The sequence below is a fragment of the Coturnix japonica genome, chromosome 2 (genome assembly GCF_054131305.1).
Source record: "Coturnix japonica strain WE chromosome 2, WE-NBRP24, whole genome shotgun sequence".
Lineage (NCBI taxonomy): Eukaryota > Metazoa > Chordata > Aves > Galliformes > Phasianidae > Coturnix > Coturnix japonica.
The window spans coordinates 24033865-24135422 of record NC_140664.1 but is presented as its reverse complement, the minus strand read 5'-3'; the positions used below and the strand labels follow the sequence as shown (position 1 = coordinate 24135422).

General features: G+C 40.1%; 6 protein-coding genes across 18 annotated transcripts in view; 4 read left to right on the top strand and 2 right to left on the bottom strand.

Moving 5' to 3' along the window:
- Positions 1–1549: 1549 nt before the first annotated feature.
- Positions 1550–10247, bottom strand: SLC7A13 (solute carrier family 7 member 13). The gene is made up of 4 exons (XM_015855899.3): positions 7960–10247; positions 5200–5331; positions 3118–3482; positions 1550–2386 (listed from the first exon to the last, which is right to left on the bottom strand). Exons 1-4 carry the CDS (start codon positions 8681–8683, stop codon positions 2141–2143), a joined length of 1467 nt encoding a protein of 488 aa, XP_015711385.2. The 5' UTR covers positions 8684–10247; the 3' UTR covers positions 1550–2140.
- A 3439-nt stretch (positions 10248–13686) lies between these two features.
- LRRCC1 (leucine rich repeat and coiled-coil centrosomal protein 1) lies at positions 13687–31879 on the top strand. 4 transcript variants are annotated; one of them, XM_015855888.3, is made up of 19 exons: positions 13687–13779; positions 13913–14118; positions 14472–14537; positions 15432–15599; positions 16367–16536; positions 16656–16856; positions 17651–17853; positions 18919–19096; positions 19348–19496; positions 20465–20669; positions 23601–23740; positions 25092–25293; positions 25526–25711; positions 26739–26913; positions 27989–28152; positions 28703–28899; positions 29093–29230; positions 30606–30741; positions 31561–31879. In XM_015855888.3, the coding sequence occupies exons 1-19, from the start codon at positions 13721–13723 to the stop codon at positions 31681–31683; spliced, it is 3066 nt and encodes a 1021-aa protein (XP_015711374.2). In that variant the 5' UTR covers positions 13687–13720; the 3' UTR covers positions 31684–31879. The 4 variants fall into 4 exon arrangements, 3 of the variants coding, with proteins under 3 accessions (XP_015711374.2, XP_015711373.2, XP_085395534.1); XM_015855887.3 differs by having other exon boundaries at positions 16653–16856; XR_014943331.1 differs by lacking the exon at positions 31561–31879 and having other exon boundaries at positions 16653–16856; positions 29093–29299; positions 30606–30732.
- A 3975-nt stretch (positions 31880–35854) lies between these two features.
- E2F5 (E2F transcription factor 5) lies at positions 35855–50591 on the top strand. 5 transcript variants are annotated; one of them, XM_085539411.1, is made up of 9 exons: positions 35855–36063; positions 39152–39261; positions 39899–40062; positions 41315–41356; positions 42555–42619; positions 44203–44464; positions 45134–45334; positions 45522–45566; positions 50133–50591. In XM_085539411.1, the coding sequence occupies exons 1-9, from the start codon at positions 35935–35937 to the stop codon at positions 50234–50236; spliced, it is 1122 nt and encodes a 373-aa protein (XP_085395537.1). In that variant the 5' UTR covers positions 35855–35934; the 3' UTR covers positions 50237–50591. The 5 variants fall into 5 exon arrangements, with proteins under 5 accessions (XP_085395537.1, XP_085395536.1, XP_085395538.1 ...); XM_085539410.1 differs by lacking the exon at positions 50133–50591 and adding an exon at positions 46875–47620; XM_085539412.1 differs by lacking the exons at positions 42555–42619; positions 44203–44464; positions 50133–50591 and adding an exon at positions 46875–47620.
- RBIS (ribosomal biogenesis factor) lies at positions 37899–50379 on the bottom strand. Of its 3 annotated transcripts, none has more exons than XM_085539418.1 (4): positions 50217–50379; positions 48508–48627; positions 47632–47737; positions 37899–38304 (listed from the first exon to the last, which is right to left on the bottom strand). In XM_085539418.1, exons 1-3 carry the CDS (start codon positions 50340–50342, stop codon positions 47669–47671), a joined length of 315 nt encoding a protein of 104 aa, XP_085395544.1. In that variant the 5' UTR covers positions 50343–50379; the 3' UTR covers positions 37899–38304; positions 47632–47668. The 3 variants fall into 3 exon arrangements, with proteins under 3 accessions (XP_085395544.1, XP_085395543.1, XP_015711307.2); XM_085539417.1 differs by lacking the exon at positions 37899–38304 and adding an exon at positions 39863–44487; XM_015855821.3 differs by lacking the exon at positions 37899–38304 and having other exon boundaries at positions 47574–47737.
- Positions 50592–51232: 641 nt separating the features above from the next.
- LOC107310307 (carbonic anhydrase 13-like) lies at positions 51233–65872 on the top strand. 3 transcript variants are annotated; one of them, XM_015855819.2, is made up of 7 exons: positions 51405–51498; positions 55867–56064; positions 59300–59418; positions 62432–62527; positions 62819–62881; positions 63170–63325; positions 63925–65872. In XM_015855819.2, exons 1-7 carry the CDS (start codon positions 51468–51470, stop codon positions 64036–64038), a joined length of 777 nt encoding a protein of 258 aa, XP_015711305.1. In that variant the 5' UTR covers positions 51405–51467; the 3' UTR covers positions 64039–65872. The 3 variants fall into 3 exon arrangements, 2 of the variants coding, with proteins under 2 accessions (XP_015711305.1, XP_085395541.1); XM_085539415.1 differs by having other exon boundaries at positions 51405–51750; XR_014943332.1 differs by lacking the exons at positions 62432–62527; positions 62819–62881; positions 63170–63325; positions 63925–65872 and adding an exon at positions 60065–60815 and having other exon boundaries at positions 51233–51750.
- Positions 65873–97962: 32090 nt separating this feature from the next.
- The window catches only part of CA3 (carbonic anhydrase 3), an 11416-nt gene continuing 7820 nt past the window's right edge, over positions 97963–101558 (top strand). The window contains exons 1-2 of one of the 2 annotated variants that reach the window (XM_015855894.3): positions 97963–98117; positions 98289–98486. In XM_015855894.3, coding sequence (XP_015711380.2) covers positions 98081–98117; positions 98289–98486 — 235 coding nt within the window. In that variant the 5' untranslated portion in view covers positions 97963–98080. The remainder of the gene's footprint in view (positions 98118–98288; positions 98487–101558) is intronic. The other variant, XM_085539407.1, reaches the window with a different exon arrangement.

The window sequence follows — 101558 nt, the reverse complement described above, 5'->3', positions numbered from 1 at the left end:
CCTTTGTATGTTTTGTAATCATTCCAGCTACCTACAGTCAAAGGCCCCTGAGTTACAGGATATCTGCTATCCATTTAAACCAAAGATCAAGTTGCCCAGGTCCCCATCCAACCTGGCTTATAGGTTCCCTTCAGGAACCTATCCTTCCCTATGAGGTCACCCCACAGCCTTCTTTTCTCCAGGCTAAACAAGCCCAGCTCCCTCAGCCTGTCTTCACAGGGGAAGTGCTCCAGACCACTGATCATCTTTGTGGCCCTCATCTGGACCCTTTCCAATAGCTATTTTATTGTACCAATCACATTTTTTTTCCATATGACTTTCATTTTCAGTTACAAATTAAAACATAGGTTTAAATAGGTGACTTGATTAAGGTCAGCTGAAAATCAATGGCACTGCCAGGCACCACACCTGGCTTTACAAATCCATACTCAGTTCTTTAGTCACAGTAAAATTTTCCCTTTCTTTTCATCCATGCTAGAATTCAGTTCTTACAACAATAACTCCAGAAAATTTTCTTTAGCCTTGTGATTATTTTTTTTAATTAAAATAGCAAGATGAAAGCTTTTCTGATGGCTTCATTCAGTGAAATTAAACATTGATTCCTCTCTTGCTTTCAGCAGGATGCATCTCATCTGTATTCACTACTCTCTTGCATGGGCTTCTGTTTAACAGCATTTTAAAAGATCTACATTTTACTTCAGGTTTCCATTCTGTGTACCTCATCACCCATAAGAACAGCCAATTGCTTCTTGCACTTGTTTACCTTATGGGCACTCTGCCTGTACAGCATCAAATCCTCCTTAGTCTTCAGATGGCTCCCAGCCTTATTGGTGGTACCCGGTACTTTGCGTAGCTCTGTCTGAAGATCCAAGCTATAATTCAGACCTCTAAATTGAAGAATTAAATCTTTTAGCAAGGATTTTTCTATTTTGCAACAATAAAATGCTCTGTAAAACTTTTTCCTCTCACTAACACAACATCCAGTGACCCAGAATATCCTGGTCTAAGAGAGATGTTGGTCTGGAGCCATCTACTGGTTGTACTGGTGAGCATTATAGGAACATGTAAAAAAAACCAACAACATTTAACCACGTAATTCTGTCATAATTATGAAAATTACAGAGTGTGTTAATAGATTAGCCCTGAAGTATCTGATATTTCCTGTGTACTGGCTCTTAGGCTTTAAGATTAAATGCTCAGTGGGCTTAATGCAGCTTGGTTCTTAAAACAAAAGGTCAACAATTTATCTTAATTTCATTTTAAAAAGTGGAAGGGAGATGGATTGAGAACAGAAATTCTCTCTTGTATCAGTAACTCAGAAAAATAAGGAATAAAAGAATATAAATGCTTAGTTAGATTTCACAATTTAGTACATTGCTCTAGATATTGAATTTTATTGGTGTGACAAACAGGATTAATAGTTCTTATTGATTTATTTGATGCCTACTAAGATTTCACCCCATATTTCTATGTGTTGGTCTAAAATAGCCAAGGCTGATCAGGTACAGTTTTCTTAGGATTAAAAAAGAATTCTCAGATAATTTTACAATGTTCTTCAAAGCCTTTTTATTAAAAATAAATTCAGACCAAAAAACAAAAGTTAGCAGATGTATAGAAGTTTAAGGCCTTTAAAACCATAAATTCTAATAAACAGACTATTAAGAACTAGAAATAATCTAGCCAACTTACTTTGGAGACTAAATGTGCATTATTAAATGATGTTGACAAGTACATATGTACTTATTTATGATAATATTGGTAAGTATTGGTTCCATAATTTAGTTTTATTTCCGTTGTTTCAATTATATATGCAGCTTCAGCGGTGCCTTCAGGAACAAGAGGGATTCATTTTATATTTTATCTCACCAATTTAAAGGAGACTATGTGCATCTATTAAATATGTACATCTATGCATATGTATGCATACTAACATTTACTTATAAACACAGTCCTGAAACTAAATGTCTATATATACATATTCATATATGTATACACACATACTTGTACATACATATTTGTATATGCATATGCAAGCACTTATTCCTATATATGACATGCAACATCCAATTCTTGACCTACAATCTTAGTTAAAGAAAATCTCCTATTGGCTGTCAGTTGCACTGGGATTAAAAAGTTGCCATTATTCATATTTAGTCTCATCAGAACCTTCAGCAGGAGAAACTTCCAGCAGTAGCTGCAAGTAGCAAGTAATTTTATCCAAAAATGCAAAATGCAATTTGAAATGTACAAAAGGAAAATATACAATAAGACTCCCCAGCATAAAGAAAAAAGCATACAAATATTGCATATTTGGAGACCAGACAATAGGAGCCAAAACTAAGAACAATGACATGGCCACCATCACAAATGGAACTGGTAGAAACACCTGCAAGAGGAAGAAAAAAAAATATTAGGAAGTAGCTGACCAACCATAGTTTTGTGTATCATTCATTACAGTAATAATGCATTCTTTGCCACACCATAATACCATTTGCTTTGCTCCAGTCTCAACGCAGGGGGGGACTTATCTGACATAAAATTGTCTACAACACTTGTTCAGGCTCCTTCTATCATTAAGGAAAAGAGATAAGCAGCACCTGAAAAGCATTCACCCACATAATAGTATGGACACCTGAAATAAACTCAGCACTGGGTACCTAGAGGAAGCTTTCACAATTAATGCTAATTAATTGTGTATCTCCAACCTAGTGTTCTGACAGATTGAGATGAAATCAAACCTGTGTTTGGGTGAAGAAGGATGAAAGGACACAAAGGTCACCTTAAACCAACAACTGCCAGCCTGGATCCCACATGGTTCCTGTCACTGCTCCACATCAGTATTGTTTCCTGTTCCTCATCTGCACATCTCCCCAGTTCTATGCATATTCATCTCTTGTTTTCAGGTAAGCTCTATTTTTATTTTTTTTTTACCTTTTCCCTTCAGTATGAAGCAGAGTTGTCCCAGACCATGAATAAGAGTTCTAATAATCATTGTGATTATCATTTATATTTCTGTAGTAACTATCAACTTTTGTCTTGCATTTGTTCCATAACTTTTGCATGATGCCCATGACTCAAAAAAGCCAAAAGAATATTTAATAACTTATTCCCAATTACTTTGTATGGTCGATGTAGGTTAGGTTCTCGGTATCGAAGTACAATCAGGCTTGCACAAGTCAATCCAATCATAAGCCAGGCAGAAAATCCAAAGTAATTTGTTAACATAATAAGGTCAGAGGGGATAACAAAAATGGATGCAATGATGGTTGAAAAAATCATGGCTGGTGCTGGAGTACAAGTATGGACGTTAAGCATGGATATTAAAACAGGTAAATGTCCTGACTGACTTCCAGCATAGCTTAATCGACCCAATGTGAACACACTGCTGTTGAGGGCACCAAATATCGAGACAGCAACGGAGAGAGGAATGATCCAGGCAACAGAGGGGATCACTCGATCAGCCCAAGTTACTGCCACAGCAACTGCAAGAAAACAAAGTGTCAGTAGTGGTGTAGGTACCATGCTCTGACTTTCCAACAGACTCAAGAAAAAGGAAACTTAAAATGCATAAAATATCTATTACTTATTGGGAATGTCTGGTTTTTGTTTTGGTTTGGTTTTTGGTTTTTTGAATAATCAAATGAGTCTATTCTAATCCTATCAGTATTGTATTCAGGAGCTAAAACTTGCATGGAGAAGGTAGCATGAAGGACTGCTGACTACCACAAAAGCTCCTGGGTGAAGCCACAGTGGCCAACAGGAAGCAATGGACTGAGCACCTTGTAAGCATTACAGCTGCATCTCGGCATCATGAATAACAAATGTAGACATGTGAGCAGGGCAGTCTGAGTAAAGAAAATAATGGAGGCATGAATCTGCCTGACCACAGAGGTGACATGGCCTGCTGGTAAGAAGAAACACAATTGTATGTATGCTAAAAGACAGGTCATAAAGCATGTTATTAATCTGATTTTGCTTTGGGTAGAGCTAGGAAACGTGAAAGATTATTGCTGGACAAATGATTTTCCATATTTCTCAGAAATTGGTGATGGCCTGCATTATATTGAGGACTGATTCTTAGCAGGCCTTTAACTGAGTGTCGTGAGGAATATAGGTCTTGCAGTGATTTGCACTGCATAAAACTCCTCAGATTAGGGGAAAAGATAACAATGTAGTGAGCAACCAAGAACTGCCGCAGTGTATAGCAGTGTCTGAAATGAGAGATATAATTTTAAGGCCATCTCCTCAGCTGACGTAAATAAGCACAGCTCCAGCATCATTTCAGGAACTGCTTGTGCCAGCCAAGCACCTGCTCGCTGATATTCTGTTATCTACTGCTGCTTTCCTGCCAGAATGGATCTGTAAATGTGTCTCTCCCAGCAGATAGCCTGATCATGGGCAGACAACACTATGGGGCTGCTGAGTGACAGCTACACCATCATTTATGTTATTGAGCTGTTTTCACAGAGGAAAAAGAAAAAATAATAATAATAATTTTTTTTAAAAAATTGATTTTTTTTGTCACTCCTGGACAAGGCAAGGTCTGACAGTTCAGTCTCATTAGGCTGGGATCTTAAAAGGTGCTGCTTGGACAATCAAAGAGAAATACAGCTCCTCTTGGCCCTTTTTATGCACAGCTTATTGGCGTGGCATCTGAGAAAAGCTTTACAGAAACTGGACTTTTGTACAGGGTCTTCCAAGAAATGAAAATACTTATCATGAATAACCCGTCTTCAGCCCCAAATGGCTATATTTTCCTATTGCCTTTTTTATATTATTTATTATTACATGTAACTTGAAAATATTATTTATTTCCATCCTAAACAGTAAGGACTTTAGCCTTAGACGCTGTGACACAGGAAAGAAAGGAGGAGAGGGGATTAAAACAACTGGAAAACTAAATCCCTACCTATATCAAACAAGGACACAATCATCATTTGGTTTCCATGTTTTAATGCACTTCTGATTTCTTTTTTAACTGTACAGGTATAAGCCAAATTTTGACACTTACTATATACTCTGTATTCAGTCCAACCTATATCATGCAGAAAATTTAAACCACAAATCTCGTTTAAAACTTAGACTAAAACTCAGACTTCCCAATTGTGGAGTTAAGTGAGCACAAGTAATCCAGCGCATTGACATCAAACAGGTACGCTAACAAACCTCACCTTTCTCACAAAAATATCAAACTCATACCTGAGGAGACAATTTCCTTTGGTGTGAGGACAGTCAGATATGAGATGTTTACCAGTAAGTAAAACACAATTACTGCGGGAACAGCTGTCATCACAGTTAAAGGGATGTTTCTGCTAGGGTTTTTCATCTCCTCTGAAAAACACAATTAATTAAATAATAACAATAAAGCAAGCAGATCAACTTCTGTAAGTGTGGTTTCAGTGGTGAATCTCCACAGAGGTTGACTTGACTGACACAGAAATCTCACCCCAACCCCTAATCATGGTTCCTAAACTATGCTGCTTGTGTGTTCCTGCAGTATTTGTTGAATAGTTTATCATCAGAGTCCTAAATCAAGTATTTAGAACTTTTTCTTTTTTTTTTTTTCCTCCTTTGTCTTTTTTTTAGTTATCAGGTATCTTGGGAAAAGAGAGACCTGACAGACTGATAAAATATGACTAAGTACTAATTGTCTCTGATGTGATTAAACAAATATATGGCTGTACTTTAGAATATTAACTTGGTAATGCATTTCCAAATAGACATACTTTTGAATCTAAATATTGAATGTGAGGCTGTAAAGTCAGTTTATTTATTCTTTCATCACTTTGTAAGCCCTGATTCAAAATTTTCATAGAATCATAGAATGGTTTGGATTGGAAGGGACCTTTAAGATCATGTAGTTCCAACCCCCTGCTATGGGCAGGGACACTTCCCTTTAGACCAAGTTGCGCAAAGCCCCATCCAGCCTGTTCTTGAACGCCTCCAGAGAGGGGCATCCACAACAACCTCGCTGGACAACCTCTTCCAGTGTCGTTACCCTCACAGTAAAGAATTTCTTCCTAATATCTAGTTTAAATCCATTGTCTTCCAGTTTATACTCTCTCAGTTTTTCCTCATAGGGAAGTGCTCCAGCCCTCCAATCATCATGCTGAGTGTATTTTCCTGTTTCCGCCCAAAACATTTCTCTTTGTTCTTACATCAGAAGGTATAGAAGATATAATGGAAGAGTATTGACAGAGGAGCAGTAATGGAGTGCCTTTCAAAAAGGGCAGTTCCCAGCTGGATTCTGCCATTATCAGTTCCATGACAAAACTGGTGGAGGAAAAGTGTTTAGTGCTAAACTTGGTATCTTAGCTTAAAACTACTCAGTCTGTATCAGTAGTGATATAGGCTGACGGGGGAGGGTGAATCTTTTTTCTCCCCAAATACAATCTCTGCCTCTTACATCAGCTATGAGCCTGCCCTATTCTGGGGTGCAGTGCACAGACTGCAGAGAGACAGAATGAGCACAACAGAGAAATGCAGATACAGTTTACTGGAGAACTGGGGATTTATTTAAAATGGAAGAAATACACTTCATAATTTCAAGCACAAAAGGAGGCAATCACCAAAATAGCTGATTTAAATTTGTCTTTGCATTTGTTTCATCGCTAGCTACAGTCCCAACATCCAGCTGGCATGGGATCCTTTAGCTAAGGCTCACAGGAATGAAAGTTATTGTTGAAGAACTGGAAACTCAGTTCAGGAGAGGTCTATAGCATAGCTGCATCTGTCTGAACAGATGTGCTACCCAATGGATTGCATGTATCCCTTGTGTATTTCAATTTTTACTTGTGGCAACTGATCAGCAAATAGTACTTTGTGAACAATTTTGTATTTCCTTGGGTTTACAAATCTGAATTCTTGCCTTTAAGAAAACCCTAAGCTTTCAAAAGCTATATTTTCTGCTTTTTACCACCTTTTTAATTAGAGCATATTCTAAATGCAGAATTAATGGGATTTTAATAGTAACTATCAGGTTTTTAAATATTAACCCAATTTTCACACTGTTCTCACCACTGAACTTTGTGTTACACGTTTCACACACCGAGTTTATTTAACGTTTAATGTTTCTACGTGTGGTAGAGGTCAGCAGATAAGATTAAACATATAACAGCATTATCCATTTGCTTACAACTTAACTCATAAATCTAATGGTATTATAAAACACTGTTCACTCAACTTGTTGCACAGTATGTAACTGTAAGCATTATCGCCTTGCAGTTTTCATGAAAAACTGCTCTTTATTATTGTTACCTATCACTAGATATAGAACAGGACAAGGAAATGAACACATTTGCATGTTTAAAATTGGATATAAGTTATATCAGAAGATTTATACCACTTCCTCTACGTCCGTTCTCAGGGAACTATTATGGGCAGGTTGCCCTATATATCCCTTCAAACTGATAATATTTTAACACAACTCAGTATGAATTTGTTCATGTACAAATCATGGAAGATATAGATATTTAAATACAAATTAATCAATCATCTTTTTGGAATTGGTCAGTTCCAAGCAATAAGCTGGCAAAAATATCTTAATTTAAGCATTCTTTTGTGAAACTCAAAACTCTATTTTTTTAAGATATGACAAATTGTATTTACAAATGAGATTTTAAATGAACCTCTTGAATTTCTCGTGTCGTCCCTTGTAAATGTTAATTTCATTCTGGGAACTGTACAAGAAGCAAGGAACATCCATGTAGTATAGCAATGTCTCTTGTACCAGCCCTATCAAACACAAGACCAGTGGGCAGTTTGTACCTGAAAAATAGAATCACAGAATCATAGAATTGCTCAGGTTGGATAAAACCTTAAAGATCATCAGATCCAACCACAACCTAACATAACCAAGTGCATGAACCCATGAAGGACAGAGAAGTTCTTCTAATACTAGCTGAGAAATGTTAAGAATTGCTATTGTGGAATAAAATCTAAAGAAAAAGAGCAAGATACCTGCCATATAATTGAGGGACCACCAACCACCATAGGCATACAGTCCTTGGAAAAAGGCTTCAGCGATTTGTGATGCGTTGGGCATCTCTGAGCCAAACATGTCCTCAAACCTGGCAAGGTTCTCCTTCCTTCCACTAACGAGCAGAACTACGCCACCAACAGCAATTACAGACAACGCCATCATCTTCAGGAGGGTGAACACCGTCTGCACCCATGCAGCCACTTTGACACTGCGTCCATTCAGAATCCCCAGTGACCATAGGAGAGCCAAAGCCAAGCATTTCTTCAGCACTTCTGGTGCAGGACAAATGCCATAGAAAGGCTGGGTAGCATATTCAGCGAATAGCAAGGCTCGGGCAGCGTTTGATGCTGGCTTGGTAAACGTTGATGTCCAGATGAACACAAAGGCAGGTATGGATCCAAGGCCTCTTTTAATATGGCTGTATTCCCCTCCAGAGAAAGGCAGAGCAGTGCCCAGCTCTGCATAGCAGAGGGAGCCCATAAGAGAAACTAGTCCAGAAGCAGTCCAGATTGTTAATGCAACACCAACATTAAGCAGGGAATGCTTTAACACCCCTGTGGGAGACACAAAAATCCCTGCCCCAACTATTGAGCCGATAATAAAACTTACCCCATCAAAATAACCTATTCTTCGTTTGAGTTGCATCTTGGTCTTTTTTTTTCTTTTCACATCTTTGGGATCACTGCTCTTTTCTCTTCCCATTTTTTTCTTTATTATTTTTCACAGCAGTTTCTATGGCTTCGGTGTCAAGATTACATGTATTTTCCTCTTTGTTCTCAGTTGATTGTCACTGCCAGTGAATGATTACTTGTCATTGAAATGCTATGGGAAGCCTGGCTTAATCATTCAGAAAAGAAAGCATACTTTAGGTTTAGCTGTCTTGTGTGTGAAGATGATTAACTGGTTACTTCAAGGAATGCTGGTAAATCATGGACACTTTGGTTTAATATGTACTTCAGAAATTTGGTCTGGGGATGTCTTTAAAGAAATTGGCCTAACAAATAATACACAGTAAACGCTTTTCAATTCTCTGCTCATTTCCATCAAAGAATTCCCAGACTCTTTAAATATGTTATCAGAAACAAATCTGTAAGTAAAATGGTAAATGGTAAGTAAATGCTATCTCTGTATGAGACCTATGGAAAAGGGAAAGTGAGAAGACATGGCAGCATGATAAAGTTCAGCCCTCTGTATGCTATGGACAGTGACAGGGACATGAGTTGAACAGACAGATATGTTTTTCCACAGTCAGTATATACAAAGAACAGTGATCAGTAGATAACAGTGTGTTTTGCCAAATCACCATCAGCCCCTGCATATACTGGATCTTGTTTATGGTTCTCTTTCTGAACACGGCTCTAGAGAGAATGTCATCAGTTTGTTAATGGTTTTTACAGAGTACTCATCATTACAGTACTACCTCCATAGAAATCTACTATCTGTATTTAAAAATGGTCAGACTCATTACATCAGAACAGCTCACAATGCACTCGACCTAAGAACTACCCTGAAACAGGCATGGGAACAAAACTGAGAGGGCACACACAGAGAAGTCAGAAAAGGTATAAAGGCATGATTCACTGTGACCATTGAGTACCACTGCAAATGCACATACTCTGCATTTACTCAAATCAAGTTAGGCATCTAGAAAAAGGAGACTATGGATTCATGTTCTACACCTAGAGGGAAAAAAATAGAAAAAAAACAAAACTGAGACGTAACTCAGGTGTCCAACAGTAAGCCATAAGACATATTTTAGATGTTCCTGATGCCTCAAGATATCTTCACAGATTTGAAGAATATGCTAAAAGATCTACAGGATTAATTATGTTCTGGAGTGCCAGCTAGAGGTTAGGCTGGAGATCTAAAATGGCATTAGTTGCCTGCTGTAGGCAAACAAATGCCACTTTGGTAAGCAACACTGAAAAGGACATAAACTATGCAGCACAATCAGTGACAGAATCCACAGCCTCAGAACAGCATTTAACCAAAAGACCATTCTTCCATCTTCTGCAAATCACTGTACCACTCAATGTATTTTCTCCCAAGTCAAGTCTTACAGACTTCAAAAATTCTAGTTATAAAATTTTGCACACATTTTAAGCTACATTTATTCCATTTCTAAATTGCAATAAGTTTTTAAGTTCACAAACTCATTACTATGAATAATTCATAACAAATCAAAGCGTTTATTCATCCATATTCAGGAGCTGGAAATTAAGCGTGAAAAATGGTTTTAGATGGCTAAACTATGTAATTTTTTGATACCCAGCAATTCTCAACTTCTTTATTTTGAGTGTTCAGCTACATACAGCTGGAATGAGATTACTATTTTAAAAACAAATATTACACATAATCAAAAGTTAAAGTATATATGCAATTGATGTTATATTGTTCATCCTAAAGTATGTTAATTTCTAGTATAATAGAGCATTTCCAAAATCTCCCAGAAGCAGATTAATTAGGATTTGTTACTTTTTGCAAAGCTGCCTGATTTCAGGAAACCCTACTGAGATCATGATTTTCTTGTGTGCGCTTTCTGTCTAGCTCAGATAAACATTTCTAGAATTGAGAGGAATACATTTGAGATTTATGCAAAGCATGCTTTTCATTTTGCTGTACCAGAGTAGATGAAGGTAAGTAAGAGCAGAGATAAAGACAATGTTCCTACAAATCCAACAAAAGCTGAAGCTCTGGAAATAGCATGCTCACAGGAGCATTACCAGGGGAGAACCCAGTGAAACACAGCTGGCTGTGCAACAACAGCTATTTTCCAGCCAAACTTTTTTTCCCCTTTATTTCTTTACTTATTTCCAGTGCATAATGGCACAGTCTTGTGAAACACATCACTAACAATTCATTTTCAAGGTTTTCTGCAACGTGTCCTACTTCTGAGAGGATAAACTGACACAATCCATATGATTATTTCAAAGTCTCATATGTCAACATCTTCTGCCTCACACCTAACTATGTACACCTGGTCAGATTCTCTTTGATGACAGTATCCACAGACTCAACCACTGAATATAAGTCAAAGATAAAACAGTCTAAGCTTGAGATTCCCCTGATACTTCGAGTAGGCTAAAAGGTTGTATCATTATAAAAATATAAGACCTTAGGAATACAACTTTTATGCTCAACAGGGAATTCTTGTGAATATCAACTAGAGAGTTCTCTTAGATGGGAAAATTAAGTTGATAGAATGTTAGATAACAAGTAAGATCGATTCTTAAACTTCCGTTGTTCTAGTTCTCCAAGCATTGAGGATTTTTCCTCTTCAATTTTCTAACCTTCCAAATTATTTTAGTCTTCAACTTCCAGGTTTTCATTGTCATGAATGCCAGCACTTGTCATGACTCATCTCTTTTAATCACTGTAGTTTCTTTAGATTTAAGAAAAAGACAATACTGAAGAGTAATGAAAGAATACTTCTGCTGCTTAGAATGGATATGCATTATCTCCTAATTGTAATTAACTGAATTTCAATGTTCTTAGACAAGGAGTCTTTAATCACCTTGCAAGAATGTTGTGTGTGTACTCACTAAGTCTTTCCTACGATTCACTCACTGATTAGACGAACCAGAAGGAGGTCCATCTATCTAAACAATGGACGATTTTAAAACACTTATTTAGTTCCTTTTCAATTAACTTCTCAGAATTTCTACCACTGTATTGATTTAGTTCTGCATCTTCCTAAATCCATCAAGAGGAGAAGACAGAGCAAAAATTAGAAGTTAATTTGTCTTGCAAATTTTCATTACATGTTCATCTGTATTTTCTCTGAAGAAGCTGCTGACATTCAGCAAGGATAAAGATACAGAAGAACAAAGCAAAGTCTGAAGAGAGTTTCAAGGATAAAAAAAAAACAAGTATATTTAATCTTTCTTGGCATCTGTCTGCAAGTGATATGTTGTACTTAATACAAATGACAAATATTATATTCTTCCTTTTATTTTTCCTCTTCTTTAGCTCACCTGTTGTGGAGAACATATCATTTTAAAGCAGTTTTCTGTGTCTTGCCATCTGGAAGGTGCTCAACGGCTATTCAAGAATTCTATCTAGGTCACATTAGATAGCAGTCAGTTTACCACCTGCTGCACAAGACCCCATGATGTATTCACAATCTATTTTCCTTAGAAAATGAGATTGCACGTTCAGACACCTAAAATTCTACTGCCTTAACAAGATCTTCTTTTCTTTTTTTTTTTTTTTTCTGTCAAAATTGTTGTACTTATGCTTTTTACTGGAAGACATACAAATCTGTTTGTTTTGTTGACGGAAATATCATTCCACTTTTGCTACTGATAAAGAAAGAAACCCCACATAACAATTAGCTAAATACAGCAAAAGCCACTGTTTTGTGGAATTACACCATGTTTGTAATTTCATCCAACATGAATGTTCTTGCTAGACATACAGTTTATTTATCTAAAGTATTTATTTCCTTAGCCTTAACAAAATACCGATACAAAGATGTTTGCATGAGATGCTGTAAACATTCTGTATTGGGCTCTAAAGTGTGAAGAAAAGTATGGTCGATTTTTTTTTCCAGTAACATATTACTAACTGATGGCTGGCAAGTATAGACAAGAATAGCACTTAAGTGTTTAAATTGAGCCATTCAGAAATCAAGCTTTCAGACTTTATTGGGCTTCTCCTATAGTGAATAGTGACAGAGAAGAGACCCATCCCAGGAACAGCTTCATGAACTGCCCACTGGAGGTGAACAGATTCTTCTAAAAATAGAAGAGGAATCACCTCCAGTGGGCAGTTCATGAAGAATTGTTAGCGATGTATTGCAAAGGAATACTACAACACTGACATCAGACATCATGCAGAGCTCCAGCCATGGCCTCTGCCCAGACCTCTCTGAGCGAGTAGTGAGCATTAAACCATGACTGGTTGAACTCTTAAAACTGTATCAGTCCTACAAAATAATCAGAGCACTGAAACACTTCATTGAAGAGTACTTCAACTTTTAGACACAGTCCAGGATACAGCTAGCCTTGCAAAAAGATCTTGACAAAACAGAACCCTGCAAAACTGAGATCATCTCCCCTATGAGGAGAGACTTAGGGAACTGGGTCTGTTTAGCCTTGAAAAAAGAAGGCTGAGAGGGGACTTGATTCAGGTTTATAAATACCTGAGGTGTGGGAGCCATAGTGGTGAGGCTGGTCTCTTTTCAGTAGTGCGTGGGGATAGGACTAGGGGTAATGGGATGAAAGTACAGCATAGGAAGTTCCGTATGAATGTGCGGAAGAACTTCTTTACAGTGAGGGTGACGGAGCACTGGAACAGGCTGCCCAGGGAGGTGGTGGAGTCTCCTTCTCTGGAGATATTTAAGACCCGCCTGGACGCCTACCTGTGTGACGTGGTGTAGGGAGCCTGCTTTGGCAGGGGGGTTGGACTCGATGATCTCTAGAGGTCCCTTCCAACCCCTACAATTCTGTGATTCTGTGATTCTATACAGACTGGAGGATGAGTGGCTGGAACGCAGCCTTGCAGAAAGGGATCTAGGGGCTCTGGCTGACAGCAAGTTGAATGTGAGCCAGCAGTGCGCCCTGGAAGCCAGAAGGCTCAACTGTACTCTGTGGTGCCCCAAGCCCAGCACTGCGGCGGGAGGCGGTGTGAAGGCGGTGTGAAGGCGGCGGGCGGTGCTTGCTGCTTTACGGCAGGACTGTCGCAACTCGCGGAGCGTCGCCGTTGAGAGCGGAGGGAAGTTTGAAGCGGGGCGGCGTGATGGCGGGGCAGGGCGGCGAGCCCGGGGAGCTCAGCCTCGTGGATCAGGGCTTGAGGAGGTGAGCAGCGTTCCTCGAGGGCGGGTGGGCCGTGAGGGAGCAAAGGAGAGGAGCTGGGCTGGGCTGGGCTGGGCTGGGCTGGGCTGGGGCCGCCGCTCCCCTGCCTGCTGATGGCGGTGCCTCTCCCCCTCAGCTTGCAGGAGGTCTCGTTGAGCTCGGACCTGCACACGCTCAACATGCAGCGCAACCGCATCGCCAGGATCGAAGGGCTCGACCACCTCCGGAACTTGCAGCATTTGGACTTGTCGTCCAACCAAATCCGCCGCATGGAGGGGCTGAGTGCCCTGCACAGCCTGCGCAGCCTGAACCTGTCCCGCAACCTGATAACGGCAGTGGAGGGTCTGCAATGCTCATTTCTGCCCGATTCTGAACGAATGAAGCTTTATAAGTTAAAACTTCCTTCTGGAAGTATGCCTGTCCTGAGGTCATACTGAGTCAAAACAAACTGCTGGCCATATTATATACATTTTAAAACATGCAGCATGTGATCTCTTTATACTTTGTCACTACGAGGTGCTGTAATTCGGAAGAAGAAAGTGTGATTATGGCTTTTTATTGCTTTGTTTTCTAATCATGGTTGATTATAGTTTGTAGCTGTGATTTTAGAAGGGATACGTAATGTGCAAGTCTCGATTTCACAAAGCAGAGCGTTCTGCAAACCTTACTGTCTTTATTTCCCTCACTTTGTTTAGGACTGGAGAAGCTCTTTAATTTAACTACACTGAATTTGTCGTTTAATCATATACACGATCTCTCTGGTAAGTGACTTTGACATGGCTAGAGCAATAACAAGCATTTGCCTCACTTCAATAAAAGAAATTAAAAGTGTTTTCTGAGGTTTCTGTCAGCTTGGACAATTGACTGTTAGTGCTGCTTAAAGGTGGCAGCTGCTGCTGCTCTTAGCTGTTAATTTTTTCCATCATGTTGTGAACTGGAATTCATTCTTCTACAGAAATATTTGGCAATGCTGAGCTTTACCTCTGTGAGCTTGGCCATGTAACTAATGATCTAGAGCTGCTGGTATTTAGCTGTATGGGAATGGGGATGAACATTCAGCAACACAGGCACTACAGGCAGAGAGTGAGTTCATATGACTGTACCTAAGGGCCCTGATCTGAGTTGGTGAGGTGCTGGAACAGGCTGTCTAGAGAGACTGTAGATCCCCATCCCTGGACGTGTTCAAGGCCAGGTTGGATGGGGCCCTGGGCAGCCTGATCTAGTACTAGATATGGAGGTTGGTGGCCATGCATGTGGCCGGGGGGGTGGGAACATGATAATTCTTGACGTCCCTTCCAACCCAAGCCATTCTATGATCTAGAACAATGAACTTTTCTTTATGAAAAGGACTAGGCTATGTTTTTCTCATTTGTCTGTGCTGTAATAATCTGACTGAAGTGAATCTGGAAGCTCAGTAATTGCAGCTACTAACGTGATGAACAAATGTCATTTTGATTACTTCATGTTCTTTACTTGAATCTTAAGTATAGTGGATGAAATGGATGGAGAAAGGGGAGCTTTTTCCTATAACAAAAGTTTTTACATCATTTTCAATTATGATGATTTGTTGACTGAACATTTTTCAGCAGTATGGCATTGATCCATACAGAATCACTGCAGGAAACACTGTTTTGTATTTTCTCTTAAATTTTCAGGACTTCAATGTCTTCATGGAACCCATCATAAAATTAGCTGTATTGACCTTCACAGCAACTGCATAAACAATATTAACCATTTACTTCAGTGCGCAAAGGGCCTGCAATGCTTGACCAATTTGACACTGGAAAAAAATGGAAACACCAATCCAGTTTGTTATGCAGCAGGTATGTATGTTATGCAGCAGGTATGTATGTTATGCCAGGTAGATAATTTGTTCTTTGTTGATCAGTAATTTTCCTTACACTGTTGGCTGGGTTCTGAAGCTTGCAAATTCATTCACAAACTGGCCACCCTTTAGAAATCTATATTCTGACAAAATGAATTTGTTTTCCGTAGTGAAATGTTTTATTTTCTCTGAGTATGTTCTCAAAGTTGTAAATTTTGTTTGCATTTGTAAGGTTCAACTTTTCACATGTTATTTTAGGTTAAGGCAGGAGATGGACAAAGAGTGAATTGCAGCAAGAGGAAGATCAGTAATAAGCACTATTAGCCTTTCCTCTACCCACAGCATCAGTAAGCAGTGACAGACAGACTGTGAGATACTACTTGTAAGATGCTGATTACATTAGCATTTTCATTCAGCAAAAAAGGACGAAATTATCCATGTCCTTTCAGAACTTTCTTTTCATTATATTTGTCTTTACTTCCAGCAGCTATTTTGTTGCGTTGGGTCTGTATTAAAAACTTGTCTTTGCAACTGCCGCATGCTAACGATGGTGGGGAGATCCCAGTGTAGACTAGAACAATGCAGGCAGCTTCCTAGCTCATTTATGTTGGTATGTTTTCTGTTGGGGACCCTTACTAGCAGGGAGTGGCAGGACACTTTATAACTCACTGTTTTTACAGTGAATATTTGCTTTTTTTGTTCTTTTTCTGTTTGTTTATTTGTTTGTTTTTTGGAGATTAATTTAAATTTGGTCTTTTCCTTAAGGTTATAGAGAAACTGTACTTCAGGCATTGCCCCAGCTGGCAGTTCTAGATGGAAGAAATATTCATGGTGAACTGGTAGAATCAGCAGAAGGAAACTGTTCGAATTTGCAGTGTTTAGAAGACATTTTGAACTGTTTAGTTTCATCTGGGTCCCCTTCATCCAAAGATCAGGTGCCATAGTTTGTGTATATTGGTTTTAAATTTAAGAGATTTTGTTTGGTTCGTTTTGTTTTTTTGTAATGCATGTAACTCATAAATGTTACAGAGCTTACTTTTTGTTTTGATAGAAGGCCTTACCATTGGTGACACCGCATATCGACCAAGCGTTAGCTTATTTTCGGCAGCGTACGAAAATGCCAGTACAAAGTTCTGTCAGTTCCTCTACAGAGCATGTTTCATCTTCTGAGCCCGAGAAATCCATACTCGATAAAATACAGAGTGAGATGAGGATTCAAAAATTAGAAGATCAAATTTCACAGATACTGCAGAAGGTGATTTATTTTTCTATGATTGCACAAGAAGTTTTGTTTGTAAAACAAGTTCCTTTTGATTCTGCAGAAGTTCACTATGAATGATACAGAGCTTATACAGGTACATGTGTTCTGACTTCACAGTAATGTGTATTTAGTAGTTTTTAAAAACTAAGGAGATGAAAAAAACGCTTTTAAACTGCTGATTCCACTTTGATTCATGAAAGTTTCATATTGACTGAAAACCACAGCATATATGGCTTGAAGGACAATCTGATGGTATATTAGATAGCAAATTGTTTTCTGATTGTTTGGTTTTTACTCTAAAGCCATCCATATATGTCATTGAACCAGAGCAAAATATGAAGTGCAGCAGAGTTGGTGGAAGTTGGTTTTGCTAGCTAGTAGGTTAGGTTGCTCTGATATGTTTGTCAGGTATGTTTCTCACTGTTTTAATAACCATTTATTGTGTACCTTGGAAACATGCAATGTTTTTAAGTGCTGTATGTTTTACTTTTTGCAACAATCTTTACTCTGTGCCTGATTAATTTATTTTTTTTTTAGTAAACTTCAGATCCTTCAGAAAGTTACAGTTATTTATTCTCAAGCATGTGGTTCTATTTTGCTTATATTATCTTTAATATGCTAAATTATTTTAGCAAGGAGGGAAAGGGGTAGCTTGGAAGCTGCTGTTTACTTCTCTATGAAAAACATATTGTAAGTCTTAAATTCCCAAAGATAGTACTTTGATAAATGCTAGAAATGTGCTAATTAGAACTATGAGATACACAGACAGAACTTCAATCTTTTCTTAGGTGTCTAATGCCTCGAGAATGGAGGCCCCTCCAAATGTTCTAAAAGCTAAGAGAGACACAGATCCAACTTCTGAGAGTGAACATGAGACTGAGAAGGAGGGCAGCAAAAAGGCTGTGAAAAGAAGCAAGATCCCTACTTACCATAGAACTACTTCATCTGCTAGACGTCACTTGAATCACCCTAAGACCAAGATAACTGGCAGGTTGTATCCACGTTCGTCATATAAATAAAAATAATTAAGCTGAATGTTGTTGGAATAAACCTAGTTTGTATTGAAGCATTTTATGAATGTGGTAGATTGACTGAACTTGAGCTAATGCTCTAAAAATTACAAACTACTGTGGCTTTATAACAAAACTATTATTAGCAAAGCAGCTGTCAAATTTCTGGTGTTTTTTCTTGGATGTTGGATCAGTGGGAAAAAAATGACATACTTGTCAGATGACCCTGCTGATAATGCTTAATATATAAGCCCTCTTTTTTCTTACATAAACTCCTTGCTTCCTCGTTTTTCTTTTATGTGCCTTGCATTATGAAACGGTATCCTTATAAAATACAGAAAACCTTAAATAATATACAGATAACTTCTTGAAGTTTATTCATCAATTGCACAGCCATTTACCTGTATGAACATCTGCTGCATTTAGGTGAAAAAGAAATTGAACTGAAGACTCCAAAAAAGAAAAACCTTCTGAATTGTAGCAGCACACTTATACATCTTTCTATTAAACTATACAGACAGAATTTTTCATTATAATAATGCATCACTGTATGAGTCAAATTTAAAATAAAAAAGATATCTAAAAAGATATGAAAACAGCTGTCAAGAATATAGCTGTTCTTTGTGCTGACACTGAGGCTGCTGTATCAATGAGTCTGAATATACAGTAAATATATCATCATTTACCCCACACTTCCGATAAATTAAACCATTAGATTTGTTAACCACTGCAGCTCTACAGCTACTCTGCTTCTCTAAAATTTTCATATCTATCTGGTCAAAAGATGTTTTTCTAATAGCAATACAAGTACCACGTTTTTACAGCTGAAGATTTGAATTTAGCTGTTTGCTTCTAGACCTGCTTACAGATTATTTCAGATTATTTTCTAGGTGGCTTTGAATTCTGTACAATTCAACTTCTGTGCTTTTATAAGACAAGACTTTACAGTTCTTTATCTGAATCCTCAGTGTTTCTTTTGGTGGCATTTGAAAAAGTGTTTAAACTCTGCATGTTCTCAAATACCTGTTGTTTTTCTTCCATTGAAGGGAAGAGAAGAGTTCCTCAAAGCGTTCCCATCAGAGGAACTCTCATCTCAATTCATCATCAGATACTCCCGATTTGGAAGTAGTGGGAAGAAGAGCTGATGTATTAGTTGGAAGACAGAGCAATATGGAAAAATTGGATGAAATGAATTCAAATGTGACACAGGAACCCACATACCGAGTATGTTCTGCAACATTTTGAGTATGACTTCCCCTGGAGTCAAGTGTGACAGGATAAAAAATAGTTATGTACAGTGTCAACTGAAAGAGAATGTTGTTTTTTTCTCTTATGGGAGGTTTTGGTATGGTCACATAACTGTGGATTTGATAAAGACCAAGTAATCTTTTTCTACAATTATGAATATCTTTCTTCATTTTTGGCTACGTTTTAATATTACCACATAAGTTGATGGTTACTGCATTCTTGTTTAGGCACTGATTCAGGAACTTGATCAGGAAAAGGAAAGAAGGTGGAAAGCAGAACAAGCAGAGAAGAAATTAGTAGAGCATGTCAAAGAGTTACAGAAACATGCAAAAGAAGAAAAGAATATTCAGAGTATGGCTGTATACACTACAGAGAGGTAGGCAAATGGATTCTGTAGTATATTTTCCTTTTTTTTTTTTTGTTATTTCAATTTGTAGGCTAAGGAAATGAGAATAGTTTTAAAAGCGTGCTTGGAAAATCACACATCAGAAAGTACTGCTTGAACTTCTCTCAATATTAGTGAAATTCCTTTCTACGCTCTGCTGAAATCCCATATAGGGCAATACTTAATGGGTTGTCACTGCTTGCTTGAAAAGACATAAGGAGACAGGAATATCTGTCAGTGCTTAGTACCCTATTCTTCCTCTTCATATCTCAGAACAGTATCAGTGTGCCACTTAAGTCTGGTTCTAGCCCTTTGCTTTGAGAGCAATCACTATTTTGATTGTTCTTTCTCTTTGAGCTGAGACACTAGTAACTATACCTTGTGTCATGTCATGCTTCCAGTTCCTAAGCTTTTTTTCCACTTGTCCATATAGTTGGCTTTTTTCCTGTGTGAACAAAGATGTTTCTGGCAGGCCTGAGTTGGGCAATAGGCAATATGTTGTACAGGTCTGACATAGCATATCTTTGCATAGACTGCCATCCAAATCCTTGCAAGCTGCTTTTTGTTTTCCATAAGTTCTCCCTTCTTACGTGGTTGTTGACGAGTAACACTTTGTTTGGAAATGTGTTCTATTTGACCTTCTTGATTGCATATTGATACTATAGGTACAATTTACATATAAAGCAAAATTATGTTTGGAATGTATTTTCTTTTGTAGACTTATCTATGAGGTCATATTTAGCCTTTTGCTTTTAAAATAAAATAAAATATAGTGCAGTGCGTAGCTTTGGTAATCATTAAACAGTTTTGCATGACAATGTTGCACATAACACAGTTCACCAAGGAAACAAAAGATGCAGTGCTACAACCCTTACTAAATAAATGTCTATTTCTTAATGTAATTGGCATGACTAAATTCAAAACCTCTTATTATACAACTACATTATATTCCTTCTCAGGTTAAAGGAAATGATATTGAAAGAGAGAGACATTAAAGTAAGATTGCAAGCAGATGTCCAACAGTTGAAAGATGAAACTGAAAGACTTACTAATGAATTAAATCAAGCAAAAAATAAAGAAGCAGAGCATCAGAAGGCTATGCAAGCTTTAGAAGAAGCATTATCCAAGATGGAAACACAGAGATTGCAGCAGCGAGCAATAGAGGTAAATATTTTTTCATGACTGAATAATATGGTGGCAACAGGATGGTCACTATAGTCTTAAGTGTGAATAAAGTCTAGACTTTAGAGTCTAGTGGTTTTGTTTAACTTTTAAGTGGAGACTTTCTTAACAACCAGAACAAAATGGTAGTTGTTAAGAACTTATTGTAGAGCTCCTGTTTGGTTGTGGCTTTCTTAGGGTTTTTGTTTTGGTTTTGATTATAAAGCTGGAGGTAATGATGTTGAAGTATCAGAGGACTTTATTTAGCATACAAATAGAGAAGGTGCTGAAACAAATGCTGCCACTATTTCAGGGGAGTCCTCATTGCACTCTACAACTTCCTGAAGGGAGGTTGTGGTGAAGAGGGGTTTGACCTCCTCTGCCGTGCAACAAACAGGACCTGAGGAAATGACCACAAGTTGTATCAGATGAGGTTTAGACTGGACATAAGAAGGAACTTTTTCTCTCAGAGAGTGGTCAGGCACTGGAATGGCTGCCCAGGGAGGTGGTGGAATCACCATCCCTGGCAGTGTTCAAGAGGCATCTGGATAGGGAGCTAGGAGATATGATTTGGTGGTTTTTCTGTAGGTATGGTAAAGGGAGGACGATTGGACTAGATGATCTTGTAGGTCCTTACCAACCTTGTGATTCTATGATTCTATGAAGTTTTTATTTTTCCTGTAATTAGACCTTGGAAGTATCCTCCCTCTTGGTAATAGTATCATCACCTGCAAAAGTTTTTATTAGGGAAAGGTCATTTTTCCTGTCTTTGATGTCCTGTCAACAAATACTAATAGTTGTGTTTCAAAGAATAGTTGTAATTGTCTAGAAACAAAATGATCATTTTTAATTCTTAATTTGCCTTTGATTTATTTTATAAATTCTTAAGATTAATGAATTCTCGAATACTCTGTAGAGCTTTCTTATAGTACAGATTGACAGTGAGATTCCCATTAAGGAGACCTTTACTGCCAACAGTGGTAAATGGTCATACCTCTATGCAGTCACAGTGTAAGGATTTCAGTAAACATGACTAAATTATTTAAAGGCTTTGAGTGTCTGTGCATCTAAATTTGTACTATTTTATTCTGGCACTTCTTAAATTTTCAAGTGTTTTAACTTGAATATTTCTTTAAAATTCATTTTAGAGGGGAAATTGCCTCATTTTATCAACAAAACAGCAGGGATGCAGTGAAATGTATTTGTGTCTTCTCAAGATGAGGCTTAGAATATAAAACACGGAGACTTAACTTCATATGCGAGCCTTACAGTAGCATTTATACAACTGAAGTTATCATATGTATTTTAAATAATTCCATCATTGTCAAATTGAAGCTTATAACAGGCAGTTGCACTTACTCATTATTCTTAAGAGATATGGCAGAAGTTAGAATTCTGATGGATTAAAAAAAAACATATTATTTCCAGTGTTTACTATGTAGCTTTCCTTAATTACTGTTTCTCATCCTTCAGTAACAAGCCAAGGGGAGCCTTGTGAAGGAATTCAGAATAATTTTGTTTCTATTTGCTTTCTTTGTTTTGTGGAGGTTGAATTTTCTGTTTGTTTCTGATGAGACCTGGAAATCAGCTTGTCTTCATTGCATTCTATTTCTACACTTAGTTACTTATAAAATCGTAGAATCACAGAATGGCCCGGGTTGGAAGGGACCTCCAGGATCATGAAGCTCCAACCCCTCTGCCACAGGCAGGACCACCAACCACAACATTTAATATTAGACCCAGGGCCCCATCCAAACTGATCTCGAACACCTCCAGGGATGGGTGGCATCCACAGTCTCTCTGTGCAGCCTGTGCCAGCACCTCACCACTCTCACAGTAAAGAACTTAAATAAACTTACATAATTGATGCACAAACTAATCTTGAGTAGTCCATTAACCATTCACACCTTTGATACTCTGAAAAGCGAGGTGATTAGAATTTTGTTAGTACTGAATTTAGAGAGATATGCTAAGTCCATTGCTTTGCTCAGGAAAGATGTGGATAAGTCATTAACACTCACCACTCAAGTACATGGGGACTGAGATGAATACTGCAAGTGATTATGAGATGTGAGAGTGTTACCATTAACATCACCTGCTATTTCTGGTTCATTTTCTAACCTGCAGCCTTCTGAAGTGTCCTGATTGTGAATTACTATTTCACAAGTAATAAAATCTTTTTTTATGATTATATATATATATATATATATACACACACATACATATATATACATGTATATATGTATGCATGTATATAATTTGGCTTGCTATGTCAGTAAAGACAATTCCGCATCTAAAAGTTTTCAGATTATAAAATGGAATTCTTCATGAATGCTTCATGGAAAGAGTGGAGTATGCCATCTGCTGTTCATAATGTGTTTTTTGTTGTGAAATCACTAGAGAGAAACTCTGTTCAGCAACTTTAAGATGTAAGATGCAGATTTTTGTACTTGGATTGTGTAAAAATAATTAGAGATAGCAAATACATCATCTAAAATGTTTTGCTTGAAACCAGTACTGGTGTTAGAATATGAGAGTTGATAACTGAGGAAATCATTCTACTAATATTCCTGTCCTATTTATGCAGGACAATTTCTACTTCTATATAAATTAAGTAAATGTCCTTTATTCTTGGTGAAAGCTTGTTGCTTTTTTGTTTTGTGGTGAGTTAATGCTTAAATTTAAACATTTAGTGTTAAATTCCTGCAACTGTAAGATTATAACAACTTTAAAAAATCCTTTTTATTGGCTAGGTAGCATTATAAAGTTCCATAGAACTTTATGAAAAAATCTGCTCTGCTGTGGAGCATGATTTAAACATAATGGCTTGTATATAAAACTGTCAGTAAAGCATCTTTTATATTTTGGTACAAGTCATGAAGATAGGTAAGAGTTTAAGAATCTTGTCCCTCTTGTTTTTATGATTATATACAGATGAAACAGGTGCAAGAAGCAGAGCTTAAAGCATCAGCAAATGAAAGAGAATTACAGTTACTTCGAGTATCTCTTCGACAGCAGAGGGAGAAGGTAAAACAACTGCATGAACTTCTTATATTAAGAGAACGAGAACAAAGGTAGGTATGAGATCTTTATTAACTTGCTGTGAAAATAAAGTAGAATATGTTAGTATTGCAAACATGTTTTGAATGTGTTCTGCCAGGTGTGGGTGGCTGAGAGGTATTCTCTGTAAAATATGTAGATGTCTTCCCACACATTTTTGGTCTCATTTAAGATTGTCTTCATAGCTTTTAGACTCCTGATTTGCAAGTCCTTGTAGGCAAATGTTCTTGTCTTTCTTTCCATACATTCGTGTTTTATTATATGTGTGAACTTAACATTATTTTACTGTCTTTAATTGTGAAATAATCAGGTAAACCTGAAGTCACATTTGAATCATTGACAGAAAGGTTGGCTTGTGTGTGTGTGTGTGTGTATACATATACATATATATATACATACACATATATATCTGTGTATGTCTGTGTACTTCAGTAATACAAAGTGATCCCCCAGGTGGTTAGCTTCCGTAGCATCTTGCATTAGGTTATTAGTTTGGGTTGGTGGTTTGATTGGCTGTTTTTCCCTGTCCTCTCAGAAATGTACTTATTTATTTATTTATTTATTGGGAATACTTGAACACAAGTTCTATATTATTGAGCTAATACAGTCAAATAAATGTACATGTAAAACAGACAGTTGTTTTTGGTATGGTACTATGTGAGGAAGCTTAATGATAAAATAAGCTGATAACTTAGCTTCGAGCATGAATATATTCAAATACCAAAATAACTGCAGGTTAAGATGGGAAGAATCTGATAGCTGTGTTTTGAGAACGTTACATTATTCTGTTAAAAATCCCCAGAAGATGTAATGTAAAAAATGGCAGGCAGATTTTGTTCTTTAAAGTAGAATAGTCTTAAAGTATGTTCTGTTTCATCTTTGTCCTATGAATGTGGCACCATCCTATATGGAGGCGTATCCTGGAGCTCTTCACAGCCTCATGGCAGTTGCTTTTCAGGTTTGGGATTTAAGTGGGAAGAACAATTATTGGGTAGGGAAAGGGAAGAAAAAGAGAGTTGTCTGGCTATACAATGGCTTTCCTAATTCCCTTCTCTTCCTTATCTTTGTGATTCTTTGTTACCAGGAAAGCAAACAAACATTAACAGCAAAAGAATAATGGAAAATTTCTATAAATGTTTGAATTGAAAATTAAGCCTATTCCTTTCTCTGGATGTTTTAGTGGTGGTCAGCACACTTTTCCCCATCCCAGGGCCACAGTCATGGAAGACTGAAGCCTTTTAGTCAAACTAAGGAATTAATTCCATTCATTACCTGATTCATTGTCCTTTTTAAGAAATATTAAGGAAATCAGCTGAAGTAGCGTTGGCAGATACTGTAGTTCTTGTACATGTTTGGTAACTCCAGGAAAGAACTTGAAACCCGAGTTGCTTTACATGGACCAGAGTTTCAAGCAGCTGTGTCAAAAGAAGTGGCTAAAGAGGAGCAGAGGCATGAGCAGCGTGTTAAAGACTTTCAGGAGAAAATTAATATGTTAAACCAGAAGTATACGGAGTTAGAAGATGAATTTCGTTTAGCTTTAACGATGGAGGCAAAAAGGTTTAAAGAGGTAAGAGAACATTTAATCTAAAACTAGACAGAATTGTGCTTTTAAATGGGTTGTGTTCCTTTCATTCTTATAGTGTTTGTTCCAAGGACTCATCTGAAAATGCTGGTAGTTGCTGCTACTTTCAAATATAAATTATTAAAAATTAGGAGATATAAAAAAAGGAGATATCTTTTTAGCGTTTACCCTTTTTTTCAAAGGAGAACATTTTTCAAGAGTTCTTATGAAATTGTAGGTCCAAGAGGATTTTGAAAATGTTTCTGCTGATCTAGCTGAACATCAGCAGTCCCTCTTTCAGTTTCAACAAAAGGAAAAAGAGATGACAGTTCTGATCCAAGACCTCACAAGCATAGTGAAAGAACAGAAAGCAAAGATTGCAGAATTAGTAAAATCAAATCAAGAAACCACAGCAAACCTGAAGGTACTTCTTTCAAAATATTTCAACTATGTACTATTTGGATTGTGGGTTTTTTTGGTGGTTTTTTTTTTTTTTGTTTGTTTGTTTATTTTAATATTTTATCCAAAATGTAACCATTCCATATTGGGTAAATTCACTGAAAGTTGTGTATTTCCTTTTGCATTAAGGCAGAGTAACCCACATCAGCTTTTATTCTTGTATCTCCTCCTTATTCCTTACAAATGCTATGCTGTGTATACTGCAAAATCCAGTCATTCTTGCCTTCAGAGAAAGTGCACTCTTTGCCTTGTGAGCACTAGTGGCTATTATGATCAAGTGGTTGCTCTGAAATTATGGTTTATAATTCAACAGCTAAAAAACTGGCTAGTCACTGCACATGAAGTAAAAATGAAACTGCAAGTAGTCAAGTGTTGTTCAGCAGCTTTTTAACATAATCCAGTCCACGTGGATTGATTGAGATCCAGTGGATATCATATTTATCCAACCCCTGCAAAGCGGTTTTTAATCTTGTTATACATCGTTGGTGTGGTATCCAAACAAAACAGGATTCTGCAAATGACTGATGTTGCTTAAAAACTAAAATACAAAAAAAATAGCTATATTAAACAACTTTAATATGTAAAACAATAAATTGTGTAATCACAGATAAGTCTTGATCATGGGAAGTGGAAATTGAAAGCATCACAACTTCTGTCTGTTCTAATCTTTTGTTTATTCTCTTGTTTCTGGCATGTACAATTCAAAACAAGTTTTTGTAATGGTATTAATCAAAGTTGGCTATTTAGAAAACAGCTTTATAAATGGTTTGGGGGAATTTAAGTATTTCTACTTGAAGCGAACATCTGTGTCTTGTTACTGGGGAGATGAGCAATTTTTTTAATCAGGTGGAAGCTTCTATGCAAGCAGAATATTCCTCAGTTTATTGATATACAGCAAATGAAACTTTGACTTTCCTGGCTAGTTACCATTGATTTGAGATTCTGAATACTTGTTTTAAAGGATCTTTATTTTCCCATGTTCATTCACACAGAGTCGAACTGAAGAACTTGAAACTGTGATTGAGCAGGACAAAGAGAAGGCGGGTCAAGTGGAACTTCTGAAAAAGGAAAATGGAAAACTTATTTCTCAGCTAACTGCTCAAGAATCTGTAATTGATGGATTAAAAATGGAAAGAAAAATATGGGGACAGGAGTTGGCACAACAGGGTAAAACACATACATTATATATACATTATATATATATATAATATTATATAATATATGCATTATATATATTATATATATTGCAGTAAAACTGCTGATATCCAATATTATACTTTCCAAGTAAACATCCCAACAAACCTGTAATTATGACAAGATCTCTCAATGTCTTGTTGATTTACTCAGTTGTAAAGATGGTATGGAAATATGCTACTTCTGTAGTATGCCGGCCATTTATAGGAACTTTAACAGCAGTTGTGAGAGTTAGATTATTCTGCATGCCCAAAATGTCAAAATGCCATAATAATGCTATATTGTGGAATCATAGAATGGCTTGGGTTGAAAAGGACCACAGTGTTCATGTAGTTTCAACCCCCTGCTATGTGCAGGTTCGCCAACCACCAGACCAGGCTGCCCAGAGCCATATCCAGCCTGGCCTTGAATGACTCCAGGGATGGGACATCCACAGCCTCCTTGGGCAACCTGTTCCAGTGCATCACCACCCTTGCACTTGGCCTTGTTGAACCTCATTAGGATCACACAGGCTCACTTCTCCAGCCTGTCCAGGTCCTTCTGGATGGATTACCTTCCAATATATCAATTGCACAGCTCAGCCTGGTGTCATCTGCAAACTTGCTGAGGGTGCACTCGATGCCATCATCTATATAATTGATAAAGAAGCTATGAAAAGAACTTTTTGTAGTGTCTTGTAATGCTGCATGTTTGTCAACTAAGTCCACTGTGGAAATTTTACTGATATATCAGTAATGCATTAAATATTGGGTAAAAAACACTTTGGCTTTTTTTTCTACTGATTCACATGACTCAGCACCATTTGGTAGTTTCTTCTGAGACTGATTGAGTCTATAAGAATTACTGCTCTTTTTTTTTTTTGAGTTTTCCTGGGATAAAATACTGGCCTTCAGTTCTGCCCTTCTTTGTAAGTTTTTCTTACAGATTGCAGTGTTTATAGTGGGCTAAATGATGACGTTTGTTTAAGATTGTTGTTTCCTCACCTCTGACATCCTGAAGTTACCTGTAAATTAATGACTGTAGTATATGAATGTCCTGTACTGTCTAGGAGCTCACCTTTCTCAAGATCGAGGAAAACTGGAGGCAAAAATTGAGGTTTTAACAAACGAGGTGGAAACTTTAAAGAAGCAGAGGGATCAGGACAGTGATGCTATACGAATTAAAAACAAAATAGTGGACGATCAGACAGAAACAATTAGGAGATTAAAAGAAGTAAGTTGAATGTGTTACAGTTTGGTTTTATGTAAAATCAAGACTTGTAATGACAGTTATGGTAACAGCTCTGATGGAGACGTGGCTCTGCACTCCCAGTTTTACTAATTCAGAAAGTGCAGGCAAGCTGTCCACAGCAACTGATTTCATTGAGAGCAGAAGAGAGCCTTGTTTCAACTGAGATGTTTATTTGAATCCCTCGTTGAATTATACTTGTGTAAAGAGAATTTTTGCCTTTGCCCCACTCAGTTATTCTTGATAATGATTTTGAGAGAGAAAAGCTAGGATAGTGTAATTCTTCAGTTCACTGTAATAGCACAAGTTCATTGTACCCCCATTAGTACCTATTCTGCTTTTGTCAATCAGTATTTTAACAATCCAGCTACTATACCTTGTTCAGTTTATTCTGTTCCATCTCAGTCAGAGACTTAAGAGTTACTAAGTCAGTGTGCTTTTATTCTCTTTAGCATAGACTAAACATATTTATAAGGGTAACAACAAAGTTAAAATAGAGTATATTTTTTCTATTCTTAAATATTTTTTTCTACAGAGCTTACAAGAAAGAGATAAACAAATCAGAAAACAGCATGAAGAAAATAAGCTTTTTCAAGTACAGTTGGATGAAAAAGCCACTGAATTTGAAGAGCTTATGGAAAAGCTAGAAAGGCAAAATGAGAGAAAAGAGCAATTAAAGCAGCGTTTAGAAGAAAAAGAAGTAGAACTTGGTGACATCAGGAGAGCACACAGGTGATGGATACAATGGGCAATAATAACTCTTTGCGATCCCAATTGTTTACAGCTGTTCCATGAAGTTGTCTTTTTATCTTAGAGAGTGCTTTCTTGCAGTTAAAACTTACAGAAATGTGGAAAACTGGGAACATTAAAGCTTTTTCTGTCCTCCTAAGAAGTGGAATGATAAATACATACATTTTATTTTCAGTGCGCTGAAGAAGAAGTGGCAAGGTAAAGATGAACTATTAAGCCAGCTGGAGGTACAAGTTAAACAGATGAAGGAGAGCTTTGATATGAAGGAGAAGAAGCTGATCGAAGAGAGAAATAAAAGCCTTCAAGCTCAGAGGTGAAATTAATATGTTATTTTGTGAGCTGCACAAACAGACAAAAATGTTACAGTGACAGAATGCTTTTGGTGAGTTATTAGTGATTCCATTTTCAGGAAACTGAGTAGAAGTAATTCTTGCTCTACAAGCAACTTTACTACACAAGCCCAGTATTTAGTTGCAGTGTTTATCCTTTATACTTTTAAGCTGTACTCCAGTTCTCTGAAAATAATTTGAGCCTGCTCCCAGGTACGCTTCTCCACTGCAGTGCTTTTGGTTCTCTTCTCTGAGGAAGTTTGACATCAGGCTTTCGTGTTAGGGACTTGTCTGTAGTCATCAGTGTGCTGTCTAGAGTAACGTAGTAAAGATGCTTATAAACATGGGGCAGTCTCACAGTCTCTAAGTGGCATTTCTTTGAGGATGAGCACGTCAACTTTCTTTTTCATTATCAGGATACATAGAGCTGTTTATTTACTAAGATCAAGCCAAGCAACTGTGGCTGGCACTTGAGTATAGGGGAGAGGCCACAGTACTTTACTGATGTCTGTCAGAGTTATGTAAATACTTTGAGCAAATACCTAGAAAAACTGAAGTGGGATCCACAGTACTTATCACGACCTAGGGTAAATGTTAACAATAATAATAAATATTTAAGTCTGTGGCTGGGTGCTTGTAAGTAATCTCTCGCTCTTCTCCCACACAAATGATAAAAGGTTTTCAATTTCTTTTGTTTTTTCTCTTGTACTGTCAATATTTTTGAGCTACTACTAGTAAATATATGGAGAGAAATATTCATACCCCAGAAAATGATCATAGACTAAGATGACGCTCAGTTATCTTATAGACATATGGCACTTCAGAGACATAGGGTAGATCGCTGCTGCTGTGATGAACTTTAATGTATCATGCCCTTAAATGCAGAATTTGTTTGAGAATCAGATAAATGCTTCAATTCTGTGAAGCAGGCTCTCTTGTTTGTGTGGAACATAGACCTGGAGGCAGTCTGCAGGATCACATAATCTATTTGCCTTCTCAGAAAGAATAAGTATGATAAGCCAATGTTTGAAAACATACGGAGCTCTGAGCCATGTTAACATTGGCAAGTCTGAATCTTTTTTATTTTTTTCTAATGATTAAATGTTTCAGCTAAGAGTGATTAAATGCTTCTGCTAAGAAGAATGCCAGAAGCCCTAAATATGGTGCATAAAACTAGAAGGTGTGCTTGAGAAAGCAAAATCTCTTCTGAAGCTAAATATTGAAATAACTGTCTTTGTGCTTGTGTTGTTAAAACCTCATCAAAGGCATCTTATTAAAGGATTAGGCAAAGCAAAATGTTTTATATTTTTGTTTCTTTGGAAGAATGTAATTTATTTTTTTTATTATTATTATTTTTAGGATTGCTACGGAGAAGCTTCGTGAAATGGATGACGCTTTCAGAAAACAACTTGAGTCAGTATTGGCAGCTCATGAGGCTGAAATAGTGCAGCTGGCAAATGAGAAGGAAAAACAAATTGAAGCAGCAAATGAAAAAGTAATTTTGATACCCAATTAATATGTTTATTTTATTTGAATTTTTATTCTACAGCTACTCCAGCAGTGATACTTAAAATCACTGATTTCTATCAGTCTGGCTGATTACTTGATGGGAACAGCCCTAATGTGGTATTCCATCTTTGCAAAGTAAGAAAATAACTAGAGCTGTAGTGTCGTGAGGTTCATGGAGTGAAGCAAATAAAGTTGCACATGATACAGCTGTTACTAGCTGACACCTTCCCATTATTCGTGCCGGTGTAGATAAGGAATGTTTATTATACCAGACATTCCATTCAACTCTCATATGTCTACATTAGCGGTACGTTCTTGCCATGTATTGCGTTCTGTCTTGCTGTGACAGTCTTTTTTTTCCTATGTAGTAAATATTCTAGTTTTTACATTAATAGCAATCTCCTACTAATTAATACTACTTTTTTTTTTTTCTATTTTAATTAAAATTCTGCTACTGCAAATTCTGTTCACCATCAAAACTGTAATATGCGTTTCAATATCTGATACCTTCTAACATGGACTTCGTTTTTTCTGATTTAGAAGTTGTTTGTCCTGTCACATCTATTTGTGGCAGTTTAGCTCCTTGAGGAAGTATTTATTTTGGATTATCACTACCGTCAAAAAAATCTTTTCCATAGTATAAAGTTTAAAACATAAATTCTGTTTATTTACCAATTTAAACATGCAACTCCTATATATTTTATCAGAGTTAAAAACTGGCAAGAGTGTATGTTTGTTGGCAGTGTTAAGGAAAGGTTAGATCTGCATTTGTTTATTTGATTATTTGATCTGTATTTGCTTTCAGGTTTACTATGTTGAAGAAGAAATGCGTCAGCTTCTGCAAGAAACAGCCAACAATAAAAAAGCCATGGAGGATAAAATAAGACGGCTTACGTATGTGCTGAGTGACATTCAGCAAGATCTGTGAAGCTTTATGTCTTACGTTTCAGAGTTGTTCTTTATGAATGTATACACTAAAAAGAGTATTAATTTAAACAAATATGCTACAGTGCACTTTTCCTCCTGTTTGATTTGAAGTGCTTCTAGAGAATAAATTTTGTGTAGAATTTTGAAGGTTTTTATAATGTAAAAACAGTATTTTTACAATAAATATTTATTTCTAACCCTTGGTTGTTTTTGACTCTTCTGTCAAATTTGGATCAAAAACAAATTTGTTGATTGAAAGCACCACACGAGTTGAGACATGAGTGTTTGGGTAAGAGAGAATGTTAAAGCAAAGAATGTTTACTAAGTGTGAGAATACAAAAATGTGTGAAGACAAACTTAAAGGTTTCCTGTGTTGTGGTACAGATTCTTGTAATGAGCAATCAAAGAACTTCACCTGAAAATGTTTGTAATCTGCACTTACCGCAGCAAATGGCTTCTCACCAGGCTGTTGAAAAATAGCAGATAATAAGCCTTAAGACAGAACAATCATACTAACGTATGTATGATAGAAATTTCATCTCCACTCTACTGATGCATTTATTTCATTTGTCTGTTCTGATTCCACTGAACCTAATCTAAAGTGCTTAATACTGTGTTATTAATTATAATAGTATTCTTTCTTGGTACACCAGATGGAGCTATTTCTTCCCATCTTACAACTCGTAACAGCTAAAGCAGACTCCTGTAGCGCAAATGACAACCGACTCATCTAACCTGACTTTAACATCACTTTGTTCTGCATCCCAAAATGAGTGCTCTAATATGGAATAGTGGCATAGGTAATTTTGTATGAGTAGTAGCGCTAATAGAAGGCCACAGGGCTTTGGTTAACTGTGCAAGGCCTGTTGGGCTTGTTAGCAACTTGTTATGAGAACTTGTGTGAACCATAAGCTAACACAAGCTGCTTCTTGTGGGTGAAGCTTTAACATCGAATGGAGGCAAAGGCCGTGGAAATATAAGCACAAGCTGAAAGCAGAGGCTGCAGCACCGCCACTGCTGAATGCTCTGAAAACACCACACTGAGAGCTGGGAAAGCACTTTTTTTCATTACAAAGTTAAGCTGCAGCAAAGAAAAATAATGGAAGGGCTGGGAATTGCTTAGAAATTGTGCTGTCTTATAAATTAAGGAGATCCCATGTGTGTGGGATGGGACAGAAAAGACCTGCTTCAGTTCTGGTTCCCAGCACTGACACCAAGGAGGAGCAGAGCCATCAGCGCCAGCCATGGGGCATCCCCTCTGGTACTGTGCTCTCCTAACTAACGTATGGATGTAATGATAGGCTTGTTAAGGACTGACTGCTTTGAAGCAGCTTGATAATATGTAAAAACGAATATATACTGGTAGCGACTAGTAAGGTGCAAGATTTAGCTTCAAGCACATGTCTGTCAGTCTAGTAAATTTTGTTGTAAAGTTTAAGATTTGGTTCGTTTATCGATCAATATTTATTTATCAATTATTTATAGTTTATCAGTCCGACACTATCACAGCAGCCTTCTTGATTGCCTGACAGAAATATCTCAACACCACCAATGTGCAGATGAAAATATCCTCTCAAGGTGACCTTGTGCTCTGCACACTTCTTCCTTCAGAGGCCACGTCATAATCTGGAAAACTGTTCTGTAACATTCACATGGGTGTCACACCAAAAGGTTGTGGTTTCTGCAGCAATTCAGAATGTTCCTCTGTTGTGTTTACCAAGTGTTTCTTTGGGCACTTTTCTAACTCTTTGACCAAGCTGCATTCTGATGGTATGACTGAATGCTTGGAATGCAGTGGCAGGGTAGCACACCTTCCTTGTAACCACGTTCCATTTATTAATGTCAGCCCAGGTTTTTCCTCCAAGTTTTTCATGCTGAAACCACTTCCTGATTTTGTCACAGGGAGTTGCTACTGTTTTTTACCATGGGTTCTTATTGTTCCTTGCTCTTGGCTTGGAAATCTCATACCGTAGCACCTGGGCACATACCTGCAGTGGCTTTATTTGTATTGTTTGCTTTTCACGTGTCTGATTCCTGCCTCAGGCATTATTTCCTTCTTTATACCTGCATAGATTTCTTAGAGTTACTTAAAAGTTAATTCCTGCAGTAGAAATAGGCCTCAAGGTGATAAATTGATCACAAAGGTAGTGCAGATCAAAACTGTGCAGAATGGGAAACATTCAGCCTGAAACTACTGGGATGCATAAAACAGATGAATAAAGAAGAATCTAATTGAAATATGAACTCTGGGAGTTGTCATCTGCATGACATGTTTTCAGGCATTAATCACATGCATTTAAAACTGATAACGTTTTTAGATATTCTTTGTTTTCACTTCCAGATAAAATAACAGATTTTCTTTAAATCAACATCAAAATGCAATAGGGAGGGAAATTCTGGTGCTGACTGAGAGCAGGAGGGATGTGAGATAGAGACAGCATGCACTTGCTCACCTAGAAAGGCCTTCTATTTTATTACGATGGCCCACAGTGTCAGAGGCAGATGTTGCTGATATGGCAGTAGAGGTTGAACCTTCCTGCCAATATTCTGCTCCATTCTATTGCCCTGTGGCAGATGACAACAGGGGGGCACTCCAACACAATTCTGTCTGACATGGAAGTGTAGATGAAGCAAAGCTGTGTCACTGAATTCCTCCACACAGGAAAAAAAATGGCACCCATTGAATTCAATGCTTGTTGATTGCTGCTGGAAGATGAACAGTGGCTGTGAGCAGGGTGGGTGCTGAATTTCACAGAATCACAGAATTGTAGGGGTTGGAAGGGACCTCTAGAGATCATTGAGTCCAACCCCCCTGCCAAAGCATGTTCCCTACACCATGTCACACAAGTAGGCAACCGGCCGGGTCTTAAATATCTCCAGAGAAGGAGACTCCACCACCTCCCTGGGCAGCCTGTTCCAGTGCTCCGTCACCCTCACTGTAAAGAAGTTCTTCCGCACATTCGTGTGGAACTTCCTATGCTGTAGTTTCATCCCATTACCCCTAGTCCTATCCCCACGCACTACTGAAAAGAGACCAGCCTCACCACTATGGCTCCCACACCTCAGGTATTTATAAACCTGGATCAAGTCCCCTCTCAGCCTTCTTTTCTCAAGGCTAAACAGACCCAGTTCCCTAAGTCTCTCCTCATAGGGGAGATGCTCCAGGCCCTTCACCATCTTAGTGGCCCTCCGCTGGACTCTTTCCAAGAGATCCCTGTCTTTTTTGTACTGGGGAGCCCAGAACTGGACACAATATTCCAGATGAGGCCTCACCAGGGCAGAGTAGAGGGGGAGGATCACCTCCTTCGACCTGCTGAACACGCTCTTTTTAATACACCCTAGTATGCCATTGGCTTTTTTGGCTACAAGGGCACACTGCTGGCTCATGGCCAATCTGTCGTCCACCAGGATGCCCAGGTCCCTCTCAGCAGAGCTCCTCTCCAGCAGGTCTTCCCCCAGCCTGTACTGGTGAAGTGGTGGTAGCAACAGTGTGTCACCTCCATTGGTTCAGACTGTAACAAGGGAGGCACGCAGGCTCTTGTTCATCTCTGGTAAAAATGCACAGCTAACGGTGGTGATTGAGTTGAGAAACAGAGTTTTATATCTGAGACTTTGCTCAACCAAGTAGCCTTATTGTGCTCTTCATCTGCTGCAGTCTCCATGGAAATAAATAGGAGGCATTGCCTACAGGGTAATCTATGTGTATATATATATTCTCCATGAAGGTGCTGTTGTCTAAGAGGTCCCATCTCCCGGCCGTGGCCTTGTCATCGTGCTGCCCCTTCGTGACGCGCTCCATCGCCTGGTGTACACAGGGGGCAGCTGCAGTTCTCCATCTCCTCACACTATCCGTGCCTCCCATGGCAGTACCGGAGCGTGCACGGTCCGAGAGGCGTGTGGAGCCTTGGGCAGCCTCTGGCAAACGGACTTGAGACACATTTCTCGTGCGGTCTAAAGAATCGGATTCTTATTAAAGACCAAGTCACCGGAACCTGGTTTATAAGTCATCCAACTGCTCTCGTATTCAACAGGCACCGCACGCTGTAACCGGGCCATTCCGGCTCAGCACCCCGTCCACCCCCCTCCGCCGCCCCATGCCGGTGTCCAGGCAACGGCGGCGGCGTCACTTCCTGCGGTATCGCCCCTCCCGCCGCAGCCCTCGGGCCGGCTCCGTTCCGAGTTCGGGTTGTTGCGGCGGTCGCGACACGTGGAGCGGCGGGGCGGCCCCGCTGGCCCCGGCCCGGCGGGCAGTATGGCCGCGGCGGCCGAAGCGGGGGGCGGCGGAGGCAGCAGCAGGCACGAGAAGAGCCTGGGGCTGCTCACCACCAAGTTCGTGTCGCTGCTGCAGGAGGCCAAGGACGGAGTGCTGGACCTCAAAGTGGTGCGAGGGCGGGGCGGCGCGGGGCCGCCATGGCCGCGGCGGTGGGGGAGGCCCGGGTGGCGCGCTGAGCCCCGCGGCGCTGCCGGAAGGGCCGGGCGGCTGTCAGGATGCGGCCGGGCCCGGGAGCGGGGGCCGGGTCAGCGCCGGGTGCGGAGGGAGGCTGGAGCCGTGGTGCCGCGAAGCCTGGCTGCCTTCGGTTGTTTGTTTTCGCTTTGCGGTTGCTGTGTTTACTGACTCTGTGAACTGACGCCTATTTAAAGCTGTTTTTGGCCGCTCCGTGCGGGGTGCGGGGTATCAGGGCTCCCCTGCGGTGTTGGTGCCGGGGGATTCTCCTGTCGGTGCCGTGTTGCAGTGCGACCTCCGCCCAAGCGAGGTGGCCTGAGAGCGGTGTTTGCCGGGCTAAGCATTAGCAGCTCGATGCCTTGGTTACTTGAGTCCTTTCAGGACCGCGTTCCTTGGCTCTGTTAGTGGGCTCTCGGGCAGGAGGTGTCCTTGAATGCTTTTCGTGCGTTGGTGTTCAGAGAGAGCTTTTTAACAATGTTACAGAAGAAAGTGAGACTTGTCAGTGAGCTGGGAGGGGTCCCATAGCACATTTGCTCCAGTCCAGCTGGGCACTCAGGTGGATGTGCTTGGAGCAGTAACACTGGGCAGCACAGCAGGATGGGTCGGGTGTTTGTCATTCACCTCTGTGTGGAAGGGGTTCTTCTCCCACCAAGGGGAAATGGCAGCACCTATGGTCAGGGGAAGGTATTAGAAGATTTAGGTTGGATGTTAGGGGAAAGTTCTTTACTAGGAGAGTGGTTAGGCCTTGGAACAGGCTGCCCAGGGAGGTTGTGGATGCCCCGTCCTTGGAGGTGTTCAAGACCAGGTTGGACGGGGCCCTGGGCAACCTGATCTAGTAAAGGTGTATGTTTGGTGGCCCTGCCAGGCAGGGGGGTTGGAACTACATGGTCCTTGAGGTCCCTTCCAACCCGGGTCATTCTGTGATTCTGTGAAGGTAAACGGCCACTGTGGCAATGACAGAAACTTCTACACAGGGCTTCTATGGGAAACTGGTTTCTGAATGACAGGATATGGTTCGTTTGAAGTAAGTACTAACTGAAGAGAACGAAACGTTGGGACTTTCATAAGCAATTAGTCAAAATGTACGTTTCTGTAATCCGGCGTTTCTCATAAGTGAGTCATGTGTGGAGGGAAAAGTGAAAAGCAGCAGGCATACCCTCAGGGAAATGAGGGGCAGGGTGCTCCTGGCCATCTATGAAGCAGCCCCAGGGGACACAGATGCTGACCTGCAATGGTGCTGATCCAGCACAGGTTGCTGCTCCTCACTCTGGGTGCAGGAAGCCCCAGCAGTTGTGTGTTGAACTTTGGAAGTGTTTTAGCACTGAGCGCTTCTTTGCTAATGCCTGACATACCATAAGAGTGAGGATTGTCTTGAGGTCAAATCCTACAGGGCTCGTTTTAAAATCAAGACACTCTTCCAGAATAATTGCGTAGCTGTCCCTGAATAACCCTGTGTAAGTAAATGTTGCTAAGGAAGTAAGCTTAAAATGTCAAGGGGTGAGATGGAAGGGAAAGAATGAAATCTCCTCTGTTCAGAAATCCACTATTTTCAGGGAATGGATAAATACAGAAAGATCACAATGAGTGAATAAAGGCTAAGCCACCTGAAAAAATACCCAGAACATAGTGTTTTTCTTCTCTGTGGCAGCATACTCTGGCTTCAACCTTGATTCCTGAAGTAGATTTGGCTTATAGCAAAATGCCATCCCTGCTATACTCAGGGCTAAATGGTATTTTCTGATCAACAGTGCAAAGTATTGAGTACCCTAACATTTGTTTGCTTGCCAGTGAAGTTTATTCCATGACAAGAGACTGAAAGCATTTCAAATGTGGGGACAGGAAGGGAGTTAGGATTTGCAGCTGTGATGAAGTTCTTGTGTCTATGGAAAGTTCAAGTCAGTGGAGTCCTAAAACCTAAGTAACCAGAACAAACAAGCAGAGTCCCACCATTGTGTTATGGAAGAACTTGGCATCTGATCTCTGAAGTGCCTACGTGATGGGGGAAAAAAAAACAAAAAAGGAGGATGGGGAAGAGGTTTGCCTGCTACGTTGTACTGTTTCTATACCACCAAGAAGGTTCCCAGTGCTTACTGCCATCCCCTTGCATGACGTTTCTTTGAAGGGAAATGGCTCTGATGTGATCTAAACCTCTTTCCTTGTCCCTGGTTGAATCAGGACCTGAAAAAAAATAAAAGAGCAGAAAGCAAAGCATTCATCAGGTGCCCTGGAAATGCACATCTAGGAAGGCTTCATATCAGGTAGGAAAGAATCATCTTGGACAGAACTATGAATGATCAAGCAGCCCGTTTCCTCTGACTTACAGTGTGCTCCGCTGTCAGCAACATGTTCTGGCAGCACATACAAAAACACTGTAGCTGGTCTGGGTCAGAAAGGGAAGTGGTGGTGGCTGTCAGCATTGGTACGAGCTGTGCTGGTGTTCTGGCAGCTCTGAATGCTATTGAGGCTGTTTCCTTGTGTCTATCACTTGTCATCTGGCAAGATGGCTTAAAAGACAGTGTTGGCTTTCAATCTTGCAGCTCTTCTTCGCTCAACCACTTTGGGCAATTACCTTGTCCTCTCATATCCCAGCAGTTTAATCTGGGGAGTTTCAGCAGAGGGGGTAATAAGCTCAGCATGCTGTTGGCCTCAGAGACTTGTTTTGTTGCAGTGTTGCCATCTTCCTTCCCTACTGTTTCATGCCTTTAAAGAAGGATCACTATTGAGTGGTGCAGATACCAATGGCAGCGCTGGCAGTTCATGTGAGCACTCCTCTCTGGTGAAGGTTGGCTTGCTGGCCTTGCCTCAGGTGACTTCCCTCACCATCAGGAGGCCACACTTGCATGTGACTTGAAGCTGATGCTAAGCTTCTGAATTTATCATTGAGCATCCTACTCTTGAAGGAAGGGTTGTCTCCGAAGGGCAGCAGTTCGAGTCAATTATTATTTGGCTTTCTTTTCAGGGAAATGGCTTCGAGTGTCTGTTGTTTGCCCCAGGTTGCTGACAGCTGTTGCTCTTGTCTCCGCAGGCTGCTGATGCCCTCGCCGTAAGGCAGAAGAGAAGGATCTATGACATCACCAATGTTTTAGAAGGGATTGATCTCATTGAGAAGAAGTCAAAAAACAGCATCCAGTGGAAGTAAGCTTTGGCAATTCTGCTTTTCTTCCTGTGCTTGAGAGCAACACAAACTGCCTCCATCAATTTCTTCTGGCTAGTTAACATAGGGTGAAGTTAATGTTACTCTCAGAATTGAGCAATGCAACATTTCAGAATGAGATCCAAGTTACAAATGAACCTCATTTGTCTTTAATTTGCGTCTTTGATACGTAGAATCAAGTTTAAAAGCTATAGGAGAGATACTTTCAGAAAACTTGTATTGCTACTTTCTACCTACCGCTTGCACTCCCTGAATCTGGGAGAGGTACTGAGGAACAGTGTTTCCACCTACCCACCCCTCTCAATTATTTTCTCTGGTTACTGAAGATGAAAGGGTAACTGAAGGGATAGGAGGGAAGAAGGGGCAGGAGAGCTGTGGGCCATCTCTAATACAGAAAAGCGATGTTCTGAAAGAATATAAGGTTAGGTAGAGGGAAATTCTAAATCTGATCTAATTTTTAAAATGCCCTTTTTTTCCCATAAAACGCTGCCGGAAGAGTAAATTTCCTTCATACTGAATTTTAGAAGATTTTTCAAATGATTGAAAGCATGCTTAGGAAGTGTTCTTTTAGATTTTCACTTCTTGTGGTTTCATGAACCTATATACTTTTATTTTAAGAGGGGTAGGTGCTGGATGCAATACAAAAGAAGTCGTGGAGAGGCTGAGGTATCTTGAAGCTGAAATTGAAGATCTAGAGCTAAAAGAGAAAGAATTGGATCAGCAGAAACTGTGGCTACAGCAAAGCATCAAGAATGTTATGGATGATTCTACAAACCACCAATATCCTTTTCAAGAAATGGTGTGCATCTTGGAACAAGAATTAAAACAGCAATTAAAGCATAGGTAAAGGGTGAAACATGCTGTAATCCATTTCATCCAGAAGCAAAGGCTAAGGAAGGGTAATTTATATATTTTTTTCTCTTCAGGTTTTGACTCAGTAAGAGTATAAATTACATTTGCATGACGTTTTAAGCTCTGTGGTTGTACAAATGGTAACCTGAAAATAATCCAGCATATGTATGTATTGCAGAAATTTTTAAGTCCACAGTATAACCCTGGTATGTGGCTTTAAATTGATTGTACTGCCTTTAGGCACTTGGATTTACACTTTCTTAGCTATATTTAACATGAATCTCCCTACTACCTTCCCCACCTTTTACTTCCTTCTCTTGAAAAATTACATCTATCACCCAAAGATAAATTGAGTCGAGTTGACAAAGGTCTGAAGCTTGTTAGTTTTGGAACAGGAAAAATATCCTGTGTGTGAATATCCCATAATCAGAAAGGTTGTATATATTCCTTGTAACGTGTTTATCTGTCTTTTAATATATTGTGCAAAACAGATGTATCTGAAATTTAGAGCAGGAAAATGCCCTTCTTACTGGTAGTACCAATGATGAGTACTTAACATTACTTGCAATTGCTGTGCAGAAACTACACCTCTAAAACTTGGTAGTAAAGGAGATTTAAGTAAGATATGAAGAAAAACGTGCCATGGGAGAGTTAGCAGTGGAATTAATCCCCCAGGGGAGGGGTTGGGATATCCATTGCTGGACGTTCTCCAGAACAGGAGAGGCAAACAACTGTCTGGAATGTCTTAATAATTGATCCTACCTTGAGGCAGGGGAATGGGTCTGCAGGTGAACTGTTAAGTCCCCTCTAGCGGTCTTTTTGTGTGAATTTCGGGACATCCTGATACACTGATGAATTATGTAGTGTCAAGTTAATGAGGTAAATGGTGTTCTTAAAAACAAGATTTTACATGTTTTCTGTTTGAAAAGAATCTCTTCTCATTCAAGCTATTCAGCTCCTTCTCTTCTGGTATTTTCTTCACATACATAGATGTATATTTCTAACAGTACAGAACTGTGTTATTTTTAAAGTAGCCATTCTGAACATCATAAATCAAGCCTTGATTACACCTTTAAGTAGCAGCAGTAAGCTTAGGCTTAGTTTGGACAAACTTCTTTTTAAAGGCATCAAATACCAGTTTCACATTGCTTTAAGAAAAACGTTCCTTGACATAAATTACATTTTCATATGTCACCCATGAAGATATCTGTAACTGTTTCAATGGTGAGTTGCTCCTACGCTGTATCTCATGAAAGGAGGGATTTCCTGATCTTCTTGAAACTTAACTTGCTAACTAACCTGCCTTTCCCTGCAAGTATTTTGTGTTTAGAATAATTATTCAACAGTGGTCAGAAGTAAACAGATACATCTTCTACCATTCATGACCAACAGGTTCTAGTGTACTTATAGTCACAGATTGTATGGAATGGAAGTTTAGCTGTTTGAGAGTGCTGGGTTTGGATGTCTTTTTCACTGTTCACACTTTGCAGTAGTTTGCCTCTGACCCTAACAGAACCAAGGACAGGGCTTGTTGGTCTGCTACATCTGAAGACCAGCCATGTCTGGATTTCTTAAAGTTTTCTGATGACAGCTTGAGTCAGAAGGAATTCCTTGTGATGTTACATGGAGCCGGCTGGAGTTTAAAGATGGGACATTGCTACTAAACAAGAAAGATTCTGTACAGGAAGTTTGAACAAACTGCCAAGAACTGCTGGCAGAAATTATTTCCCTTGACACCCTTTATGGATCCCAAGTTACTCAAGGGAATGTTGTTGTTCAGCCTCACCTGAGCTGAAAACCAACGCTTTGCCACAAGGAAGGTTAGGTTTCTTTTTGAATAAAAACATAACATCAGATAACTGCTGTGGAATTTTACAAAACAAGCTGTTGCTGAGGAGAATTAGTTGTTACAAAATGTGTAGGAGGTGTTTAATATAGCAGTTGCATTGTACTTGGTTTAAGATATGTCCCAAGTAGCAGGGAAAGTTATGGATGAAGGCAAATCGATGTGTCCTGACTTTAACTAATGATTTGCAATACACACAGTAAGCTACAGGTGAGCGTTATGATCACCTCTTACATCTGAGTTGGATGTGTTTCTGAAGTTCTAACTTCAGGTACTTGAAAATGCTGATGTTGAAGACAAAAACTGAAACGTTTTCTTGCTTTCCTATGTCATCTGTCCTCAAAGCAATAAAGCTGTACAAAAGAGCTGCTCTTGTTGAAAAGGAAGCTAGCTAAATATTGGGTTTTGGATCTCACAGGGACTATGCAAATCCCATCACAAGTGTATTTGTGCTGGAATTATGCAGTGTTTTGAGTAGCTTTAGAGAATTCTTCTATCTTATTTGAGTAGATATCATGCAAGATGTAACAAAAATATGCACAGTTAACACTTTCTTAAAAATTGCTATTTAACCAGGCGACACACTTCTAGCAATTCAAGCACCTTGTGGTACACAGTTAGAAGTACCCATACCCGAAATGGTATGTACTGGTTTCTTGTTTACCTGAGTGCTGTAAGGGGACAGTGGAAAAGAAGAGGTATGCTATAGCTGAGGATTTATCTCTGGCTGTGATGAGGGAGGAAGGAAAAATATTAAGCTAGTTTTAGTTAAGAATGGAGGTGTTGGGTGGGAAAGTTTTTTTTCTGCACACCTAAGTTATGTATGCAAAAGAGAAATTAATGATAACTCATCTTATATTGGAAACAAGATATAAAAGTGGGTTTGTTTGTCCTCTCTTTAAGTCTTACCAGTTTAGGCATAATTGTCTTGAATTCCTTTGAGAACTTAATAGCAGTAACTTTTGTGTGTCAAATTTCAAATCTATTGTATTGTTAAATCAGAACTTCTATGGAAATGCCTTTTAGATTTATTTGTAGGTTTGATTTAGATATGCTGTTTATATTTAGTCACATAGTAGTATACTGAATAGAGAAACACACTGCAGACTTCTTTTTAGCTGAAGGGTTTGTTAGACTGGGCAGGATTAGAGGAGGCCAAATTACTTACCTCTATCAATCTTTAATCTTTTTAAATTGTGTTGCTCTGTTTTAAATAGGGTTGATACCTTATGTAGGTGGGAGAGTGTTGCATGAAGCATGACAGATACAATGCTTTTAGAGTGGTGAAGCTCACAGGAGAAGTTTCAGAAGGTATTTTTAACAAGGCTAAGCACAATCTGATATCAGAAGAGCATCCAAAGCTAGGACCATGAAGCTGGTCCAGTGATACTGGGTCTTTGTTCATCTGTGCTGAAAACAGTTCAGGCAATGGTATGATTCCCTGTGTGGTGAAAGCAGTTATGATGCAGCTTTTTTGACTTTTTGTTGAGGACAAGAGCAGATGATTTAGTATTCCATCAGCAACTTCAAATGGGATGCATTTATTTTGGTTTTCCCTCCCTTCAGGCTCCTTTGCCACTTTCCTCATCCTCATTTATTTTCTGGAATATACTTGCTGAAATCCTGTTTGATGAATTAACCTAGAACCTGCCAAAAGAATGCCTAGCAAATCAGCTAAGAAATTGTTTCTAATGACTCACTGATTCTGTGTTCACTCGGTCTGAGTGTGAACTTAATTATTGTGGCATGGCTGGTCCCAACTAAGATGGTCCTGAAGCTCCACTTTAGAGGAAGAAATCTAAAAGTACACAAATCTTTTACCTGTTTTGTTACTGACAAGATGTAGCTCTACTGTACGTTTCATGTAACTTAAATTCAGAACTTAGACAAGCCCTTCAGAATATTGTATGTTTGAGTCTTCTATAATTGTTCTGGTCAGGTAAATATGTAACATAATCGTAATGTTCCCTATTAGATCACTTATATTTCTTTTAAATATTTGTTTCCTGTCTGAATATGATTTGATAAGTTTGACAATTAAAATTTCTTCCTAGCATTTTAATTAGAAGAGCACTGTATCTTCTGGGAGGTAAAAAGTACATTGAGAATTCTGTTTTAACATCTTCATTGGTTACTATGGGAAATAAGTCTACGCAATTGCTATTTTTGGTACAGTTCCAAATTCTGTGGGAATTACAACATTCTTAATGCACCATCTCTCCAGGGCCAGAATGGACAGAAGAAATACCAGATCAATCTTAAAAGTAGTTCAGGACCTATCCATGTACTGCTTATAAACAAAGAATCAAATTCCTCCAAGCCCATGGTGTTCCCAGTTCCTCCACCTGATGACCTTGCACAAACCCCATCTCAGCCTGCAGCTCCAGTGACTCCCCTTAAACCTACTCCAGCTACTGAAAATCCACCAGAACATGGTCTTAACCAGGGACAACAGTTGCCAGAAACAACAGCAGACACACCGTCAGGTGCGCTCAAACTTCTTTTCCACCTAAGATGGGGAAGGAAACAGAAATGGTGATAGATAGAAGAAAGGCATGTCAATAATTTGCATAACGTGGCAGGTGTTTGTTAAGAAACCATCCCAAGGGGTTTACTAACTGCTTTCAAGAGGTTACAGAAAAGCTTCTTCCTCTCCTGTCCTCTATCTGATTGGTGAAACAGTTTTTTCCCCTTCTAGTTTATTGTCTTACACTGAAGAGGTTTTGTATGCAGTCCTGGTTGTTAACCTGAGATGTTTCTCCAGAATGCAGTGACACTGTCAGCCTTAGATGGAGTATGTGATTTGAACATACACTTTTCTGTGAAGCAGATAGTATAGGCACCAGTTCCAGCTCTTGTTCCACAAGGTCACTTACTTTCTTCCACAAAGCCACAGTGAGAGACTGCCTGAATATCTGGTATTGGTTTTTTGATCGTAATTGTAAGATAATGTGGAATTATTTAAGAAAATGCTGTCTGCATTTCTGAAGGATCCTGATAAAGTTGAGCTTGTGAGTTTGGAATGGGGAAGAGATTCTTCTCACCTCAACCCAGACATTAGCTGTGTTGTCCTCGAGAGAGAAAACCAGGTTCAGGTCTTTCACATTCCTTTTTTACATTAATAGATTTTATAATGTGCTTTTCTGTCTTTGTAGAAAGCAGTCTGCAGCAGAACAGTACAACTCCAGCAACTCCTTATTCTAGCCTTTCAGACTCAGTGTTGTACCCCAGCCTTTCAGGAGATGTCGCCCAAGCTACAGCGAGCTCCAATGACTATCAGGCTTTGCTCCCTTTGGATGTTAACTGTATCCTCAAGCCAAACTCGTTTGACATAGCAAAGATGGAAGAGTCCACAGGTAGGAAGAAACAGTTGCTATGCAGTGTTTTTATTGTTTCCTGAGCCATTCCTTTTGTATATCTATACAGCACGCTGTCTCCACAGCTCCTGCCCATGTGCACATGGGCTGTACTGTACTTTCCAGTTCAGTATTGTAATGCAGAGAATCTGTTGACTGCAATAAACACATGCTCCTCTTTTCACAGGAAATATCGGTGGGGATATTATTGACGAACTTATGTCCTCTGATGGTAAGTATTACGTATCCTTACTTGCAGTTATTAAAAAAAATAGTAGCATGGTCTTTATATGAACAGCACTTGTGGCAATTGTCTGTTAAATCTCCTACCAACAGTCAGTACAATACTACTTCTTTCCCCTGTACCAACTCTTCTGTCTTTGTCATTCTCATCTTTGCACCCCTATCTGTTCCCTGCAATGCTTTTATTTAACAGTCAAAATATGAAAGCCTTAATCCAGCAAGAACTTACATGCATGAGTAACTGAACAGTACTTAATTCTAGAGTAAATAAAGAACAGGTTAATGACTCGAGTGTTGCCATAAAATATATATGTGTGTGTGTGTATATGTATAAAAACAACAAAAATAACACCTTGTTTAATTACATTCTGCCATAAGCCTCTTCCATGAGCTCTGAGCAGATATTTCAGAGCATATTTACATGCCTGCGTGCAGATTGATTCTTGGCCAGGTTTCTTACACTGTCAGACCAAATACAACCCTTTTCTGGTCTTGCATCTCCTTGGCCATAGGTATGCAGAACTGAGCCACAGCTAGTAGTTCCATACACTCATGACCCCCTGCTGTATCTCACTGAACCCAGCTGGCTTAGTCCTTTTCTCATTTAACTGTGCTGTTCTGTGAGCAGCCTGTGTTAATATCTGCTTTTCAAGCAGACAGACTTGGGGCTTATCTAGAAAAAAACATGCAGCTACAAGATCTAAGAGGGAAGCTGGAGTCATATGAATGTGACAATAAAATATGTGGATAAAACGGAAATACTCTCCAATTTTAGAACAGCTACAATGTGCCCAGCTCATCTGCATTGGTCTTCCTAAGGTACAGCATGAGAGCTGAGGCTTCTCTTCCTGCATTCCCCAAGAAGGACTTCAAGTCCGTGCATTAAATGCAGTGCACAGAGAAGTTGACAGCCTCTATTCTTCCTCTGTAAAATAGGGATAATATGAATTTCTTTATCCAGAATAAATATCTGAAGACTGATACATACAATGTTGTAACAGGAAGGAGATAAATATAAGTGATGGCTTTTTGACAGAGTTTTCAAAAGCTGTCTAGGAGTTCCTTTGCTACAAAAGGAGAGAGCAAGTCCATATATCACAGCTTTCTTACTGCCTTAGTTTGAAGGCAGTACAGGTAGTCACAGTACGTGTCCTAGCACGCTTGTCAGATTATCAAGGCAATATTTTACTTATTAAGACTAACCCTGGCACTGGTGATGACAAACATACTGGATTATGAGATAGGGCTGATATTCCAGAAGTGTTTTAACTTAAACTAAACTATTCCTGCTTTACAGTTTTTCCTCTCTTACGACTCTCTCCTACTCCTGGAGATGACTACAACTTTAACCTGGATGATAATGAAGGAGTCTGTGATCTCTTTGATGTGCAGATACTAAATTATTAGATGTTATGTCAACCAGACTACTTATCTACCTCTAACGATAACATTCTAGACTTCTTCATAATCTAAGTATTTGAATAATGAATGTATAACTTCTTAGTTCACTGACTCTGGGAGTATATTTCCTTTTGCTTCCTTTAACTACTTCACAAAACAAATTCAACCACCTGGAAAAAAAAAGTAAAGGGCTTCTTATCAGAATCTTGGCACATTTTTCACCTGGGTGTCCTTTGTGTAATCCAACAACTTTGGAGTTTTCTAAGGAAAGCAAAAAATGCTTTATAGCCTTCTGATCATTTTTTATCTTAAAATGATCAGGCTTTGCTCTCAGTTACCAGCATTTTCTTTGAAGCTTTACTGCCGAAAAGCTCTCAATATATTATAACGTTTTCCCATCCACTTTGAAACTTTCACTGCCAAGCTGAGAAGTGAAGGATATCAACTTGAGTTACGCTTGATTGTTTCAGTGAACCAATTTTGTGAAGTGCCTTCTGTTTTAGCACTTTAAGTTTCTCACACTGACTTCTGACATTCCACTTTCCTAGATGATAGGAAAGGTCTGTTTGTAGTTTGTATTAAAGTGTGCCAATACTTGTATATTAACAAGATTTTTTTTTTTAATAAAATTTTACAAACAAAGCCTGTGTGACCTTCAGTTCTTGGGATCTCTTCATCGTCCGTTATGCATTACAGCTGTGATAGTAAACTCGTGGCAGCATCCACATTTGCTGGTTCCTCTTCTGAAGGTGCGGTAACCTGATAAAAGGAGAGTTTCAGTTTAAAGTGCAGATCAATTTCTTTTTGTGTTTGGGGAAGGCAAAAAAAAAGAGGGGGAAAAAAGCCAAACAAGCAATGATTTGTGCTGCAAGTGAAAGACAAAGTGTCACATCAGTAATGTATATATAGCACAGCGGAAACAGGCACACCTCTTAGTTCAGGGCATACACAGTTTTGAAACAGGGATGAAAAATACTATTGCTTTACACCCCAAATGGGCCAATTGAATGTTATGTCATGTATGGCCCTACTAATGCAGAAGTAGCGGGACAGTCCAGGATCCCAGCCATGTGCAATAGCAAGCTAGCAGCAGTAGGGCTGCTGGCACCAACAGCTTTGCTTGGCCTCATGCTATGCTGGCAGCACTATCACATGCACTGCCTTTTTTCTTCAGCTTCACCCTGGGGTATTTGGCAGTTGTTCTGTTGCTCCCAGCCACACAGAAACTTGATGGCCCCAGGCACAATACTCAGCTCTTGTCCAGTTCCCTATACTTCTCCACCAGCCAGGGTGGGTTCACCTGTATTCTGTATATTCTGTATAATCCCATTGTCTTTTTGTCCTCTTGACATTAATAATTACAGGGCACTTGACTATGCCAGTCAGATTTCAGCATTACCCCACAACTGAAGCTAATAAAGCCAGCTTTGTAGCTTTAAAGCCGCTACAAGAATTGCCTGCAGCCTTTGTGTCAGAATGTAATGCATCCCTTTCACTTCCCTCCTCAGACTTTCACAAAGGGAAATTACCTGCTTTGGGTTCTTTGGAGGTTCCTCTGCAGAACCTTTCGATAGCTGCTGTACTTCTTTCCGAATCTCAGCAAAAGCTTTATTTATCTTGCTCACTTTTTCAGCATTTGCAATGTTTATCTGTAGGGAGAAAAAAAAACAATAGCGCAGATTGGTGTTCTAAACTGAAATTGCACTGGCATCATTTTTGTACAACTGTTGAATGTTATACGCGTATCTTACAGCATCACAGTAGGAACTTTGTTATACTTGAATTCTGGTTGTCGGTTATACTGCTGAGTCGTGTACAAGCGTTGTAATAAATACAACATTATGAAAGCAGTCAGACTTGCTGTGTTGGGAAGGGAGCTCACAACGACCCACCGCTTTTTGGGCAGGATCTTGGCCATACAACAGCACTTCACATGGCAGCCATTCCAGAAGCATGTCACACATCCCAAACTGCAGGCTATCTCCTGCTGTTCCAAAGGCTGCACTTTCATTCATGTCTCAGCATTTTACATAGGCAGGAGCACACTGTGAGCTGTTACACACATTTACGCCATTCACCTTCAAAGCTGAGGTAATTTCAGAGCACAAATACATTAAAAATAATTTAATTCATTCCTTAGACAGCGGCCAGGAGAACCAGCAGTAAGAAAGTGGGGGCACAAGGCCAATGAAACAAACTATTAGATTAGCAGTTTAATTGATAATAAACTACAGGGTGTCTCAAGAAATACAGGTTCAGCTCCTAGCTCAAATTAAGAGTATATGGGGCTGTGGGCGATTCAGTTTACACAGGCGTTCTGTTTTCCGTGAGAGCCTGTTGGCAGCAGTGCCAAAAGGGTCAGTTTGTGTACCCAGCACCCTTTGAACTCAGGCAGGGACTGCTCTGCAGAATGAAGCTCTGCAGCTGGGATCTGTATCAAAAGCTGTTTGAATATTAAGGAATCTCAGCTATTGAGGAACAAGGCCATTTAAACACTTTCTTTTCGAGCATTTTACAATACTGCTTAAAGATACGTAAATCCCCAAAGGCTTCATGAATTAAAGAATACAGCTTCAAACACAGAATAAAATTTTACTCTTAATTAGCTGCTGACTTCTCACAAAGATGCTTTTAAACCTGTTTCTCCCTTTATTATACAGAGCCCTTTAGACTAAGAGCAGATTTGATGCCAGCAACGTGAAATTGTTTTGGGGATCCCTGTTGATTTCCCCAGTTCGTTGTGTTCCTGCCTGTCAGCCAGATGAACCTGCCGGGTGACTTTCACTTGCAGAATAGGAAGATTAGGAAATTAGGAAACATTAGGAAATATTACTTCTCAGAAAGGGTAGTCAGGCATTGGAATGCACTGCCCAGGGAGGTGGTGGAGTCACCGACCATGGCAGTATTCAAGAAACGTTTGGATGTTGTGTTGAGGAATATGATTTAGCTCGGAAGTATTGGTAATGGTTGGACCAGATGATCATCTAGGTCTTTTCCAACCTTGATAATGATGTGATTCTGTGATCTCAAAGGGCCTTTTTTAGGAGCTGCCATTTCACTCAGCACAGCAGACCGAGCGTTGTGCAGTGTGGGACAGTGCTTCACCCTTGTTGTTAAACGCTTTCCTTATACCCAATCTAAATCTCTCCTCCAGTTGGAACCCATTTGCAGCCCAGGAGAACCACAGATGCGACCGCACCACGCGCTAAACCCGCAGCCCCCGCCGGCTCCCACTCACCTTCTTCAGCCCGGAGGTGACGGGCCTCGCCCGGCCCTTCGCTCGGGCCTTCCCGGCGGCAGCGCCGCGGGCGATAGCGAAAACATCGACCGCCTTCGCCGCCTTCCGCGCCCGGCTCTTCCCCATGGCAGCGTCCACGAGCAGCCGGCGCGCACCTGACGTCACAACCGAGCGCCGGGGGAAGCCCTCACGTCACCGGTCCGGGATTCCCTCCGTGGGGCCGCCTGTCGCAGCGCGGGGTGGTGGCGGTGCCGGTCCGGGGGGGGGCTCAGCTCACGGCGGCAGCCCTTGGGCACGGAGATGGAGCATAAAACAGCGCTTCCGTGTGGGCACCCGCTGGGACACGTCGGATTAAAGACTCAACATGAGCCAGCAGTGCGCTCTGGCAGCCCGGAAAGCAAATGGGATCCTGGGCTCCATCAGGAGAGGGGTGGTCAGCAGGGATAGGGAGGTGATCGTCCCTCTCTATTCGGCTCTTGTGAGGCCCCATCTGGAGTACTGTGTCCAGGTGTGGAGCCCTCAGTACAAAAAAGACATGGAGATTTTGGAAAGGGTCCAGAGGAGGGCCACGAAGATGATCAGGGGGCTGGAGCACCTCCACTATAAGGACAGGCTGAGGGAGTTGGGTTTGTTCAGCCTGGAGAAGAGAAGGTTGCGGGGTGACCTCATTGCAGCCTTTCAATACCTGAAGGGAACCTACACCCAGGAGGGGAGAAAACTCTTCGAAAGGGCTGATAATAGCAGGACTAGGGGAAATGGTTTTAAGTTGAAAGAGGGAAGATTTAGGTTGGATGTTAGGGGGAAGTTCTTTACTAGGAGAGTAGTGATGTCCTGGAACAGGCTGCCCAGGGAGGTTGTGGATGCCCCGTCCTTGGAGGTGTTCAAGGCCAGGTTGGACGGGGCCCTGGGCAACCTGATCTAGTAAATGTGTATGTTTGGTGGCCCTGCCAGGCAGGGGGGTTGGAACTACATGATCCTTGAGGTCCCTTCCAACCCGGGTCATTCTGTGATTCTGTGGGGGCCGAGGGGCGATGGGGCACCGGGAGCCGCCCCGCCGCTCTGTGGGGGTGGGGGTGGCCCCGAGGGGCCGCGCCGTGGGGCAGGGCCGGGCCGGGCCGGGCGGGCGCTTATCGCGGCGGGGCGTCGCCGCACGGCGCCTTCAAAGAGGGCAGAGGGGGCGGCGGGGCCGCTTCTCTCGTCTCTCGTCTCGTCTTGTCCCATCGCATCGCGTCGCGTCCCGAGCCCGGAGCCATGCTGCACTGGGGATACGACGAGCACAACGGTACGGACGTCGGGGCCGGGGGCTCCCGGAGCTGTCCGGGGTAGCCCGGGGGTGGCGGCGTCTCTGTGCGGCATCGCGGTGCGGGGTTGCGCGGTGTCGGGATCGGGGTCCGTCGTTTCACACCCGCGGGGAGATGCTTTGGGGTCTGGGTTGTTTCGTGCTTCTCTTCATCTACTCAGAATCGCCGAGGTGCCTCTGCTCTGCGCTGATCCGTATGGTCTCTGCTCTTGTGCTGTGCTCCAGTGCATGCAGGTGGGAATGGGAATGCTGCAGCCGGCTGGGATCACACAAATAGGGCAATTTGTCCTATGTTACTGCACAGGGCAATAGGGCACTGAGACAACAAAAAGGAAAAAAAGTACGTATATATATTGACACGAATTTATGTCATAGAGCTGCCATAACCCCATGAGTGGGGGTGAGGGACAGGGTCTGCAGCAGAGGGTGGTGGGCATGAAACAGGTTGCCCAGGACAGTAGGACCGTGGACACGGCCGCGAGTGCCGGAGTTCAGGGAGAGTTTGGACAGAGCGCTTAGACATTTTGGGGTGGTTCTGTGTGGAGCCAGGAGTTGCACTCAGTGATCCTTGTGGCTTCCTTCCAACTCGGGATGTTCTGTCATTGTGATTCTACACACCAGTGCACACAGCAGTGGTCCTGCTCAGAGGATGGAGTCACATTAGCTTCCCTCTCCTCTGGGATGGGTGTGCTGTTTCCAAAGAACTGGGTGGCAGTGGATGGCCACAATTCCACAGCGACTGAGTGCTGTCTGCTGTTCTGTGCCTTTCCTCATCCCCATGATTGCTCTTGTTGTTGTTGTTGTGTTTTTTTCCCCCTTGTGTTTCTCCCTGTGTTTTCCAAGGGTGCTGTAAACTTCACCTGCAGGACACAGATAAGCAGCCCCTTTCCCTCTCTTATCCTGGCTCTCCTTCTGGTTTCTAGGAAGGGGAGGGCACCAGAATTTCTATCGGCTTGGCCCTGGACCCTCCTGAGGCCCCCTTGCCCCCCAGGTTCTGTTTACTGGCTGATAACATGTTTGGGTGGAGTTTGGTTGTCCCCACTCAGCTCCTGGCCACTGTGAGGTGGGCTGCACCCCAGCACTACACTCCCTGCCCCTCGAGCCCACAGGAGAGTAAAGGAGAGAGGTTGGGTGTCCAACACTTGACTGCTCTTCCCTAGCATCAGCTCCATTTCTTAACTCCTTTCCATATATTTATTGCATTGATTTTGCCTGTTGTTCAGCCAAACAGTGGAAGCATGAGATTGCTGTGCCACTTGCACTGTATTTTTGCCTTCATGGTCCTGAATAGCTTCTCTGAAACTGAGATCTGCTTTTGCTACTCGGGAGGTAGCAGCAGAGTGAAGTTAATTAAATGTGATGAAGTTGTATTTTAAAGTTGACTTCCTGAAGAGCGGAGGAGCCGTCTGCATTCACTCTGATCTCAGCATTTGTAACTCGCAGGGATAAAAGCGCTGTTTCTTTTTCAACTGGGGAAAAAACTCATTTGCCCCTTAGCAATAAGTGCTGCTTAAATCACTTTGTGCATAAACCATCCAATATTACAGATCCCTGTCTGCGTTTATGGTGTATCTATGTAATAAGGCTGACTGGTATGCAGAGAATGAAATCTTCCTCACTGCTTTGATGCAAGTATTTCTGAAATGCTAAGAGGCACTATTTTATTTCCATGCAAACCTCGGCCTTTGTTTCCTTGCTGTTCTCCTTACCTCACAGTTCTGGCAGTGCTTACACACAGAGGTGCAGCACTGAGATCTTGGGCACTGGCTGCAGTGCAGGGCAGAAATTCCCACTTTAGTTAGGACACCAAGTGAGAATCTACTGCCTTAAGTTTACTCCTTGCCTGATAACTTATGTGGAATGGAAAGTATTACATATATATTGTGTTTTACTGCAGACACGTCACTGTGTCTGTTCCAATCCTCACACTGAGGTGTTCTGCAAATAAAAAGGGATTTGAAGATTAATGACGTTGCTTATATATCTGTAGTAAAAAAAAAAAAAAAAAAAAAAAAAACACACACCAAAAAAAACAGCACTACATTTTGTCCATTATTATTTTTTCCCATTATGAATTTCAGTTGTTTTAAGTAGAGCTAATATTACTGGAGATGAATATGTAACTGGATGACTTGCAAGCATTTTGCGTGTAACATAGAATCATAGAATCACAGAATATCCTGGCTCAGAAGGAGCCCACAAGGATCACTGAGTCCAATGCTCAGCTCCACACAGCACCACTCAAAATCCAAATCTGATGCCTGAGAATGCTGTCCAAATGCTCCTTGACATCCATTACCATAGGGCCGTACCTACTGCCCTGGGCAGCCTGTTCGCATGCCTACCACCCTCTGGTGCAGAACCTGTCCCTCACTCCAACCAATGGTAAATCATAGAATCATAGAATTACCCAGGTTGGAAAAGACCCTGAAGATCATCAAGTCCAACTGCAGCCTAACCATAGTACCCTAACTCTAAAAACCCTCTGCTAAATCATATCCCTGAGCACCACATCCAAATGGCTCTTAAACACTCCAGGGATGGTGATTCAACCACCTCCCTGGGGAGCCTATTCCAGTGTTTAACTACCCTTTCTGTAAAGAAGTGCTTCCTAACATCCAACCTAAACTTGCCCTGGTGCAACTTGAGGCCATTTCCCCTTGTCCTGTCACTTGTCACCAGTGAGAAGAGACCTGCCCCACTCTCACTGTAAGCACCTTTCAGGTACTGGAAGAGGGTGATAAGGTCTCCCCTCAGCCTCCTTTTCCCCAGACTAAACAGCCCCAGCTTCCTCAGCCTCTCCTCGTAGGGCTGATTCTCCAAGCCCTTCATGAGCTTTGTTGCCCTTCTCTGGACTTGCTCCAGTACCTCCATGTCTTTCCTGTGCTGAGGTGCCCAAAACTGAACACAGTACTTGAGGTGAGGCCTCACCAATGGCAAGTACAGGGGCAGGATGACTTCCCTAGTCCTGCTTACCACACCATTCCTGATACAAGCCAGGATGCCATTGGCCCTCTTGGCAGCTCCATGACTAAATTCATGTCAATATATATACATACTGGTGGCTAAACATAGGATATACTGAGGTAAAATATAAGTATTAAAATTAAGTAGCGATATGCTTTTTCTAAGCACCCTAAAATGGAGAATTAGGTATGACTGACAGAGCAATGCTTCCTCAGTGACTAAATCTGTGCAGTGTGTGTCTAACTGCAGGGTACTAGCATCCAAGCACAACTAAAACCATATTGTATGCTGAACTGTAGTAAATCAACATATTGAATGGCTTTGACCACCATTTGTGAAATGAGAAGAGTTAAATTGTAATAGCTTTGTGTTTCAGTCCAGGAGTGGTTTGCCTAATGGGTTAGTTAAGTCATTAGCAAAATTACTTGGTAACAAATTCAAGACTAGAGGCCTTTGTTCTTCTTGAAGCCTGAGCCGTGGCTGTTCTGCGCAGGAGACCCCTCAGCTCTCACATCTCTGGGTGCTGCTTGGAGCAGTGAGCCCAGGTGTCTCCCTCTCCCCTCCCCAATTCACTGCTGCATGCTGGGGCTATCCCAGCACCTGCAGATTTCTGAGCTATGTTCTCTGCTATTGTAGTCCAGGACAGAAAACTATCCTTTTGATGTGAGGCTATTAATCATAGTGCACTACAACCTAAGCTGTTTTTTCTGCCATTTTTTCTTTTCATTGAAGAGCTGAGATGTACAGAGATCCAAAACAGAAGGTTGGGTTTTAGGATGAAATCAGTTACCTTCAGTATAGGGATTAATGGTTTCCAGTCGTGCAGATTTTACCAGTTGAATTTCTGGTGCTTGTATTTAAGTTTCTGTAAGATCTGTTCTCTCTTAGTTAAGTGAATTATTATTCTTCATACCCATACTAGGCCTGGGGGCAGGGGGAAGTGGGGGAAGTGCTATGCCCTTTATAATTCTGATAGATCATTAGCTCTGCAAGTGGCCTCTAGGTATCTAAAAGGGTGCTATAAGAAAGAAGGGAGCAGACTTGTTAGCAGAATCTACTGTGATAGGACAAGGGGAAATGGTTTCAAACTAAAAGTGAGGAGGTTTAGATTGGATATAAGTGAGAAGTTTTTTACAATTAAGGTGGTGAAGCACTGGAACTGGTTGCCCAAGGAGGTGATAGAAGCCCCATCCCTGCAGACATTAAGGAAGGTATTTGAAGGGATCCCAAGAGCTGCTGTCGTGAAACAATGCAACAAGAGTAACTGAATAATTTGAACTGTGTTTTCTGTTGAACTCATTTTGAATTTAATATAATGCAAGCAAGAAAAATTCAGGCAGAGGTTCTTTCACCTTACAAAGCTTCTCCTCCAATGCCTCACAGGGCCTGCCCACTGGAAGGAGGTTTTTCCTGTTGCCAATGGAGACCGCCAGTCACCTATTGACATCAAAACTGAGGAAACCAAGTATGACCCCTCTCTCCGTCCTCTAAATCCCAATTACGATCCAGCTTCTGCTAAAATCATCCTGAACAACGGGCACTCCACCAGTGTTGAGTTTGATGACACTGTGAACAAATCAGGTTTGTTCCTTTCTTATTGCGCTGTGTTTTCTTCCTCTGTCTCCTAAATAGAGCGCAACCTGGGCATAACTATGGTTCATTCCAACCAAATTGCTCAAATCTCTTACCTGACTTTAGTTGCAGGTTTGGCTGTATATTCTTTTCCTTTTCATGACCCATGCTTGGACTTCTTATGTCAGGAAAGAATCAGTGCAGAACAAATGAAAAACATCCCAATGGATCCCTTTTCTTCTCTGAAAAGTGTCATTGTCCCAGTCTTTTAGAGGGGTGTGTAGCTTCCCTTTTTGCAAGCAATAATTCTTATTTAGAAGTTCTCTGGTTTAGTGTAGCCTTTGTAATGTGAATGCCTGCATCATTAGAGGCTTCTCTTGGATGGCAGGCTTGCTGCTACCCCTCCTCTGAAACTGTAGGAGTGAAGTTTCTTGAAGCAGTAAAATCCTCATGTGGATGCATGAGGCTTAGCTGAGGATCAAAGCCAGAGGGGGACTAATTAGTGATCACCCTGTCCCTCATTACAAGGACTTGCTGGCTGATAGTGGCAACAAGGACAGACAGAGGTGGAGGCAACATCTTGACTTTCCTGAACAGTCTTAGACTGAATCTTCTGTCAGCCTGTGCAGTTCTGGATATTGCCTGAAAGCCACCAGCTGGTTGGCAGAAATCTGGTCCTGCCTTGTCCGTGTCAGAGGCCATTGGACTTCCCAGGATTAATCTCTGCTTCAGCTCTAGTAGGTGTGGGTGAACTAAAGCACATCTCTTACAAAAGCATTCAATCATCTGCTTTCAAAATTTCCAGCAACGACAAATCTTCCACTGCTTCTGGTAGTTCTAGTTGTTCATTATTCTCACAGTTAAAAAGTCAAGATCACAAATTATTTCTGGTGTGAGTCAGAGCAACTCAGTGTTTAAATTTCTTTTCTTTAAACAATAAATTAAAAAAGAAGTGAACCAAGAGCCTCTTCCACTTTCTAATTCCACCCATGAAGTGACAAGACCTCAGCCTCATATTTCTGGAGGCTTACACTGGTGGGAAAGCAGGGGTAATATAATTCTCTTCCTACAGCTTTCCTCAGGCCATAAATCCAAGGATACAGCCCAAGTCAGAACAGAGCACTGACAGCTGTTGATTAGATAATTTACAAGTGTAATCCTCAGTCACTTTCAGAACTCTGTCTTCTAAGTATGAGACACATTCTTTATTCATACGTGCATGGCTTTACATTTCAGATATTTTCACACATTTCTTATTAAAAAAAAAAAAACACCAAAAAAACTTTTTCTACATCTGTAAACTGACTTTTTCACTATTTCCCTGGTATTTGTTACTGACAAACCATCAGTAATTTTTTTGTTTTCTTTCAGACCGTTGATCAGAAAAAGTATTGAATTTTCTAGGGCCAAAATGTGGCCTCTATGGCACCTTTGTGGAATAAACACTCCTCCTCTATGGTGTTTTCTTGAGAAACTTCTGACTAATTGATACTAAATACACTGGGATCTTTTAATTCCATGTGACCTATTTCTTTACTTCAGCCAGCACAGAAGTTGGGCTGTCAAGTTTGTGATGGTGTAGTTTTGTTTATCCTCTTTGGTACTACACTGTCTCTATTCCCTGGAATTACTTCACTGATGTTTCAAACACTTCTTTTTCTTACTCTTTCAAACATTGCAATACTGGTATTTTCTTTAAATCATTTTAGAGTACTTTCTTGCTTTGTGGCTGTTTGAATGGAAGATTTTTACCATCACTGTATGATGGACACAAATACATCATCAGGCCGTTTTCCATGTTTTTCAGAAGTATTGAATCATAGAATCATAGAATTACCCAGGTTGGAAAAGACCTTGACTATCATCATATACAACCACAACCTAACCATAGTACCCTAACTCTAACAATCCTCTGCGAAATCAAATCTCTGAGCATCACATCCAAACGGCTCTTAAGCACATCCAGGGATGGTGACTCAACCACCTCCCTGGAGAGCCTATGTAGCTGTTTTTCCTCAGCCAGTATAACACTGATCTTTACACATTTTTGGCTTTGTTTGCCAACAGGTTCTCAGTCCTCAAAAGAAGGAATTTGTTTTAGGAGTGCCACTCCCATCCCCTTTGTTCACTAGGTTTATAGACTCTGTAAAAGTAAGTTCTTGAGTTGAAGTTTTAAGACAATTAAATATTTTTGCCGACAGATAAACAGTTCCAGTTTGTTTTCACTCTCCAGCCTACTTGTGTTAGCAGATAGGCAAGCTAATAAATACTTCTCTTACAATTACTTGGTGGCATTTTACTCCCAACAAGGTTTATGTTTTGGATTAAAACTGGAAAAAGAAATAAGTGACTATTGTTCTCCCCAGTGCTCTTAATTTAAAAATCATCTCCTTGATACCTCCATCTTATCTCTTTAAAGTCTCTACAATGAGCCAGTAATGCATCTCAGACCACTCCCCATAGCCTCCAAGGAGACATGGATGGAGCAGAGAGGGTGGAGTGATTTGCTCTGCAGTGAGTAAGGAGATTTTCTGAATGTGATTCATGTTCAGGTGTCTGTGCAGATGTGAGTCCTACCAACTCTGCTTAGAAAAACACAGGCACTTTACAGAAGGAAAACAATGGAAGTCTACCCATATTGGTATTAGCTGAACTAAATGGCAAATTAAATGGCAGTAATATTGCACTTGTACAACGTGCATCTATTTGTGTTAGCATCTGCTCCTTCCTGTTTCTCAGACTTCTGTCAGCTGTAATTGGATCTGGCTGCAGAAGCAAGAAAGAGCCTTGATGATTTTTTATGTTCCACCTACTTTCCTCTGAACTTCAAACAGAAGAAAAAAAATCTATTCACATTTTATTTTTCTGATCCTTCCCTTTACTTGTGAAATCTATTTTAAGCTTAATTTCTCAGTTAGTCTTTCAAATACATTCAAGACAGGATACTACTTGCCAAACAGAAACACTTTTCTGTTTTCCCGTCTTCTGAGAAATACCCAGGCCCTAGCAAGAAACACCTGGTGGTAACCCTTCACTGGGCAATCTGTACATCAACACAGTTTAGATAGTCACATTCTGGACAAAGATTCCTTTATAACACATCAAAGAAAGGGGAACCCATATAAGAGCTTTTGAGAAGTAGGGTAATGTCCAGAGACTTGAAGCTTTGAGTTTAAACTCACACCAATAGCCTCTAGAGCTCCTATTCATTCAGTTAAGCCCTCTCCTCTGTTTTGGTTTGTAGTGCTGACTGGGGGGCCACTCTGTGGGACCTACAGGCTGCGCCAGATCCACTTCCACTGGGGCTCCAATGACGAGGCTGGCTCTGAGCACGCTGTGGATGGGATGAAGTATGCAGCAGAGGTAAGGCTTGGCACAGAGTCATTTGTTCCTCTAAACCTGTGACTAGTGTTCCATTTTGAGAATAATTTTGCCCCTCAACTCCCCACTTTTCCTTCTCCATTATATCCAAAGACAAACAGTCTTCCTGAAGTGTTTAAGCAGTCTTCCTGAAGTGTTTCATGCTTGATCCATTCTAAAAGGAGAAACTGTTTGCTTGAGAACTGCACCCTAAGGTCTACGTCAGGCAGCTCTGGCCTGACGTTGCCACAGGGGACAGGTGCACTGTCCCCTGCTGTGGCATGGAGAGCCTTCTCGTGCTCTGCCTTCTTTGGTCTGTTGGAGTAATCCACCGCCGAGAGTGCTCAGTCTGACAGTGACTGATTCCTCATTGCAAATGGAAGTAATGTGGAGTGTTTTGATAGCAATAGTTCAGACAGTGAAGAGTTTTGTGGGGTTGAAAAGAAGTAAATTGTATAAATGCTAGTGGAAAAATAAAAGTTTTGTAATACTAAAGAAGAATAAAAAGTTGAAATGTATGCACGGTGGTGTTATCAGATTTTGCTGGAAATTCTTTAAGAGACAGTGGTCAGGGAAAAAAAAATCATTTTTCTAACACTAATGGGGAAAAGTGACATTTGCAGTGTTTAAAGGCTTATGTTTTCCACAGGAACCAGGTGGGATGGAATATAAAGAATTAATAGAGGTGCTTTAAAACCATTCAGTGCCAAAACAAAATTTCTAGCTGAGAAAATATAAATGTGTATCCCATCTAAGAAACCAAATGGAAGGAGAAAATATCTGAATTTCTAGCCAGTCTAAAAAGCTTTCCGTTGCCTGTTGGTTGGGTAACCCTCCACAAGAAGCTCTCTAGATGTCATTTTGGCTATGAGATAAGAAACACAGAATTCAGACCAAGGCTTCTGAGCACTGCTCACTCAAAAGAAAATACATCAAAAGGAGAAATGAAGATGTTTTCCGTGCTTATGTCCACGGGGAAGATGTGCAAGATTTCAAGAAAAAGAATCAACTGTGCTGAAGAAAGAAGTATTGTACAGGTAAAAAAGACTGGAAGGCTCAGCCCCCTAACCCAAAGCAGAAGCAGAAGACATCCATGACTCCATTCTTTGTGGCAACATATGGTCTGACCAAGGTCTTCTCACAAGCTGCAATGACACAGTGGTGGTAAGACGGTATATATTCCTTAAAAGAGAAGTCACAAGCCTTTGAGACAGGGGCTGTACTAGAAGTGTTTCCCAGCTCTGTTTGTTTGGGAGTTTTGATTTTTTGGGGGGTTGGTTTCGGGTTCTTCTGGCAAAATTCTGATGGAGTCTTATTTAGTTATGAGAATTTTGCTTTATGTTCTTTGTTGTTTTTTTCCTTTTTTTAAAATCCACAATAAAAGTCAATTTTGACTGAGAGTTTCTGTTTCCTTTTTGCGTATGTCAAAAATGTAATTGTTTAAAAATCGTTCAACGTAGCTTCTTTGAACCTCTAATCATGAGCGGCGCAGGCAACATGAGCTCCAGGATATTAGTTCACCTCAGAGTGGTTTGATGGACTCTGTTCTGCTCTTGGTTTAATTAATAGCACTTGTAAGCAACTTTCCTTCAAGGATCCTGAAACTGTGAGCCAGCATGTCTTTCACTGTGAGCATGTGCGTTATTATTGATTTCAGTAGGATTCCTTACTTGCTGAATGTTATGTTTTAGCATTTAGAACCCAAGCGCTCAGCAAATGTTAATTACATCCTGTAACAACTAGTAACATCTCTCTATCACAGATAAAGAAAATTGAAGCTCATAGAGGCTAGGCAATGACTGAGGTGTGGAGTCAAAATCTTCACTTTCCTAGATGTGTATTCCAGCAATGCTGATATACATTCCTGTGCTGCTTCTCATATAAATCCTTTAAAGTCAGTCCCAGCATTCCCAAATTGTTCTGGGGATCTTAATGTGTTGCATTTCAAAGAGAAGCCCCATATTCAGGGGATCATCCCCGTTCAAGTCATTCAGTGGAGCTGTTTTTCAGCACTCCTATGGAGTCAAGTTCAAAGTCTGAGAAGATGCTCACCAATTTTAGAAAAGGCTATCTCCTGCCCTGCTTCTGAGCCTCTCTTATCTAAAAATTGTGGGAGATAAGATGCAGTAATCCACTGAGGATTTGTGGAAGGAATTAACATTTGTGAGGTACTTGGTCCTGAGTGCAGTGTGTCTGTTCCCTCTGCAGTTTGGCAGTCAGACGTTCGCTCAGTGCAGGTGTTCTGGGGAGCCAGGAGCTCCCACTGCTGAGCCTGGGGAGGATTTAGGAATCCTGTCTTAGCAGGAGGGACTGAAGTGGTGTGGGGGTAGACACTATGGGCTTTTCTTGTTTCCAGGAGGCAGATAGCAAGGGGTCCTCACCCTTGTGGGTGTCTTCAAGTTCTTAAGCAACTACCATAGGACAGTTGCAGAATAGTATCTCTTGAAATTCAAATGCTCAAACCTGAGATAATCAGGCCACTTTTAAGTTCCTAACTGCTAGTAATCATAGAAAATGACATTTGGAATGCATCAAAGATCAAATTTTGATATTCATCTTAAACTTAAGAGGGGAAAAGAGGTCAGTGCAAGTTTAATGCCCCATTTTCTGCTTGTGGCTGATTTACTGAAAGCTTGATTAGGAAAAAGAGGAACAAAGCACTAATGACATCCCTGTGATTTTCAATCACTCATTCAAATCAGCTGTACCCAAGGCCTTAGCTTTAGTTACATAACCAGGGGATATCTTGTCTTAGCCTCAAAATATGGGACTTGAGAGTGGTTTGCCAGGCACTGTGCCATGCTGATTGCTGCTAGGTAATGCCAGCCACTGGCAATGCTTGCTGCTGTTTGTGTGATCTGTGTGTTTGCCAATTTCAATAAATATTGCGGTGAGAAAACTAAGTGGCTTGGAATGCAAATAGGTGAAGTAGAATATTGATGCCAGTAAAGTTCTAGTATTAATTTGCAACTCTTTCAGTTCAGCGAGAGTTGATGCTGTGTTTTTTGCTTTTCAGCTTCATGTAGTTCACTGGAATGCTGAAAAATATTCTAGTTTTGTCGAGGCAGCTCGTCAGTCAGATGGACTGGCAGTCATGGCTGTGTTTCTGAAGGTAAGAAAAGAATGCTTCGGCCCCCACCAATAAGTCTGCATTATGAGCCCAAAGTTATTAACAGTGCTGGTATAGAAGAGGTGCTTGTGCTACAGGGGCTCTCACTTTCCATTTCACATTGTAATGACTCAGGAAGATTCGCTGTCTTTCTTAGCACTCTTAAGTTACTTATGGTCACTTAATTAAAGCTGTATGAAGCAGATTCAGCATGTGTTTGCTTTCAGATCTTTATCTTTTTTGACATATTTTCTCCAGAGCTCAAGTATTACATTTTTCTTTCTCTTGTAATAGATAGGTGAATGCAACCCTCAGCTGAAGAAGATCACCGACCGCTTGGACACCATCAGAATCAAGGTGAACAAATGCTTCTAAAAAACTCCTGATATCAGTGGCTGCTTTCACTGTTTTGTTTCTGGTAATCTGGCTGCTACTCCTCTTACCTTCATGGTCCCTGCTGTTCTCATCCAGGATGCTGCCAGTCTGTGCTATAATGAAACGTGATTTCCCCTGTCTCTTGCTTTTAAATAATGCTGCATGTAAATAAATAAATAATTTAATAGATGTAAGGCATCGATGCACTTGTACAAGAAGCAATGTCTTATTATTTCTTATGACCACAACGTGCTTTGTTTCAATTTTCAGGGTAAGAGAGCGTTATTCACCAACTTTGATCCTAGCTGCCTGCTTCCCAAATCCCTGGACTACTGGACTTACTTTGGCTCTCTCACTGTTCCACCTCTTCTTGAAAGTGTTATCTGGATTGTCCTGAGAGAGCCCATAAGTGTTTGTTCTGAACAGGTACATCTTGATTTTTCACTGCTGTACAAATAAGGCTTTTGTGAGGTTTCAATGTGAATGCCACCGAAAAGGATAAATTTTTGCAGACTCTGACACTGCATACCTTATTAAATTAAAAAAAATAAATAAAAAAACTAGTCTACTTCCTCGACGTTAAATTAAGCTTCGCACTATATTTTCATGTTGCAACAGTGACACCCAGTGGGCTGATCATTTGGTATATAGAGTTTTTACAGCAGAGACACCAAAGTGTATCAGATTAAAGCTTTTAATACTGGAAGTTTGCAAGTACGCCACTTACGATATGTTACTAATACTGTTGTCTTGCTGTAAATCTCAAGAGTTTTTGCTTGTCTAATTCATGGCTGGTATATTTCAAATACTTCAGTAAGATTTGATACACTGGGCCACTTGCTTAGACTAGGAAGGAAGGAAGTTGATGCATAGAAATAGGAAATGTTGGAAATATTAGAAATTAGGAAATTAGGCCAAGTATTAAACTTCAGATCAGAATTATATATTCAGTATTTACAACATGGTTTTTTGTTTGTGTGAGCGTGAGGGTTTCCTGCTGAACGCTCTGTATCTCTTGATTGCAGCTCGCCCAATTCCGCAGTCTCCTGAGCACGGCGGAGGATGAGGCGGCCTGCTGCCTGCTGCGGAACTACCGCCCTCCACAGCCCCTAAAGGGCAGAGAAGTCAGAAGGAATTAAATGTGTAAAGCGAGAACAGGCCACCTCTGACACCAAAGGCCCCATTGTCATTGCTAATATACTTTGTGATTTTATTTGTACTTTTTGGTGAGTTGTTATAACAGATGGGTGTTGTTGAATTACTGGTTATTATGCAGTCATTTCTTGCAGACATGTCCTGAACTTTGGCAGTTTCATCACTGTTGTTAACAGGTTGGTGTGTTTGTGTGCGCTGGTGTGGGAGCATTGAGATGCCGATGTTACATGTACAGAGTGTTATCAGAAGGATTTGGTGTGGTGAAGGCGTTGTCCAGAAATTGTCACCAAAGTACTGAACAGGATCCCTGGTATTAATGGCAGCACAGGATGTTCTGGACTTATTTTTCCTGTTTTTAATGTAACATTTAATTTAGTAAAGATTTCATGTATGTTAGGATCGCTTCAGGTGGATCAGGTATTCCTGAGTTCTGCCACATAGAGTGATGAAATTATCCCAAACCTTGAAAACTGCACAGTCACAAAGGGATCTGTGAGTTCATGCCTAAATCAAGTCTGTTGCATCTGGTGAACAATAAGAACTGAATACCATGTCCATGTAGCATCAGAATCCTACCACATGAAATAGTCTTCAAGAGGCAGAGACAGCCCTTGCTTTAGGCTGGTTCATACGATACATACAGCATTGCTCAGGAATGGAATATCTCCTAGGTGCATGCTGAAGCTCCCCTGTTGTAGATGAACTCAAGTCACTGCACTGTATTCAAAGACCAAAGATAGTCCTTAAGCTAAAGAAATCTGAATCAAATCAATATCCAGTAAGTTCATGGTAGCGATGTCTTGAAATGTCTATCTTTAGTGAACTGAACTGAGCCTGCATTACTCTCAGGAGCTTTTTATTATTATTATTATTATTATTATTATTTGAATATCATTGTTTGTTGTAAACCAATTTAATTTTTGTTATTTTCAATAATAATGAATTTGCCATAGGATGTAGCTTGTATAGGTAGATTACCTTAAAACTGTGAGAACTAGATAGTGAAAACCAGTAGTACTGGAGTGAGACAGCTAAAGATTTCATGGGCAGCAACTGCCTCTGTAGTACCTCTGACCTCATCTTCTACAACTACTCTCTATAAGATTGGGTTTTTTTTGTAGGTTTTATATACTGTGCCTCTTACCTCAACAGGTCTTTTTATCTTAGGTGGGCAAATATGAGGGAAATCACAAACAGGATTGGCTTTATATGCCTTCTTTAACTGAATAAAATAGACGTAGAGTCATAGATATTTTAGCTTAGTTTGAGACAGATGTATTTTATTATTTTTTTATCTTCTCCCCCCTCATAATGTAGGTGCTACTGCTGCAAGGCCTCTCAATGCCTTCTGAGAGTTTATGGAAGGAATGAACACATATAGGCCATGGGATAAATATAAGGCATTTGGCAGCAGCAGGTACAAATACTAACCAAAGAAGAAAAACCTGCCGGCACTTTCTGTTTTCTGGCACAGGAAGAAGAATGCAGCTGAAAAGACATCAGTCTGCTTCTTCCTGAGTGCGGATGTTTGCAAGGTGTGTGCGGAGAGAACGTGAGTGTGTTGTGTGTTTTCACACCCTCTGCTAGATTTAGTATTGGATCTGATACATTTTCTGGCCATGTAAGTAGCTGCAGAATATGAACAAGATGTTAACAAATCACATAAAACTTATACAACTTTCTTGCTGATGAGAGAAAGTAGTAAGGCTTCATATCAGAAACAAACTTGTACATGTTTTTATGTATTGAAAATAGTGAAGTTGATCCATTGCTTTGATATTGATGAGGGTTTTATCAAAATAAAAAATTGATTTACGACTGTGTCTTGTATTTTCTATCAAAACGATGAAAGTTTTACAGAGCAGCCTGCAGTCTTATTACTGGAACTCTTGCACTGGAAAATAGTCATCCCTCCTTTGAAATCGATCAACAGGTAGTCTGGCATTAGATATTGGGTAGAGAGTTGCTGGAAGAGGTTGCCCAAAGAGGCAGCGGATGCCCCATCTCTGGAGGTGTTTGAGGCCAGGTTAGATGGCACCCTGAACAACCTGATCAAGTACCTGATGTAGTGGTTTGCAACTCTGCCTGTGGCAGGGGGTTGGAACTAGGGAATCCTTGAGGTCCCATTCCCACCCAAACCAATCCATGATTCTATGATCTTTTGTATGTCCCAAATAAACCAACTTTGGCAGCAGCAAAGAATTTGATCAATTGTACTTAGAGTTTCTGATAGCTCTTCTGGACTGTATAAGGTTTGCAAGTAACTTTTAGAAGAAGACATGATTCACAGTAATTCTAACATCCTGTGTCTGGGCTGAAAGCTGATGGCACTTGAAAAAGGGAAGAAATGCTCAGTTGACTGAAATCCCTCAGAAACAGATTCTCCAGTTCTTCCTCTGTTGTATCTCTCAGCATGGACCAGTTCCAGCACTACATCCTTGGACTGGGCTGTGTCCTCGGTCATGGCCTTACTGAGTGCTCGGCTGCTTCGAGCTTTACCATATGGCCTGCAGGGTGCTCCCAGGGAGTTCAGCAATGAGTGTGGGCTCTGTGCTATGCTGACATCACTCTGGAGCAGATGAGGCTAAACTGTCTGTCTCTCTGCCCCAGCTGCAGGTCTCTTTGATCAGAGGTTACCCTCTGACACACTTGGAGCTTTCATGAGAAGAATGAAATGCTCAATGACCAAAACAAATGCACGGGGCATTTGTTGAAAAGAATATCTGTCAAGAGCTGTATACAGCTGGATGACTGGTCACCCATACACTTATTCTTAGAATTAAACAAGTTGCCCAAAATCCCTGGGGTCAGCTCTGGTCTTTTGGGCACAGGAGGGAAGCAATGCACTCTGCTGTGTTCACTGTCTGCACCAGCCACATTTGCGATGTGATGCTCTCTTTGGTCATTTTGAGGCCATTTATGTTTTCTGTGATTTCACAAATAAGCAGTTTAACTGGAAATCATCAGTGTTCTCAGCATTCAAACTTATATTTCCAAATTATTTTAAAACACTCGTAGTAATGCAGAAAGCAGGTACCAAGCCGTGGGCAGTCAAAAGAATGCTGTGTACCCAGGTCTGTAGGTGGCATCAGCAATCCAAAAACTGCTGAAGATGATTTAAACAGTACTTCTGTTAGTTATAAATACAGTTATAACCAAGAGCACGTTATAACTGGCATTCTATCATCAAACTACACAGTGTAAGAGTCACAGTAGTACACTATTCAACCATGTGTTCAGTCTCAGCCTAAGTCAAGCTTCTTAATTCCTATAAGCAAAACTCAAATGCGCAGTGGGTGGAAATAGATCCACGTGGTTACAGAAATATGAAACTTTGATGGTGAACAGAACAATACACTACCAAATTCCTTTCTGTCAGGTTATCATTATCAGTATTATTTATTGGATGTCTGGTGTTTTTGTCCCTGATCTGGATTTCACCCACAGTGGCAGTACATTAACGGTATTGACAACGTCCAGAGCCCCCATTGCCATCTAGCAATCTAGCCCTGCCACGTGGAGAGGGAACACCCAGCATATCAGAATGGAACAGCACTCAAGTATACGCTCTGCCTGTAGGTGATATTGCTTAAGTAATGCAGAAGTCTTATGATTGTGCTTCCCTAGTTACCACTGAGGGTGTGTTGCAGCACAGCAGTGTGTCCAGGGGGTGTTTGTAGCTTAAAACAAAACAACTCCCTGAATGCTGTGCAGTCACTTGCACTAAGCTCCTGCTAAAGCGGGTTGAGATTAAGATTAAAGATTAAAGTTGAGAATTTTCCCTTTCATTTTGCATATGGTAATTCATGCAAGAATAAAGAGAGACTGACTGAACTGCTTTGAACTGAAAAAAAAAGAAAGCTTGCTCCTGTTTTTCTAAAGAGCGTTTATTGCTGTTTAGTTGTGTTTCAAATGGTGTTACTTAGAGAGCTGCTCTAGGCTTCTTTTTTCTTACGGCTTAAGGCTATCTTCAGCCTCTTTGGAGTCTGCAGTTGTCCCAGTCTGGGCACTGGGTCAATTATTTAACATGTTTGAGGACTAAGATGTGCTTCACTCCTAGCATTTAGCACTCTTGGTTTGGTAGGCACTATACAAACATTACCTAATGCTTCTTACTGGCAGTTACTTTTCTTTTTTGGCAGGGGATAAGCTCCAATGAAAGTACAAAACTATAAACCAAATAAATGGATAGATAGCTAAAAAGAAGTTGGCTTTTTGCATATTCTTGTTGATGTCACTTCTATTTCCTGAGTTTACAGACAGGCACAATATCACACCCACAGTGTAAGTACTATCCAATTACGGAAGTATTCACATTAAAAACCTGCATAGCAGAAGTCTCCTGATGGACTTGTTCAAAGCCTGCTTGCTCTTCCAGAGAGAAATTCAACATGCCTGATGTGTTTTGCAGTTTTCATGTTAAGTAAAACAAGGCAGGGCCCAGTTACTGTCCTTGGGACATGTACAAACAAACTTTCCAGGGTATCCCTCTCCACATAGAATCATAGAATCACAGGCCAATAGGCTATTGGGTACAACAATTTCACTGCATCTCACAGAGACCCCTAGCTAGCATTTATCAAAAGCATTTGGAGAAGATTCCTAGCAATAGCTGACCACACTGAAATCCTGCCCCTCTCTAGCTGCTCATATGGACACAGCTAACACTCCTCCAGGCAGAGACTCCACCTGAGTACTGTGCCAAATTCTGGGCCCCCAGCACAAGGAGGACATTGAGCTCTTGGAGCAGGTCCAGAGGAGAACTACAAAGATGATCAGAGGGCACCTCCCCTATGGGGACAGGCTGAGAGAGTTGGGACTCTTCGGCCTGGAGAAGGCCCCCAGGAGACCTTATAGCAGCATTCCAGTGCCTGAAGGGGGTCTACAGGAAAGCTGGGGAAAAACTTTTTATAAGGGCAGGTAGTGACAGGATGAGGTGAAATGGCTTTAAAGTAGAAGAGGGTGGATTTAGACTAGATATTAGAAAGACGTATTCTTCAATGTGAAGGCGGTGAGACACTGGAAGAAGTTGCTCAAAGGGATTGTGGATGCCCCCTCTCTGGAGGTGTTCAAGGTCCGGCTGGATGCGGCTTTGAGCAACCTGACCTAGAGGTAGGCATCCCTGTCTATAGCAGGGGGTTGGAACTACATGATCTTAAAGGCCTCTTCCAACCCAAACCATTCTCTGATTCTATGATTCTTGTGAGTACTAGGAATCCCTTGTTAAGCTGTACAACCAACCAGAGCCTCTGTCCTTTTGAAGTCATAATGGAACACCTGTGTGACATCTGTAGGCATCCACTCAGACTGGACTCCTACATCTCCATCAGCTGACTGCTGCATGGGCACCACTACACATGGTATTCCTGCACACCGGTGGTATTTAGATGTCTTGTAAATGAGGTAGGCATATGACGTTTTTGAGTTCTTGTTAGACACTGGCAGTCAGCCCAGGTTTCATTTTAGATGCCAAAATACATCTACAGAACACTACTACAAGTCTTTCCAGGTCTGCTCCTTATCTGTGAAACATGTGTGCTAATGCTTGTTTATGCTCATAATTCTGTTTTCTTTCAGCAAAAAAGTTAAGATTTTTGTGGCTTTCATGTCACATAAGCCACATAATGAGTGGAATGCTGATTTAACTACAGTTTTTGTAGCATATATGGTCAGACAAAAACCTGTGGTCCTGTGGTCAACTTTAGGAGCACACAGGTGAGATTAAGGAGGTTGGGAGCAACTAGAAATTGGGCACCCCCTCCTTTCTGAGGAAAGAGGTGAGGTATCTTCTGGCTCACCGAAGGCCTGGGAAACTGGATTTGTAGAAGGAGGTGATTTCAGGCCAGGGGCAAGTCACATATCTGCCTCATGAAGGGCAGTGGAAGGTGTTTTTGGAAAGGTGTGTTTTAATGCCAGGTCTGCCCTATGGCTGATCCTCATCAGGCACGGGAGCTCTGGGCATAATCTCTGTTCTGTTCCTAACTTCACAACGTTTTCTTCATGGCCTTGCACTAGTCACATCAAGTTGTTATTTTCAGACTGGTGCTTAACTCTTTGTTAAGCCTCTTAAAATAAGCTCTTAATTTTCTTGATATATTGACTACCTCAGAAATGCTGTTAATGACAGCTCCAGCCCCGTGGCAATAAGGGGGGATGCCTACAGATTTCAAAGCATAACCTTTGGGAACAAAGTTGCTTAATCTTATCGTTAGTCTAAGCATACTAATGGAATGACTAGATCCCATTATGCTTGAAAATCTCCAGATCATGAATGCCATATTTGCCACAGCTGTAAGCACAACTAGACAATAATGTAATTGTACTCACTCAGTGTTGTTTTGTAGAGTCATGTATTTGAATTCAGTCTTTTCACAATTATTCCAACCTGGTGTTGTGTTACAGAAACGAGATTTCTGTCTGGCCTACAGTTTATTCTTCTGTATATAAATGCCTGGTCCCTTGAGCCAAACATGTGTTTTCCACCTCCCTCTCATCAATCAGATATGCACGAATGAGTTAAAATGTCACTTGAAGAAATACACATACAACAAATACTTGGAAGAAAAGCTAAGAGATCAGAGATAGGCCAGCAATGCTCATAGCAGGGAAACCTAGGAGGCCAGAAACAGGGTACAGTGAGTGAAATAGGAAACAATCCTGTAGGTCTTGGCTGAGCTTTCCATTGCAATAATGATCTAAAGCTGTCTGGAGGCTTTCCCTGGAGCCCTTTTCTCCCTTGATGAAATTACAGAAGAATCCAAGTTATAAACCTTGCTGCAGGACATGTAATGGGTGTGCAAAATGCAACACTGTTTGCTGTCAGCCTTGTGAAGTCCTGTCTGATGTTAATCCTACAGGGCTCTTTTAAGGGTTGAAAATACTCTTGAGTTGTTGAAGGAGAGTGAACATTTTGGGCATTTCTTATGCATTTTTGTGTTTTCACACAATGACTCTTTTGCACCATACCTCGAAAGGATATTGCCTGGTGGTTTTGTTACCAAAAGGTAAAAAAGACTCTTTAGGAAACTGCCTTGCTTAGCGCTCAACTACATGGGGGTTAGCCCACCATTCAGCAGCCTCAGCCTGGACTAAATTTAGGCCAGCTGAGCTGCCAGTCTGACCCTCAGGCCATGCTCAGTGGCCCCATTTTGCATGAACCATGCTGTCCCCGCTGTGTCCTGTTACAGATGTGTCATTCCAGCAGCCGTCACCCTGCTGGGAGATGCACCGAGAGCCGCCAGGCCTTGTGACACTCTCAGATGCCTCTCCACCATCCTCAGGTTTCTCCTGCTTTAGCAGTATTGGCCACAGCTCATGGGTCTCCCAGAGAGGGGTAAACATTGTTTGGAGATTCCAGCCACTCAATTTCCTGGATTTATCCAAATGCCGGCTATGTTTCTCCACAGACAAAATAGGAAGTGAATGCAACAGGCATAAAGAAGGGATCAGGTGGAGATAGTTTCATAGTGAGAGAAGTGCCTGTTTCAGGATGCAGGCACTGAACATGCTGTGGCTGTTGCTAGTCTTGCAGCAGCACTGGTGTCCCCAGGCCCCATGGGACATGGGAGCCCCACAGTAGCACCACCACCCACATTCCTGCTGGGAACGCCTTGGGAACAGGGGGCTCCCTTGGGACAGCAGCCACACCACTGTCACACAGGCTCCTTTAGCACCCTCCCTGGGGAACCTCATGCCTGATGTTGGCTTGGTGCTGTAACCAATAGCACTTGCATTAGTCACAGTACACTGTGCTGGCATGATCACCACCCATTGGTGTATTGTTCCTGCAGCTACACTGTTCTAGCTGACTTAACTCTTGCTATGGTGTGGTGAACTCTGTGGTCCAATTCAGTTTGTTGATTTTTAAGTGTTTGTGGGGCTAATTTAAGTGTTTATGGGACTTAATAGCTATGGATTAAGCCGTCAAAAAATGTGTGTTTTATCTGAGCACTATGATAACGCAGAAAAATCCAAGAAAAGCATGCAGTGAAGCTATACTGCATTTGCTTTGCATAGATAGCTATATACTATCAATCTTGGTTGGATTTTTTCATCAAATCTTTTCTTTTATCTGATAAATAATGCCATCAAAACAATAAGAACAGCGAGTACCCTGATTTTGACAAGTGGTTTGGTTTGAAAGCTACTTTTTAGAGCTTCAAGATGTAGTATTATATCTGACTGTTTTCTTAATGATCTACTGTGAGTGACTTCAACTCTCAGGTTTCTCTTCTACTGCTCAGCATTGTTGTTAGCAGCCTTCACACTCTGTTTCTTGTTCTGAACTGCCAGGCTTGGTCAGCTCTTCATTCCCTGTATTGCTGTGCTTGATATAAAGGTGATCAGAGCTGTGCAGTAAGACAAGGTCTTCTCTTTTTCAAGGCAACTATAGAATGTATGATAAAATTCCTAATCTGTATCATCAACCATTGCCTATATTGCCTTGAGCTATCTCATCTACAGTGCTTTTTTCTGGGAGTTCTCAAAGCACGCACATTGATTGACATCTGTGTAGTTCTAACAATACTGTTTCCCTCAACATGAATGAGAAGTTGAATTAGGAAGAAATTTCTAAAGAAGAAATGAAGGTGGAACAGTAACCAATCCAATTTTATCCCATAAGCACATATTGAGCCTGACAGTGCTGAAGATGGAAGGTGCTGCTGGAACCTGATGTTTGATCTGCTGATGAGATGCTGTATGTTAAGTGGAGCTACACTTAGACAAATGTGGAGCTATGAGGGAACTATATTTCAGCACAGTTACTTTATTTTGTGACTCTTGGCAGAATGAGAAATTTTGCAGCAGTTCTCCAGAAGATCTGTCTAAGTGGTAGCATGCATCTGTCTACATTTGGAACTGTGAGCGATTTTCTTCTTTACAGAAAGAATAGTCAAGTACTGAAATAGGCTCCCCAGGGAGGTGGTTGAGTCACCATCCCTGGATGTGTTTAAGAGCCATTTGGATGTGGTGCTCAGGGATATGATTTAGCAGAGGGTTGTTAGAGTTAGGATAGTATGGTTAGGCTGCAGTTGGACTTGATGATCTTCGAGGTCTTTTCCAACCTGGGTAATTCTATGATTCTATGATTTACTGTGTGGTTTGGCTACTGATGCACAGTACACAGGTACTGGTATTTTTATGTATGGATAGAACTTCAAACTCCAACCAACCAAAAAAAAAAAAAAAAAAAGAAAGAAAAAATAAAAAGAAAGATTAATTTTAATGTAAAAGGCAGAAAATTGTACTCTTAAAATAAGACTTAAAATAGTTATGTTTTTCTGTGTAATTTTCTCAAGTCTCTGCCACTCAACCATTCAAAGGGCCGCACTAGGTAATTTTCTTCTCACTCTCTTTTATGTGGCCAGTAGATGTCAATATAGTGATAGTTTTATGTCTTAAAATAAAATGCAGTTTTCATTTTGCTATCTTTCTCTGTTATACAGATAAGCCATGTCCACATCACTGCTAGCCAAAGTTTAGAGACACTGTGAAATGAATTTTTTCTTTCCTTGATCAAGACAAGGACATTTCCTTTGCCTTACATCTTCCTAGACTATGAATTGATTGTTCATTTTCTTGGTTGCCATAAATACATCCATTTGATTTTCACAGCAATTTAAGTTCTGGAGGCACCAAGCAATCTAAGTTCCCTGAAGAAATTCAAGGCCAGGCTGGATGTGGCTCTGGGCAGCCTGGTCTACTGGTTGTCAACCCTGCACAAAACAAGGGGGTTGAAAGTAAATGATTATTGTGGTCCTTTTCAACCCAGGTCACTCTATGATTCTATGATTCATTCTATGATTCTGATGCAGTCGCTCTACTAAGGAAAAAACAAGCATTGTGGTTTCCTCATTGCTCATTAAGAAGGTATAAATTACCAGAGGGAATTATTGGCCTCTTGGTAATTCTTTTCATAAAGCTGTGGATAGAAAGACATATTTCACTAGTTCTCTTGAATAAGGTAATTGGAATAGGTGTTGCTGCAGAGCAAGGCATGTTTATCCAGTTGAGAGTTGATTTCTCTGTTTTTTAATTAGCACAGGAGTGGAGGCTGTCTTTGAACCCCGAGCTCCACACTCCCATACTTATAAATAAGCTCCCATTTTATATCTGACTCAGCATGAAGAAAATAAGCTTTTCTGAAAAAAGGGAGATTCTCATTCCTGAAGCTGAAGGTCTTAAGACTGAGCTGAAAGATTAAGTTTTAACTGCTGTGTGTTATCTGCTCTCTGTGCTCACTTTTCTGCATTTCAGTTTAATAAGTCTTCATTTAGTTCAGCTAGGAGAATAAGATTAAAGAATCTCTGCTTTTTGCAAGTATAAACGGGCTAGTGTTATGTAGCTGTTTCATAAGCAAAGTTAAACACAGCAGAGCTACCTGCTTAGGAACTGAATAAAGATGGTATGGTATATCCATACTGTATCTTTTACAAATGCATTGTATGGAATTAAGTTTGAGTTTTGAATTCTAACATTGTCCTTAACAGGCTAATTTGGTACAAGTCAGTGAATATGTAGAAGCCAGGTCCAGGGCACAGTGACTGGGACAAGTGATTGATATATTGATTTCACATGTTCTAGTGTGATAATTGCTGCCACTAAACTAGGGTGGCTAGTCACAGGCCAAGGCTTTGTTGCTTTAGTTGCTGGCTGCACATGCTGGTTAGCTGGAAAGAGAAGTGGTCCAAGGAATAGGTCCAGCTGAACATAGCTGAATGCATTAGAGGTAATAATTCACATTTAAGCAATTCAGCTTTTGGACATGTTGGGAAAACAGATTTGAAAGCTTTCTGTGCTTAATGGAAGAAGTGTGAGGAACTGCAAATATTTACAGCACTGTTGTATATCCAAAGGTGTGCAAATCACATAACGAAGGTACTCCATTGTGTCAGATAAACAACATTCAAATCACATAATGGGGTCACCTGAAATCTATTTTCTCTTCTAGCGATTCGTGATGTACTCTGTGGAGTCTAACTTATCTTGTCTAGACCTTTGCCACTGCTGGCTACCAAATAATTCAGTTGTCACTACTGGAGCCATTTGTAAAGCTGAGCACTGCTTTACTTGAGAATCAGTGAATCTGATGCAACCAGACCTACATACTTTATTTTTGCATGGCCACATATCAGTGCATATATTCTTCGTTAGATCCTGCAGGTGAAATAAAACAGTAATTATAGCACAGTTTCTCTGAAAACACTGTTACAATACTGTTTCATTTCAAGGTTCTTTTCTTACTGGTTTATTTTCAATTCAATATACATCAGGTGAACTAGAAAAAGAAACCATTTTTATTAGTTAAAACAATAGCCATCAGTAATTTCAATTAACATAAGCAGTTTAATTGCAAAAATCAACTGACATCTCGTCTAGATGTGTACACTCTCCTTGAAAGAAGCTGTGTACTAATTAATTTCACTTACAATAAAAGACAGGTCCATAAGAGTTTAGAGCAGAATGAGTACTCTTCTTGATAAGGCTGGTGAGGGACTGGATTTTTAGCCTGTCCTACAGACAGTGTTATAAAATGATAAGCAGTCAGTGCAGCTCCATATGATAACACTTAATGGGCTAAGTAATGTACTGTGGCCATTTGCTGTTTTGGCACACCACAAAATCCCTTGTTCAGACAGGTTTGGGATGACATTTAATGAAAGTATGGTTCTTTGAAGATAATCTAGATAACACTTTCATGGAGGGGAGGATGAGTCAGAGAGCCATTGCAGGTCCAAAGATGTGGGCAGTAGACTTGAAGGATCAAAATCAGAAAATGGAGCTTGCTTACCTTGTAAATGATACGCTGTCTTAATGAAAACCAAGATTAAGATTTCGTTTACTTAAAATTTCAGACTACAGTGTGTTATATTCCTAAATCAGTTGAAGTTATTTCAAAACACTATTGTTTTCTTGTAGCATCAGTGGTGAATCACTTGTCCTGGTGACACAAACAGGAAACAACAATAATGAGCAATATTACTTTAAAATAAACAAACAAAACAAAACAAAAAACAAGCAAACAAAAAACCACTTTCCTCTACATCCCCAATCCTATCAGCTACCAGAGAGTTGGTTTAGTCATCACTGACTAAAGGGTTTGTTTTTTCAGGGTGGTAAACCTTGTGCTCCTAAGGAAGTGAAACAAATGAAGCACTTCCGTATATAATTTATCTTCATCTGTGCACTGTGGTTAATGGAAGGTTTCACATTTGCATGTCCAGAGGCAAAGTCTACATTCACTTTTAAAATCCTGTGGGAGATGTTATACTGTGTTTTTAATGTGCCTCACTAAAATTCATATATTCAGATTGCGTCTCAGACTATTTTGTACTGATATGAAAGGTTAAGCAGAAACTGCCCTGGATTTTGAAGACAGTTTAGGAAACATACAGTTCTGATGTTATCTCTTCTCCCTTTTCTCCCCCTCTCAACTTCATTTACAAGGCTGTGCTGGTGATGGGCACCAAAGGTAATTTTAAGTAGATATAGAACTGAGGAATCAGGGAAAGGGTATCTGTGGTTGTTTTCATGGTGTAGCCCCAAAAATATTGAATGTTTTGATTACATCAGCTTTGCAAACCCACTGTGAGTGAGATAAATTCAGAACTGTGTGAAAATAACAAGAAGTTTTGATTCTGTAGTGTAACGCAAAGAGTAATAGAAGTACTAATACGTAATTCAGAAGTATATGGTGGCTTTGTTTTACAAGAGTTGTGTTTATTCTTCAGATTCACTTTGGAAGCATTCAGAAAGGTGATTTAGCTGGTATTTTTCTACAATGTGGACTACGAGTAATTCTATTTTGGTGTATATAATAATATATTATTTTATGATATTAAAGTTGGCAATATTGTCTAAGTTGGGATGACAGACTTCTCTACTGATCTAACACAAAATATATGCTGTTTCTAGTGCTCATCTCTGAGTGCAGAACTGATAAGAGAGATGCATATGTTATTAGTATGTCATTAATTGACCTTCAGGAAGACAGTCAGACTTGTCAAGTCATCCGACTTACAGAAAGCCCGTGCTAGATCTGAATACTTCTCTGCATTCAAGTTAATGAGATGAAGCTGAAAAGCAATTGAAAAGGATCATTTTTGCTGGTTCTATCATGAAGATATGCTGGAATTTGAGTAAAATAGTTAGAAATGCCACTCTGCACTCTCAGGGTCTGATAATGAAATTCAGAACCAGCTTACAAACACTGGCTTATTTATGGCATTCTGCTGAATTGCTCAGGCAGTGTCGGGCCCCATATCCAGCCCTTATCTTCAAGTGGGCAGAACTACAAATGTTCCCAAGAGCAATTTAGGGGTAAACACATAAAGAAGTGGAAAATCACAACTTAAAAGGTTTTTTATAAGCCTGCTGCTAAAGTCCCCAGTGTATGTCTTCTCTTCCATATGTTTAAAAATGTAGTAGATTAAACAGCACTTTGAGGAGTGTATTCACATTATTACACACACTGCAATATTTATACACAACAGCCTCACTTACTGCAAAACATTGATGATCATGAGTGTAATGGCACTGGGTGGTTTGCATTCAACATGAATATGTCTACAACTTCTTAGTATTTGGTAGTATTTTAGTATCATTTTAAGAAACTTTTATTAAATCTAGGATATTTCTTGTTATCTCTTGTGCTGTTTTTGTGTGAAATATACATTTCCAAAACTTAAATAATGTGGAAATCATAGTATCTTTATTTACCTTCGCACCCACTAATATGCTTCAGAATTCTTTACCAACTACGTAACTCTGTGGCAATTTGTAGAACAGAACAATGTGCATCATGTTTCAAGCAACATGGCCAGAAAAGTGCCTAAACTACTTCTATTGCAAGAGGAAATTCTGCCACTAAGAGTCAGAACATGGAAGTTATCACATACTGCCTAGAATTTTAAACTTTGGTATATATATTATATATACCATATATACCATTATATATATATAATATATATATATATTTAAAGTGGAACAAGTTTTTTCAACCTATTTTTACTGCTTAAAAATCATTTAGACCATTGCCTCAAGGCAAACTAATAAACAATAATGCTGCTTCAACACTGCTTGAGTGCACTATCTCTTTATGGCAGGATGCAACTCCAGAAGGACACCCCTTTCTTATCTTGTCTGTATCAAATGAGATAGCTCTAGCATTCTCTATAGCAGAAAATCTCCTGTCACGAACATGCTTCTGGCTGTGTGCTCCTCGTGCCTAAATTAAGAACAAATTATCTGTTTCATTAGGTTGTCATGTTGTATGCAATACTCCTAAAATCTAAAACCTGCCAAAGATAACGTTGTGTGGATTGAGCATGAATTGTTTGTTTGAAATGCTGATAACTGTTAGCAGGAAAAAGCCCAAATTACATTAATAAGAATGCTTCTGTCTGTGAGGACCTCCAGCTGCAACTATAGCAGGGCTTTGGGTGATCAGACTCTCTACAACACAGTTGATTTAGTAACGAGATTGCACATCTGAAATTTTCAACCTTTAGCTGGTGTTACTTTTGTATCCGCTGCTTTCAGCCCTGCTTCATTACTTTAATACAAGTGAGATGAATTTAGCTTAATAAGTGCTGACCATAAAACCCTAATTATTTCTGGTGAAGTCAACTTTCTACATGCAGAGATACTATTGCTTTTGCAAAATAGAATCATTATCAATGCAATGCAATCTACCTATGCTTACTTCTTCCTCCCCTCCCCTTGGTGCTGATGGATGCATCAGAGCTTTGGAAACATGACTTTGGCTATTCTTTCATTGACTCTACCTCTGAGGCATATTTCTTTCCATCCCTCGTGTGCTCTGAGCCTTGCTCATCAGTTTGACCCCAATACAAATGAAACTGCCACAGTCTGTAGGTTCCAGCAGCATATCCACCAGTTGGCACTGCAAATGCATAGAATTCAGTAAAGACATCAATCAATAAAGACTTTGTGACATTCAAGTCATACAGTAAAGCATACAGAGAAGCAGTGGTTTGCCAGGAACACTGGCTGTATTTTAGTAATTTCAGAATAGTCCTACTAACAATTTAGGTCAGAGAATAATTCATAGGAAGGTATGTTGTGATTAACTTTTATATATGTATAACTCCCTCATCAAGGTGATTTAAAAACCAAAAAGCAATTGAATGTTTATGTTTAGAAGCTTTTTCTGCCTTCTACTCCCCAAAAGAGTTATTATTCTGGATGTTTTCTATTGGGAAACTATCGGTCACTATTTTGCCATAAACTACAAGTACACTTGCCAACAAGTCCTACATTTATGGGACATAATTTGGATGTTCTGTGACACTTCTTGCTGTTGCCAACTGACATAAAGTTAGAAAGCATTCCCTAAGCTTTACAAATACTCCTGAAGGGCATCTAATCTTGTTTTCAACAAAAAATAGAAAAATAAGAGAATGTAAGGAAAATGTCTCTAGTGCTTCTTTTCAGATCCCCCTTTTACTAACCTGATTAATTTTCTTCAGAATTCACATGGAATGAGTGTCCATCATTGACAATCTCTTTGCATATAGAAGGTTTCCAGAAAATCTGGAGAAGTCCCAGAGGTGCATCTTCTTTTACTTCCTTGGTCTTAGTATCACTAGGAGACTGATGGTCTCCATTGGCAATAAGTTATAACTTGTGCTGCTGATTGGGTCATCGGAAAAACAAATATACAAACGAAGATTTCTACTTTAAGCTACGTAAATCAACATCACTAATAATGCTTTGATTAATAAAATAGGTCATCCAAAACCTATCAGTCTCACCTGCTTCAGGTGTTTGGAGAATGGTCTCAAGCCAGTTTTGTTCTGCTGGGAATCTTCAACATTTCTTGAGGATCAATACCTGATTAAATGCATGAGTGAAGTCCAACTTCCAAAGTTTTCTCCTGAAGTAGGTCCTATTTTGCCATTCAAGAACATTCACATACAAACACCTCTGTCATCAGTAGTAAGATATGGCATTCTGACTCTGTTTTAAAGCTAAGTTCTACTAATACATATGGGATTTTGTCTGGCTTAAACTCTCTTTCATACACACTTGAAAGTGTGATTGTATTTTTAGGAGCATATTGCAGCACAGTTAAGCAGATGTGTTATTATCTCTATATGTAACCATTTGAACTAAGCATACAGAACAATCATTTCTCTATAAAACAAAGTTTATGTAAGCATTGCCTTGTCATCCTGAGTTGCAAGAATGGAACCTGATGGTATTTTCCTGTTTTTCTTACAGACCATTCTCAGTAATAGAAAACTACTGATATCTGCCTTTGCAGATGTCCACAGCTGACGTCAGGGTTTACAGATACCATTGTGTAAATAACACTATATAACCTGATGAACTTGTGGCATCGATGCCTAGAAATATAATAGCTTTAAGTGAACCTCAGTCACAGCTGAACAACAACTTTCTGGTAATTTTTTTGTTGTTTGAAATTATGTTTTATAAGAATGGAAAACATCAAAGGAAAATAACCACTGTAGACCTCTGCTGAAAGAGACACAGCTTCACCTGCCCAGTCCCTATCCAATTTCCCAGTCAAATTACAAAGATTCCTAGCCAGATTTCAGTGATGCACTCCACCACCATATTTCTTCTTGATGTGAAAAGCACACAACTTACAGTCCTTGGAAAACCTTGTTATGTAAACTATGTGAGAAATGAAAATAGCAAAATTGGCAGATCAATCTGAAGTATTAGGTAGACTGAGCCTGGCCAGGCTTTGACTTGGAGGGAGCTGGAAAGCTCAGTAACAGGACCTGCCACAAGGCCAAAGCACCCTGCTGGGGTGAGGGGAAGCTGGAGCCTTGATTGCTACCTTCTAGAGTGTCTGTGCTAAATCACTACCATATTCAGTATCAAAACAGACCTGGGTTGCTGTCAGAGACCAAGCTTTGAAGATCTGGAAACTAAATGTGGCATGAACATAGTAAAAAGATTCAGCCCACGTATCTGCAACTCTAAGGAAGGCAGGAGGCCCAAAATGGCTACCTTCATACTGGGCATATATTGCATACTGCATACTGGCATATTGGGACTAGCAGTTCCTCTCCTAGTGGAGGAGAAGATTTGGGGCTTGAGCCCTGAGTTGAAGGTTTTTAGTGGCTTATATGTGTCCCTACCTGACTGACTCCTAGGACTGCTAGGGATCCTGGAGGGACATCTAAGCCTGAAGAATTTTAGCATAGTTGTTAAGGCTCAAGAGTTTCTCATTTCATGAATCAAAACACATTTGAATGCATTTCATGGGAAAATTAGCAGCCAAGAGTAAAATCTATAAAGTTTGCAGAATAGAAATATTGAATTTTAACCAGATCTAACTTCAGTTACCACTGTTTCTTTGAAACAATGCAGGAAAACTCCTTCAATCCTGTGATAGCCAAAGCAGCAAATCAACTGCAAATAGTCTCACTAATAGTAGAGTGGAAGAGCAAATTCCTTGTCTGCTGTTGGTTATTTGTAGTAGTAGTCAAAGAGAGTTAGAAATATATAAACAATAGCAAAGATCTTCTTGTCAGTGATCAAGAACTACCCGTGGAAACAAAGAAAAAGTAAGTGACCAAGTAGACGAGACTAAATCAGAGAGATCTGAAACTGCATGGTGGGAGTGAAAGAGACGGTGCATTCTAGCATGACATGGGAATAATATGATGCAAAATAAAATAAAATAAATCAGTAAAAAACAATATAGCACACTAGAGTGAGATTATTTTGTATTTACTAAGAAAGAGATAAATGAAGTTTATCTGAAATGAAGTTTATCTGAAATTTATGACTGGAATTGGAATATAAATCTTGTCTTGTTGGATAGATGCAATGGGAATATATTGTGGAAAAACTGCCACAGTATCTTTTGCTTGATCAGATAATCAACGTCAATTTTCTGACTATGAAAAATATTCTTTCTGCGCGAGGTGAGCATGGCAGAGATTCAGTAAAGTGATCTCTTGGAAGAGGAGCCAGATTTCAGAGTTATGACCTTTTTACCATCTCATCAGCCAGGCTCAAAAGTAATTCTATATCTCTGATTTCAGTGCAGCACACTATGGGTGACTGACAGGACAACTGGATTGCTTCTTGAAACCCAACACAACTGGCTTATGATTCCTTCCCTAACACCTTTTTATGCTCCCTAAGTGCACCTCAGTTTTAACTATGACTCTACCACTGCTGTTAAAATATTTAATTATTTGTGTTCTTTAATTAAAGTGTAATCTCTTGGTTCTTACAATTTTAACTTAAAAACTATTGAAAACAATATCATATTTTGCTGTATTGATAAAGCAGCAATATGATGAACTCTTTTCCAGAATCAGAATGTAAAGGAAAAGAAGCAAGTATCTCTTTGAACAAATCCTTAGTGCTTGTTTTAATTTCTGACATTCCAATGTGGCTGCACAATTAGCTTTTCTACAAGCAGCTAAATCTCAGGAGGTAAAATGATACATCTTAGGAAGGATGGCTGATGTCACGGCATTGCATGTTGTTGCACAGCACTTTGCAGTCTCCTTTCCTTCTAACAAAAAAAACCATTGTGAGGGTTTCCATCATATCATGACAGCAAGACATCTGAACTCAAAGAGCACTAAACTTTTTTCTAAAGTAAAACACTTCTACAAATTGCAATAGGGATTGAAGTACGATACCTACAAATGTAAACAAAATAATATGATTTAAACCATCTGATTGTTTATTTGTGGCTTTTGTGCAATCCTCCAGATTACTTGTGGTCCAGGCACTGTCAAATCAGACTAAAGCATTAGAACTCTGGGAATAAAATGCTGTAGCAGTAACCACAAAAAATGTCACAGAAGCAAAGGATATAAAGGAGGCTGAGCTAACGAGCATGAATGGTATCAAGCTTTTTAAAACACAAGCCTGTATTCCATCAAGCACTGATTATTGCCTTCACATTTTAGGCTATCTACACTCCACAGGGAGACTGTTAGCACCTTTCCAGGAAAGTGGGTTTAAAGAAATGTGATCTCCTTGGCAAAACCTTTACAGTATAAATAGAAGTGAATCCCTGGCTTTCAAAGCAATGCGGGCAAATTTTAATGTCTAGAGCTCCGAATCTGCAAATGGATATATATGTGTTTAACTTATTTCAAGCAAGATGCCTGTTGACCTTATTTATGGGTGTGAAAAAAGCCCTACAAAATAATTAAAGTTTCAAAAAGTTTTTCCTGGCTTTTACAGCACTGATTTTTAGTAATTGTATGCAGAGAATCACAACGAATCACAGAACTGTAGGGGTTGGAAGGGACCTCTGAAGATCATCAGGTCCAACTAAGATACCATTGTTTCTGTAATGCTGCAGTCAGTACTAAATAGGACATCCTAGATGATCCTACCTTATCGGTATTGTACACACTCTCGTGGTAGGATAGTTGGCAGGTTATGAAGGCTTTGGAGTTAAGTAGAATGAGTTCGCTTCCAAGCCATCGTGCATCCCTTGATGTGAGGAAAAATTGTAGGGAGAAAAAAAACAACAATAAAAAAAACCAACTCACACAGCAGAGATTTGCTGGTAGTAAATACACACACTTTATCTATAGCTATACTGATACACAAAACAAGCTGCATTAGAAATGATGGAGTAGTGCTTTGGTTGTTTTTGTTCTTTTTAGCTTTGTCCATTAATATGGAAAGAAAGCATACAGAATTAATCTGTCTTATAGATATATGAAATAATATGTCATGATAGCACATTTTAAATGCCCTACATTGAATATTTTCAAACTTTTGATTGTTGAATACTTAACTATTTACCAGAAAAAAAAAGAAACACACACAAAATCAAAGCGTACTGCAATCAGGCCTGCTTTTCTCTTTTGTCTTTCACCTTGAGAAGAATCCACAGACTTCTGTGCTAGAAACATGCTGAAAATTGTTACCTGTACAATAAATTGTCTGGCTTCAGACACCCCAGTGGGAGCTGCTGATCAGTTTAAACATAGCTCTGCCTAATGCCACTGCTATGGCTTGGGAACAAATTTGAGCTGCATGTATGGAGCAGTTTGTCCAAAGAGTTTTTAACGTTTCAAGTGTATTCTGTTTTCTGGAGTTTGCACAGTGTGGTAAGTAAATAAATACCCCAGTGATCCATGATATTTCCTGTATTCTGGGAATTACATTAGGCACACTCAAGTCTGCAACTTTGTACACAATTTACTGTTGGATAAATGATGCAATATAAACATCTTCCAGAGATCTTCCCAGTTGTGGAATCTTTAGTGTTTCAATGAAACATCACTTCCTACATTCAGAAGACGTTTGACGCAGAAGGAGGTATGGCCACAGATCTGCTCTGTGCGAGCTGTGCCCTCTGCTGCTTGCTTGGGCACAGTGAAGAAACAGCAGTAGGAAATGTGTGATCCTGTATACCTTTGACCTGATACATGGGGCAATTCACTGACATCTTTTAGAATAGTTGTTTTTAGAGGGTGAGCTTTTTGTCTGAGAACAATTTCTGACACGAGAATGTTTGTAAAAGTGCTACTGAAAGTGTTAATTTATGTTTTACTGTGAGCTGCCCTGGCTTATACTGACTGAAAGCTGCTTCTTTTCATCATTATTAAACATCTTTTTCACTAAATACTGCTTAAAACTTCATTCAGGGTTGTATCTGGATGTATTTCTGGCTGGATATTCTGAGTTTGATTTGGCATGTCTTTTAATATTATTGTTCACATTGTCAATAGTCATGCAAAACAATCTCTTTTTTTAATTACAGTTTCTCAAATTTACATAAAGTGCTCTTTTAATTAAAAAAAAAAAAAAAAGTGGATAGGAGAAAGAAAATAATTTCAGTGTCAGCACTTCTATGCAAGTATTTCTCTTCTGTGCTACTGAATCATAGAATCACCAAGGTTGGAAAAGACCTAAAAGATCATCCAGTCCAACTGTTCACCCATTACCAATAGCTCCCACTAAACACAACATCCAATCATTCCTTGAGCACACCCAGGGTCGGTGACTCCACCACCTCCCTGCGCAATCCATTCCAGTGCTTGACCACCCTTTCTGAGAAGTAATATTTCCTAATGTCCAACCTGAATCTTCCCTGCTGCAGCTTGAAACCATTTGAAATACTGAAAAAGCACCGCTACAGTAACAAATGCAATACCATTACAAGTGTAACACGCAGATCTGTACCTGTGTATACATTCATACCATTGATGAAGTTTCACTGAATTCCACTGAAAAGATGTTATTTTGTTAGCGGCATTCTCTTTCTTTTTGCTCTCCATTAAACTCTACAAATATAATGCAATTTGTAGGTGTACCCAAACGTACTCAGAGGTTTGACGGCAGCTGAGAAGCACGGCTGCTGCAAAATCTCATTTTTTCTTTATTGTCTTTATTTTCAGGGCATGTTCAAAACCTACATAACTGTTGTAATCTAAGAATCTTATTAGTTAAACAGAAATATCTTCAGGAATTCCACAATATTCTTGGGTACACCATGACCATTAGACCAACTCCACCACCTGCAGCCATTCCATTTGTGCATTTGCACTTCAGAAAATTGCATGTTGGCATTTTCCTGAGCCCCGTGTACAGTTCTTTCTGAAGTGAAGCAAACAGCATCCCAGTTGGGCCATGTCCCAATTGTGTCATGTCAGTATGTAAACTGGGAGTACAGGAATGTGATTAATGATCAAGATTTAATCAAGAGATTATAGAGAAACTGAGCAAGATATCTGCAAGCAAATACATATATTTAGTTTGAACCACCTTCACTACCAGAAGTTCCACTGATGCAGATGCGTTCCGTGGTGCTGACTGGGGCTAAGAGGAAGTGGTTTGCTTTTAATGAGAAGTCATTGCATATTTTCCACTGTGAAATGAGGATCAGCTTTCTCAAATTTCTGATAAAAGTCTTCTGTGCTTGAAAATATCATGCAAAGAGGTTGGAACTAATGATCTTCAAGGTCTCTTCCAATACAAAATGTCAAAATCAGGATGTGCTGGCCCTGTCTCTACCAGACCTGTCTCCCATAACATTCTGTACAACCTAGTTACTCCTCTCAAGTACCAAAAAAACCAAAGCCCAATAACTCCAGTGTACAGGCAACAGATCAGAGAAAACTGTGAGTACCGAATCAACAGAACAAGCTGTGGGTCACCTCACAGTTTAAAAACAGAAAAGTGTTCCAGCCCCCTTCTGTGCAGGGATGGCCTTGAAAACCTGAAATGATTTAAAGACTGAGAGGGAGGAAAGTTGCCAGCGAAGTGATCTCAGCTTGACAACAGACAGAAAGAAGGGGTGTTAGTGAAGGGAGAGGTGAATGGCAGCTCACTCGCACATTTACACCTACTTCCTTGGAGGAGTTAAAAAGAAATCCTGAAAATGTCTCCACATCCCTTACCACCTCTCTGGACTTTCCCATCACTCTGCATGCGGACAGAACAGGGATACAGGAGGCCCCAGAAGAGTCACTTAAGGGTAGAAAAATATCTATATCTATCTAATTATCACTTCTAGTAAGAATTCAAATTCTGTTTCTTTGCAGTTCCTAATTTCACACTTCCCAGTAGAAGTGTCTTAAAAAAATGGTTGCTTTTATTCAACATGGCTATAGTCTCCTGTATTTTCCAGTGACAGATAAAAACCCCTTACGCGATATTGATAAGCAGAATTCTCTGGCAGCTTCTGAGGTGACAAGAAAACAGTTCTAAATAAAGGCATTTTGGGTTCTGTATTCTAGAATCTGAACAAAAAATTGTGAAGAGCCTGGAGAGGAGGCTGTAAGATACCAGCAGGAAAAGGAGAACGTGGATGTGAAGAATCACAGAACCACAGAATGGTTTGCACTGGAAGGGATGCAGAAAAGGATTGTGAGATGTGTATAATGAAAAATGGGGGCAGACTGAAACTGGAAGATGAATAAGAAATAGGTGCAGGAGAAACTATCTGGGCAGGAGTTGTGGCCTGTGGCTCTCTGACCTCCACTCCTCCACTATCTCTAAATCAGACGTAACAACATTATCTTAGTACTGCTTGATATTAGCAATGAAATAATTATGTACTTCATAATAGCCATACTGTACATCAGTGAAGATACTCATGTCAACTGAAGATAGGTCTTTCTTTTTCTGATCTTTGTGTCTCTGTCACAACATCCACAGAGTCTACTCGCTGTTTTTATTACATAGTCATCTGGATGCTTCCTTAATTGGTCATGTAACACTGTAGTTGCCTTTGCACTGAAACCAGCTTTCTTGTAGAAATGTTAATCTCACCTAATGTAAAATTTAGGACTTCAAATGTCTTACTCTCCCTTATTGTTTCAGTATTATCCTCCATCAGCATATGATACAGCTGGATATTTCTTCTACATTGACATACCACGCAGGAAGCATTTTCATCCCATCCAGAGGCTACTGAGACCACTGGTTATACTTCTTTCCAACATTTGTATCAGTAAATCAAATGAAATGAGACATCTTAAGGAATCAACTTTCCTGACAGATCATAATCTAGGTGAAATTAATACGTGATGTCATTCTAAGACATGTTCTGAAGGATACAGGAGATATTTTGGGGTTGATATTTGTTATGGAAGCTGGCCTAGATGACTGAGCTTCCTTCCAACCCAAATGTTCTTATGGCTCTGTAAATCAGAATAAAAAATGTTGGAACACTAGATAAGAACTATATTGAGTTTCAGCAAAACTTGTTTATTCTCTTTATTTTTTTATGATCAGATACAGAAACTTACTGTGTGGAGAATACATCCAGAGTTAAAGACAAGAAGAATAAGTCAGAGATGTGGGCATCACTTAGGGAATTTTGAACGTTGTTGTGCAGTGATTTTTAGAACTCATAACGTTTGGATTAAGACGTACACAGAAAAGCTGAGAGGAAAAATGGTTGATTTTTTTAAGCTGAATTTTTAAGCTGTAATGAAATCAATCATGGGAAAAATAAAACAGCAAGTAGTTCAGAATCTACTACTTCACTTAAGATAGACTAAAAGAATTAAGAGATCAGAGATGCACATCTGTGGGTAAAACAGGGTATCCAGTTAATGAACATGTGGGATGCTTCAAGAGGGGGATGATCTCAGCTATTACAAGTAGGAGACCAGTTCCAAATGAAGATTATAAAAACTATAATTAGCTAATGCTTCCTAAAAGCCTAACTAAACTGTTGGGTTTTTTCCATTCCGAAGTGCAATACCACAGTGGGATCAAGTGTCACATAGCAAGTGCAGACAGAAAAACAGATCTTATGAACATAAGATCTGGCATTATTTCAGGACAGACTTGTAAGCTCTGTGAAACAGATACTTTCTGTTAATGATGCTGTGATTTCTGAAGTGTTTACTCACTATATCGGAACATAATAAGAAGATCACCATTAATTGTCACCAATTTGCACTAATTTTATTTACATGTCTACAGATAACTCTTTTTTAATCTCTAATCTGTGTTGTAAATTATTAAGAAAGCCGATGGATTGCTGGAATGAATAGAATCCCCAGTCTCATAAAAACAAATTTACTCTTCTCAGAAGTGGTCTCATTACTTTTTTATTTAATATACGTGGTATTTAACACAATAACCTGATGAAGGATGGCTGTGTCTGCTCTGCATGGATCACATTCTGTCCCCAGGGAGTTTTCAAATTACAGAAATATGCAACACTTCAAATCCTGACAGAGAATAAGCCAAGATCCCCGCTCTTATAAAGCACCAGCAAATGCTGCTTGACCTTTGCACTAAACTTGTAGGTAATGGCAGGAAGCATCACAGAAGAAGCAGGATGACTGGCAATGTGAAGGCATTTCAGGAGTGTGTGGCAAACGCCGTCTTACAGAAGGCAGGTGGTTTGTACTGTCTGCTGGAATGACGGAAGAAAAATAAAGTGGTTTGCTGAGGCTTTTACTAAATATGGAAGCATAGGTCTCATTCTCTCAAGTGCACCCCATCACACCTGCCCAAACTGGTAAGCTACATCTGTAACAAATTCAAACTATGTTAATTTAAAGAAATAATAATAATCATAATCATAGCTCCCTCCAAACTAAAATTTTATGTGGAAAAAAGTGCTGTTAATTAGAACAAAACTCCAATATCTGTGACAACAACAACAACAACTGTTACTCACCTGAACTGTGTTTATCTGTGTAAGCACCTTTAAAGTGTGAGCATCAAAAGAACTGGTCATAAACTTCAAGGCTTGCATGTGCTTAAACTCTCTGCTAGGCTAAGTCTGTGTGCTAGGTGGCTTATGTGCACAGCAGCAATCCTTTGGGGGCAGAGAAATGGCTGAAAATATCTTGCAAGCATCTTGTCCTCCTTAGCACAAACCTATTTTTATGACAGTGTCTCAGTGGTACATGTAACTCTTGTTTTCTTTCTCGTCTATCATATTTACATGGATTTGTTTATAATTTCTTGTATGGTTTGGATAGATTGACTGTAATTTTGCTATAATAAATACAGTTTCTCCTGATAATGATTTCTTAATTGGTTATGCTGAAGGATGTAGTTACACATACACTTTTATTAGAGAAAAGAAATAAAGACTCAGATGATAGCATTATCTTAAACTTTTTCACCATTTATCACAGGGTAATCTGGAGCATTACAGCAAACAGCTGAGTAAAGCTGAAAAACATGGTCTTTCCCATTGCTCCCAGCAGCAGGCAATTTTTTGCTAGTCGTGTTTACAGTCCCTCAATTCTTGTCATCAACACCAGGTCCAGGGCTGTTGAAGAAAAGATGTGAGATGAGTTTAATCATTTCACTTCTTTCTGACAACATAACTTTTATCACGCCTGGTGTATTATCTTTTCATAATGGGGAGCTCAGTTGGTTGAAATTAATGAATAAAATATTAGCATTAAAATATATCACAACTGTCTATTGTTTTGAAAAAAACATTATTTAATAGTCTGCAGCCTTATCTGGGCATCAAATTTTCTATTGATTGCATTAAACCACTTGCTGTCACTCCTTTCTATCTTGGGCTCTCATTCTATGCAAACTTATAAACTTTTGGAAAAGAAGAGCAGTGCTACAGGCTGTGAATTTTCTTCACAGAATCACAGAATGACCCAGGTTGGAAGGGACCTCATGGATCATGGAGCTCCAACCCCCCTGCCTGGCAGGGCCACCAAACATACACCTTTACTAGATCAGGTTGCCCAGGGCCCCGTCCAACCTGGTCTTGGACACCTCCAAGGACAAGGACCATCCACAACCTCCGTGGGCAGCCTGTTCCAGGACATCACCACTCTCCTAGTAAAGAACTTCCCCCTAACATCCAGCCTAAATCTTCCCTCTTTCAACTTAAAACCATTTCCCCTTGTCCTGATACTATCAGCCCTTTCAAAGAGTTTGCTCCCCTCCTGATTATAGGTTTCCTTCAGGTGCTGAAAAGCTGCAATGAGTTTACCCCGCAGTCTTCTTTTCTCCAGGCTGAACAAGCCCAGCTCCCTCAGCCTGTCTTTGTAGGGCAAGTGCTCCAGCCCCCTGATCATCTTCATGGCCCTCCTCTGGACCCTTTCCAACAGATCTCCATCTTTCTTGTACTGAGGGCTCCACACCTGGACACAGTACTCCAGATGGGACTTCACAAGAGCAGAGTAGAGAGGGACAATCACCTCCCTATCCCTGCTGGCCACCCTTCTCTTGATGGGACCCAAGATACCATTTGCTTAACATTTCCTTTTCCTTCAGCGTCTGTGAGACATGCTTTTAGGAAACTACCAGAAGCGCTCCATGAAAGCATGTGCAGGGACTGTTTGCAGTTATACCAGCTTTAAGTTGTACCGACTGTACTGTTTCCTTTCATCTGACTGAAAGAGAAGATCAAATTTTCTTCCTTTTGACCCATTTTCAAACATGACCTCCTAGAAATAAATAAATAAATAAATAAATCCTTAGAAACAGTAAAAAAATGAGAAAGTAATTACTGTCTGGCTGGTAGAGAAAAAAATCTTACTTGTCTTTCCCTCCCAGAACACCATAGATGAATGCAAATGAAAACAAGACACTGGACTTTGCAGTTGAAAAAGGATTATTTATCTGTCTCTGCATAAATGCTAACCATGCATTTCTGGATCACTGTTAGCCAAATAATCTACCTCAAGTAGCTGTCTACCTCAAGTGAGGTTTCTTTGGAAAGAAGCTTGCAAAAACCAGATTACTGGAATTCTGGCAAATTCCTGAGAGACTTTTATCCAGCCATAAAGATCCACAGTTCCCAAGAAAACCTGCTTTTAAATTATTTTGATAGTAGACAGTTTTAAAAATGCAACTTAAGGTTACTTTTCCATGTGATGACAAGCTATCAAATGCAATGTGCCTAAAGAGAAAATGACAGGGATATTACATGCAGAATTAATGAAAGAGTATTATGAAATGTTATTTTTACCCTCTTAATTTTTCCATGCTTTGTGACCACATTAGAACAGAAAAGGGAGAAGAACAACCCCACTAAACACTCCAGGTGAGAGAGGAAGAAGACAGACATTGCATGACTGTGACACAACCCTCATGTAATCTGTACCTTTTATTTTGCACAGAGGTAAAATGTGAGACAATGATGCTGAACTGGAAGAAAATAAGTCAGTAGAGTAGCATCTCCCATGAAAAATATCTGATTTTATTTCTTTTGGTCATGTTGCTTTTTTTTTGTTTGTTTGTTTGTTTGGTTTGTTTGTTTGTTTGTTTTGTCTCTGGAAAGTGATAAATTGAATTAAACTAATACGAGAAAGGGTTTAATCATGGCAGTTACCCTCCTAGTCACAATAGAACATCATAACATACATCACCTTTGAATTTATAGCTAAACAAATGCTGCTGGTCCTGGAATATAGAGATGAAAATTGTTGGCTTGTTGCCCAATTGTTTGTGTAAGACCTATAATTGAAACACTGGGTTCAGTGCCTTTGTTAAGAAAGGTATAGTGATGCAAGGTTAGAAAAATATTTTCCATGCCTAATGCCTTAAAATACTTTGCTATAATTTCTGTAGAGAACCTTTGTGACGAGCACGTAGTTTAAGCTGGAAAATGCCCAGCAAGAAGCACACAGAAGAAGCAGAATGAATAGTGAAAACAGCTACAAACACTAATATTTAGGAAAGCAAACCTGGACATACTAACACAAATTGCAACACAGATCCTCATAGGATATTACTGTTAGAGACTGGGCCAGATTTAATGGATTCTCATTTCTTGTCCACTACAGTGGACACATCTTCCACTACACTAGTGCTGCAGTGGAGGAATTTCCATTCTGAATAGCTGGAAAATCTTTTCTTTATCTCCATGGGATATTAGAGAAATCCACATATATTTCCTGGTTATGTAAACTGATAGTATTGATTGGTTTGGGATTTCTGATAGTTATGGTTTGGGATTTCTGATGGTTATCCTTATCTGCATTTTCATATATTTAATCTTTACTTCTATATTTGTCCACCATATATTTATTCAAAGCAGCAAATCAGATCTCCTACAGAATTAAATAGGTTACATTTTGCAGACAGTAGTGGACCTATGCACTATTCATATGTTCAGAACATGCACCTCAGCATGTATTCTGAATATAGAAGCTTCACTGATCACAGCCAAGCAAACAAAAAGCATTCCTTGAGCCTAGAATGTTTGGCTCTGTGGATCTGAGAGCTTGAAATCCCTCATACCGAGGGAAATATACCAAGCACCTGGCAAACACGAAGAGTCAAATAGAGTTGTTTCTGTTCTGGTTTGCTTTTTACAGTCAAAAAGATGCTCTTTCCTGATGACAGTGATGACAGGCTGTTGGTCAGCCCAAAGTTTCTAGGTCCAAATGGCTCATGCATCTCCTACAGGATGGAGCTTGTGCCTGCTCCATAGCTCCCAAGATGGGAGAGCAGTGAGAGTATCAGTATTCACTACTACTGAGCTGTCTATATGTTGATGGTAAGCCATAACCATCACTGTTGTGGCAGAGGCAGCAAATACCAGTGGGCATCTCTCAGTGTGTCTTTTTGGTATGATATTATTGCTTCCAAAAGGCATGAAGCGCGGCTCAAAAATACAGGAAGCGCTGTATTCATTGTAAGCATGAAACATTATTTCCCTATTTGAATCTATCCAGTTTAACACAGCAAGGCCCTTAATAGTATTACTTGCAGGAAATCCAGGAAGATAGGGGGCGTTTGTGTCATAAAATATTCTGTCCTTGTCCAAAAGTTAATTTCACAATGACATAAAATATTTACAAAAAATAAATAAATAAATAGAAATCCTCCACTAGACTATGGAAGAGCTATTATACTGGTAATGTCAATGCTTCTACCGGTAGCACTAAAGCATCTTTAAGGTCAAGAGTAAAGTCTTAGTTCTGAAAGGTTCTGAGTACTTGGGCTCTGTATCTCAAACATATTTCTGTACTCCACACTACTTGCGGGTATGTGAGTAGTGTCATTAAAATGACTACATGGGATCATCATGACAGAGCTTGATTGAATCGCAAAAAATATGTCTAGCATCAATCATCAAAACCAAGAATGAAGTCTTGACATTGATTCAGGAGACAAATAATTGATTTTTTTTCCAAAATCCATAATGTACAGATTCTGACATTCACGTACTTGACAAGCAAGGCGTTCCTTAAACTGACTTTTCTATAATTATCTGTTAATTACACTTGCTGTATACATATAGATGTTTATATCTCCCATGCACTAAGCCATCTTTTTTAGACCTACTAACATAGCTTTCAAAGTTTCAAAGCTGTTTCCTGGTCTCAGAGTGAAATCTTGACTCCACTGAAGTGAAGCATGGGTGTTAACAGAAATGGGTTGCTATGCTCCAACCTTTAGAAGTGCATAAATGAAATGGTTTCATATGGAGTAACCTTCTTAGGTCTCTTAGACGTGGATCAATCAAGGGATTTATGGAAGATGATTAAGAGTTGTAATCTGCAGTCTGCAGATGCTTATTTCAAAGGTTGAAAACATATCCAAAGATTTCATTATAAAATTCTCTTTTAGGAAGATGTGTCTCACTGGAAAACATGTCTGAAGTATTTCTGTTTTGCTACATCATTAACTATGTGACATATATCATCGAGATGTCTTTTGTAAAGCTCTTCTGAACTCCTCCATCCTCCTTTTAGCATTTCTGTGGTCTGGTTCAGACTATTCTCAGGTAGATGTTACTGCCAGAGTATCATGCAAGATGAAGGTCATGCATAAAACTCTACCTTGATATAGAAGAGTTGCCAATCTGATGGAATTTCTGAACAGACACGTCCACAGTTTATAAAAGCAAACAGTATAGGTCAGATTCTCATACTTGGATTATTTCAAGTCAGACTGTGCCAGTGTGTATAAAAGTAGACAGCCCAGCTCAGATTTGGATTTCAGTGTGAATACCATACAAGTAAATTCCTATGAGGGAAAAAAAAACCAACAAACCAACATGGAAGAGTCATCTCCCTGCAGAGTTTAATTTTTCAAACCTGGAAAATATCTTAAAAAGGCAGTATATCTTTCTTGTGTCAGATCTGTATGCATTATTTAATAAATTCACCAATTTATGTATTCATTTACTTGCTACAGGCTTGAAGTCTCCATTCATTTTAATTGACTGCCACAAGGAAAACTTGTTTAAGTTCCTTTTGCCAAGTGTGGATTCTGTTTCGCTGCTTTCACATTTATTGCCTCACGTGGACTAAACACTAAGTTCTACAAATGGTAACACAGGTTCTGAACCATAGAAGGAGAATGATGGGATTTTGCAAGCAAACTCATAAGAGTCTGAACTGGAGACTGTAGAACTAACTACATGTCTCCTGAAATGTAAATATGCATAAAAAGCCTATTGCTTGCCTAGATGTGCTGGATCCTGCTTTTCATCAAATAACCTAAATGTAGCTAAATAGCTCATGTAAAAAAACAACAGAATTGACCCAATATCCTTCTCTTTTTCCTTTGGCAGATTTTCCTGCATAGGTCTGGCTGTTAATAGGGGTTTCCATTCATGCTTACAATGTTTTCCATAGCATGGCATCTCAGTGAAGTAGAAGGCATATGACAATTTGGCTTTCTGGCTGCAGCATGCCAGCATGGCATCCCTCAATCAAAAGCACTGAGTGACATGCCTTTCTTGCGCTGCCGGGCATGCAATGTGCAATATGTCAAAAAATACTGCTGCCCCTTCCCTATTTTGTTTTACCAGATTCCTTTATGTTGTATTGTTTTCTTCCACAAGCTATTAAATATAATGGAAGATATTTTATATTTAGATTGGCCACGGGGACTGCGTAAATGCTTTTGCTTATTTAACAATGTGCTCATCACAGGCACGCTCTGTGCTCCGTCTGGTAAAGCCCTTTGCATGAAATCACCCACAGGAAATAGCCCTAAGCATGGTGGAACCAGGAAAGCTTATCTTCTAGCAGGGGAACACTTGAATTACATCCTGCTGGCATATACACTTGCGTGCGACACCTTACAGTCAGCCAGTTCTAGCTGTCAGTCTGGCCTCTGGATACTGCTGGAAAGTGGGTGGTATTGTGCGGTGGGACAGCACTTTGGTTGTTCTACTTATATCAAAGTATTGGCCAATCCAGCCACAGTTAGTGAGATCCAGAGCTGAAGAAAGTAATTAACTTTTCTCCTATGTATGCTTTCTTTGCCCTGAGAAAAGCTGCGTTCCAGAATCTGAGCTGTTTTCCAGACTCTGCTTATTCTTCCTTTCCTTACTCAAAGTGCCTTTGGCTTCAGGACAGGTATTTCCATATGTGAAATGAACTCGATTATGTTTTTGTTTGCTGGGCATAAGCAGACACTACATTCGAATCGCAAATCCCTCAGAAAGTGCCCTATTGCTAAAGCATGTTAATTAGTACTGGTCCTCTACTTCAGTATTTCATTTAGGAGGCAAATCCTCTTCTGGATGAACAGTGCCTGCTTTCTCTAATATAAACAGGACAGCTATGGTTTATTTAATCAGACAAGTTTCAATGTAAACCGTGGTCCCGTGACTGGGTATCAGCTTCAAACAAGAGCATCTACAACTACTGATCGAAGCAAAAAGATCGAAGAAAGAAACAAATTACTGCAATGTAGGTTTGAATGCATTAGGAACTACAGCTCTTCTTGCATGTTTAATATTGTGGGCTTCTCTTAATTATAGGGGCCTTATGTGACAGAATCATTTACTTCCCAGAGAAAATGATGTTAAGCCAGTTAGATGATAATGAATTTCTGTGTCGATATTGGATAAATATAAAAGTAGGTCCTAAGGGATGCAAAAAACATTTTATTGTGATTAACTTTTAACACAGATAAAGCTACTACAGTTTCTTTTTGTTCTACCTTTGACTATGAAAGCTAAAGGAAAAGAGTAACAGCACAGAGTCAATGAAACACTATGATACAACTCAGCGTCTGGGGCTGACTCAAAGTACCCACACTGCTGATCCTACTATTTGATCCTACTATTACACATTTAAGTCAGCATCTTACGTGTGCTGAAGATGACAGAAGAGCTGCTCTTGTGGATACAACAGGACTAGCTCACTGGAAAACTTAAATGTGAAGACTTTTGCTGCTGTCATAGGTTTCTATAACAGAGAAGATTTTGTAACATCTCATGTAGGACAATGAAATCAAACACTAGGGAAGCACTGACATACCCCTTTTTGTGTCATACCTCTATAAATGGCTTTAATAAGCACTCCTTGTATGTGCATGAAGTTGACCAAAATTATATCTGAGCCTGTAATAATCAAGCCTACTAAAAAAGCCTCTTTATACAGAAAGAAAATAAGCTGCTCCAATTAGAATTTCATGAGCTCACAAATGTTTCTCTCTACCAAGATAAAGTATAAACCATTTGAAAAGGATTAAAGCCTAAGCTTTCTGAATTAAAATTGCAACAGGTGTCAACTTTACATGCCTGTCCTTGCAAACAAATGTGGCATTACCCATTTGATTGATGACAGAGTAAAAGATCCTATTTTCCAGAACTCCAAAGTTCTTTTCTTTCCTTTTGAAGTGAAATGATATAATTTTTTCACACCATTGTTTCCAAATAACTTTCTTTTCCCATCAATACAAGTAGTTTTCAACTTGTACCGTCTCTAAGGTGCAGTTTTAAGTTCAATCTACTTTCCTGTACGGATGGGCACACGATCAACCTCATTGCAGTTATTGCTGGGAATCTCCATGGTTTGCAAGACCTCTTGGCAGACCCTCAAACATTTAGCTTGAGGAACGTAATTTGAGGTAGCATTTAGCTTGAGGTAGATAATGATTGCAGTAGTGATGACATGGACTGCCAAATTCATGGGAAATTGTAGCAAAGGTGGCCTTTGTGGACTCAACCATGTTGTGGATCCATGTTGTGGGCCACAGCCCATGGCAGACTCCACACACCCACAAGCCTTCACCACTGCAGGATGAATGGCCAGCAAGCAGTAAGGTTTTTTGTCTTTTGTACATGGGAAGCAAGTGGACAAAAGCAAATTGGGGTTTGACCAAACAGGAAGGAAAGGACTTTGTAGGCAACAGAGGCTGACTTTGTATAGCAACACGGTTTTGCATTCCAAGATATCGTTTCAGACAGATACAGAGTCTTTTATAGTCATTAACAGAGAAGCATTTGCAATAACCACGTGAGACTGAACTCTGAAGTGTGTCCATGCTGGGAGCTTGCCCAGCCTCATCCACGTGCATTTCCAACCACTGGTGCTGCCCACAAACAGGGGAAAATATTCCTCATGGCAGGGCACGCTGTGAGGGAGAGGGACAAAAGGCCGCGTTCCACATCCATCCTTCTGCCCGGAGCTGCGAGAGGAAGGGAACAGCCCCGGGAGAGCCGAGTCACCCCTGTCCGCCCCCAGCCCTGCCCTCCTGGCTGCTTCCCACCGCCCTCCGCCCACCCCGGCTCATCTCTTTAGGGCGGGACGTGGGGCGGCGGCGTGCTATAAAAAGGCTCTGGGGAGGGAGGGTCTGCAGCGTCGTGTCGCCGGAGTCCCGGGGGTCTGAGGCATCATGGCTCAGTCCGTGTGGGGATACGACAGCGAGAACGGTGAGAGGAAGCGCGGGGCGGCGCAGCCCGGGCTGGCTTTGCGGTGGGCAGGGCTCGGGGTCTGCTGTCATCCTTCAGACTGAAATGCCCGGGTGGAAGTGGGGGGAAGGCTGGGGGGGCTCACAGCCCGGCCGGAGGGATGTTGGTGACCATCCTTTGCGTTTCCACCAGGACCTGAGCACTGGCATGAGAACTACCCCATGGCCAAAGGAGACAAACAGTCGCCCATTGAGATCAACAGCAAAGATGTGCGGCACGACTCTTCTCTTTCTGCTTGGCATGCCAGTTACGATCCCGGGGCGGCTAAAACCATCCTGAACAACGGGCGGACCTGCAGGGTTGTCTTTGATGACACTTTTGATAGATCAGGTCAGCTTCTGTTTTGCCTTTGGGGGGTTATTAGGAACGAAGGCTTGCAAAGTGCTTGGAATCAAAGCATCCCATAACAGCTAGCCTACACAAATGAAGACTTTTGTGTAGGTAAGAGAGGTGGATCCAGCACTTATTTTGGTGCGTCCTGCCATTTTTATGTTGAAAACAGGTTGTCTCTAAGCAGATCCAGTGGGGTAGACTCTTAACTGCAGCCAGCAGTACTGCTGGCACTTCCTCATGTAACCTTCAGCATGGACACCAAGTCCTCAGGTGTTGTGTAAGGTGAGAGAATTTCATCCAGAAGCATTTTGTGCACTGTCTTAGACACTTTGTAAACAAAAAAACTCATACACTGCCATAGACTTCGATTTCTTCTGTTTGATTCAAACCCTTGCAGTCAGGTTGATGATTGCTCTGTTCAGCCAAGTGGTTATTTCATATTCTGAGATTTTCAGAATCCCGGTGTGTCTGAGCACTTGGACACTGTTTATTCTTTCCTGGGAAAATATCCCATTTATATCCATGTCCTTCTACATGCTTGACCTCATCTTCAGCTTCCTCTAATTTTTCTGCAACTCTACTATTTTACCATGAAATCACAAAAGTCAGCCTTTTAATCTGGAACTTACCTCAGCGAAAGTCACCTACACCATTTTGGTTTGAGCAGCTACCCAAAACTGAGCTTTTACTGATTATTCCAGATAGAAGAAATGGATGAGGTTAAATCACAAAAGCAGTTACCATTACCTATAAGAATCTGCAGAGAGGTATTTGCTTGAATGCAAAAGGAAGGAACCAACTTCTTATAGCATCCCTTGCTGTTTATGGCCTTTTCTCGTCGGTCTATTCTTTCTATCACTTATTGTTGTTGCACAGTGTGTGCAAACAATTCTGTCCCTGTCTCATGTGTCCATCCAGGCTGGATGTGGCTCTAGGCAGCCTGGTCTTGTGGCTGGCGACCCTGCCTGTAGCAGGGGGTTGAAACCAGATGATCTTTCTGGTCCTTTTCAACCCAGGCCATTCTATGCTGCCTCTTCCTGTATCAAAAGTCCTGAGCTCAGAGTTTATACTTTTCAAGACAGTGAGTGCTTGTAAACCTTCAAACTAAACTCTTCAAATTCAGCCTTATCAGTCTGTAAAGAAACTTCAGTGCAAAAGTTTTGGATCTAAAGCAGTTAACAACATTAGGGAAGGCTTAATATTGCAAATTTCTATATACTATATAGAATGGTGTGTTTGTAGTATATGTAAACTGCATGAATGAGAATAATATAATCTGAAAGTAGGTACAGCAGTATTATCTTTTCACAGAACAAAGCAGATGAACAGAGCCCAAGTATGCTGCACGTAAACTACATAGCTTAATGATCACAATCATCTACTTTGAATGGCAATTTCAAAACTGTTCAACAAGTTCTGGAAGTGTTCGGATTCTTTTAACTGAAACTCTGATATTTGATTTGATTCTTTTCCCTGTACTTTGCAGAAGTCCGAAAAGCTATGACGTGGCATTGTTATTTGATTGAGAGATCAGCCTTCCATCTCTTAAGTTAGACTAGATTCCAGAGCTATATCAATACATAGACTGTTGCTGCCTGTTTTGTATTCAGAACTAAGTGAAAAATAAATGCACAGTGCCATATAATTTGAAGACATCTCAAGAGAATGCAGTATTGATTAGGCCTCCAGCAAGAAGAAAAACAATCATACTAATGGAAAACAGAGTTACTTTCCATTGTATTTTTTTCAGCATCAGCTTTGACTGCATTTGTATTGGAAACCTGTTGTTAGTAAGCTATATAATTAATGAAATACATCTGCAATATTTTGAAAGGTTACAATCACTGTTGTTTGTTCTGATGAGCTCATTGTTTCCTGGACTCCTCTGTTTACCATTACAGCTACCTGTTATTGCTCCACATTTCACGGATGGATAGAATCCAAACTATCTAGGACACGGACCATCTCTTTGTCATGTATTTTTGTAGTGTGTTAATGTCCATTACTGATGTTTCCATACAGAGGCTTCAGGCAAATAATAAAGTACACTTTTGTTATAAAATAGAATACTTTATCACAATGATTGTATAAAATCAATACCACAGCTCAAAGCCTGTGATAAGGTATATTGATTATGAACCTTTATGGATGATTCCATTCTGTCTTTGTAGATTTCTAAAAGCTGAAATATTTAGGAGGCTGTTCAAGAAAGTGTCTGCCCAGGGAACTGTTTTGGAGATAGATCCTTATTTGGTCATGAAGGGTCCAGCCCTTGGCATAGTCCTTCCTGCCTGTCCTGTAAATCTTTTTCCTTCCATTCCCTTCCTTCCCAGTTATCTTTGTTTCAATCTGGACACTCAATGCACATGTTCACTTCCTGCTTCTGTTTCCTGGAGGTTTATCTATTTGGAATTGAATACAGTGTTTGATAGCTCTAAAGAACCGCAGGAAAAGTGCTTTCACAAACATGTATTATCCTCTTTTATTGACTCCATGATGGCAACAGCTGAGCTCAGCAGGCACGAGTTTAATAGTTTTATTTTTGTCTAATCTAATGGAAAAGTCTTGCATGTTGCAAACATTTATGACAGAATGATCTGCTGACCATCATGACGTGCCTTTTCCATGTGCTGCACAGTATCGAAGCTCTGGAAAGGGCCATTTCTAAGAAGCCACAGCTAAATGAGTTTCTAACTCTGGTATTAGTTTAGCTTGTACGTGTAGGTCTACCACCCAAAGAGAATTCCTGCCTTGCATTGATGCCAGTGTAAAATGGCAAGCAACTACTTTTAAGAATTTAGCCTGTGGAGTCTAAGCCTAAATGTTTTTTCCTACATTCAAAAGCAAAGCAAGAAGAATATCTCATGATATATTACAATCTTCCACTGAAGGTTCTTTACAATAATTTCTAAATTACAATAATTTATGTATTAACAAACTCAAAATATAAGAGGAGCGAGTGCCTGGAACTCGAGGCAGTTGTTTCTGTCCTCCACACCCTGTCAGTGGCTGTGACACATGTCAACTACAAAGAGAAACTGCGAAGTTAAACCTTTAGCTTTGTGCTTA

Excerpts from the sequence above, each read along its gene's own strand:
- SLC7A13 (XM_015855899.3), bottom strand. The coding sequence starts at position 8,683 with ATGGGAAGAGAAAAGAGCAGTGATCCCAAAGATGTGAAAAGAAAAAAA. Across the intron at positions 5,332-7,959 it reads GTCCCTCAATTATATGGCAG|AGGAGATGAAAAACCCTAGC; the intron begins GTATCTTGCTCT and ends TGTGTTTTTCAG. Across the intron at positions 3,483-5,199 it reads AAAGGAAATTGTCTCCTCAG|TTGCTGTGGCAGTAACTTGG; the intron begins GTATGAGTTTGA and ends GTTTTCTTGCAG.
- LRRCC1 (XM_015855887.3), top strand. The coding sequence starts at position 13,721 with ATGGCGGGGCAGGGCGGCGAGCCCGGGGAGCTCAGCCTCGTGGATCAG. Across the intron at positions 14,119-14,471 it reads CCTGATAACGGCAGTGGAGG|GACTGGAGAAGCTCTTTAAT; the intron begins GTCTGCAATGCT and ends CACTTTGTTTAG. Across the intron at positions 19,497-20,464 it reads GCTGTATACACTACAGAGAG|GTTAAAGGAAATGATATTGA; the intron begins GTAGGCAAATGG and ends ATTCCTTCTCAG.
- E2F5 (XM_085539410.1), top strand. The coding sequence starts at position 35,935 with ATGGCCGCGGCGGCCGAAGCGGGGGGCGGCGGAGGCAGCAGCAGGCAC. Across the intron at positions 40,063-41,314 it reads TGATTCTACAAACCACCAAT|TTTCATATGTCACCCATGAA; the intron begins ATCCTTTTCAAG and ends CATAAATTACAT. Across the intron at positions 42,620-44,202 it reads AAGTACCCATACCCGAAATG|GGCCAGAATGGACAGAAGAA; the intron begins GTATGTACTGGT and ends CCATCTCTCCAG.
- RBIS (XM_085539418.1), bottom strand. The coding sequence starts at position 50,342 with ATGGGGAAGAGCCGGGCGCGGAAGGCGGCGAAGGCGGTCGATGTTTTC. Across the intron at positions 48,628-50,216 it reads TCACCTCCGGGCTGAAGAAG|ATAAACATTGCAAATGCTGA; the intron begins GTGAGTGGGAGC and ends TTCTCCCTACAG. Across the intron at positions 47,738-48,507 it reads CTCCAAAGAACCCAAAGCAG|GTTACCGCACCTTCAGAAGA; the intron begins GTAATTTCCCTT and ends TCCTTTTATCAG.
- LOC107310307 (XM_015855819.2), top strand. The coding sequence starts at position 51,468 with ATGCTGCACTGGGGATACGACGAGCACAACG. Across the intron at positions 51,499-55,866 it reads GGGATACGACGAGCACAACG|GGCCTGCCCACTGGAAGGAG; the intron begins GTACGGACGTCG and ends AATGCCTCACAG. Across the intron at positions 59,419-62,431 it reads GGATGAAGTATGCAGCAGAG|CTTCATGTAGTTCACTGGAA; the intron begins GTAAGGCTTGGC and ends TTTGCTTTTCAG.